This window comes from Meriones unguiculatus, chromosome 8, assembly GCF_030254825.1.
Source record: "Meriones unguiculatus strain TT.TT164.6M chromosome 8, Bangor_MerUng_6.1, whole genome shotgun sequence".
In the NCBI taxonomy this organism is placed as follows: Eukaryota; Metazoa; Chordata; class Mammalia; order Rodentia; family Muridae; genus Meriones; species Meriones unguiculatus.
In genome coordinates, this window is record NC_083356.1 from 18,844,556 (window position 1) to 18,983,916 (window position 139,361).

The following is a 139,361-nucleotide window of genomic DNA, read 5'->3' on the forward strand; positions in this document are numbered from 1 at the left end:
TGGTGTGCATGGGCCCTTAACCACTGAACTGTCTCTCCCCCCTTCTTCTCATTTATTTTGTTAGGATCCAGAATACACTGAAAGAACGACCCCAGACGAGTAGCATATAAGCAGTAAAGGGCAGTTATTCTGCAGAAGTCCAGCAGACTGGGGCCATCACCTTTACAATATGGTGGCACCTGGGGGTTTGAAGGCCCTTTGAAAGCCAGAGAGGCAACTGTGGCTACAGATTGGGATTGGCTGGTGCCTATGGAGGCTAGGTGACTCTGGTCAGGTGACTTAGGTGCTGTTCATTTTAGTTGTTTATTGTAGATGAGTGCCCTATCTGCATGTACGCCTGCACGCCAGAAGAGGACATCAGAAATAAACACATGATAACACCCCCCTCCCCCCAAAAAATAAAAAAACCAACCGAGTCATCCACAATGTAAGGAAGTGTGAGAAGGAAAATTGAATGCCAGAGGCTACTTATGTTTTCAGTCCCCTAAACAAGTTTGTTTGACTCAACTGCACGGGATGTGCTTGATTGGATGGAAGCTGTAGGTCCAAAGGCAGGAAAGATATCGGGATATATGCTCACCCCTGACTGGATGTAATGGAAATACAGCGGTCTTATCGTTTTACCTCTGCAAAATGTGACTCCTCCTCATTGCCAATTTCTGGGAACCCCCTAATGGTCCTGGCCAGAGTCCATCCTCCTGCCTAGTACTTAATTAAAGCTTCAAACTGGCTCAGAAATTGTGGAACCCCGGTCTTTTGTGATTCTCAGATTTAACAGTAGTGTCTGTAGTTTCCAACCTCAGCTCCGCAAATAGGAGCTCAAATCCATGCCCTAAGAAGACCCCTAAACACAGCGACTTTTGGGTAGTAACTGTTAACCAGTCATCTTGATCATTTGACTTTCAAAATTTTGTTTTCTTTTTTTGAGGGGGGTTACCGTTTATTTTATGTGCATTGGTGGTTCGTCTGCATGACTGTCTGTTTCAGATCCCCCGGAACTATAGTTACAGACAGTTGCGAGCTGCTTTGTGGGTGCTGGGTATTGAACCCTAGTCCTCTGGAAGAGCAGTCAATGCCTCTGCCTTCTGAGTGCTGGGATCAAAGGTGTGCACCACCACACCTGGCCTTGGGAGCAATTTTTTTTAAAGATTTATTTATTTTATGTATATGAGTGTTCTATCTGCATTTACACTCAGATCATACTATAGATGGTTGTGAGCCACCATGTGGTTGCTGGGAATTGAACTCATGACCTTTGGAAGAGCAGACAGTGCCCTTAACCACTGAGCCATCTCTCCAGCCCGGGAGCAGTTTTTTAATTTATTCATTTATTTACATGGATGGACTTGTGCCTGTGGAGGCCAGCAGAGGCCAGATCCCCTCGAGCCGGAGCTAGGTGACATGGGAGCTTGGAGCAGAACTCAGGTCCTCTGGAAGAGCAGCCGGTGCTCTTAACTGCACAGGCTCTCTCTGCAGACCAGCTTGCCTACTTGAAGGTTTTCCCACAGGACCCAGGTCCCTCCATTCAGCCACACTGTTTCCTTGTGTTCTCCTGTTTCCTGGCTTGGATAACACTTGATGGTTGAGTTTCAAGAGAGGATTAGGCAAGCACAAGCCGGTTTGGGGACAAACACCCTTGCTACTGTGAGGCAGATTGCTCAGGTGAGAAGGGGCAGCCTGGAGAGGGACGGTAAGGTGTCCACAGGGCACAGAGCAGGGTGCCAGACCCAAAAGAGAACTGGTCCAGCCTCTGTCTCCTGCAGGGTGCTGGGAGTACCCTCGGGGCTGGAAATGATGTGGCAGTTCCCCAGCTCTTCCCGGAGCTTATGTAAAACCAGTTCTGTAACCACCCCCCCACCCCACCCCACCCCCGCTACTGGCACCCTGTAAGACAATGTGCCCTCTGCCCCGCCCCACCTCTCACCCCCACCTTTGTCACTCCAGAATGCACTTCTAACCTAGGTTGTTGAAGAACACAACAGCCACCATGTTTATCAGGTCAGCCGTGCCTATCTGTAAGAGTCCACCGTGATAGGGCTTGCGGATTGTTGGCGTTCTCTTATAAAGGAATGGTTGGGAAGCATTGTGGGTGTGGAAACTGTAACCTTCCTGGACCTTCACCTGTGAATCCGGCCTCCCCATCCTCCAGCCATCTGTTTACACTTGTGCCCTGATTGCACATGGCTTCAGGGTCTTGGGAGTTTGGAGGTGGTAGGGTATATATATTACACACACACACGTATGTATATACTAACACACCCATATATATATATTATATATATTGGCTAATTGAAGCAGGACTCCATCTCTCTATGCTGCTACGGGGAGGCCATCATCCATGCTTTGGGGTCCCCCACAATCTGTAAGTGAACCTAGTAGAGTTCCTTCCTCGGGGTGAACTCTGGTGGTGTTGAACTTTGTCAGTGGAAAGTTCTAAGGAGCAAGCAGGTGAGATAAGTGGAAAGTTAATAAGAAAAAGTGGGTTGAGCGAGGGGAGGAGCCATGTGGGGAGAGAGCCAAGAGTCCACACTGAAGAGGAGACTTGCTCTTCAATTTCAGAAGTAGCGTCGTTCCTGGAGGAGGGCGGCGTAGCCATCTCCAGGGGCCAGAGTCAGGAGGTCTGGACCTCTTGGGATTTTGGAGTACCATGGCAGCTGAAGAGTCAAGTTGATCTTGAATTGTATTGAACTGATCCGAAATTTCTTTGAGGCTTTCTGATAAATGGCTTAATAGGGAAGTAAACTGGTGTCTCGGAATTGCTCTTGCCACGATGAATCACCATGACCAAAAGCAACTTGGGGAGGAAAGGGTTTCTTTGGCTTACACTTCCACACCATTATCTGTGGTGGTTTGAATAGAAATGGCTCCCATAGACTCATGTGTTTGCATGCTTCGCCCATAGGGTGTAGAACTATCAGGAGGAGCGGCCTTGTTGGAGTAGGTGTGGCCTTGTTGGAGGAAGTGTGTCACTCCGGGGATGGGCTTTAAGGTCTCTATGCTCAAGTTACACCCAGTGTGGCACACAGTCTCCTTCTTCTGCCTGAGGATCAAGATAGAGAACCCCCAGCTCCTTCTCCAGCACCATGTCTGCCTGCGCACTGCCATGCTTCCCGCCATGATGGTGGTGAACTAAATCTCTGAAACTGTAAGCCAGTTCCAATTAAACGTTTTCCTTTACTAGAGCTGCTGTAGTCATGGTGTCTCTTCACAGCAAAAAAACCCAAACTAAGGCATAGTCTATCACTGAAAGAAGTCAGGGCAGGAACACAAACAGAACGGGAACCTGGTGTCAGGAGCTGAAGCAGAGGCCGTGGGGCCTTGCTGCTTACTGGCTTGCTCACCAAGCTTTGAACCCACAGTGGCTTTTCTTGCCCAAAGTTCCAAAGTTTTTCTATAATCCTCCAGGAAAACGTATCGTCAGGCCTGTCACGGAAATACACCATTTCTGTCCTAGTTAGACTTCCTATCGCTGTGATGACCTCATGAGCAAAGCAACTTGGGGAGGAAAGGGTTTGTTTCGTTTACACTTCTACTTTGCTGTTGGTCACGGAAGGAAGACGGGAGACGAACTCAAACAGGGCAGGAAGTGGTGGGGAAACAGTATAGGGTGGCGCCAGGGAAGACTGCTCGGACGCAGAAAACAGTTATTAGCTGCAGGTGACGACACTGGGTGTTTTTGATCCCAGGATAGTACTTTTCCAGGGTGAGCAAAAATCATGTTCTAGGTAGACATACTCCAGTTAGCCAGAAGCAGAACTACAGAAGCCAAAAAAAAAAAAAAAAAAAAAAAGGTAAATACATTTCGAGAATTTTCTAGAACTACAGACTGATGGATTAGGCCTTTGTTTCAGTTTTGGCTGGCGGTGCTGGCTATGTGCTGCCTTTTACAGCCTAAATTGTACTTCCACTATGGAGTCAGTTGTGCTAAGGTCTCGGGGCCTGCTGATGTCTGCGGGGCCTGTTACGGGAGCTGATGCAGAGGTCTCAGAGGGGTGTAGCTTACTGCCTTGTTCCCCATGGCTCACTCAGCCTGATTCCTTATAGAAGCCAGGACCACCTTGCCCAGTGGTGGCCCCACTCATAATGGGCTGTGCCCTGCCCCATCACTCACTAATTAAGAAAATGCCCCACAGGTTTGCCTACAGCCTGACCTTATGCCTCCTTTTTTCAACTGAGGCTCCCTCCTCTCCAGTGACTCCAGTTATGTCCAGTTGGCATAAAACTAGCCAGCACAATGGGTATAAGCCAAGCTTAGCCCCGCTGCCCTGTTCCAAGTCCAGAGAGAATGCATAGGGTTGCTAGAAAGAGGATGCCTCGGGTGGCTTTTTGAGGTAGAGTCTAGAGTAAGGTGTGGGCCATCTGAAGGGATGAGAGAAATGGCAGGTGAGAGACTGGGACCAGGGCACCAGTTTCCATCCAGCTGAAGAAGCAGGTTAAGGGCCACCTGACCCCTGACCTCCAAACAAACACTCAGGGGAAAAGGACATTTTTCTTTAATAGTGTGCAGCTGGTTCCGGCTGACACCCAAAGAGAGACCCACCTTGGACAGAACTCCTTTGCGGCTTGAATAACCCGTGAGCTCTAGCATTCCATGTGGACTGTCAGCTGTAAGCCTCCTGTGGGGCCAGCCCCGGGTTACACATTTGGCAGTTGAACATGCTCTGGTGGACAGCCATAACCCTTATTATAGGGCTCACCAGGATGGTCTCCAGGGCACGAAAGCTCTGCTGTATCTGGGAATGGCAGGTTTGCTGAGAGGGATTCTCTCAGTTCTTTAATGAGTTATGCCTGGTTATACATTATTTTATTTGACATAAATATATTCCTGAAAATGAAATAGAGTCCGTAAGAGGCCTAAATCTACTAACTACAGAAAGGAAGGGAGGGTCGTGTGCCTTTCTGAATGAAGAATCCTGTAATTACACTAAGAAATCAGAAGTCAAGAGGTGAAAAGCTAAAAGGAAGGAGCTGACAGAAGGGAGGCCCTAGCTGGGCGCTGTGGTGGCACACCCCTTTGATCCCAGCATTCCAGAGGCAGAGGTAAGAGGATCTCTGTGAGTTCAAGGCCAGTCTGGTCTACAGAGCGAGTTCCAGGACAGCTAGAGTTACACAGAGAAACCCTGCCTCAAAAAAAAAAAAAAAAAAAAAAAAAAAAAATCAAATAAACAAACAAAAAAAGTGAGGTCCTAGAGAACTCATGGCGTCCTTAGCAGCTGCTGGAGCTGGAAAGATTGGCTGCTGTTTCTGACAGGGCCTGTTCCTCTGGTCATTCTAGCATAGCTATTTGGACTGTGCATTCTGAAGTGTTTGACCCGCTTTTATTACCTCTCGGAGAGGCTGTGAAGCCGCAAATGGTTCCAATCTCAGAGCCAGCTCATCAAGCAGTGAAACCGAAGACACTGGGTGTTCAGTCTCCTGTGACACAGAGTTTTAAGTCAGAGCTTTCTACAAGATTTTTAATACCTCCAACAGCAGGGCATGATATAAGAGAGTTGGAGTAATAAAGTTACAGAGGATTTACCAGTAAGTTTGCTTACAGAATATTAAGTCACACAAAAATCACAAATAGCTGAAGAAGTATGGTCTCAGGCTACAGCACATAACATTCCAAACGAGACCCCTTGAAACACAAACACAAACACACACACAGGCTGGAGAGATGGCTCAGATGGTTAAGAGCACTGACTGCTCTTCCAGAGGACCTGGGTTCAATTCCCAGTACCGACATGGTAGCTCACAACTGTCTGAAAGTCCAAGATCTGACTTATTTACCCAGACATACATGCAGGCAAAACACCAATGTGCATAAAATAACATTAAAAAAATAACAAAAATAATTAAAACACACAAAGAGGAGGAAGAGAGGACTGGAGAGGTCAGCTCAGTGGTTAAGAACACTTGTTTTAGGCAAGTTTGAGGCCAGCCTGGTCTACAAAGTGGACAGACAGGGCTGTTACACAGAGAAACCCTCTCTTGAAACAAACAAACAAACAAACAAAACCATTTATTTTTGCAAAGGAACAGAATCTGAACCTGGGTTCAATTCCCAGCACCCACATGGTGGCTCATCACCTCCTTTGACACCGGACTAACTCAGCTAGGTTCTTGTCAAAATTGGCCCACCAGGTAAGGCATGGTGGCACATGCCTTTAATCCTAGCACTTGGGAGGCAGAGGCAGGTATGAGTTTAAGGCCAGCCTGGTCTACAGATTCAGCTCCAGGACAGCTGAAGCTATATAGAGAAACCCTGTCGCAAAAAGAACTAAGTAGGTGATAGATTAAAATCAAAAGGAGTACCTGACTGTAAAGACACAGTCAAGAATCCACAAGGATAGAAGAAAATACTACCAATAAGTCAGTGGAGGAGAGAGAAACTTTCCCAAATGGAAGAATTCTGAAGAGCTGGTGTAGCTGCAGCAGAGAGAAGCAGGAGGCTCAGATGGTCAAGGTTATCTTGAGCCAAATGTGGATTTCAAGGCCAGGCTGGACTATAACAGATGTAGAGATCTAGCTGGGCCTGGTGGTGCATGCTTGTAATCCCAGCACTCAGGGAGGCAGAGGCAGGCAGATCTCCGAGTTTGAGGCCAGCCTGATCTCCAGAGTAAGTTCCAGGACAGCCAAAGCCACACAGAGAAACCCTGTCTTTTTTTTTTTTTTTTTTAAGATTTAGTTATTTATACATATATGTTCCGTTTGCATGTGTGCCTGTATGCCAGAAGAGGGCATCAAGATCCCATCGTAGACGGTTGTGAGCCGCCATGTGAGTGCCGGGAATTGAACTCGGGTCCTCTGGAGGAGCAGCCAGAGTGCTCTGAACCACTGATCCATTTCTACAGCCCAGAGAAACCCTGGCTTGGGAAACGGAAAGAAGGGAAGAAACGGGGGTGACGCTGTGTGGGCTGAGCAGACTGCTGGATCTTCTCAGTGCTCTCATCTACACGGCTGGCTGCACAGGTCAGCATTTTCCAGGTCTCTTTCTCTATTTGAAAAGAAAGATAATTTTTATCTTTTGTTTTTTTGAGCCATCAATCCATGGCTCAAAGTCACACAGCAAGCTTGGGCTGGACCTTTTTCCAGCTCCAGAACCTAGTAGCAATTCCCACCCACAGAGGCCCGCCAATTTTCTCCGGGTTGGCCCTAAGCGTGCAGGTCCTGCTGAGGACGGTCGAGGTCCACAGGCCCAGCTGCTTCGGTCCCAGGGAGAGTTTTTAGATCCCCACTTAACTCCATTCCCAGTAGTGTAACTGACCCAAATTGAGCCAGATAGGGTGTCAACTTCTTGGCACCCTTGTTGTGACCCAAGATGGATACGTGACAAAACAGACCAATCAGAGTTTTTTCTGCGGATTTTTTTGTTTGTTTCTTTTCCTTATCATCTTCCCTGGACCAAAGTATGGCAGGGTCCAGGTCGGGAGATGCCCATGTTGATGGGGGAGAGACTCAGAGAGGGAGAGGTGAGAAAGGAACCTTGGGCCTCCTTCCAGTGGATGAGCCATCGAAGGCCCTTCCTACACCGACAGTTTGAATTATGGGTCTGTCTCCCAGTGACACACCCTGTTAAGAATGTGGCTAGGAGCCCAGCATGGTTGAGCACGCCTTTTGTCCTAGCATTGGGGAAGCAGGGCCAGGGGATCTCTCTGAGTCAGCCTGGCTCTATAGGGACACCCAGCCTCTGTAAGGTGGGGAAGGTGGATGAAGGGAAGGAGGGAAAGGCTGAGACAGAGACACGGAAGCTGGGGCTTTAGGGTCATGTGTCCTGGCAGCTCTAACAAGCTAGGCTTAGCTCCATGTCCCCAGTGGGCTAGTTAAAGTGGCAAAGAATAGTGGCAAGCAGAGGAAGGGGACCATTTCAGTGCAGTCACTTTGAGAAGAGGGACTGATAATGAGGTCCAGTTGCTAGGGTCCCTCCAGAACCTCCTGTTTCCCTGGTAATACTAGAAATGTAAAACATCAGCTTTGCGGTCCCTTGACATTTAAATTACCGTGTAGCATAAGGCTTTGTATAATGCTTATACAAAGGTGGAGAGAGCTGAGCTTTCTTCTAAGTTCCGTCCCTGGCCCTGGTGGAGAGCTGGCTTTCTAAGCTAAGAGGAGCTGGGAGGACAAATGATTCCCCCTCAAGCAGATAATGCACTTTTCCCACCCAGAAGCCCCTTCTCCTGGCAGCTGCTTCCAGAGTAAGTGGGAGTTCTGCCTTGTTTCTGATAGAAATAAAATGGAACGAGCTAATGGTGAGATAGTTATATAAATGCAGGCTTACTGGGAGCAAAGCAGGAGGAGGGAGAAGCTCTTTGCAGACAGAGGAGAGGAGGAGAGAGGAAGGAAGGGCCCAAAATGTCTGGATTGTATGGTGAAGGGCCTCTGGGAAAGGCGATGCCCAGCCCCTAGATAGAAGGTAGGATCTGTCAGCCACACCCTGCAGCAGGTAGGGACTGACAGTTTCTTTTCCATTTTCTGAGCTACTCAGAAAAGAAAAACAGAGCCTTTCCGGTTTCTTCTTTATTTACTTCTCTTCTGGATACTGGCCGAAGTGTGTTTTCCAAGGTGCTCTGGGCTTTTCCACTCTTTCTCTGAAGCTTCTTTCTCCCTTTTGCTATGTGGCTCCATCAAAATCAGCATGGTGCTTTTCTTCTCCATTTCCCTTCTGGTACCTGCTGAGGTTTACAGCTTGCCTACCTTGTTTTTTTTTTTTGTTTTGTTTTGTTTTTTTGTTGTTGTTTTTTTCTCTCTTAACTGCTAGTAAAACTGTCCTCAAAAACATTTATTTATTTATTTATTTATTTATTATGTAGGCAGTGTTCTGCCTGCATGTATGTTAGCACACCAGAAGAGGGCACCAGATGGCATTACAGATGGTTGTAAACCACCACATGGTTGCTTGGGAATTGAACTCAAGACCTTTAGGAAGAACAACCATCTCTCCAGCCCATGGAATTAATTGTCCTTGAGTTTCTTCTGGAGTCAGTTTGCTAAATTCTTTTATTGGTGAGACTGAGAGACCACACACACACACAAAGGAATCTTGGTTTTCCCAGCAATCCAGTGACACCTCCCACCCCACCTAGCCCATCTTCCGCGCTGAAGTGAGATCTAGCTGTGGTCCTGCTCATCATCCACTGCCCCGGTGTCTCCTGGGAGGTGGTCTGACAAGTACTCAGAACTGTGAAATAACTGTGAAATCTCCTCCCGGAGACAAAGAGTTCCTCCTCCTGCTGGTACCAGGCTTCAGCCTTTCCCTTAAATACCAAGGGATTTCTGGGGAAATTCCAATTCCTTGAGGACCATTGTCTCAATCATCTGATAGCTAGCAGTGGGGAGGGGGCCACAAGTGTCTCTTTTAGGATAGCTTCCCTCCTGCTACTCTAGTCGAAAGGACTCTCATCTGCCAGCCTGGCTCCCTGCCTCCTCCAGCACCGGTCCGGATGTCTTGCCCCGTGAAACTTTCTGAACAGCCATCTCCCTCAGTTTCCCCAGTCGTAATAATCCACATCCCATCATCCTAATTACCATATCTGTCACCTGGGAAGCCCTGGACAGATGTTTGGAACAAAAATACTGGTAATCCCAGAGTGTAAGGAGGCCAGCCTGGGTAATTTAATTGCAACCCCGTTTTAAAATTAAAAGATGGCTGTGCATGTGGCTCTGTTGCACAGTAATTGCCCAGCACACATGAGGCCCTGGGTTCAATACCCAGCCCTACTATCCACTCATTCATTTTCAAGTGTAACTGAAATTTAGCAGGCCTTACTGGAACAAAGGGGACCCCATCTCCACTCCAAGGGTACTGTCGGGGGTGGCTCATCAGGCCTAAGGGATTTGCTTCCAAGACGGCCTACTGACATTGGGGTAGCCTGAGTAGCTGGATTAGAGCTTGGCAAACTGAAGATAGGAGGCTCCATCCCCTCCCTCTTCCTAGACTTTTGGCTGCTCACAGGGCATGGTGTCTGGTTTTCAACAGTAGGTAACCCAAGAGATTGGAAGTCGAAGACAGGTCCTTACAAGCTGGGTTCATCCCAGTGGCTGGGCAGACATGGAGCTTAAGCAGAGGAAACAGCACTCCTCTCTCTTTGGTAGAAGGTCAAAGAGTATACAAGTATGTTTTGGGGTTTGGTTTTTTTTTTTTTTTTTTTTTCTTTTTGAGACAGGGTTTCTCTACGTAGCCCTAGGTATCCTAGGGCCTGCTATGTAGACCAGGCTGGCCTTGAATTTGCAGCGCTCTTCCTGCTTTTGTCTCAGGAGAGCTGGGACTAAAGGCATGCACCACCACGATTGGCTACAGCTGTGGTTTTAAAGGCCAAAGAGTTGTTTAGGGGCTTAGATCAGGTTCTCCTCTCAAAGGACTGTCCCATGAAATAAGCAGCAGGGAAAAGGGCTCTAGATATCTTTTATCTACTTCCGGCTGAGTAGGGATGATGGGTGTTTAGGGGATAACCAGACTCAGTGGTCAGGATGCCAGCAGTCCAGTTCGAAGGCCAACACCAAGCAGCAACACGAATCGGCACAACACATCACCGAAAGGTGCAAGACTCAGTTGGATTGTCCCAGACGTTCCCTGGAATGTTTCTCTCTGCAAAGTCAAGTGCTGAAGCACGAAGATCAACAATGGCGATGTCGATCCAAAAAGCAATGTCTCAGTGTGTGTGGGTCTCTGTAGATCTCCTCTCCTCAGAGTCCATGCACAGATCTTTTCAGCTGACCAAAGTCACACCCTTGAACGAGAGAGCTCACAGCAAAACATCAGGTGCCCCCTCACAAGGAAACCAGAAACTTTCATTTCAGAACACGGGTCCTCTGGAAGAGCAGCCAGTGCTCTTAACCACTGAGCCATCTCTCCAGCCCCTCAAATTTGCCAATTTGAACTGATATTCTTGCCTTCACCTTCCAAGTACTTGTACCACCAGACCAGCTAACTGTTGATCTTTCTAGATTCTAGATAATCATTTATGTATATATGTAGGTTTTTGTTTTAAGACTTTATTTATTTTGAATGCTCTATGTGCATACACATCTGCTTGCCAGAAGAGGGCCACCGTGTGGTTGCTGGGAATTGAACTCAGGACCTCTGGAAGAGCACACAGAGCTCTTAACCACTGAGCCATCTCTCCAACCCCCTTTGTTTTGTTTTGAGACAAGGTTTCTCTCTGTGTATCCCTGTCTGTCCTGGAACTCTCACTATAGACCAGGCTGGTCTTGAACACACAGAGATCCACCTGCCTCTGCCTCCTGAGTGCTGGGATTAAAGGGGTGCATCACCATTGCCCATCGATTCCTCATTTTACAGCTGAGGAAACTGAGGCTGGGAGAAAGGAGTGATTGATCTCCGGTCAAGATTTTGGTGGTGGTCGACAGCCAAGATTTGGAAATCTCTGTCATTATGGGAGGAGTGACAGAGCCCTCCTCTCCCCTTCAGCTACATGCCAATCCCTGGCTACCCTGACATTCCAGGTAGACATTAAAGACAGCTGCCTCATTCCAGAGTCAGGAGGTGGTAGGAAGAGCCAGCCTAAGAAGCAAGCAGCTGGCAAACGGGCACTCCGGCTTCACCTCTGGCAGTGTGACCTCAGGCAAGCTTCTGCATCTCTGAATCTTTGGCCTTGCCTCTATAAGATAGACACAGAAGCTCTGGGTGAGGGTTTACTTGCTCTCTAGGGGACTGAGTCAGGTTCTTCTTGTCCTCTAGATAATGAATCCTCTGGGCTGGGAGGTATTCTGTAGACTTCGGATTTCCACACCAAGCACAGGCAGGCAATGATGCCTGTTTCAACAGGATGGTCCCTGTTTGTTTACAGATTTTGCAAGGCTGGATCTGGATCAGCTGACTTCAAAAGAGGCTTCAGGGGTGGCTTTGGTGAGACCAGAGACAAGCTCATTCCCCCAGCACCCTTTTCTTTCACTGAAGCTTCCCTAGCCCCATTTCCTTTTTAAAAACTTTGTTAACACAATCTCCTCTGAACTGCAAGAGGCCAGGGATTAGGTCTTTAGAGCATAATGGGATTTCTCATAGGCCAGACAGGGATCTAGCCGGAGGGGTTGTGTGTCTGATTATTGCTTCCCCTCCTGGGGTAGAGGGGGGATGCCCTGCCCTCCTTCCCCACTTGGTCCCTGGGGTCCCCTGGGGGGTCTCCTGACACAATTGACATTGGTGGGATAATCTGAGCTAAAACTTGTCTCCTTCCCAAGGGTCCCTTGCAGCCCAGCACCCTAACTCACCATACAGCTTCTTCAGGGATAGCCTCACCTTCCCTCCCCCTTGGGCCCACCAGGGCTCTTCAATCCACAGCTGGACCCAAGTGTTACCTGGGCTCTCAGCACTGTCTCTTACAGTCCTTCTGATCCTATCCGTTATCTCCCGTAACAGGCCACTGTCCAGCACCTTGCTCCATCCACTGGCCCTGCGCCTGGTCTTCCTGGCCCGTGAGCCTCAAGCTGAAGAGTTCATGAATGTTCTCTTACTCTCTGACCTAACCCTAGTATTTTGCTAGTCATTTCAGTTACTCCTTCATTGATCCCTGCCTTCTTCCCTTGCTCAGCCTCCCCTAGATACACAGGGACCCTTATGATTCCTCATGGCATGGGTTTGGGCGTGTGTGTGTGTGTGTGTGTGTGTGTGTGTGCCTGAGATAGGGTCATATGTATCTCAGGTTGGTCTCAGACTCATTAAGTAGCCAAAGATGGTCTTCAACTCATTCTCCAGTTTCTGCCTCCAGGGTGCTGAATTCTGAGGTGTGCACCCCAGGCCTGGTTCACAGAGCACTTGATAGAACTGTCTGTTAATGCCCCTCCAAGTTCAAGTGCGCTGCTGGAGGCTATTGGCTACTCTCAGAACACCCTGGTGTTGAAGGCCTCACTAACTTCTGGTATCACTTGCCTGTCTCGTTGTCCTGGCAACCCTAGCCCACTTCCTGCATCCAGTAGTACTTGCCCCATACATTCAGTTCAGCCTATCTGAGTAAAAACCTATTCACTGTTTGCCTAAAATGAGAATTTAATTTTAGTTTACCTGGCATGAGGCAAACAACTGAGGCACTTGAAGAATATGTGGGACCTACTTGTACTAAAATGTGAGGCAAGGCCGGGTGGTGGTGGCACACGCCTTTAATCCCAGCACCCAGGAGGCAGAGACAGGCAAATCTCTGAGTTCCAGGACAGTGAGCCAGAGCTGCACAGAGAAACCTTGTTTAAAAATAAATAAATAAATAAGTGTGAGGCAAGAGTTTTGCCCTGTGTTTTATTTTATTTATTTATTTATTTTTACACTTAATCTGATAACATAAATCCTGAACCTCTAAACGGTACCTTAGAGGTTCTGATACCTCAGGATAGGGTAACTCCAACCCAGGCCCCTAAATCTGCCCCAGAAGCCTGTCTGGGAGCCTTTATCAAAACCCTCATCAATCCATGGAAGGCCTGGAGTCCATAGGCCCTGAGCAGGTGACTCTTCACTGTAGCTTCCGTTCCCTGATCTTGGCTAGCCTGGTGATTCAGCAGGGAAAGCCGCTTGTCTCCAGGACTGTGACCTGAGTCTGCCTCCTGGGTCCCACACGTGGAAGGAGAGAACCACAACTGAAGAAGCGTAGAAATCTCAGAACACGTCTCTTTTCCAAGTGGGATGAGTTTGCCAGGGACCTTCCAGGGGGCATTATTTCCGGGGAAATCATATCCCCCGCCCTGTAGCTTATGCTACTATGGCGACACTGGTGTGGGTGTGGCACATATATAATAAATAAATCTTAAAAAAAAAAGAAATGAAGGAAAAACAACAGCTTTATTACTAGCTGCTCCCAAATGTACCTACTTCTGAGAGCTGCGGTTCTCAACCTCACTAATGCTGCGACCCTGACCCTTTAATACAGTTCCTAAGGTTGTGCTGAACCCCCAACCATAAAATTATTTTCCTTGCTACTTCATGACTGTAACTCTGCTACGGTTATGAATCGTAATGTAAATAACCTGTGTTTTCTGATGGGCTTTTGGGGGGTCGTGACCCACGGGTTGAGAACTGCTTCCCTGGAGCTAGCATTTACATGGTTGGAAGCGCTGGGGACTGAACTCCAGTCGTCTGGAAGAGCAGCAAGTGCTCTTAGCCTCATCTATCCAACCTGTGACTCCTCTCTCTACAATCCAGTGGTCACGGTAACTTCCCTGACCTCAGGACTCTTCCCTAAGCTGACAAGATCTGTCCAGGTTTTGGCATCAGCTTCCACTCTTCTCCACTTTGATATCAGCTCTGTCTCCCCAGGCCATGAGTCAGCACGGCCCGGAGGACACATAGCTTAGTCAGGGGCCAGGCTAGTGTGAGGCCTGCTGCAATACCCAGTTGCCTTGCTGTGGAAGCGTCTGTTGACATGCCAGGAGTGCCATCTCCAATTTCGCCTTTACATTTGAAGTATAGCCAGTGGGCTGAAGTATGAGTGTAGACGGGATCTGGAATAGCAGGGAGAGGCCTCAATAAGGACAGTTGACTGTGACCTGTGACCCACGCTACGTTCACGAAGAGAAGCAACCATGACGAGGTTCCTCCAGAGAGAGGAGATGGGCAGTCAATAATGATCCTTAGGAAGGCAAGGAAGATGGCTCCGAGAGTAACCAGAACCACGACTGCTGCACAAGCAGGAAGGCCACAGTCCAGCTCTCCAGTACCCATTGCCTAGGTTACCTACTCTTAGGCACAAGAAGAGCCCCCACACCCACCCTCAACACTTTTGAGACAAGAGCTTACTCTGTAGAACAGACTGGCCTGGGTTTGTGATCCTCCTGTCTCAGCTTCCGGAGTGCTGGGACTATGAGCGGGACAATGCTTAACTGATGCCGGATCCACCCTTATAGCTCAGGTGACCCCACTCCCCATCATAGTTTCTATTTTTTTTTTTTTTTTTTTTTACTTATTTATTTCTTTGAGACAGGGTCTCATGTAGCATAGGCTGACCTCAACTTAATAAGTAGCCAAGGATAACCTCGGACCCCTTATCCTCCTGCCTCTACTATGCAAGGTCCGGAATTGCAGATGTCAGCCACTGCTCCTTCATTTATTTATATATTTTATTATTTTACCTCTTGTAAATTATTTCTTTTTGAGACGGGGTCTCTGCAGTAGTTCAGATGAGAAATGGCCCTCATAGGTTCAGGTATTTGAACATACAGTCCCCGATTTGTGGTGGTCTAGGGGGAGGTTTAGGAGGCGTGGCCTTGCCGGAGGAGTAGCCTGGCCTTGCTAGTTCGCAGTTAAGGTTCAGACCTCATCTCTCAGCATCCTAGCCCTCTGGCCATACTTGCCTGCTGCTGTGCCCATGCCTTCCCGCCATAACGGGCACTCACACCTCTGGAACTGTAAGCCAATATACACAGTGTCTCTCCAAAGTTGTCTTCGGCCACTGTGTTTTATCACAGCAAACAGAAAAGTAACTAATACAGCCTCACTGTGTAGCCTTAACTCCCACAGATACACCTGCCTCTTTCGGTATTTAACTCATGGATCAACCCACCAGGCCTTAATTTCTTCTTTTCATGCAGCAGGGTCACTTCCTCACTCTCTGCCTCAGCCCTCTGAGCTCCCATGCTCCTCCGGGTCCCACACCTGTCTCAGCCTCAGGGCAGGGCTGCGGCCTGAACTCGGTGGCCAGCGGTGCTGGCTAACACGCCCTGGGCGCGAATTGAGCCCCGGCCAGCACAGTCAGCTCCTGCAGGCTCCTGCAGGACCGAAGGTTCGGGATCTGAGAGCCTATCACGGGGGGAGGGGCGGCATCTCGTTCTCCTCACCGGGACAATACAGGCCCAGAAACGACAAGCTACCGCCCCCGAGGCCACACCGAGGCGCCACAGCAGCCAGTCCGGCTGAGCCCCTTCCCGTGCAGCGCCGTCAGCCACTCAGAGCGCGTTGCCAGCTTCACAGGGCGGAAGTGGGCGGGGCCATCAGGAGCCCCGCCTCCCGCTCTCCCACCTCCGCGTTCCTGACTGGCTCCGCAAGGTGGCCCCGCCTCCGAGGTGTTGCGGCTGGGGCGGGTCTTTGGAGGAGCAGCCGTCTGCTAGCGGGGTGTGGAACGGCGCGGACACTGTCTTCTCCGCCACCATGGGGGCCCAGCTGAGCACGGTAGGCGGCAGGGGTCGGGGGTCGCCAGGCGCGTACCGTGGGGACGCGGTACGATCCGGGGCTCCCGGTCGCCAGCACCGCGCCCCACCCGGCCCCTTGCGGACCGTGACTCACGCCCTGTCTCGTGGCTGCGCCACTCAGGCGCTGCTTCAGGCCAGAGGGGCCGGAGTGCAGGGTGGACACTGGGGACCCTCTTGGGGTGCGCGCGAATGTGACAGGGCATGAGTGACCTGTGTCCCCGCGTGAGTGGGCGTGACTTGTGAGAGTGAGAAAGTTGAGAGTGACGGAGCCCAGGGAACTGTGAACCGCGCTGCTACCTGTAATGTGTGCACACGAGTAAAAGTGCACGTGAAGTGTGACTGTCCGTGCATAGGTGTGTGCGTGGAGGGACCGGTAGGCGGTATGTGTGAGAATGAGGGCGGGGGCATGAAGACGCGGGTGTGATGTGAATAGTGGACACGTGAGTCCTTTGGGGGTGTGCAATGGGAGAAGTGTGTAGCATCTCTCTCGACCAGGGAGGGATTAGGCGCATCTTCTTGCCATAACCAAGGCAGTAGCTGGCCATCGCCTTCACTGCTGTCACCCTGACAGCCCCGCCTTTGCCCCCATGACAGAACTGTGCTGTCACTGAAGAAGTGGCCCTTAGACTTAGCCAGCAGCCCAGCGAGCTGAGGGTGCCGGAACCTCCTAAGGCCTATAAGTCTACCCTCTCCCTGTTACTCTAGGTTGACCAAGGGCTCCTCCACAGCCCTGGAGACCACCTCTTCTCCCTGATGCTTGCTTAAAGAGCATCCGTGGGAAGTGTGCCCAGCCCCAACCACACAAACACACCCTCGAGGTGCCCAGCTCTCTGGGTGTGGCAAGATTAGGTGAGTGTCCTCTCTGCAAGATCCAGGGGTCCTGATGAAGACAGGTAACTGGCTTCTTGGCATCGGCATTTGCTCCTCTTCTTTTTTTTTTGTCTTTTGAGGCAGGCTTTCACTGTGTGGCCTTGGCTGTTCTGGAACTTGCGCTGTAGACCAGGCTGGCCTTGAACTCATAGAGTTCCACCTGCCCCTGCCCTCCGAGTGCTGGGATTTAAAGGCGGTGTACCACTGTAGCCTGGCTGCACTTGCTTTTGAGAGAGTGACTAATCCAGGATGGTCCATTTAAGGAGCAGCCTGGCCCAAAGCAAACCCCAGAGTGACATCACCCCCCCCATGACATTCTGACCACTTTCCCTGGAGACTGCCCATGGTCCTCTACCCTTCCCTCCTTTGCAAGCTTTCCTCATCTTCTGGACCATGTTGGTGGGTGTGTCACAGCACCCCAGCACATGGCTGTCCTATCCGTTCATGTTAAGTCAACAGTACTTCCTTGCAGGCAGCAGAGCTCTGTCTAATTATCAGGAGACCCTGGCCGTGGCCTAATCTGTCCCGGGATTGCCTGGTATTGTCCTTGACTTACGGGACTGACTAGGGGTCCACTTGGTCCCCAGTGCCCACAGTATACACGAGCCAGCCTCCTGTCCTGGGGTCCCATGTGTTGTATGCGTGTGGCTGCTGGGCATAGATCAGATATCTTATCTGAGCTGAGCAGGCCCTGTGGGAGGCCTCTTGCATATACTGGGGGCCCTAGCCTAGAGGATGGCACTAGAGTCTGCTGTCCATCTGGAAAGCGTTACGGGCTTGGCTGGTTGCTCTGGGACTGCCTCTCTGCCTGTTCGTGAGTTCCGTCAAGCCCCGACAGACCCAATTCCTCTTGTAAAGTATATTATGCCTTCCCATGGCTCCTGGCAACCCTGAGGCTAGTTGGTGGCTTAGAATCCCCAGAGGGGGTGGCTCAGCTATCCACCTGTTCTTCCTCTTGGGCTCCCTTCCCTCATAGTCTGGAGCCTAGCCCAGAGCCCCCCTGCTTCAGGACTTCCTCCATTTCCTCCCACTCCCTCCCACTTAGAGCAAGACCGGGAGGGCTGTGGTCACTTGATCCTGGCCGGACAGCTGGAGAGTAGGTGGTAGGCAGGTAAGCGAGTCAATGACTGGCTTGTTTAAGCCCCAGGTCAGGGAGCTGGCACCTAGAGAGAGATAGGGGTGGGGCTCTCTGCCTGCCCTGCCTATCCAGCCTGGGCAGAGCAGATTCCAGGGTTTTAGAGGGGACAATGCCGGCATGAGCAGCCAGGCAGGGTGTCCTGTGGATGGGGGCAGGCTGTGCATCTCTTAGCTACGTTAAGTGAACTCAGGGCTTCTCCCTGAGACCATGGCACCCAGTTTCCTTTACCCTTCTTTGCTATCATAGCAAGGAGAGGAAGGGGTAGGTTCTTAGGTACAGTGGAGTGTGGCCTGCAGGGTTAAGGCCTGGGAAGCAGCTGCTCTCGAGGACTTGAAACTGGTTGGGTCAAAGTTTTGTGTGTGTGTGTGTGTGTGTGTGTGTATGTATGTATGTATGTGTGTGTGTGCTCGCGCTCCTGTGTGCACGCACACACAGCTGAGAAGGAACTAGGGCTGGGACTTGGCCTCAGCCATCTGCCTCCTGTTTACTTGGCCACCGCTGCAGGGACTAGGGTGGTGCCAGGAAGGGTCAGGGGACAACCTGTTTACCCCATGCCAGTGAGGACAGAATACAGCTATACAACCACCCCTCCCGGTGAGTCGGGTCTCTAACTTTAGGAGATCATCCTACTGCTCCTGGCCTTGGTGCAGCTCCCCCACCCCCTGTGACTGGATCCCTCCCCTTCTCTAGTTTGAGCTCCTTAGCCATGGGGTTTAGGCCTGGGCCACACAGGTACCTTAGACACAGGAGTGTCTGCGGGGGTTGTTGAATGACTCAGTGATGGCCAGGGCGGTTCGTCACAGCTGCCTTCCTAGATGGGGATTTTTTATATAGAAAAGGTTCACTTCTCCCCTCTCAGTGTCCGGACGTATCCCTGAGCACAGGCTTGTCACCAAAGCCTCTGTCTTCTCACCTGAGTTGGGAGTAACAGGAGCACCTCCCGGATGCAGCCTGAGGGTTGAGGTCAGAGGGCAGTGACTATTGGGAGCAGCCAGGAGCCGGTTGTTGGCCCGTGAAGCCTGCACCTTCTGAACATGCTCCAGGCCAGGAGCAGGTGGCATGGCTCCCTCCACAGCCTGTGCTCTGCCTAAGGTTTGTGGGGCAAATAGAAGAGTCAGAGCCCTTTCCCAACAGGGAGCAGTGTTGGCTTTTGCTGGCTCTGAAAACTTCTAGACAACATAAGAAGTCAGAGAGATATGAGGGGTCAGAGGAGAGGGATGCTGTTGTCCTTTCAGTATTTGCACAAATATTTGCTGAGTACCTGCTGCATCGGGTGCTGGGAGAGTGACCAGGCAACCTGAAGTTACCTGGAGACAGGAGAGGTAGGCCATTCTGAGCCCCCGGCTGGTGGAGGGGCTGTGTGGGGCCCGGCCTGTGTTCAGGGGCCTGCCCAGAGTCCTTACAGCGGGGGCGTCTTTGTAGACACTGCCCTCAACACTGGCTAGCATTGTTAGATGTAGGGTGAGTGAGGGTTGTGGGCTGGTCCACGCATGGCCAGCTCTGTGTTGGGCCTCTCTGAGCCTCCTTTGTTAAATGGGGGTGTAGGGAGAGCTGCGTTAACTTCTATATGTTATGACCCAAGGCAGCTTAAGGGAGAGTTTGTTTTGTCTTATGCTTTCAGAGGGCTAGAGTCTATCATGGCAGGAAAGGTATGGAAGCAGGAGCAGGAGGCTGAGGGATCACATCTCAGCCACACACAGGAAGCAGAGATAGCTCGTCTCTCCCCACAGAGGTACACCCTCCAGCAAGGCTGTACCCCCTAAAAGGTTCTATGACCCCACTAAACACTATGAACTGGGGACCAAGTGTTCAAATCCATGCGTCTATGGGGGATGTTCCCCATTCAGACCACAACAGGGGCTCACTGTAGAGGGTCAGGAACGAATCCAGGTGTGTGCCAGGCCCTGGGAGTGAGTGCAGCTGCCAACAGACTTGCTGGGGGTGGTGGTGTTATAAAACAGGGTACAGGGAGCATGGGTCCAGTTGGGCAGTCATTGGTGCTCATTCCTAGGGCTCCCAACAGTGGTGGTTTCTGGATATGGTTTTGTTCCTTGACGTGGAACCATCTATAGGAGAAAAACCACCAGAGTGGTCCTCACCCTAGAGAGCTTACAGAGAAGCCGAGGCTGTGAAAAGGAACTGAAGGTCTAGTTAGTTAGGCATGGCTCCCTGGGGAAGATTTAACATTTGAGTTGGGCTCTGAAGGATTCATAAGAGTCTTCAGGTTAATCTGGGCGTGGTGGCGCATACCTGGGAGGCAGAGGCAGGAGGATCTCTGTGAGTTCGTTTGAGGCTAGCAAAAAAGAAAAAAAAGAGTCTGCTGGTACCTCTAAGAGGCAGGCCACAGCGGGTGGGGCCAAGAAAAGCCAAAACTAGGCAAGTTGTGGAGGAGGGCACAGGGAGAGGAATCCTGTGGGACACACAGAACAGGTGCATTGAAGTTTGGTGGTGGGAGCCCAGGTGCATGTTGGGGGATCGGGGAGAGTAGAACAGCTTGTTGGTTTGGGTAGCCAGGCTTAGAAATATGCTTGGGCCCTCTGCAGGGTCACGGTATCTGATCAGGGCTGCAGGCTGTGATGGGGACACAGTACGACCTGTCCCCTGAGGTGGCTACAGAACAGCAAGGCGGAACTGCAAAGTCCTGAATGCAAACTGCAGTCTCATTCATGTTTGGTTTTGTCCCCTGGGCCAGTCACTTGTTTACCATGAGAAAGCAGGCTACAATCTGGTGGTGGTATGAATGTGGTCCTGGGACTTCGGTGTGGACTTGGGGCAGAACAATTCCTTCTGGCCTGTTTTCCATCTGTGGCTGAAATGGGGTGGTCCCAAGGACACAAGGCCTTGTCCTTGGGGCAGTACCAGCTCAGGGTTCATGGCTGGTTGTTTGCAAGGCCTTTAGAGGCCGCATTCACTCCCCTGTCCAGAGGCCCAAATCCTTAGGGAACCCTTTCTGAGTTCTGGGCTGGGCCTCAAACCTGGGTCTCTTTGAGCTTACACACCATGGTGCCAACTTTGTTTTTCAGTGAGCCGTGGAACAGTGCTTGCATGATGCTGGGCACAGGGGTGCTCGTTAAACAGGGATGGTCCTGATGCGGGGGTTATGGCTTCAGCAACTGGCTCTTTTTAAACTTGTAAGAAACATACCACGGGCCTGTAGGGCGAGGCTGTGACTGGGAGAGAGACAATTTGTTCTGGGCCCAACAAAGGGCCCTTGGCTGCTGGGGTTACTTGAACCTGCAGGGCCGGTTTGGAGGTGAGGAGCTTGTGGGGCTAATGGTCCCTCCACTTCTCAGGTTGCACACCCCTCTGGGAATTGGGGGCCCCCAGCTCAGTTCACTACTTTCTGGCAGGAATACCTCATGGTTAGCCTTGCATTCTTTCTGCAGATGGGCCAAGAGGCTCAGGCAGAGTGCTACTGGAAAGTGGGGAGTCCTGGGCAGGGCTTTGAGAGAGGGGTACAGTGGGGCTGGGCCTTGAGAGTGGGAGTGTCCTTCCTTAAGCACTACAGCAGGACCAACCAAACGGCTGAGTGAGAACACCTCTCTTGTGATCAAATACCTGACAGAAATAACCAGAGAGGGAAGAGCTTCCTGCTTGTGAGTTTAGTCTGCCATGGCAGTGGAAGTAAGAGCCTGTTGCCGAGGCTGTTCACATCCCTGCTAACCACAAAACGGAGAAAGGGCAGGAGCCAGATCCAGTGACTCACTTGTTTCAGCTAGGCCCAACTTCCCAAAACAGCTGCCTAGGGCCAGGGCCGCTCAGCCCGAGGGGAGCAATGCCCAGCCCAGTGCTGAAGGGAGAGAGCCCAGCACCCAGGGAGAGACTCGGGGTCTTTATTAATGGTGAAGCGACTCAGTTTATACATCCTCACTGGCGTGTTTCCATGGCTCTGGGTAGAAGTGAGGAAGAGAAAGTATGGAGGCCGTGGTCCTAGGAAACTGCTCGGAGCCCTGTGCTCAGTGTAGGGCTCTTAGGCAGATCCTGAGCCCGCCTGAGAACTGGAACTTGGGCCTGTGATTTGACTCAGTCAGTAGACAAATTGCTCAGCATGCATGACACGAATGCCAATCATCTCCACACTTGGTAGCCAGGAGGGTCAGAAGTTCAAGGCTTTTCAAAACTTCTCGTGGGCACAGAAGACTGAGTGACGTGGCAGGTGCGTGAGTCCGGTTTTGGCAACTTCTCTTGGTGGACTGCCGAATGGAGTTCACTGGACAAGGCTGGAGAGGAAAGGTCACGGGAGGAAGAGGGCCAGGGATGCTGAAGCATCACCTGTAAGGGGGGGTCGGGGCTTCTTCCTGCCCCTGTGCTGACTTGGGCACTGCTCTATCTTTGCAGTTGAGCCGCGTGGTGCTCTCACCCGTCTGGTTCCTCTACAGCCTCTTCATGAAGCTGTTCCAGCGCTCCTCACCGGCCATCACCCTCGAGAACCCAGACGTCAAGTACCCGCTGCGGCTCGTGGACAAGGAGGTGAGTGCCTCACCCTGTCCCCATCTCCCGGCGTCCCCGTGGCTCCTGGGTGCCCGTGCCACTGGTGTGAACTCTTTCCCTGGGGACATAGGAACACTGGCTCCCTCAGAGCAGCGCAATGACAGACCACAAAGTACCGTCCCACCAAAGGGGCTCACTCACAGACCGGGGGTGATCGTAAAGCAGCCATGGCACCACCCTGACATGGATGATGAATTTCCCCACATGGCATAGGTGGAGTGCCCTTTTGAGTTAACCCTCTCCTGTCAAAAGACCCCGAGGACAGGTCAGTTAGGGCAGAACCACACGGCTGTCTGGGAGGTACAGGAGGGAGTAGCTGGTACCTCAGGTGGTGGGCCCAGTGACCCTCCTCAGCACATCCTTCTGTGAGGGAAGGTCAGCTGCAGGCCCAGTCTGTTTCGTGGGGTGCACCTTGCGAGAAATCACAGCGGCTCTGATGAAGATAATAGCTGTTACTCCAGAGGGTAACAAAACCCTACGACGTCACCCGCCATGTTCACTGTGGTCCCTTGGAGTAGCAGAATGGGAGAGGGCCTTTGGGACTTTGGGTACACACCCCTACTTAGCCTGGGACACAGGGTGAAAGGCTGAGCACTCTGCTCCTGAGAGATAAGCGCTCCCCCTGTTCCCCACCCACTGTGGCAGATACAGCGGGGCCTTTGTTAGCCTGGATGTCTGCCTCTGCTTGCCAGGCTAACCGTCTTCCCTCTTGCTCGGCTGCCCTCCCTTCCCTCAGGGCCCTCCCTGCTCTATTCCTGGCTTCCCCTAGTGATTTCCAGAGGGGTGTGGCAGGAAAACTGAGTCAGGAAGCAGAGGCTGAGCCTAGAGGAGTAGAGGAGCCTTGACTGGGGAATTCATGGGAATCACGTATGTAAGCCTGTGATGTTCTTAGGACTGAAGAGGAGACAGAAGGGGAAAATGCAGAATGAAAACTGTGTTCTCTCCTGCTGAGACCCCTGCAGCTCCTCAGTAGGTCTTACACCTATGTAGACACACACACTGATAGACATATATCAGAGTGGAGTTCCTGTGTTTTTATTTGTTTGCCCTGGCTATCCTGGAATTCACTGTGTATACCAGGCTGGCCTTAAACTCAGAGATCTACCTGCCTCTGCCTTCCCAGTGCTGGAATTCAAGGCTGGAGCCACCAGACCCAGCATCATGTTTTTGTCAGTTGTGTTGCTGAGGACGGAAGCCTGGGCCTTGAGCAGGATGCTCAGGGCTCCGCCCCTGGTCCTCAGCCTCTTAACCTGTTTTTGTTTCAATTTTTCATATCTTCCCTACTCTCTATGCTGCTGTTTAATTTTTGAAGTGTGACATGATTTGTGTGTCACTGTAAGAGTCCTGCTTGTGCAGTGGGGCTTCCCCTCCCCACCCACGTGGCTGGCCCAGTCCCACAGTAGGTTGTTTTGGAAGCCTGAAGCCTGGTTCCATTTGACTCATACAGTACAGATGGGTTTTCATGAACTCTAAGCTGCCTTTGCTTTGTTTGGGTCATTTTTTCTTTCTGTTCTGGTGACTGTCTAGTGTCTTTTATAAGGACATGAGGCCACCCTCCTGTCCCCATTGAACAGGCTCATGTCATTTCTGGAGTTCAGCTTCTCCCCGCCCCGCCTCCATAGCCTGGTGCTGCCCTCCAGGGTCAATGCGCCTGTTCTGTCGTCCTGCCAAGCTGCTCTTCTTAGTAGTTATCAGTACTTCTTCCAAAAGGAAAAAAAAAAAAAAAAAAACAACAAACAAAAGCAAAACCCAAAACCCTGAAGGGTGGTGTCTGTCCTTGGCCCTCAGGACCAGTCAACAGTGGTGGACTCTGCCCCCAGTTTGTGTGAGGCTGCATTTGGCCCAGTCCAAAGGTTCTTGGAGGCAGGGTGGCAGAAGTTTTGCCTGGAGTGCTGCCCTGTTGGCCTTCTCCAATATTTCCTCCGCTCCAATGTGCCAGGATGGCAGTTTCTCCTGCCAGCTGGCCTCCCGGGGCTGACTTCCTCCTGAGGGGCAAGCCCTCTTTCTCAGACTGAGCTAAGGTGGGGAAGTGTGCATTTCGCCCCAGGTGTTTGTGGACAATGGCCCATGTGGGTATGGCCCTGCAGCTGTTGGCTGGTCCTGCAGTCAGCTTGGGTGCCGGGAGCAGAAGCCGCAGCCAGCTCAGAACTCACTAGCAGACTTCTTGACCCTCCTGCGGGGGCCTCGGAGAGTTGTTGCTCAGTCCTTTCCACAGGCTTATAAGCAGCCCCTGACCATCCCTGGAGGGGAAGTGACTGCTAAAGTCCAGCTTTTGGCTTATACTCTGATGCCCAGCCTGCGGAGGATGGTGACCTGAGTTTGGGCTCATGATAGTGGCCAAACCCAGGACCTCCCAACCAGTGGCCCTATACAGTCCAGCCACAGCCACTTACTTCTGGGTTTTTGGCTACACTGACTTCTAGAACCTTCTCCTGCCGCTAGGCTTGGCATACGTGGTTCTATCATAGCTCTGCTCCTTTTCTAGTCCAGTGATAAGAACAGAGGCCCACTAAACATGCACCTGACCCCCCCTCCTGCCCCATATGTGTGTGCTGGTGACATCGCTGTCACTCCCGAGCCTCTGAGGTCCAGCTGCTCTGCCTCTTTGCAGATCATCAGCCACGACACGCGGCGCTTCCGATTCGCCCTGCCTTCGCCCCAGCACATCCTGGGCCTTCCCATCGGTGAGTGTGCCCAGTCTATCTCTTCCCTGGAGTCGAGAGTGGGAGGAGGGGGCAGTGCCTGGCCTTGCAGAGCAGGCCTGTGTCCCTGGCAGTCGCACCAACACAGGTGTAGAGGCCAGAGCTGAGGTGTGCTGGGGATCCCTCGTGAGGCGGGAGGGAACAGCGGGAAGCAAGGCCATGGGAAGACAAGCCCCTGGCGGGGGGGTAGTGTCCGACCCCAGGTGACCCCTCTCTGTCCTACAGGTCAGCACATCTACCTCTCAACTAGGATCGATGGGAACTTGGTCATTCGGCCCTACACCCCCGTGTCTAGCGATGATGACAAGGGCTTTGTGGACTTGGTTGTCAAGGTGGGGTCTCCAGGGCATGGCTGCATTTGGCAGTATGTGTGTATGTGTGTGTGTGTATGAAAGCCTGCTTTCTACTCAGGTGGCAGAGAAAGGGAGAAAGCGGAGTAGGTGTTGACCAGGGAAGAAGGGAGAAGAAATACCTTTAGATCTAAAGGCTCTGAACTTGGAAGGCTTGAGAACTGACAGCCAAGAGTGCAGAGCAGGGCTTTGAGGGATGGGTAAGAGGTGAAGATATCCAGAGGTCTAGGCAGGGCCTTGTACGCCCCAGTCCAGCTTGGGACATTGTCCAGAAACAAAGGAAGTAAATGGTCATGGACCGAGTGTCTGTTCAGGTTGGAATCAGTGGTCAGAAAGAGAAGAGTGCCGGGAGCTGAGGAGTCTAGCAGAGAGACAGACAGTCAGACAGACAGACGGACAGAGACAAAGAGACAGAGGAGTCATAGATGACAGGCCTCTGCTGACCTGAGTCTCCATGGCTCCTGTTGGCCCTGGATAACGATCGGATAAAGACCCGCACTGGAGCCTATGCCAGTGTGCTGCCCATCTCTTCACTTCCCCATCCCTCAGATTCCTGCTTATCTCTAAGGTCTAGGTCCCTGGGGAGATGGCTCAGCCCTGACAGGGACACTGCTTCTCCTCTGTCCCTATAGTCTTAGGCCATGTCCCTATAGGCCTCCCCTTTCCCAAGAAGTAATCCCACAGGGGCCCGGAAGGAAGCTGTTTCAAGACGGATGTTTGTGTCCTGCCGAGGCATGCGTGCACCGGGAGGGGAGGGCAGGGGAGGGCTGGGCTGATGCCCAGAGCCTCACTGAACTGGCAGATGTGCTCTGTGTGGTAGGCGGAAACCTTGCTTTTACGAGCTGTGGGGTGAAAGGCTTCAGTTTGGGCGGACGGGACCTGAGGGGAGGTGCTGGCTTCCCCCAAGGCTGGGGCACCCCAAAGCTGGGTAGATTGATAGATGCGTGTGTGGCTTGCAGGTTTATTTCAAGGACACCCACCCCAAGTTTCCTGCTGGAGGGAAGATGTCCCAGTACCTGGAAAACATGAGCATCGGAGACACCATTGACTTCCGGGGTCCCAATGGGCTGCTGGTCTACCAGGGCAAAGGTGATTGGAGCCGCATGCCCCTGGAGAGCTGGGAGTGCTGTGTCAGGGGCCTGGCGATAGGGCAGCTGGTGTTGCCCCCTTCCTCGGTCATCAGCTGTTCAGGGGTTAAGCGGCCTGCGCAGGAGTTGCCCCTGGCTGTGCTTGGGGCAGACCACCTTGGCTTGCTTTGCTCGGTGTCCCCAAACTAGCCAGCCAACACCGGAGTGGGAATCCTCTACTCTGCCCACCTTTGCTCTCTTCTTCATGAGAGAGAGAGATTCATTTGAGCAGATTCCTGTCTTCACTCCGGCTGGCTGTGGCTGTGTGGTGTTTTCCCTGCCCGGGACCCTACCGGGGTCAGCTGCTCCTTCTGTCTCTCCCCAGGGAAGTTTGCCATCCGCCCAGACAAGAAGTCCAGCCCCGTTGTCAGGACAGTGAAGTCTGTGGGCATGATCGCAGGAGGCACAGGTAAGGGTTGGAACCCTAGCCGAGCCCTGGAAGGTCACGATGCGGGGGTGGGAGGAGGCGTACGGTAGGAGGGAGGTCTGGGGCCAGGCCTGGGTCTCCCACGCCTGAGTTGCCTGAGTGCCTGGCATGCTTCAGCAGGCACTCACTCGGTGTGTGGGGACCCCGTTTTACAGGCATCACCCCGATGCTGCAGGTGATCCGTGCCGTCATGAAGGACCCAGACGATCACACCGTGTGCCACCTGCTCTTTGCCAACCAGGTCAGTCAGTGAACCGTCCCCAGAACACGCAGGCCTGGGGCTTGGCCGGGCCCCGTGTAAGAGTCTGGATGGCTCTGCAGAGCTGCTGAGCACGCCCGGAGTGAGGGGCAGGGTAGACATTCCGGCAGCAGCAAGTGTGGGTAGCCGCTGAAGACGGCGCGCAGGGCCATCTCCCTACGCCTCCCCTGACCCTTGGCGCTGCCTTCACCTCGAGCAGACCTGGGACTCTGGTAGAGTGGGGGGATACTGGCCTGGGCAGAGGCAGAGGTGGGGTGCCTCAGACGCAAGCCCTCACAGGCCACTGAGCAGGGTTTTCGGGAGCTGCCGTGCACCTAGGATGAGTGGCTTCCCTTCTGCCTGGCCCTTCTCACTGGTGGCACAGGATGGTGAAGCTGGACTGTCCCGAGGGCCGTGTGGCCAAACAGGAAATAATGTGTCGTGTCCGGGGAGACCCAGCTGAGTCCCATGCGTCCCAGCAGTGTAGAGGCCAGACCCTGGCGCCTCGCGCTTCTCAGCTAGGACTCAGGGTCCCCAGGATCCGTCTGGCCCAGCTCTGCACTGCCCATGTGTGAGGCATGGTAGCCCAGGGGAAGGGCCTTGGTCCCTGCACAGCTGTAGGAAACAACCTCGATGCCCACAATGGGGCCGTGGCTAGGCCAAGGAGAGAGAGAAAGCTCCAACTGGCTGTAAACTAATGCTAGTGGAGGCTGGTCCTGAACTCAGGATCTTCCTGCCTCGGCCTCTGAGTGCTGAGATCATAGGCACGTGCCATCATGTGTGGCTCACAGGCTCCGTTTATAAGGAACCCGTTAGTCAGCTGCTTGAGGGACTCTGCAGGCGAGGTGACTGGAGAGAGCCTCTGTGTCATTAGGACTCTAGTGAGCTTCAGCATCTGCCTCTGAGCTGCTGGGTGTGGCCCACAGGGCCATGATGACCCACCCTTGGGTCTGTCCCTGTTGAGGTCCCCAAGGGCAGTCCCTGAGTCACTTGTCCTGACTGGGTGGCCTGTCTCCCGCAGTCAGAGAAAGACATCCTGCTGCGGCCTGAGCTGGAGGAACTGAGGAACGAACATTCCGCTCGCTTCAAGCTCTGGTACACGGTGGACAAAGCCCCCGACGGTAAGCACGGGGAACCCCAGGTGGAGCGGGAGGCAGCCCTCAGCCCTGGGCCTCCACCAGGCTCATTCAGCACTCATGGCCTTTCCGTGGCTGTGGAGGAAACAAATCTCAGAGAGGGGGAGTAAGTGCCCACATCATACTGCTAGGAAGCAGCAGCCCTTCCCCCCACTCTCCCCGCATCTCCCACGCTGACCTGCTGGGCAAAGAAGTCCAGTTATCCCCTTGGGCCTGGCTCACTTTGGGGCAGGCCTTGGAGCCGTGCTGAGGGTTGGTTGGAGTGGCTGCTTCTGTGTGGTTTGTAACCTGTAACGGCCTTGATATGTTTGTTTGTTTGTTTGTTTGTTTGTTTGTTTGTTTTCTGGTCTCTGTGGGGGTCTGGGCTGTTCTGGTTACCCCGACTCTGCCATGCATCTGTATAAGTTGCAGGCCAAGTTTGGGGGTGCTGTGGAGAAGCCAGGCCTGTGCTGGAAAGAGGGAATGAGTCCCCCAAACTCGTCTGAGAATGCATTCTGGGAACTGAACTGTCCTTTGTTTTCCTGCTTTGGTAAAAAATAAGGTTCTTAGCGGTCACATCAATGTTGGAGGTGGGCTCGGTTGGTAGAATGTTCACTCTGCCCATGAGGCCCCGGGTCTGGCCGACAGCACAACAAAAACTCAACAGGGTGGCACATTGCTTGCAGTCTCAGCGTTCAGGAGAAGTGGGGGCAGAAGGAACAGAAATTCAAGGTCATTCTCAGCCGCACAGTAGGTTCGGTCTGGGCTGCATGAGACCCTGTCCCTTAAACCAACAACGAGAAAACTAACACTGTGTTCTCTTTGTTGTAAAGAAAGCAGCCCCTGCATGCCCCTGGACTGCTTCTAGTGACCTCAGGTAGAGAGGGCAAAGGTAGACTGTTTCTAGACACCCCAAATAGAGAGAGCAAAGATAGACTGTAGTAGCCCCAGGGAGAGAGGGCAGAAAGGTAGACCGCACTTATCTTAGGTAAAGAGGGCAAAGCTAGAACAAAGGTGTGATTCCATCCAAGTGCACCTTGAGGTCCAAGGAGTTTATCGGGGTAACTGAAGAGCATGGCTGAGGGAACACAGTGACTCAAAACTAGCCGCGTGAGCAAGAAGCCCATCCCAGCGCTGGTGCCCACCCATGACCATGGCATCCCAGGAGCTCCCTGTGCACCTCGCAGGCAGCTCCACCAGAGAGTCTGCTGGGCCCATCCTCTACTGCCTTTGTAACCCCAGGGAGGCCCTGGCGAGCCTCCCAAATTTCTAGAGCTTTATGAGCCTTTCCCTCCCCCGCCAAAGGAGTCTCAGTAGGAAGAAGCAGCCACTCAACACCGTGCCGGCCAAGCCACGTGTGTGTGAGTCAACCAGGCACTGGGTGTGGGCGTCCGAAGGGTTGCTTCAGACTTGCCAGGGAGCAGCTAACTGGAGAATGTCCTCCTGCGGGGTCAGGGCCAGTGCTGCCCCTTTGTGGTGGTCTGTGGGAATGCAGGCCGTCTCTCAGGGCTGGTCTATAACTGGGCTAGGGCAAGAACTGGGTAATCATCTGGCCTTTCCCTTTTATTCGGCGCCACCCTGACCCACAAGGAAGCAGCAACAGGCCCTTAGGACCCAGACTCAGAGCCAGCAGCCCACACGTGTGGCAAATGCTAGGTTTCCCAGGGTCTATCTCTGGGACCTAGATAAGGAGACATGCAAACATCCAAAAATGCCTCCGTGAGCCTTGCCTCTGGACCTGTCTGCATTCTCAGAATGCTTGTTCCCAGGCGGCTGTCTGTCTCCATGATGCCTTGTTCCAGAGGAATCCTAGGAAGCTTGCTGACTCACGAGCTGAGTCACAGGGGCACAAATGGAATTCAGGAATGGGAGAAAAACAAGGGCTGGCCTAAAGTAGAGTCAGGGATGGGGCTCACACAAAAACACGGCTGATGCCTGTCTGCCACGTGTGGGCCTTGTGTGCCGCTCTGACATCCCTGGCAGCCAGGGCGCAAGGGGAATGTGTTCAGTTACTTAGCTCATGGTGTCCACGAGCTGGAGGACTTCGTCGCTCAAACACAGTGGTTCCTTCCCAGTCCTAGAGCCTGCTGGGACTATACTGGTCCCTCCTGAACCTGGGGACCCATAGAGGAGACATCCAGGTAGTGCCTCTCTGTCAGACACACCTTTTAAAAAATTACTAACCTTATTATTGCGTGCGTGTGTGCGCGCGCCCGTGTGCGCACGCACACACAAACGCGTTTCATGGTACATGTGTAGAGGTAAGGAGACAAGCTTGGGGAGTCGTGTTCTGGGAATTGAACTCAGGTCACCAAGCTTGGCTTACACAGCAAGTGCCCTCACCCACCAAGCCATCTCTCTGGCCCCAGGGTTGTTTTTTTTTTTTGTTTTTTTTTTTGAGACAGGGTTTCTCTGTGTAGCCCTGGCTGTTCTGGAACTTGCTTTGTAGACCAGGCTGGCCTCGAACTCACAGAGTTCTACCTGCCTCTGCCTTTTTTTTACCTTGAGCTTCTGTGTTGTTTCTGTTGGTGTTTAGGGATTTGCAGTAATTCTCTGGATCAAAAAGCCAGAGATAATCCCTAGTGTTGAGGGGGAGATCAGGGGCTGGACGAGTTGAGGGGCCCGTGCCGGGCCTGGTAGAGCCCTGGCTCTTGGAAGCAGCCTCAGTGACAGGGGTCAGTGGCCCTGTGTCCCTCTGCTTTGCCGCTGCCTCTTCCTGTCTACCTCTGAAACCAGCCACCAGGACTGATCTTACATCCTTCTTCCAGAGGACATAGAGCTGTCCTTGAACTCATGTCCTCACTTCCCTTGTCTCTGTCAAGTGCCTGGGATTACAGTCCTGAGCCTGTGACCTTGCCTGGCCTGCTCACTGTGGACTGAGTAACAGTTTCAGGCCAGGATTCAGGATGCAGCTGTGGTGGCAGCCAAGTCAGGCAGTGAGCTCAGAGCTGGGGTTCAAGGTGTAGACAATGTCGCTCTGAGCAGCCTGGGCTGGGCTCCTCCTTAGGGGAGGCTAGTTGGTATGACCTTTAACAATTCTGGGTCCGCCGGGCCTCAGTTTCTAGAAAGTGGAATCCATATGCCATACCCTGGGCCAGGGGGACGCTTGTTTAGCATGCATGGGCCGAGTTCCGATCCTAGTACTACAAGACTTAAGTAATCCTGTGGTAGTTGTGGGGGCCTATGGGGCAGGTTTTCAAGCTGTAAGGTGGGTGAGGGGAGCCATGAAGGCCTTGTGTTCTGGTTGCAGGCTGTCAGGAGGTTTGGGGCCCTAGAGCAAGGTGGGTTTACTGAAAGGGAGAGGACAGGGCGGACAGGGGAACCGTGGGTCCCCCTCTGACTTCGCTGGTCTCTTGTTCTACAGCATGGGACTACAGCCAGGGCTTCGTGAACGAGGAGATGATCAGGGATCACCTTCCTCCTCCCGGGGAGGAGCCGCTGATACTGATGTGTGGACCCCCACCAATGATCCAGTTTGCCTGTTTGCCCAACCTGGAGCGCGTGGGCCACCCCAAGGAGCGGTGCTTCACCTTCTGATGGCTGGATGATGGCCATTCCCGTGCCTGCTGCTCACGTACTCACCACAGCCACCTGTCCACCCCTTCCGTCCCCACCACTGCCCCTCGCCCTAACATATACCCACATCCATGCTGGGGCCTGGGTTCAGCCTGGCCTGCCCGGCCCTGGTCATCCAGCTGTACTGGCCCCTGAGGGGCCACTGTGGGAGCAGGCCTGTGTATCAAGTGGCCCCTGTTAGCCATTTTCTGCATAGGTCCCTGTCTGGCCGTTACCAGAGATGTCCCATGACCACCCCCTTAGCACACACACACAGAGACAGAGAAAGAGAAAGCTGTCAGTATCATGTCTGCCATTGCTGTGGACCACAGTCTATAGAAAGGAAAAGTAAAGGGTAAACAGATACAGTCCCAGGGCCCATGCCTGCCATCCAACCACCTACCTTGGGCTGTAGCCTGGCCTGTGCCCCTAACACTACATTAGACAGTGACACCCAGAGGTTCTCTTAGGAGGGTGTCTGGCAGTGACAGGCCAGCCCTCACTGCTGGCCAAGGGTCCCTGGGGGCAACACCCGGACCCTTCCAAAACCCCATGCTCCCCTGCAGCCTTGGGTGCCCAAAGCTGTCAGCCCAATAGAGTGCGGTAGACTTCGGGGTCCCAGGCTTGTTTCTCCATCCCACACCTCCCCCCTGGCTGGTCCCCAGCCTGTGGGGCTTCCGAGCAGTGCCTCTCCTCTAGGAGACAGACCTGGTGCCTGGCCTGGTATTGCCTCCAGCAGGTGGTGGCCACCTCCTGCACACTGGCTTTTTTAAGACATTTATGGGCAGAAAAGAGTTAAAGTAAAACTTTGCTAATACCGAACCTTCTGGAGTCTCCATGGGGATCACCAGGGAGGGGCAGGCGGGACACATGACACCCACACGTATTTTGTTTCAGATACGCATTTGTGTTGCCTGTTCAGAGTTTGGGAAGTGGGGGGAAGTAGACAGGGAGTCTAGCCTTGTGCTGTCACCTTAGTGGTAACTGTCACTTCCGTGTCAGCCCGATGGGAGAGTGGGAGGCTGGATCCCATCCATTGCTGCCCTGTGATGGCTCCACCATTGTCCTCCCTTTCCTGATCCCCAGCTCTGGATTCTGCTGGGAGATGCCGGCTTGGTAACACTTGTCAGATGGTCACCCGAAGACAGATCAGGTGGAGGTTGGAGCTGTTCTTAAAACGGGCGGCAGGAAAGCCACCTGTCATACTTAGGGTTTGTTTTGTTTTGTTTTTGTTTTTTCGAGACAGGGTTTCTCTGTGTAGCCTTGGCTGTCTTGGACTTGCGTTGTAGCCCAGGCTGACCTCAAACTCACAGAGATCCGCCTGCCTCTGCCTCTTTGAGTGCTGGGACTAAAGGCGTGCGCCACCACTCCCAGCTAATTTAGGGCCTCTATTGCTGTGAGGAAAAAAGCAAGTTGGGACTAAAAGGGTTTATTCAGCTTACACCTCTATACCGCTTATAGTCCCGACCACCATGGGCTGGGCCCACTCCCCTTGATCACTAATTGAGAAAATGCCATACAGCCGGGATCTCATGGAGGCATTTCCTCAACTGAGGCTTCTTCCTCTGATGACTTGGCTCTGTCAAGTTGACCTCGAACCAGCCAGTACACCACATCTGATGACATGGTTGGGATGTGAAGACCCGGTCCTGCTGTGGCAGAGTCAGCTGGTGAAAACGAGTTCCAGCACCACATGGCTGGCCACATGGCTGGAACAAGCCGCTTCTGAAAGCAACAAGGAAAGCAGGTGGGGGAGCTGACTAGGCAGTGTTTACCACACAAACGTGCACTGCCGGATCACAGAACCCCATCCCGCCATCATGGGCGTGTACGGTAGGGCTGCCTCCACAGGAAGCCTCGCCCTGGTCCCAACACTGGGATCAAGTTATTTCTTTATAGTCTCGAGTTCTGGAAGAAAACAGATTATTTGAACAACTTTGCTGTCACGAGGAGTCAGGCCTGGGCTTAGTAACAAGACCCCTCAGGCCTGCTCCTGTTCTCTGCTCAACTCACCCCAGCACTGAGCTATCCCTTTGCCTGGGAGCTTGCTCCCCTTGCACACCTAGAGGTAGGTGTTGTGTGTGTGTGTTGGATTATGGTGGTCTCTAATGAAAGGAAGGAGGACAAGCCTAGACTGGATCCTAGCTCTGCTCCCGGAACCAGGATGCTTCTCCAGGATCAGATGGATTCCTGAACCCTCGGGCTCTCCTGACTCCTGCCTAATTCTCCGTTGAACCCTGATGCTTAAAAAAAAAAAAAAAAATTAATGGCCGACGGGCAATGCACCTGCTATCCAGTCATTGCTATTCAGTCTGGTGGTGAGAGGAAGGCAATCGAGGTTCATCAGAGTTCCAACTTTTCCAAGGCTTTAGTCATAGAGCATTTCAAACGTGCAGTCTGGAATTCCTGAGCCAAACTGCTTCTTGTCTCTTATTAATGACCTTCCCTTCATAAAATGTAAGTTTTCAAGGAAACATGACCATCTAACCCAAAAGCACCATGTTTTTATTTTTGAAAAATATTTTATGTATATTTTATGTATATGAGTGTTTTGCCTGCATGTATGTGTGTATATATATATATATATATATATATATGCATGCCCTCAGATGGTAGAAGAGGTCATCAGATCCATCCCCTGGAACAGGAGCTACAGACGTGAGCCTCCTTGTGGATGCCGGGAACCAAACCCAGGTCCTTTGTAATATCCACAAGTGCTCTTAACCACTGAGCAATCTGTCCAGATTCTGCCTCCGATTTTTTTCCCCCCAGAGGCTTTTGTAATTTCGTGGTGCTCTGTGTCTGAGCTATATTCCCAGATCTGTGTGTTCCATAATTATCAAACACCTCTCACGTCAGGCCAGCTTGAAGAAGTCCTCTTGCATCAGTGAGAAACTATCCCGCAGTGCGAACACTAACGAATCCCTCCCAACCACCTGTATCTGCCCCGTTTGTCAGGAGACAGAGAGGTGACTAGTTAGGGATCCTTCCGCTCTCTCGTCAACACTACAGTACCCTCATCAGAAACTGAGCACAACCTTACAACACGGGCAGTTGAGGCAGGGCACGGTCAGGTCTGAAGTAAGCGCTTAGAAACGAGAGGGACAGGAGTTCCAGGCCTGCTAGGATATATACGTTCGTGAGCTTCTGTCTTAAAAACACTACAACTTGGAGGGGGCTGTAGATGGGATGCTAAGCGAATAAACGTCTCAGAAAGCTTCTGCTGGAGCTCACGTTCCCCTTCGCACAGGCTAGTAGTGAGCCAAGGACCCGGGTTCAAACGCCGGTACCCGCACAGTAGCTCACAAAGTCCCCCCAAGGCCTGTCAGGTAACCAGCTTCACACTTTCCTTTTGCAGCATTAGGGGGGTCGGGCAGGCCACCTCACCCAGGCATCCCGCAAAGTAGGCGGGTCGCCTTAGGGGGCGACCTTTACCCGCTCAAAAATTCGTCTCACATAAGCAGTGAGGACTCGGGCGTCACCCCGAATCGTTATTTTCCTTACTCATAAGTTTAAGGCATGAGGAGGCACCGCCCGGTCCTCGGGGGTAAGGAAGTCCAGTCGTATTTCAAGTACGGTGAGTTTCCGATCGCCCGGCCGAACCACAGGCTCGTTTCCTTGAGGCTTTTTCTAGCGCTTTCCGATTTACATCACTTTAACTCCTCACTCGCAAAAGCCGGCGGAAAAAAAAGAACCCGCGACCCTCCGTGCCGCCTTATGCAGATTAGCAGCAGGCACCGCAAAGGCTCTCGGGTAGCCGCCCCACCCCTTCCGTTCCGAGCCTCGCTTGAGCTGTCGCGAGACCTGGTTGTCCGGGTGTCGGAAGCTGTTCGTCGCTCCGGCCAGGGGGCGGGCTCGCTGCTGACGGCGTCTCCTCAGCTCTCCGCTAGCTCGGCGGCGCAAGATGGCCGACATCTCGCTGGACGAGCTCATCCGGAAGCGCGGAACGACGACCAAGGGACGGTGAGCGGCCTTTTCCTCTAGTCGGGGCTCGTGGGGGTCGGGGGGAAATCGCTGCTTCTTGGGGTTCGGGCGCGGAGGGGGGAGCAGCCCCGAGCGCGACGCCCGAAGCCGCTTGTGCCCGCCCCCTGCGTCCGCCGCGTTCCTTATTGGCCGGGCTTCGCGGGCCCAGCCGCTCGCCAACCCACTGGCTGCTGAGCCCGGGAGGCCCGGCCGCTGGCAGGCTTTCCTCCCGGGGGCCTGGGTTCGGGGGACCCCGGTGGCGCCGCCTCTACTCGGTCTTGGGCCCTTGGAGTTCGGAAGTTGAGCGGACGAGACCCCAGCCCGGGGCTGTACACGCCCGATGCTGCTGGTTTCCGGATGCCTCGGTGCTTAACCCCGACCCGCTGAGAGGCTAAGAGCTTTCATGTGCCTGGTGCCTTGTTCCTTTCACCGTAATGTCAGTATTTTTTTTTTTCCCGCTTGTCTTCTTGTTTCTGTTTGAGAAGCTGGCTGCCTCCGGGTTGCCCAGGCTGCTTTCGAACTCCTGAACTCAATCCATCCTCCTGCCTCCGCCTCTTGAGTAGCTGGTGCTCCAGGCATCCCGGTGTTGTTTGATCTTACATCCTTTTCACAAACGGGAAGCTGGAGCCTGGGAGAAGGTAGGGTGACTTTTCCAAGACCACAGAGTGCCAGTGCTGGTCGAGCTGGCCTTGGGCAACTCAGAAAAATAGTGCCAGAGGATGCATCAGCGTTCACTGATGGATGTCCTGGAGTCTCAAGTGAGAGACATCCAGACTCAATGGACTCTTAAACATTGGTAGCCGTTTCTAGCTTTTATGACTTCAGTTTGTAGCTTGAGGGAGTGGTAACTCAGGTCACCACACCTATACGTGCTTGTGAATTCCCTGCTGTTTTCCCAGACATCGATCTGCCCAGCAGATGCTAATCCTTCCTTCACTAGCTGGGTCTAGTAAACACTTTTCGTCGCCATGCTTTTGTACTCCCCTCTAATCTCAGCCTTCTCCATCCAGTTTACCAGCTCCTGTTGTCACCTGCCTCCTGGGTCATGAAATGATCCTTGAGAGATAGTTATTGACACAGTGATTAAGCCATTTGAAAGTTTTGAGTCGTTTTATTACTGGCCAGGCCAAGAGCAGGCTTCTGCCTCTGAAAGGCCTCCTGGGGACCAAGCTAGGGGGTACATCGTTTTAAAAAAGACACATTAGTGAGGAATTGGGGTGACCTTTGTAACAGGTTTTGTTACAAAGCTCAGTGGTGTTTTTCAGACACTCCGTGGCATGTCTTTTTTTTTTTTTTTAATTTACACTTCCTCATAGTTTCGTGTTTAAGCTTGTACAGACATCAGTTATATAGGTTAATACGTCTGTACCATGTCAGCGTCACAGACAGTCTCCAAAGCAATGCCAAGGTGGATGTGGCTGTTGAGAATAGAAGGCTGACAGCCGTGTAGGCCATAAAATTATTTTTGTCACCACTTCATAACTACAAGTTTGCTACTGTTAATGAATCGTAATGCAGATATCTGTGTTTTCCGATGTTCTTTGGTGACGCCCTATAAAAGGGTCATTCAACCCAGAAGGAGTCCTACCTACAGGCTGAGAACTGCTGGCCTGGGCAGACCCAACCTGTGGGACAAGATGGCATCACCAGTTCATTTTATTAACACTACTCAATTGTTTTCTCAACTGTTTGTAAATAAGGCTCTCTCAGATCTCCCTCAGCTCCTTATGCCGTTCAGTCGACAAAACCTAGTTGGGGGCTGGAGAGATGGCTCAGAGCTGCTCTTCCAGAGGTCCTGAGTTCAATTCCAGCAATACATGATGTCTCACAATCATCTGTAGTGAGATCTGGTGCCCTCTTCTGGCATGCAGGCACACGTGCAGGCAAAACACTGTATACATAATAAATCTTTTTTTTTTTTTTTTTTTTTACAAAAAAAAAAAACCCTATTTTGTTTGTCTTGGAGATGTGCAGAATCTTACATCAAGCAGTGGGGATAGCTTCAGGGAGAGGAAGATGTGTGCATCTTTAGGGAGAACAGGTTGTGAGCCTGCCATGTTCCCCTTGACCAGGCCACTACCCTGCTGGACAGTGTGCTTGTGGTGTTCATAGCAGGCTGTTCAGAAGACTGATTGTATGTGAGAGGCCGTGTTTGTTATCTGTGACACTGTTAGGACAATACTTGAGATAGTCAACTAAAGGGCTCCTGGTTTCATGTTTGCCGCTCTGGACTTCAAGCTGAAGTTTATGGTAGCAGAAGTTGTTTACCTAAGAGCAGCCAGGAAACTGAAGAGGTGAGTGGAAGAAAGAAGGGAATACACCCTTTGAAGGTGGTGACTATTTCCTACTTTTAGGCTCCACCCCCTAATAGCCCATTTAGCTATGAACTCATTAGTACAGCCGGGTTTGTCCTTGATTCAGGCCCTTCTTAACAGCACACCTTTAATCCCAGGACTCAGAGGCAGAGGCAGGCTGCTCTCTCTGAGTTCAAGGCCAACCTAGTCTATTCACTTCCAAGACGGCCAGAGCTACAGAAATAACCCAGTCACCCCCTCTCCAACCCAAAATAGACCCACCATCTGGAAACCAACCCTTCAACAATGAGTTCTCTGGAGAACATTCTAGACCCGAACCATCGCTTTTTTAAAAAAAAGTGTTAGAGCTGAGGGTTGTGGAGCATGCCTGTGACCTAGCGCTGGAGACTTGCCCAGTCTGATCCGCATAGACCCTGTCTCAGAAAACAAGGAGTGTACCTTGTGCTGAGTATCAGAGAACGTGCTGGGAGGTGTCATGGAGCTTTCCTTAGAGGAAGGGAAGCAGGAGAGCGCATGGGGAAAGGGGGTTCTGCCAAAGCTTGGTGCTGCCCTTTCCAGCTGCCTAGCTGCCCCTCCTCTTTCCACATGTGTGAAACACTATTCACCAGCGCAGGTGTTCACTAGGGGGTGGCTTTTTTGCTGTCACTGTGGAAGGCTTAAAGAAAAATGATCTGAATTAGCACGCCTTTAACCCCAGGACTCCGGGAGGCAGAGGCAGACTGGTCTCTGTGAGTTTGAGGCCAGTGTGGTTTATAAAGCAAGTGTAGGCCAGCCAAGACTACATAGAGAAACCCTGTCTCGAAAAAAACAAAAAAGAGAAAAAGAAAAAGGATCTATTTTTCTTTTCCTTATTTATTTATTTAATGTGTATGAGTAGTCTATCTGCATTTACACTTGCCAGAAGAGGGAATCAGTTCACATTATAGATGGTTGTGAGCCACCATGTGGTTGCTGGGAATTGAACTCATGACCTTTGGAAGAGCAGTGCTCTTAATCACTGAGCCATCTCTCCAGCCCCATGATCTGATTTTTCAATGTGAGAATTTTTCTTTTATGTGAAGATTGGATTGGGACAGGAGTATTCTGGAAGAGTGGAAGACTTAAAACTTGCTGAAATTCCACTTCACTTGCACAGTCAGCAAACACTCCATGTCAAGTTCTGTGAAGAGTCTGAAGGATTTTAGTAAGGACATGTAATTTCCCATGGTAAATGCATTGTTTAGTGCTTTCTAGAAGGGTCACTGTTCTGGCAACTTTGGTTTTAGTATTTCGCAGCTATCCTGGGAAGAGCCTTGTGTTTAGTAACTTACAAAAAGTGTGTGTCTCCTGGCGCGGCTAATCTTCTAGTGGGTATGGTAAAATTCATGGTTTTTGCCAGAAAACAGCCTTCTTAAGCTCTCCTGCCTGTTAAGCCCTCCTTACTGCGTCACAAGACTCTGCACACCCCAAGGCACACCACATGTATCAGGACCTGGGGGTAACAATCTGGGAGCAAAAGCCTGTGTGGTTTAGCCAGGCTGGAGAGCCTGGTACCAACTGCATTTGTGGAGCAAGAGTCTTCCAGAGCAGAAAGGTCAGTGTTACCCGCCCCCACGAATCACAGAAAGATGCTCTGGTGAATGCCTATTTGTAGAATGGGAAAAGTGCTTTCAGGGACACTTGGTTGTCTCTTGGTGAGACCCTGCTGTCCCACCCACACTGCTGTCTCTAGTGATTCTAGATGGGAAGACCCTTTGCTGATTCAGCGCTGGGCATCAGCTTAGTGTAGGCTGTGCCTCCTGCTGACTTCTGCCTTAGACGGGAGAGTCTCTCTCTTTACTTTGGTCTAGTTCTTGGGATCACTGCTGGTCCAGTTAGAGTCTGTTAGAGTTGATCAGCTAAGAGCTCCAAGTCCCATTTGAGGAGTATTTGGAACTGCAGTGGGAGGAAAGGGAAATTAGGTTCAGACCTACTGGCTAGACCTGGTCCTCACTGTTAATCCTTGTTGAGATGAGCTGAAGGAAATGCAGCTCCAAACACAAAAAGCAAGGGGGAAAGAAAGGTTTTCAACTGGAATGTCTGAAGATTCCTCAGTAAAGGAATGTGTCCTGGCATCTTGTCTTTGCTACTAATTTGGGTTAAACTGTGTTTTCTCTGTATAATAATGACCTCAGGGCTGGGTCAGTGGTTAAGAGCACACTGGCTGCTCTGCTCTCCAGTGGTCCTCGGTTTGATTCCCAGCACCCACATGGAAGTGTGCAAATCTCTGTAGCTGTAGTCCCCAGGGAATGAACACCCTCTTTTGGCCTTCTGGGCACTGCATGCACATGGTACACAGACATACACATAAAATGAAAAATAAGTCTTCAAACAACAACAAGAAGGGCCTCAGCCATGACCTCAGGGCTAACAAGATCGATCTGTAGGTTAGAGCCTGCCACCAAGCCTGCAACATGAGTTCCATCCCAAGACCTTTTTGGTAAAGGGAGAGAACAGACTACTGAAAGTTGTCCTCTGACCTCTGCATTTCTTCTGTGTTCATGCCTGACCATACACATACACAAATTAATCAGTCAATGTTTTGTTTTCCTTTCTTTCTTTCTTTTTTTTTGGAAGAGGGTGTTTCAAGACAGGGTTTCTTAGGGTGACAAGCCTTGGCTGTTCTGGATTCACTTTGTAATCCGCCTGCCCCTGCCTCCCTAGTGCTGGGATTACAGGCATGTGCCACCACCTTGGGCTTGTTCTGTTTTTGTTTTTTTGGTTTTTTTTTTTTTAAATGATAGGCTAACACACATCACATAGGCTAACACACTCCTCATTGTGTATTTAAATAGAACTCAGGCTACCTTCATGATCCTCTTGTATCAGACTGGCCTTGGCTCTTGTCTTCCACAGAACCAGGAATGCACCTCAGTGTATGCCAGGTTCTAGTTGGAGAATAGGAATGAAAAGGGTCCAGTGGGTATGTGCCCTCTCATTGGCCTGCAGTGCCTTTTTCAAGAGCTCAAGGAGTACTCGGGAGCGCTTGAAAGCCATTGCAGAGTTGCGCTACTGATCTTATTCAAGGTGGGGCAGCTAAGTCTTGCTCAAAGCCACCCTCCCTTCACCTTCCCAAAGAAAACTGCATATGTATTTAGGAAACTCAGTAGTCCCTACAGTGGCATGTGAGACTGCGGGCTCAGAGATGGGGTGAGACTGGAGACCACCCGTAGGGGAGGGCTTTGTTGGAGAGCCTTCAGCAGTTCTGGGGCTGGCAACATAATTGACCCTGTTTTGGAGGCCTGGCCCTAGCTGGAGTGTTTATTTGAAGAATTCCTGATGACTAATGCCTGCCTTGTAACCAGTGCTGCTGCCTGCTGGGATGAATAGCTGTCTTTTCATGCAGGAAGAGGAGATGTGATTATGAAAAGCTGGAACACAGAGGCCCCCAAAGCTGTGAAGGGAGTGGAAAGAATGCCTGTAACTGGGGAATGAATGCATCAAATTGCAAAGGAGCTACTCCCAGCAGGAACAGCGCCTCCATCCCTAAGTGCCAGATCTTCCCCTCCACAGATGCACCCTAGGTGTACAGATGACAAGTGGAGTGAATGGAGGTGGCCCCTAGGGTTATGTGACATGGCAGCGCTGAGCTGTTTTCATTACTGTCCTCTATTCTGAGTATATCCCCGTCACCAAGTGAGACATAAAATGTCAGTCCAGATTGTCTTGGTGACTTACTGTAACCAGCTGAGCACTTTAATCAGGTGTTCTCTGGGTGCTGCTCACTCTGATCAGCAACAGAGTGTGCTCTGTCCCTGAGTAAGACTAGAGCCCCGAGACATTGCTCCACCTGGGGACAGTAGTCATCTATACTGTGAAGGTGTTGATAATGGCTTTTTGTTGGTCTTTTAAATAGAGGGACGGACATTCAGATCTGTTCTTCACCAGTAGTGCCGAGGATTAGGGTAATCTCCCTGTATTGCTGTAGCCCTGTTTATAAGCTTGTGGTGTAGGGTTTGGTGGTTTGTATTGTTTTAAAGAATTACCTAGCCAGTGTAGTGTCCCACACCTTTAGTCCCAGCACTAGGAGGCAGGGGCAGGTTGATCTCTGTTTGAGGCCAGCCTGGGCTACAAAGTGAGTTCCAGGACAGCCAGAGTTACACAATGAGACCCTGTCTTAAGAAAAAAAAAGAAAAGGTTTTACTTTGTTTTTTGATTATTTGCCTGCATGTACATGCATGCCTGGTGCCTTTGAAGGGCCAAAAGAAGGCACCAAATGTGGGGGCTGGGAACCAAACTCTAGTGTTCTTGTCTGAGCCTTTCTCCAGTCCCTACCCCCCTTTCTTGACAGTACTGTTTTGTTTAAATGGTTGATGAAATAGAATTCTCCGGTAACCCGGGCTCAACTCCTGGCCAGTGCGCCATTGTAATAACAACAGGGGTAGGGACAGAGAGAGGAAGAAAAAGAGGAGGAATCGTGTCCCCCTCCCCGAGAGAGAAGGTCAGAGAGAACAGGGAAAGAGAAATTGAGGCAGAGAAAGGAGCAGTGGGAGTGGCACAGGGCTTACATCTGGAGCACCTGGCCCAGGTGATGACATAGGAAGCTGTCAGGACCCTAAAGGCCCCTGAGGGCAGGCCAGTTGAATTGCCTGCACAGTAACATAACATTTGATGGTAGGGGATCTAGAATGTCACAAGATTCCCTTTGTTAGTCTGTTTGAGACAGTGAGGTAGAGAAGCAAACAAACCAATCTCAACTGACTGCTGTGGCTTTATTGGAGCAGTGAGGGGAAACAGCCTTCCTGAGGGATGAAAGTTGAACATATTTGAAGAGTCTGGGAACAAGTTTATGTATATGCTCACATATGTCTCTAGCCATCAGGAAGTGACAGCTGTTTGTGGTGGTTTGGCTGGGAGCAGGGTGGTTTCTGCAGGTGGAGCAGACTGGTCAGGCAGGGGCTAAACAGTCCTTTATGGCTAGGGTCCAGTGTCCCACACAGCCCGACTCACTTCCTCATGACCCGAGACTCACCCAACAGATCCCAACTCCAGAAGAGTAAAAACACGGGGGAGAGGTTGTAGTAGTTCCAGGGAGGCTTCCTTCATTTGTGGGTGAGGAGGTGGCAGTCTCAACAGTGGAAGGAGTGTGCTGAAGTCCCTTCCAGGTGTGATAGAGGCCGGTAGTTTCCCCCCATGAGGGATTCAGTGACCCTCTGGGTGGCGAGAGTTTGTAGTGTTTGTTGGAGGAACTTGCGGAGACAGCTGAGAGAGCAGGGACCAAAAGAGTAAAGTTAGTACAGTCATGATTGAGCCTGCTGAGGGCGAGCCACAGCCCCCGGTAGCTTTGTAGACCAGGCTGGCCTGGAACTGATCCGACCGCCTCTGCCTCCCAAGTGCTGGGATTGAAGGCGTAGGCCAGCACTCCCAATTCTGTGTTGGATTCTTTCTAAAGTTGTTTAGCATTTTCTCTATTAGGCCAGATTGGTTTGCATGAAAACATTCTTCCCTTAGGAAGGCGCAGATGCCTCTCTTTTGGCGTCATTAGTCCTCCTTGGTTTTGGAAGACCACTGCAGCCAAGCTGTTTGATTTTGTAGGGTGACTATGCTTTGTTGTACCAAGGTCAGATGATCTTCCTTCATCTGATTGGTCAGTTGGCTTTGTTGTATCTGTTGGAGCCCTATCACTTGTAGGGTGAGAGTCTTTGACAAGGGAGGGCTTACCTGAACTTTTTGTATGGGGTTCAAGGGAAGTTAAAAGACAGGATAAAAACATGAATGTGAAGATAATAAGGATGAAAGAAGTGATCAGGGAGGAGCCAGAGTGGAGGGAACTAAAAGCCCATACATCTGAAAAGGCTTGTGGTTGAAGTTTTGTCTGGTAACTCTGTCTTTGGGCCCCATCTCAAAGCAGTTAGGACTTTTAGTGTGGAAGCAGCATCATTTTTTGGAGAAGGGCACAAATCTCATCCTTAGCTGGAGTCAGATCTAGTCATAGACTCCAGCAGCAGCCAAAGAGTCCAGTTGGATCTTAAGCTGAACTGAAATTTCTCTTAAGTTTTTGAGAGCTGGTAAGATAGAGGTTAATTGATATAGAAAGGCTTGAGCCCATCTGTCCAGTTCTAAGTAGGCAAAAAGAGGGATGAATTGTATGACAATCTCCCTTCAGAGGTCACTCAAACTGCTTTTAGGGGCTTAGGGTGCAGATTTCTCTTTGAGCCGACAAAAGGGACAAGGGCAGCAGTTAGAGTGCCTCAGGGGAGGGTTCATCCACAGTAAAACTGAATAAATGGGGAAGATCCAGAAAAGGTCAGGAAGTAATAACTGTACAGCCTTGTGGGGAGCTTTAGAGACAAAGTTGGCATAAATACTGTTTAGTAAGGTTAAATACAACTACACGACTGGCTAGACCATGGACCCCAGTTTTGAAGAATGGTAAGTTAACTCTAATTAGCAATTTATTACATCAGACTCCTGTGTAAGGAACAAGCACCTGGAAGCTTTATAAATGCTTAAATCCAGCAACTAATTGGAAATAGAACTCTGTTGCTGTTTTTATAGAATTGTCTAGCAAAGTTTTCAAAGACACCACTTGGATATAGGAATAAATACCCAAAACTGTAAGTGTGATGACAGTATCTGACAGCCTCCTTTCATCCTTTAATTGAATAGTGAATGTGGACCCTGGAGTTAGCGTTTGTTAGGAGGAAGAGCTGAATGCCTGGGTAAAGGCCAAGGCCAATTGAAGGGTCATACAGGTCCTATAGCAGTTCTGAGGAAGCTTCGGTACAGGTTTCCCTGTTCCCAGCATCCCCATCTGTCAGTTAAGGACAGAGCAATTCAGAGCGATTGCTGTTTGCCTCCCTGCTATTTGAAGCATTTAGGATGTGGATGTAAACTCAGATCCTCTTGGCAAAGAATGCATTCCCCTGTCATGTGAGACTGGAGGAGCAGTTCACCTTCACTGCAGATAAGAAGTTGTAAATTTTTCTGGTTTGACCTAACAGTCAGAGCTGGTCAGGCCTTCATAGCCAGAGACAGGAGCAGCAGACTGGCAGATCTTTTTTCCCCACGCATCCTTATTCTGCAGTGAGGCTAGCATGCAACTTATTCTGGTGTTGTGTTCCATCCAGGGAAACTACCTGGGCCTCAGGACATCCTGCCATGCAAGTGTACTGTAAATCTAGCCCCTTTTACTCATTTAATTTTCATAGCCATTTTTTAATCTTTTGATTGATTTTTTTTTTTTGGTGAATTTTACATCATGTACCCCAATCTCATTTTCCCATCCCTTCATATCGGCTCTCCATCCTTGAAACCTCCCCCTTCAAAATAAAAACAAAAAAATTAAAAGCTGGGCAGAGGTGGCACACATTGTTAATCTGAGCACTCAGGAGGCAGAGGCATGTGGATCTCATGAATTTGAGGACGATTTGGTGTACAGAGTGAATTCTAGGGCGGCCGGGGCTATGTAGAGAAACCCTGCCTGGGGGTGGGAGGATAAAAAATTTTAAATATTTTACCATGGAAAGCTGTGGTATGTCACACAGTATAGCCTTTTGCCCAAACAGCTTTACTTGCAAAAGTTCATTGCAGTGAGTCACTGATCTGGTCAAGATGTAAGGTTATGGGACAAACTAATTAAATAAAGATGATTGGCATACGACAGATCTTATATATATAAGAGGTTTATTAGGTGGATATGGAGAGAAAGAAAAGGGAGAGCAGGACCTGATGGGGGAAAGAAAGAAAGGGAAAGGGAGAGAAGGGGGAAGAGAGGGACGTCTTGATAGAGAGGAAGGACCAAGAAAGAGAGGCCAAGAGAGAAAGAAACAAGAGACCACGTGTAGGGTTGTCCCTTTAAGGGGCAAGGTAACCACGCCTTCAGGTGTGGCCACCTGGCAACACGTGATGACATCATAAGTTGCTAGGCAACCCAGAAGCAGGTTTTGTTCCAAAATCCTAACACAAGGCCTCTGGTTTTTCTACTCTATCAATACTGGATCCTCACCAGGACTCCTCAGCTATCCTGTTGTTGCCCTGTGTCATGGAGAACCTACAGCTTTGGTTTTGCAGGACCAGCCCATTCATGTGCTCCAGCAGTTCATAGATGGGGCAGATGTTGGAGTGTGCTAACTCCAAGCCCTGGATCTGGGCCTGGGTGGTAACTGAGTTGCTCAGCCTGCCAGCTCTCCAACATTGTCCCGCTCTCACGCCCCCGGGGCTCACTGTTCCTTTGTCACTGGGGACAAATTTACTGTGCTGCTTAGGCCAGGGGCAGGGCCAGCTCTCCAGCTCCCATGCCTGTAGTCTGGCTCTCCCACCATGCCCAGGTGAGGGCCGGGCCAGCTCTTTAAAGCCCTCAGAGAGCAGCGGGGTTCTAGGTGGCAGCCCAGACCAGGGGCATCCACATGGCCTTTGGTGGTAGCATGGGCCACAGACATCGACACACAACTCTGCTGCGGCAGAGCCATGGCCCTCACCATGGCCTCAGGTGGCAGCTCAGGCTACTCAAATCAGGCTATTCCTGACTACCCTTGAGTCTCCAGTTCCCCTCTCTTCACTGTGCACACATCCTTCTGCTGCTCTTTCGCTCCATCTCTGCACCACTTGCTCATCATGGTGCTGGGACCATGAGTGGGGTTTTCTGGATCCATAACCAATTTTTTAGTAAACCTGATTTTTAATATTATTTTACATTAAATGAGCTAGCAGTTTAAACTTGTTTTGATTCAGGCTTGACTTTGACAACACATATAGACTATATAATGGGAAATATAAATTGGTCTCTTCCTCCAAGCTTGTCTCTGTAAGTGAATTATGTTTGTACTTAGCATGAGTACAAACAGTTCTTTGCACGTTAAAGAATTTGATAATTTATTAGATGACTGACCTTTAACTTGTATCTCTTAATTTTCTTTAAAAGTTTACAATAAGGGGCTGGAGAGGTGGCTCAAAGGTTACTGAACACTGGCTGTTCTTCCAGGGGTCCTTGAGTTCAATTCCCAGCAACTACATACATGGTATCATAGTCATCTACAGTGAGATCTGGTGCCCTTTTCTGTGCACAGGCATACATACCTGCAGGCAGAATGCTGTATAAATAATAAATAAATATTTTTTTTAAGAGTTTACAATAAGTAACTTCTAAGATTAGGATTTTAAGTGAGGCATGCTGCTGGCCCTTGTCTTTAATCATAACGGATCCCTGAGTTTGAGGCCAGCATGTTCTACAGAGCAAATTCCAGGACAGCCAGAGCTACATAAAGAAACCCTATCTCAAAAAAAACCAAACCAAACCAACAAAAAGATGGGGATTATCTCTGTTAAGTTTGTCTTGAGATTACAATTTTGAATTGAAACTCTTTTAGTTTCAAAATAAACTTTAAACCATAGATATAGCCCATGGGGAGACTAAAAATTAAGGACATAAGTGATTAGACACACATCTGTAAGTCAGATTTTGTTAACTTGAGTAGACCATTATAATGTTAGGAGTTTGTACAAGTCATGCTGTAGCAAATTAAGATGATCTGTATATGAATTCTTAACTACTAACTTTTGTTGTAGTTTTAAGTTACCTATAAGGTGAGGAGAGAGTATTCAGCGAGCTAGTAATCCCTAGGTCAGTCATTTTGATGTTTATATATTCATCTCTCTTGGTTAAAAATAAATCGTGGGATATAGCAGTCATGCTCACTTGTAAGGAAATTTTCTGGGGAGAGGTGTTAGGCAATAATTGGGGCTTTGCTCTGTTTATTTTCATTGCTGCATAGTGGGCCTCCCCATTTTTAGTTTTAGCTTGTACATCTAGAAAACCTTGAGGTCTCATATAATTAGGGCCTAATTGTGCACAGCCAGGTAGGAGTGACTGTCCTTAGGAGTGGTTCTTTATATTAGCTGGAGTGGAGAGGGGCTTCCTGGTTGAGTAGGTAGGTAGGTCAGGCAAGAGAAACCTGCAGATTCCCATACTTTACTCGGCAAGGCCAGGTGTTGGCTCTCAAACTACATGAGGCCTCAGGAATAGGGCCTGCTTAGTTCTTTTTTTTTTTTTTTCCCCTTTCTTTTCTTTCCGTTTTTTGAGACAGGGTTTCTCTGTGTAGCCCTAGAGGTCATTCTGTAGACCAGGCTGGCCTCTAACTCAATGGGATCCGCCTGCTTCTGCCTCCTGAGTGCCGGGATTAAAGGTGCAAGACACCACTGCCTGGCCCCTGTTTTGATTTTATTGTTATTGTTTTGATACACGGTTTCTCTGTACAGTTGTGGCTGTCCTGGAACTCACTCTGTAGACTAGTCTGGCCTTGAACTCAGAGATCCACCTGCATCTGGGATTAAAGGTGTGTGCCACCACCTCATTTCTCCTTTTTAAAAATAATTTTTTTTAGTTGTATTTTGTATTTCTGTGTGTGCATGTGCCCTTGTTCGCATGCTCCCTTGTGGGCAGTGCCTGAAGAGGCTAGAAAGAAGCATCAGATCATCTGTAGCTGCAGCCACCTGGTGTGGGTGCTGCGAACCAAACATGAGTCTGGAAGAATAAGTACTTTTGACCACTTCCTCATCTCTTCAGCCTTCATTTCTAATTTTAGGGTTTTCTGAAAGTGTACATTTTTGCTACTGCAGAGCTACTTTTTTTTTTAGATGTACTTATTTTATGTGTATGAATATTTTGTATGAATGTATGTAATGTATGTCTGTGCACCATGTGCATGCCTGGTGCCCTTCAGAGTCAGAAGAGGACATTGGATCCCCTGGAATTGGAGTTCCAGATAGTTGTAAGCCACCATGCCTGTGCTGGAAACTGAACCCAGGTGCACTGCTAGAGCAGTAATTTTAACCACTGAGCTCTATCTCCAGCCTTTGGTTTTTTATTTTTTTCTTTCTTTTTTTTTTAGCAATGTCCTGCAGTGTAGCTTAGACCAGCCTTGAACCCAGCAGAGTCCTCTTGCCGCAGTCTCCCGAATGATGTGATTACAAGCGTTGCCATGCCTGGCCATTAAATCTTTGTATCTTCATTCTGTTAGTTTTTTGAGTGCTGACAGCTACAAGCTGGCTCCCTTAGTCCTGGTAAGGGGTGTCTGCCAGCATGGAGGCACCATTTGTTTTAAGAGGCAGCTTTACCAGGTCTGCCTTCCACTCAGAAAACAAGCATAATAATAGATACCCCAAGGTACATAAAGGGTTGATTGAAAGCATGATCAGGGGAGCAAACAGTTTTAACTGGTGATGGATTCTCCATAATTGTGCTTATGATGTAGAGGTAAAAGCCAGAGGCAAAAAAGAAGCTATGTTTCCTGTGTATTTGGGTGCAAGCAGAATTCTGGAAATTCCAGGGCACTCTATGCTCAGTCACTCCAGCTCTCCTCCATGGGCTGCTGTTGATCCCCAGACCCATTTACTGTTGCCGTTCGTGTTTGCAGGCTCGGTGCCAGACCAGGAGTTGGAGGCGTCCGCTCTCGAGTTGGGATCCAGCATAGTCTTCTTAGCCAGACAACTCGCACAGCCACATTCCAGCAGAGATTTGATGCCCGGCAGAAGATTGGCCTCTCAGATGCTCGGCTAAAGCTGGGAGTGAAAGATGCCCGGGAGAAGCTTTTGCAGAAAGATGCTCGGTTTCGGATCAAAGGGAAAGTACAGGATGCCAGAGAGATGCTGAACTCACGGAAGCAGCAGAGCACTGTACCCCAGAAGCCCCGCCAGGTAGCTGATGCCCGGGAGAAAATCACTTTGAAGAGGAGATCCCCTGCTACCTTCACAAGCCCACCCATTGGGACTGTGACCCCTGCTCTGAAACTCACCAAAACTATCCAGGTAGGTTGTGGCTCCTGTCCTGCATTTCCAGAAACATGGAAAGAAAGCTAGAAGTATGCAGGAGAAATTGGGGAATGGCAGAAATGCAATTGTTCAAAGTGTTGTAAGCCAGCACTTTCTGGCTTAAAAAAAAAAAAAACAACAACCACAGAGCACATTAGAAACAGTCTTGTGGACCACAGGTCATTGTCTTTCAAAGGAGAAGTCCACAAGAATGAACTGACTTTCCAAAGTGAGACAGACAGAGAGAAAAAACAGGGAGAACACAAAGCATGTTGTCCACCTGCGATGGCAGGCACTTAGAAGTTCTGTCTTACTTGTTCGTCACTCAAACTTTAGAATTACTGCTTCAGTTTTGTAAAAAAGAATCTGTAAGAAATGTGAAATGGTGTTTCTGACATTACTCACTCAGCCAGTCAGTGGGAGGAGTCCAGGAGATCCAACTGCTTGTCCAGTGCCCTGGCCACCCCATATAACCACCACTCTAGAAGGAAAGGAAACTGCATTTAGTCTGTGTTAGCTGTGTTAGCAGGCATAGCCGCACCAATTGTTGACTGAGCCAAGTTCGTTAAGCTCTGCAGGTCTATTACTGCTTGACCTTTACTGATACTTGTACATGCCAACCCATTTCAAGTTCTGTTGACCTACTTGGAATGCACGTGAACCCTCTCGGATGCATTGTGACCACTGGATGTTTCTAGGTTTCACAGCAAAAGGCCATGGTGCCACTTCATGCCCATCCAGCTGGAATGAGGATCAATGTTGTCAATAACCACCAGGCCAAACAGGTAGAACGAGTGTGTGTCACCCACACGTGAGTTTGTACGCATGCATCTGTTTTGATGAAGTCTGCTTGGGTGGATTGACTGAGTACTGGCCTAAAGCTCCTATTTCAGAGTATTAGAAGAAGGTTTTCACTTTGAAGGTTGTGAGTTTTAGGAAGAAACTTGTGCTAGGTGTGATAGCAGACACATTTAATCCTAGAGCCCAGGGAGCAGAGGCAGGTGAATTTCAGTGAGTTTGAGGCTAGCCTGACCTACAGAGTGAGATGCTATTGCAGAAAAAGCAGCAGCAGCCCCTTGGGAGACTTAGAGAAGGTCATACCTGTAATTTCAGTACTGTGAGGCTGGGTCAGAGCCCATGAATCTGAGGCTTGCCTGGGCTAGTGAGTTCAGGACAGGCTGGGCTACAAAATGAGACCTTGTTTGTTTGTTTTTTTTTAATTTCTTAATCTAGGCATGGTATGTCAGAGTCAGGAGGGTCACAAGGTCTGGGATAGCCTCAACTACATACAAAGACCTTGTCTCCAAAATGTTTTTTTTTTTTTTTTTTTTAAGATAAGGTCCTGTAGACAGTATGGTCTGATACTCCTGCCTCTATCTTGCTGGTATGTTGTGCTGTGGGTGAAACCCAGGGCTTTTGCATTTTACCATCTAAGCAGCTACACCCCAGCCTCTGAGAAGAAACTTCTGACTGAGAGAGGAGAGGCATAAAGGGCAGGAGTAGGCAGGATAATTAAATTGTTTGTTATTATAAACATTATGCGTGTCTAATGTGCCTCATGTGCCTGTTCACCAAGCCAGACACTATTGCCACTCTACTGTAGCTGCTTTTTAGATTTTTGTTTTTAAAATGTGCATCAGTGTTTGTTTGCATGTATGCATGTGTTCTGCAAGCATAGCTGTTGCTGCGGAGGTCAGGTCTCTGGAAGAGGTACACCCTTCATGTGGGTGCTGGGAATCGAGAGCAGCAGATGCTCCTGACTGCCGAGCCATCACCCCCGCCACTTTTTGTTGCTGCTGTTTTGATGTGCTAGGAATGGAACTCAGGGCCTTTTGGTGCTAGACAAGTACTGGAGCACCGAACCACCACTCCCCCAGCCCTCCTTCCTGTTTTTTCATTTGCTGTTGCTATTTTTTGTTTAATGCCTATGGGGTAGGGTGCCGTGTTGCATGCCTATAATTCCAGCACTGGGGGAGGCAGAGGCAGATGTGAGTTTGAGGCCAGCCTGGTCTACAAAGGGAGTCCGGGACAGCCAGGGCTGCACAGAGAAACCCTGTCTCCAAAAGACCAAAAAAACCGAAACACAAACAATAACAACCTTCGTGGGGTTAAGGTATGTTCTCACCCAATTTTTTAACATTCTTTTTTTAAATAACTCCTTTCAACTTTGTAGGAGCATCTTTAAAAACTGGATAATCTGCTGACTTGACATTTTCCCTGCTGGAAATACTCTGCTGTGAACATCTTTGGGATTAGACTCTTTGTAGGGTTTAGGTTTACCACTACAGACTGGACTCTGAGCTGATTTTCCAAGCCAGACGATACATAGTTGTGCACTTGACAGTGGCAGTGTGCTCAGTGACAGGCTGCCTACAGAGGCGTGTACCCCACTAACTCTGTAGTAGGCTCTGCCACCCTGCCATCTAGGCTTGTGTAAGTAGTGTATGTAGACTTTGTTGTTTGACAGTGAAGTTCTTTCTCAGCCAGTATCATTAACTGAGTACAAAATGTTGTAGAGATTCTGGATATACATTTGCTACTTATAAAAAGGTATTTCTGGCTATACGTTAAGTACTTGGGAGGCTGGGGATAGGAGGATTGAGTTTCAGGCCAACTGGGCTACATAGATATTTCCACCAAAAAGGAATTTCTGAGCATCTATAAGTAGAAGTACTTCTTGGCAGTTTTTATCTGATCCTGGGGGTGGGAGTCCCCTGGTGAGGACTTAAGTCCCATGTCTCGTCAGGCCCCTGTACTTATGTGTCCAACTCCTTCATTAGTCCCTGCTCACTTCAGCAGCCGTTTCTCTGCTTCAGAGGTATGTTGAAGGGCTGCATGCCATATTAGCATTTATCTAACTGATTGATTTGCTTATTCTGGGGTGCTAGGGATCACTGCGCAACCCAGCTACTGGTTTTGGTTTTGTTTGTTTGTTTGTTTGTTTGTTTTTGAGACAGAGTTTCTCTGTATAGCCTTGACTGCCCTAGACTTGCTTTGTAGACCAGACTGGCCTCAAACTCACAGAGATCCGCCTACCTCTGCCTCCCGAGCACTGAGATCGAAGGTGTGTGTCACCATGCCTAGCTAGCTACTGTTTCTTTATTCTCAGAATTTATACGACCTAGATGAAGATGATGAAATTACAACACCTGTTCCTACTAAACAGATGAAGTTTGCATCCGCCGGCAGCTTTGTCCAACACACGGTATGGCAATTCTTCTTTCCCTTGCAGACTGCTCGTAAGATCAAGTGGATGGATGAGGTTGTGGAGGTTCAGGCCTCTTGTTGTTTTGGGCTATGAGTGTTTTGTTTTTATTTATTTATTTTTTATTGCAGTTTATTCACTTTGTATCCCAGCTGTAGCTAACCCTAGTCCCCTCCCAGTCCTGACCTTCCTCCCTCTTTTCCTCCCATTCTCCTCCCCAAGTCCACTGATAGGGGAGGTCCTCCACCCCTTCCATTTGACCCTAGCCTATCAGGTCTCATCAGGACTGGCTGCATTGTCTTCTTCTGTGGCCTGGTAAGGCTGCTCCCCACCCCTTTCAGGGGAAGGTGATCAAAGAGCCAGCCACTGAGTTCATGTCAGAGACAGCCTCTGTTCCCCTTACTAGGGAACCCACTTGGAGGCTGAGCTGCCATGGGCTGCATCTGTTTACGAGTTCTAAGTTGTCTACTTGCATGGTCTGGGGTTGGAGACCAGAAAAGACCTCTGGACCCAGATATTTTAGTTCTGTTGTTCTCCTGGCTATGAGGTTTTTAGAGCTATAACTAGCCAGCTCCTTGGTCTTATCATTGCTGAGGCTGGGATGTCCAGGACTTTGCTCAGGGTCCTATAGCAGGGAAATGAAGAGCTACAGTTCCCAGGGTCTAGCTTCGAGACACTTGATGGGAATTGGTTCTTAGTCCATTTTCTGCTGCTGTAACAGTAAAACAGGCTGGATAAGCTGTAAGCAGTATAACTTTACCAGGAAGTCAAGAAAGTTGGGCCCCATCTGGTAAGGTTAGACATCTTACAGAGAAGTGAGAGAGCAGTATCTGGAGCCTGAGGAGGGTCCTGCTGCAAGGAGTCAGCTTTGGCTGGGATCCCGAGTGGGACGCAATCTCCTGGGTACTAAGTTCTTAGAGTGGTTGTGAAGTTGAATGTTTCCAGTTCCTTTATTTGCAAAAGAAAGAGGCCTTTTCCAGTAATTAGAGTGTGTGGATTTACCTGCCTGTGCTGGCTTAGTCCATGGTTAATTCCAGCTGGAAAAGTAGTCATTCATGTCAGATTTCTCCTTCTCAGTGAAATTGGTTTGTACTTAGAGTAAAGCAGCAGCACATAGAGGGTGGAACCTATTCTACATAACCCAGCTTTTGGGTAGTAGGTGGAGTTGTTGAGCTAAATCAACATGGCTCCCAGGGCATTGTTAGGACTCTTGAGACAGAACGTGACTTAAAAGTGTGGGGTCTTGTATGGGGAGGATGCCTTAGCCAGACTTGGAGAAGCCTGGTGGATTGACCCTTACTCTCTACTTCTCTGGCTGTGGCACCCCTCCTTTCTTCCTTTCTTCAGTGGCAACAAACCTTCAGTCAGCAAAAACTGCTGCTTTAGTTCATGCATCTAGACATGTGAATGTGAGGAGTTTCTGTTTCCAAGAGACCACATCTTCAGTTTCAGGGGTCCGGGGTGGGAGATTCTGATTCTGATGGTGTGTGCATGCTACCTTTCTGCAGCCTGTCCTCACAGACTGGGAGCTTCGGAGGCTGTGGCTGTGCATGGTGCCTCTGTATTGCCAGATCAGAAACCAAAAGCTAGGAGTTCTATGCCTTTCTAAGAGAGTTCTTAGGGCCTGGAGAGATGCCTCAAAGGTTAGGAGCACTGGCTATTTTTCCAGAGGATCAGGGTTCAATTCCGGGCATCCATATGGCAGCCCACAACTGTAACTGCAATTCCAGGGGATCTGACAGACACACATGCAAACAAATTGCCAATGCACAGAAAATAACAATTAATCATTAAAAAGAAAGCAAAGAGAGAGAATTCATATGTATAGTCAGTCTGCCAGCTGATGATCATTCCATTGTAGTTGAAGCTTATCAAGGAATGAGCTTGACCTCAGGCTTTGGCCTTCTGACCGGCTGTAAATTCCAGGTTTTTCTGAAAGTTTGAACAGTATGGGTGAGCCTGTGGCTCTTAAGTGAGTTTCTGGTCAGATCTGTATGGAAACCTTTTGCCAGGCATGAACTAATGCTGTAGAAAGTGTCTTCTGTGTGCCTCCCAGCAGGGGTTCTTGTCATTGCATGGCTTGTGCCTTTTTTTGCTCTTACCGTAGTGCGCAGTGCTGGTACTGGCAGCCCTCACCCCTTGGGCTTGGACTGAGAGACCCCTTGGGGGGTCTTGCCTTAGCTCATTGTTAATCTTTCAGACAATGGTCTCTGCTCCGGCTTCTCAGACTTCTTTCTGCCTGTTTGTGTAGACTGGACTAAGCAGTTCCAAGTTGTCTGTATCCAAGGCTCTCCCTCTCACAAAAGTGGTTCAGAATGATGCCTACACTGCTCCTGTTCTCCCCTCCTCTGTTCGAACCAAAGCCCTGACCAACATGTCTCGGACGCTGGTGAACAAGGAGGAGCCTCCCAAAGAGCTGCCGCCTGCTGAGGTAAGGTGACCGCTATCATCCCAGCTAAGTGTCAGCCTGGGTTGGTGTCACAGTGCTGTGTGTATCCCAAAGGGTCTTTACAACACCCTGTGAAGTAGATGTTGCCACCCCTTTCTGCAGGACAAAGGACTCTTGCAGAGAGATCTTACTCTGTAGTGATATAGCATGGGGGTCCCAGACAAGATCTATTGAGAACTATGAGGAGATGCCATCTTGTGCCTCTCAGGAGTTTAAGCCAATGCCATTTGAGCTGGCTGGATCTGGGAGTCTAGATAGCATTCCATGCAGAGGCTTGGGGCGAAGGGCCTGCACACCTAGGAAGTAGCAGGAGTCTTCTGCCCTCTACAGTCTCAGAGGTCCAGTGTGATAGATGCACTCTGAATGGGGTCCTGCTGTGCCTTCCTAGTCAGTTGTCTGGAGTGAGTGTTGTGTGGGTGCATGCTGTTTTTTGACTCCTCATCACATTCTTGTCCCTGTGGCAGCCTGTGCTCAGCCCCTTGGAAGGCACCAAGATGACTGTGAATAATCTGCACCCTCGAGTCACAGAAGAGGACATTGTTGTAAGTACCGTCCTGGGCCGCCTGACATTTTAGTCACAGGCTGCTTCTGTGATATGCTTGTCTAGGACCACACTAGTTAATGATTTGCTGGAACTGAAAGGATCATGTGCTATTGCGGAATTTCTTTTTTAAAAAACACACAGAGATACAGGGCCAACTCACCAAAGGGTAGAGTCATGGAAATAAGGATCGACTCCCCGCAGCATGACACAGGGTCTACTTATTTCCCCAACAACTTAGGATAACACTTGAAACCAAGGACCTATTAAAGACTCAGGGCCTGAGGCTTTATTAGAGACTGGTAGTTACTTAGGCATCATTTGCTTAGCATGCACCAAAATCCCATACTGTGCAGAAACAAAGAAACCATTCACTCTAAACCATACTGTGCACGCGTTAGTGTTGGTGAGCTGCTCTGTCAGTTACAAGTGTTGGGAGGCCCGATTTTGAGACACCAGCCAGGGGCCTCACATGGGCTCTATCCTGGGTTGGCAGAGGTGGTCTTTATGAGGAAAGAGCCAAGGAGGCAGCCCTTGAATGCACAGCATTGGTGCAGCTCTGTTTGCTCTCTTCTGCACAGCCTGCCTGCATCATGGAGTGTCTTCCATGACAGGACTAGGACTGTCATACCTGCTTTTCTATTTCTGTAACAAAACACAATGACCAGGGCAACTTAGGAAAGAAAGCATTTAATAGGGGTTTAGGGTTTCAGATGACGAGAGCAAAGCCATGGTGGTGGAGCAGCTAAGAGCTCACATATTGGTCCACAAGTGGAAGGCAGCGAAAACAAGCACTGAGAACTGTGAGTTCTTTGAAACCTCAAAGCTGGTGACACTGCCTCCAACAAGGCCATTCCCCCTAAACTTTTGAAAACTATTCCACCAACTGGGGAACAAACACTCAGACATAAGAACTTAAGGGGGCCATTGTCATTGTGCAGCATTGCTGGTGGGTATTTTCCCTTGAGTCTTGAGTCCTGTCTCCCTTGCAAGATTAATGATTTCATCTTCTGAAGGAGCAAGATGGTTTGGTAGGGTTTGGTGGGTGACCTCTATAGATTGATTGCCACCTTCTCGAATATAAGAGTTATGAGCATAGCTGGTGCCTGGTAAATGTGAGCCTGGAAGCAGCCAGTACTTCCTTTTCATTCAACAGTAGGCACTCAGCAGAGCTATTCATTTAGAAACTCAAGCACCCTTTGGACGCTCAGATGATAATGTGTGCAACTGAAGACGCCAGCTGTTCCCTGTTCCCTAAGATCTGGCTAGATCTTAGGTTCAGGAACTCTGCTGGGTAACTAAGTACAGAGTGCTGTGTGGAGAACTTGAAAACCAGAGGGCCTCCCCTTCTCCTTTAGCAGATACAGTGCTGCCAGCAATACACAGACAGACAGACAGTGCTTGCACAAGTGTGCACCCAGGAGCTTGAGAGCAAGCATGCTTTGGTTAAAACATGGTAAGCTATAAAGAATTGAAACTTTCCAGGACAGTCATGGCTACACAGAGAAACTGGGAAAAAGAAAAAATAAAAACAAAACAACAGTAAGGCCGGGGGGGCTTGGTGGTGTACACCTTTAATTACAGCACCTGGGAGGCAAAGGCAGGTGCCTGAGTTTAAAGCCAGCCTGGTCTGTATAAGTGAGTTCTAGGACAGCCAAAGGTGTCCAGTGAAATCAGTTTGGAGACCTTGTCATCAGCCTTTTTGTTCTCAAAACAGAACTGAGTGGCAGATGAAAAAATAAGGTGTAAATTCTGATTTGCCCCTCTCATACATCTTGACATGGTATTCCCTCTCTGTCCTCCATTTCCCTTGTCGCTGAGATGAGGTGATAAGATAATAAAGACAGGCTCCTGTATAAAATGCTCCTTTAAAAATGATTCTAGTTAAAAATGATTTTAGTTGTATGTAGCTCACACTTGTAGTCACTGCTGCTCAGCATCCCCAAGGCAAGAAGCCAGCTAGGAGAGGGCACAGCCTGAGAGTAGTGATCACTCAGCTAGTAGAAGGCAGCACCCACTGCTCATTTGTGCCTAATATGCTATGACTCTACTGATTTTAGTGCTCAAAATCCCGTGTCATGTCCTGGAAACCCCTCCATCAGGCACCCCGTGACTGTCAGTCATCCTAAGTAGAACACCAGCATCCATAGTTCCAACAGCTCCCTCCCTGGGATGCCTTAGCAGCTGCCTTTAATGAGCTTTTACACCTGTTCTCTGGTTATCACAGAGCTTTCTGAAAGGCATTTGATAAGCCTGGGTCCTGTCCTGACACGGAGCTCTCTGAAGTTGTAATACTGTTCTTGCTGCTGACCTGGGGGTGGAGGGATGACTTTGTCAGAGGTCACAGGTACTGCAAGCCACGAAATGAAGACTAGCAGCAGAAAAGGACCTGCCCTGATTCTGGGCATGGGCCACAGTGCAATCTTTGGAAAGTGTAAATGGCAAGGAGTCAGGGTTTTTCTCCCTTCTGTACTTTACAGGAGCTTTTCTGTGTGTGTGGAGCACTCAAGCGGGCTCGACTGGTCCATCCTGGAGTAGCAGAGGTTGTCTTCGTGAAGAAGGATGATGCCATCACTGCTTATAAGAAGTACAACAACCGATGTCTGGATGGTAAGTTAGAGAGGTTGGGATAGGCTGTCCTCTGAGATTGGTTCAAAGACGTCTTAGGGAACTCACCCCTTAAGCCCTTCTGGGTAATAGGAAGAGGCAGTGACATGCGCTTTGAGTAGTGCCTCTCTGAAGAGGAGTCTCTTAAAGGGTCTTGCTGGGAAAACCAAGTACCCCAGCCCCTCTCTTTGCATGTGGTCTTGCTGGGACCTAGGTTTCAGAGGCCTGGAGTCTTGGCTTTGTGTTTGCTTCTGGGTGAGATCTACAGGGATTACACTGCTTTTTTCTTAGTACTCAGGCTAAACAGTTGGAGGAGCGCTGAGCCATGCTTCTTTTTCCACTTGCTCATTGTGTATGTGATTTAGTCTGCTGAGGTCCAGGGCTCTGAACTAGAATCAAGGAGGCAGAGAATAATAAAGACAGCCTTGGTGCTCTGATTTGCATTTCCCTGGTGGCTAATGGAGTTGACCTTCTTCTCATATGCTCATCTGTCATGTGTGTATCTTCTAGAGAAGTATCTATTCAGTATGTTTGTTCTTTCCCAGTCTATAGCTAGATCCTTTTTGTTTGTTTGTTTTTGTTTTTTGAGACAGGGTTTCTCTGTGTAGCCCTTCCTGTCTCTCTTTGAAGACCAGGCTGGCCTCAAACTCAAATCTGCCTGCCTCTTCTTCATAAGTGCTTGGATTAAAGGAGTATGTTACCACTGCCTAACTAGATTCTTTTTTTCTTTCTTTCTTTTTTAATCCTGAGTTGTAAAGGTTCTTCATTTAATCACAAGGCTAGGGAGATGGCTCATAATGTGAAGCGCCATAGAGTAAGATGCGATATTGACCTCAGTCCTCCATGAACACATGTCTATCCTTACACCATACATAGGAGTTCTTCATATCATTTGTAGATCTGGTCTCTCCGTAGATAAATGGTGTATAGTTATTTTCTCTCATTCTGCAAGGTGTTGTTCGTCTGTCTTTCCATGTCCTCCCTCCATTCCTTTTAATGGGTGTGATAGTATTTGCACACAACAAGGTCTCTCTCTGTAACTTAGTCTGGCCTCAAACTGAAAGCGATACTCCAGCCTCTATCTCTCAAGGGCTGGGATCACAGGCTTGCACCATTAGGCACAATTTTATTTTATTTTGTGGGTTTTTGTTTGCTTGTTTGTTTGTTTTGTTTTGTTTTTTGGTGCTGGCGATCAAACCAAGGGCTTCACACATGCTAGGCAGAGCTACAGCTCTGGCTCTGTGCCTTTAACTAGCAACCATTGATTAGACATGCAGCTCTTCCCTTCCTGTCACCATCTCTAAATCATCATAGCTGAGCATGGAGCTCATGCCTGAGCACTGTGTGAGACAGCTTAGCTTGGCCTGTATAGTTTCAGGACAGCCTAGGCTACAAAATGAGACTGTCTCCAACAAAACCAGTCATTATAGAGTTATTGGTGTGATTTCAGTGTTGTGCTTGAGGGAACGTGCAGGGCACAGAGAGACGGGAATGGCTGGTCAGTGGGTTAGCCAGAGCCCACAGTTCTGCTGCATCTTACTGTGTCTCATGACAGAAGTGATAATAGTAAGGCAGCTCCAGGTGGTGCACATTCACCAATCAGAATGGACAGAATGCGACCACTCTTTCTACCAAAAGTGGCACTGATAGCCTTGTTCATTCAGGGGTCTAGGAGAAAGGGAATTGTGCAAGGCTCTGCAATGCGGAGCACGGCGTGGTGGGCTGTGCTGTGGTCAGCAGCGTGGATCAGCCCAGTTGCACCCTTGCTTTCCTCTGAGTGGATTCAGTACTCTCCCCACATGTCCAACTAATAATCTGAACTTTGGTTTCTTGAATGAGTTCAGTGTGTATTTTGAGTCGTTTTCTTTGTGATTGCTTAAGGATTTCCAGTGCACATTGTGATTTGCAGAACTAGTTTCAGGTTAGTGGTGACTTTACGTGGGTACGGAATGCTGTCCTGTGTACCTCTGGTCCCTTTACACGGCGTGTCTCACAGCAGGAGTGCTGCTCATAGCATTTGATCCTTTGTGGACAAGGCAAGTGGCACATACCAAGCCTTTCACACAGGTTCATAGCATACACATTTACTTCGTGCCTCACAGGCTTGTTTGAGTGGCTTCTCACTGCACAATTCCTCCCCACCCCACAGTCACTGTCTCCAGTGTGAAGCAAAGTTCTGGCCATTTTGCTTCCTGTTCTCATTACTAAGGACCCTTCACAGTCTCCGGTTTCCTTACTGTCTACATGTGTTTGCTGTTGCTGTGATGAAATACCTGAGTCTATATTCTTTTTACAGACAAGAACTTTATTTGGGGTTCTTAGAGGCAGCACTAGCATTGGTTTGGCATAGACTTACTAACCAGGCCTGTTCTCATCACGTAGTATGCCATCCCAGTGATCGTGTGCTTTACAAAAGATAGAAAGTTTATTAACAGGTTTAAGTATTGAGATTGGGAGAGATGTCTCAAATCACCTTTCCAAGAATAGAGTTTAGGAGCCTAATGGGTGAAAGACTCGGTGCAGTCTAAGGTATAGGTCAGAGTTCACAGCTCTGTAGGATGCATGTTCAAAAAATGGCCAGTTCACTGCACCCCCAGTACTAGATGGCTTCTGTTCTGTGCTAGGTATCCCAGGCTGGCAGTAAACCTGGAATCCTCTGTCTTGAGCCTCTCAATACCTAGATTTCCGAGCTGTGCCACCATGCCTGGCTTCGGTGGTAGAATTTGACCCTTGGTCTTGGCCTCTGATGAGGAATACGTCTCTTGATGGAGCCTTTTTTGTTTTTGGTTTCCAGGGCAACCCATGAAGTGCAACCTTCACATGAATGGGAATGTTATCACCTCAGACCAACCCATCCTGCTGTAAGTGCCAAGGGGACAGGCTGACACAGCCTCTGCTGGTTCACTGCACAGTCACCTCTTCTGTTATGTTGCTCAGCGGTTGGCCGGGATGCTTGAATTAAAACCAAGCAGTTTGTTTGAAACTGTCCCCAGGGTTTGATTACAATAGAATAATATGACAGCGTCCAGCATCTCTGAGGGAAGTAGAGAGTAAGTTCTCACCTCTGCTTGTATGACTTCCTGGTGAAAAGTAACTGCACTTCCATGTAATGACTATGTTCAGCTTGTGCTGGCCCACACCTAGGCCCCTGTCCCTGGATCACTGTTGAGGTCTTTTTGGAGCCTGAAGTACAAAGAATATTGAGGCTGGCAAGGTAGAAAAAAAAAATTTTTTTTTGTTTGTTTTTAAAGGGGGAAGGTGAGACATGCCAAGATAGTGGAATCATGCCAGGCAGGCTTAGAATAGACTTGGACATGCAAAGGCAGGATTTGAATCTGGTAGTAGATGGTAAAACTGTCCCAGGAATTAGTTGTACTTTAGAAATGTTTTGGAAGAGAACTGGAGAGACAGTTCAGTAATAAGAATGAATACTACTCTTTGCAAAGACCCAGGGTTGGTTGCCAGCACCCTTGTTGGGCAGCTCAAAACCGATCTGTGAGCATCTTTACACATTTGCACAGATATACACGTAATTTAAAATTAAAAAAAAAAAAAAATACTGGTTTCTTATGACCTGATACATTAAATCATTGGGCTAACCAGAATTAATGTGGTTGACTTAGGTTAGACTTTGAAAGAATTGTGTACTTTCTGAAGAACAGTTTCCAGATGTGAAACTCGAGCACTCAGCAGGCTGCATCTAGGTGTTTTGTCTTGTTTAGCAGTAAATAAGAAAAAATAGTAGTTTTCTACAAGATGACATCATTTAGGGGGATGTGGAGAGCATTGTACTCCATCCCTAGCTCCCATTAGATGCTCAGTGGGACCCAGCACCACCTAAGGAGAAACTGACAGGGATTTTGTTTTCTCGCTCACAGGCGGTTGAGTGACAGCCCCTCAGTGAAAAAGGAGAGTGAGCTGCCTCGGAGGGGAAATCCTGCCTCCTCTTCCAACCCGCCTGCCGAAGTGGACCCAGATACCATTCTCAGAGCGCTCTTCAAGTCCTCGGGGACCTCTGTGACCACACAGCCCACAGAATTCAAAATCAAACTTTGAGTGGGGGAGTGAGGCAGCCAGGAACAGGGCAGAGGGTGGTGGCTCTGTTTCCTAAGGCAAAGCTTGAGACCAATGGGCTGTCGGACTGAAGGCCCCTAAGCAAGGAAAGGCACCAGGGAGAGTTTCCTCACTGGACGGGACCCACCCTTCTGTGTTGTCCTACAGCCCGCCCTTCTGTGCGTTACATTTCTATAGTATGTTTCCTCCTTCCTCAGCTCATCACCAAGCTAGGAAGTGTTTGTCGGTGTGCCCCCCTCCCCTCAGCCCCGAAGCTGCTTTCTTCCCTAGGACGGTGCACTGTTTTCCTGGGTGACCCTTGGGGCTCCATGGGACACAGGACACGGGCTGTTGGAAAGACTGCTTTTGTATTATTTTGTTTTCAGGAGTTTTCTTGTTCTGTTGAAGTTTTCAAAGAAAACAGGGAATGAGTGGGATCTCTTGCCCTTTGGTGGGCACTGGGTCAGCTGAGGGTTGGGGGAGTGGCTGCATTAAGTCAGTGGCCTCTTGTCATTTCTAGACATGATGGGGGCAGGGTAGGTTCCCTGTACTGGCGTAGGCAGTCCAGAAGGCATCCCAGAGTTGATGTTCCCTTGTTAGAGTTTTGCCAAAGGCACTGGCCCAGTTCTCTCAACTTCTTGATAGGAGTGAGGGAAGGACCTGTACTGTTAGCCCTCTTGGGTCTCACCTGACAGGGTAGCATCACAGCCTAGGCTTGGTGCAGATGCCAGCTCTAGGTTAGTTGGGCCTTTTTCTAGTCTCCACCTCAGACTGCAGCACAAAGGGCTTGGGAGAGATTAAATAGAGCTATTGGCTGGCTTGGACTCTGCTTTTCTGGCTTCAGTTAGCTATAGAACAGCAGTGAGGGTTACCCAAAGTGCAGCTGCCACCAGGGCATTTTTCTGCTAGTGTAATTGCACACTGCCATGAGTGCTTTGTGAGTAGAGCCAGCCTACCAGTTTCCTGTGGTGTGCTCCTGGACTATTAGTGTAGAACTGTGGGGCTCAGGCAGCTGCTGAGAGTCAGGCAGCGGTAGTCCAGAGCTGATCAGTAGCCCCCTGACGATGGGAACAGGAGATTCTAAGCTGTCATAGCTGGAGCAGGATTCTAAGTATACATATCAGTCGTGTGTACACAAGCTGAGGAAGAAAAGGAAGCTAAGGCACCATGATCTTCTGAAGACTAAGCCAGTAAAGAGAACCTCAATTAATTCAAAATTTCCTGAGTTATGTCTGCCCAGGTAGAAGGGTCTAGTTTGAGTCAAAATTAGTCCTTTAGCTCTGAGATTGCCCAGCCAAGGAATCTAGGAATGGCATCTGGCTTGCTCTACTCTCCTACTTAAAGAAGCCGCCTTCTCTGAAACCCTTCTAAATAGGTACAAGCTTAATTCTTCTCAGCAACTGGAAGACATTCCTCCATGTTTTACCCTTCTGGCCCAGGAGAATACCCCTAGACACTAGGGCCTGACTTCTCTGCCACTGGAAAGAGTTGGCATGCCTTTCACTTTGTGTAGAGTAGGGATGGCCGAAGCCTTTCCTGGGTCCCCTGCTCTCTTTGAGCTAGGCATGCTTTGGATGACACACTTGAACTGAGTCAGCCTCAGCCTCCCGGCTACGTGGTACTTGGGGATTGGGATGTTTGCTGCTCCTGCATTTCAGAATGTCATCTTGGGAAACAGAAAGAAGGTGGCCAGCCCTCATGTCTCACTCCCTTGCATTACTTCTTTGTGTCTTGTTCAGGAGAGAAAGATAGCGCAGGATGGGGCATTTATTTTCCATTTCTCAATAAATGTTTGTTATTCCTAACTTTGAGCTATAATGTCTTTTAAAATTGCTTTTACTATTATTTATTTTGTGTTTGTGCATTTCTTGTTGGCCCTAGGCTAATCTCAGTCTCCCCTCCCCCCCTTTGTGTGTGTGTGTGTGTGTGTGTGTGTGTGTGTGTGTGTGTGTGGTTTGTATACGTGATGCCTGATGAGAGCATCAGCTCCCCCTGGAGAAACTGGAGTTACAGTTATAAGTTGCCTTGTAGCTGCTGGGAATCAAACCCTGGTCCTCTGGAAGAGCAGTGGTCTTAACCACTGAGTCATTTCTCCAGCCTCAAAGCAAATTCTTAACTGGCTATGTAAATTCAAAAAAGATTATTCACTTCAAATATACAATGTCACAGAATGCACATTCACATTCCAAAAGGGAGAAAAGGAATGAGGGCATAGTTAGAGATTGGACCAAAGCAAGACCAAAACCCTGCAGTACAAAACCAAATCTTGTGGCTGTGTCCAGTGATGGAGGCTTCAGTTTCAAAGGGTTTAAGTAGCTCTGCTCCTCCAGCTTTGCCCTCTGCTTCAAACTCTGGCTGATTCCATTTCTTTTATGGAGCTTTCTGTCTAATATCCATAGCTCTAACGTCTCAACCGTCTGAGGTCCCTGCAACCCAGGCTTCATCAAATCAGCTCTGCTATGTGAAAGTGTTGCCTCCCAACTTTGTCATATACAGCATTACCATATAAATGGCACTGCCAAGTCTGGCCAGCATGGCAGTGTGCAGACAGACATGGTGCTGGAGAAGAAACTGAGAATTCTGCATCTTGATCCTCAGGCAGAAGGAATCAGCCAGCCACACTAGGCCCTCCCCACAATGACATACTCCAACAAGGCCACACCTGCTAATAGTGCCACTCCCTATGGGCACTATTCCAACTCAAGAGTCCTTGGAGCCATTCCTATTCAAACTGCCACAGAGTCAGTGTTAAAATTTTCTCTGCCAAAGAAATTGGTTGGTTGGTTTTTAAATTCAGTCTCAGGTAAGTTTTCAGAACACAGGATGCGGGCAGATTCTTTACTAAAATCTCACATGAATGGCTCCTATTCTGTTTCCTCTGAAAGCTCACAAGCCAGGCCTCTGCTGTCCACATTTCTTGTATTATCTTCCAGGTTCCCAGCAGAATGGCCCATTCTGCTCTGTTTCTAAAATTAAGCACTTTTTCCTGCCCAGACTTCCAAACTTCCACAAAAAGTCCCAAAGGCATAAAAGCTACGTGGTCGTATTTATTAGAGCAACACCTTGGTGGATTTCATAATTTTCTGTCGTTGAGATAAAACATGCTCACAAAAGCAACTTAAGGAAGAAAGGGTTGATTTTTCTCTTCTGGATCAGAGGGAGAGTCCAATGTGACAGGGCAGATAATAGCAGGCAGCTGGCCAGTGACGTCTTCATCCACACAGGCCATGGGGAGACTCAAAGCCCGCACCCAGTGCATGTACCCTCTAGCAAGTCTGTCTCCTAAAAGGTCCCACAACTTTACCAGACAGCACCAAATAACATGAGCCTTTGGTGACATTTCTCATTTAAAGCACCACAGTGGCCTTAGTGGAACTTTTATGCCAGAAAGCAAGCATTTCCTTTTTTTTTTTTTTTTTTTTTTTTTTTGACTTTGACTTTGCAAACATTTTTATTTATGTGCATGTGTGGATTGCCACGTGTGGGTATGTGCATGTGAATTGCAGGTGCCTACAGAGACCAAAGATACCAGGTCCCCCTGGAGCTGGAGTTTAAAGGCAGTTTATAAGCCACCTTACTTGGGTGCTAAGAACGGAATTCAGAGGCAGTACCCACTGCTGAGTCATCACTCCAGCCCCATTGCCTCTTTGCTTTATAGTTCAGTTCTGACTTTCGCTTGTGACACTGAACCTTGGTATAGAACAGAGAAGATAGGTAAGTAGTAATGGCTGGGAAGCCCCCACAGAGACCGCAGCTGTGAGGGCAGGAACTCGAGCAGGTCAGGAACCCAGAGGTAGGAGCTGATGCAGAAGCCATGGAAGGGTGCTGCTTACTGGCTTGCTCTACATGGCTTGCTCAGCCTGCTTTCTTACGGAACCAAGGATCACCAGCCCAGGGATGGCCCCACCCATAATAGGCTGGGCCCTCCATTAATCACTAATTAAGAAAATGCCCTGCAGCTGTATCTTACAGAAAGAGGTTCCCTCTTTCCAGATGATGTGTCAAGTTGACATAAAACTAGCCAGCACAGTAGGTGTGAGGCCTGGTTTGCTTCAGTATAGATGTCCCTGGACATTTGTTCACAGTGAACAAATGCTCTGAAGCGCTCAAACTCACAGGCATATTTTACTGCTTGGGTGATCTAGGGCATTAGAAAAGCAGTTGGTTGGTAGGGATAGAATAGAATGGTTCTTAGCCCTTCCCCACCCACTGAACAGCACTGGGCATTTTGTAGGAGAGAACGGGACTCCAGTTTTCAACTTGAATGTGGATGAATTGAGGTTTGTAAAAAGACAAAGTGGAGAAAAGGCAGCAGGCTGGCTCTAACAAAAGTTTTAAATCTAGAAATCTGTACAGTACCTGAAGTGTCCATTTCTTAGTTGACAATAACTCTCAAGAACCAGCAAATCTCCAAAGGACACCTACCCCCAGATGGCAGAGATCATGGAACTGACAAGGTCTATTTATTTTTTGACAGGGTTTTACAATATTACTATCTAGCCAAGACTGGCCTTGAACATATAATCTGGTCCTCTAACTCCAGCCTGAGAATGGGGATTACATATGTGGTACAACTCCCAACTTTAATAAGGATCTTAAATAACCATCATAAAAATACTTCAATGGGCAGCTATGAATACACAGTTGAACGGAAATTTGAAAGTCTTAGCCAAGAAGAATCTTTTAGAAGTAAGATAACAAGCCAGGGAGAGGAAAAAGTCACCTTGGGGATTCAACAGTAGAAACTGGGCTAGAATGACCTGACCCTGCCAGCTGTGGGGTGCCTGTCAAGCAGCATGAAGCAAGGTCTATAAATCATGGTGGCGCACACATTTGATCCCAGCACTTGGGAAACGAAGGGAGGAGGATCGGTGATCAGGCCCATCTAGGCTACATGAGACACTCCCATCCCCACCTGGAAGAAGGTTTGACACAGGGTCAAACCTGGGCCACAAAAGTATCGGGAAAAGTTTATCTGGGCTCACTTCAATTTGTAAAAGTGTACAAATCTGCCAGGTGTGGTGATGTGTGGCACTGGAGGAGGCAGAAGCAGGCATCTTGGTGAGACTGAAGCCAGCCTGGTCTACACAGCTAGCTCCAGGCCAGCCAAGGCTACATGGTGGAATCCAGTCTCACAACACAACACTTACTTTCTTTTTCAACTTTTATTTCTTGTGGGAGAGAGCACATGCCACGAGGCATATGCTATGGGGTGCATGTGGAGGTCAGAGGATAACTTGCAGAAGTCGCTTCTCTTCCGTGGATATAATTCAGGATGTCAGCGTTGACAACAAGTGCCTTTATCCACTGCCATGGCTCTGTTTACAGTCCCAGCCCCAAGCTGGTCAGCCCCTGCCCTCTCACAGTCGAATTAACTATCAAGGAGAGACTATGGCATTTCTCGTCTCTGCTCAAAATCCAGCAGTTGTTCCTCCTCTATTGCACTACCATTCAAACTGCCTACTATGTATTTTTAAAGAGTCTGTCCGTGCAAACTCGAGTGTACTGTACCTACGCAGGCCGGAGAGGGCGTCAGACCTCCCTGAAACTGGGGTTACAGATCGGAAGCGAACTCGGATCCTCTGAAAGAGCAGCCAAGTGTTCTTAATCTTCCGGTCTTCCTCTTCCTCCTATTTTGACAAGGAAGGCTGAATCTTGGGGCTGGGCAAGAGCTGGGAGGCGGGCCTAGGGCTGAGAGGGCGGAGCCCCGCGTCGCGCCGTCGTCGTGGAAACGCAGCCGCGCCGGAAAACAGAACTACAACTCCCAGCCGGCCCCGCGCTCCGGGTCTGCAAGATGGTGTCCCGCAAGAGGAAAGCCAAGGCGAGCGGCCACGAGGGGACCGCACCAAGCCCACCGGGCTATTCGGGTGAGCGGCTGAGGGCTGGGGACCGACCTCTTCAGGCGGGTGGCCTGAGGTCCCGGCAGCTCGTCGGGTCTCGGGGCACAGCCCAGGCTCTGGGTGCTGACTCCCGCGGCATTCCTCAGAGAGGCCTCGAGAGCGCTTCCTCCAGGCAGCACCTGGCGCCCTGACGCCCAGGGTGCAGCTTCGTCGTGGACAGGAGCTTGTTACCCGCTGACCTCGCGACCCGTTCTTCGACGAGCGCTTCCCGAGTGTGGAGGCCACAGCAGTTCCCCATTCCCCGACCCAACACCCATATTGGCATCCCACCGGTGTAGACCTCTTGGGCCGGTGGGGCTAGCTCGGCATGAGGGGTCGGGGCACGTCAGCCCCAACCTGAAGGGATGAGGGTTGCGTGCCAAGCGGCGCAGCCTGTGCGATGGAGGCTGATGGTGTCAGGCAGCGGGTACCCCGAGAGGGGAGCCCTTAAACCGAGCCGCCGGCGGCTCACCGTGGTCCCTCGTCCCGCGAGTACATCCGTGGGTGGACGCAGGAACGGACAAATAGAAAGGAACCTGTGCGACATAGGCCCAGGCCTCAACTCGGGGTACTCCAGAGTCTCTACTGCACTCCTTTCCCTCTTAGCTGTTCCAGTGAAGTTCTCAGAAAAGCAGCAAGCTTCCCATTACCTCTACTTGAGACAGCACAGAGTTCGCGAAGGCACCCAGTCCACATGGCCTCCCAATCGGACACTTTTTATCCTCAACGTACCCCCGTACTGCACAGAGGTAAGCGTCTGGCAGGGGACCCGTGGGTTCTAAATGGAGCTTGCTATGGGCCCTACAAAATCCTGAAGGTCAGGTGGACATGCCAACAAATCCCCATTGGAGGGCGTTGAAAAGACTGAGAATATGAGCTTTTTTTTTCCCCCCCTGTCCAGACAGCGTGTCACGATCCCCTAGACTGTTGAAGAACTTACTGGATAGCCCAGGCTGGCCTCAAACTTGACTGTATTCCTGCAACCCCCTCCCCCCATTCATTACAGTTATAAGTGGTCACTTCTGCCTCGGAAATTAATGATCCTTTTAACAATTTTTTGCTTGCTGGTTTTTCATTTTTTAAAGACAAGTTAACAAAAATCACTGCAGTTTTATGTAGACATACTTAATATTTCGCAGAAACCATTACATTATTTTTATTTTGTTTTGTTTCCGACAAAACAAAATTGTTTTGATGTGTTTTATGCCACACATCACACCTGGCCTCATACTGATTTAGGTGAGGCTGGCCTTGAACTCATGATCCTCCTGCCTTTACCTCTCAAGCTCTGGCATTACAGGCATGTGCCACCACACATAGTTTAAAAAGGAAGCTGAGGATTGGTAAGATGATGGTTCAGAGCCGGGCACGGTGGCACACAACTGTAATCCCAGCACTCAGGGAGGCAGAGGCAGGCGGATCTCTGAGGGTTCGAGGCCTGCCTGGTCTACAAAGCAAGTCCAGGACAGCCAAGGCTACACAGAAAAACCCTGTCTCAAACAAAAAAAAGATGATGGCCCAGTGGGTAAAGGCACTTGCCACCATGTCCCATAGCCTGAGTTTGATCTCTGAGACCCACATGGCAGAAGGAGAAAACTGACTCCTGCACATGATCTTCTGACCTCCATACGTGTAACATGGAACCACATACACCTGTGCCATTTTGTTTTTATTTTGTTTTTCAAGACAGGGTTTTTCCATGTAGCCCCGGCTGGCCTTGAACTCACAGAGATGCACCTGCCTCTCCTCCCAAATGCTGGGATTAAAGGCGTGAGCCACCACCACCTGGCTTCTTTAAATTTTTTTTTCTTTTTTAATTGAAGCAGGGCGTTGGTGGGGTATGCTTTTATTCCCAGCACTAAAGGGAGGCAGAGGCCAGCTTAGTGGTCTGCAGATTGAGTTGCATGACATTGAGGGCTACTCTGTTTTGAAAAACAAACAAACAAACTTCTCAATCTAAGAAGTTAAATTTATTTACTTGCTGTGCTGGAGAAGGAGCCCAGGGCGTTCCCATACTAGGCCAGCCCTCCACATTCTCAAACTTACATTATTATTGTGTAAGTTTACAGAAGAAAAATGAATTGCCAGGTTTGAGATAATTCCCCTCCCCCTGCCTCCCTTTTTTTTTTTTCTTTTATCACACACACCTTGAGAGCTGAGATTTCCGGCATATATCACCTGGTGGGTGACATATCAGCTGGGATGCCTAGTGGGGTGGATTACTATTATTTTGAGGAGTGTTAGAAATAGGGGTGTAGCTCAGTGGCAGAGTGCTGGCTTTGCCTTCATGAAGCCCTGGGTACAGTCCCCGGCACCACGGAAGTCATATTTGGAGGCATGAGGACCGGAAGTTCAAGGTACCCATTTTGGGTACAGAGTGAGTTCAAGAGCAATCTGGACAACGGGCTGGGCTGTACACTTGGTGCACGTCAGAAGCTGAGCACACCTCTGTGTATTCAGCACGGACCTGCGGAATCCCCTCACACTCTGCCTGCCCGAGCCCCTGAGACCCAGACTGGAGGGAGTCTCTCAGGCCAAGGTGGTAAAGCTTCATTAGCTGTCACATGAAAGTCCTTAGGCCCCATCGCAGGCTGGGAACACCTGCTCCATGCTATCGTGGGAACTAGGTGCCCTGGGCTCCGAGTCCTTCGGGCTATTGTGGGTGTTCACGCTCTGCTTCCCTCTGGCCCTGGTAGGAGAGCCTGTCTCGGTGCCTGGCCTCCTGTGGCGCCATCAAGACTGTAGAGCTGCAGGAGAAGCCTGACCTTGCCGAGAGCCCTAAGGAGCCGAAGTCCAAGTTTTTTCAGTCCAAGCCCTTGCAGGTAGGCTGCCCCAGTGATAGCATGTTCCACTGGAGTTGGGGCGGGGCCTGGGGTGTGATTCGGGTTTGTCATGGTGATGGCCTCCGACTCTCCAGATGTGCCACATTCTTTGACTTCCTGCGGGTTTCTCTCTGCCCCGTGTTCTCTCAGCACCTTCCTCCTCGGGACTAGCGCCCTGGCTGCAGGAGCCCCGCTCCTGTCTCCTCTCCCCAGGTCCCTCATGTGGCCTTGAGGTGCAAGGGAGTCACTCTGAGTTTGTGCCTTGTCTATTGATGACCTGCCCTAGCCTGGGGTGAGCCTACTCTTGCCTGAGCCTTGTGTGCCCCTCCTCCAGGGAAGAGCTAGAACAGGTGTCCCAGCAGCATTTGGCTAGCTGGGAGCATGGCTCCCCATCACTCAGACTGTGGGGTGACACACAAAACTGCCTAGTGTCCTCTCCCCTGGTCCCGGGCAGCTGCCAGGGCCTTGTGCCACAAGTGGGAAGTCTCCACACAGACGTCTCTCTCTCCTCTAACCCCCACAGGGCTTTCGGGTTGCTTATGTGGTATTCCAGAAGCCAAGTGGCGTGTCTGCTGCCTTGAACCTGAAGGGCCCATTGCTGGTTTCTACAGAGAGCCACCCTGTGAAGAGTGGAATTCAGAGTCAGTACCGCTGGCAGTGTCCAGTGCTTCCTTCGTGGGCCTTGGGTTGGTGAGAGACACTTTCCAGGGGCAGCATCCATGACTGCCACAAGCTGTGTCCCCCTCTTCCTAAGGGCCTAGGTTGGGGGCTGTGTCTGAGACACATCCAAAATAGCCTGAGCCTTTAGCACCAGGTAAGGAAGATAGGGCCCAGCGTGCTGCCAATAGAATCTTCCTAGCACCCAAACCTGGGCCTCAAGTCCCTGGGCTTCAGGGGCCTCAGGAGGATCCCAGCTTGCTGGTCTGTCTGGGTGCAGCCTGAAGGTCCACACTGAGCCAGTCACTTTTGTATTCGGTATGAGCTAGTGAATGTTCTATGATAGCTGTAGTTTTGGTTTTGAATGAGTGTTTATGGCCAGCGCCGGTAAAGAGCAAGGGCAGAGAGCAAGCAGCACTGTGATAACAAAGCAGCATCAAATTGGCCCCTCCATGCAGACCCCTGGAGTAGGCTGGCTGAGGGCAGCAGCATCAAGTGGGCCGAGGCTGCCCAGCAGAATGACTGGGGAGGTTGAGGCAGTCTGCAGGAGCTCCTTCCCTTCCCACTCCAGCGCTTTTATTCCATGGTATTAAAAAAAAAAAAAATAGTGCCATCTGCTGGGAGTCCTTTGCCTGCTAGCTATTTTTAAGGGACTCTTAGCTGCTTGCTGCTTTTCCTTTTCCCTGGAAGAAAACCAGGGAGCTGGGGTGACCCCCTCAAGGGAAGGCCTCTCACTAAGTCTGCTTACTTGCTTTGTTTAAAATTTATTTTAAAGATATTTTGTGTGTATGAAGGTGGATTCCTAGAACTGGAGTTATGGATGGTTGGGAGCCACGTTGGATCTTGGGACTGACCCCGGGTCCTTTGCAAGAGCAACAAGTGGCAGCTGAGCCATCTTGTCCACTTTCAGCAAGTCTAAACTGCACATGATGCTGTTTGCCTCACACCATGTCTCCTCCTCCCTCAGAGTGGATCAGCGACTATGAAGATTCAGTGCCAGACCCCGAGGCCCTGAGAGTTGAAGTGGACACATTCATGGAGGCCTATGACAAGAAAATAGCCGAGGTAGGGACTCCAGCAGGTCCTCAGTGTCACTTGGCACCACAAGTGTGGTGTAGTGTAGTGTGCCTGTGCAGGGGGTGGTGGCGGCAGCCTGCCACTGGTCACCAGGAGGGCGGCAGGCTCCCTTTTTTTGCTTGCTGAAACTTGAGCCACCTGGCTGGGTGACATGGACCTTAAATGGTCTGTGACACTGAAGAAACCGTCACTGATGGGTCTGTTCTCCAGCACTGACTGTGGGGCCATTCTGGCCAGCAGACACCCAAAGTGGTTGTCACTGCAGGAGGCGGCAGCGGGCCTCCAGCCAGTGAGGGCCACCCTGCCGCCGCAGAGCCCCGCCCATCAACAGCTTCTTCCGTGCAGGAGGAGGCTAAGGCCAAGGAGGAGGAGGGGGTCCCTGATGAGGAGGGCTGGGTGAAGGTGACCCGCCGGGGCCGCAGGCCTGTGCTCCCTCGAACGGAAGCGGCCAGCCTGCGAGTTCTTGAGAAGGAGAAACGGAAGCGAGCCCGCAAGGAGCTGCTCAACTTCTACGCCTGGCAGCACCGGGAGAGCAAGATGGAGCGTAAGAGACACTTGAGGGCTCCCAGAGAGAGATTTGCCTCATGGCAGAAGCACCTAGGGCAGAAACCTGCAGGGTGGGGGTTCTTGAGCGTTCCACGGGGTAGCACCCTGCCCACAGGACCCCTTTCCCTGTGGTTCTGAGAAGAGGCCTGGTCCTGTCCTGAGCATGGTGTGGGCACGACAGCTGCCTCCAGACCCCACCTTTGTTGGCACTGACAGCTCCCTCCTTGTCTCTAGACCCCAAGCTGTACCTTTCACCCACCTGAGCAGGCTCTATCCACCCTCCCTCAGCGCTCCAGCTGCCACTTCTCTAACTTGGCACTTGGTGACCATTTACCGCTTTCTGGAGCCCCCTACTTGAAGGCCACATCGTGGGAAAGGTGCCCCTGGGCCTGCTGCTGCTTTGGTACTCTTGTCCCATCTTCCCACACTGTCATTTCCTGCTGCAGCCTAACCCTCTAGAGTGGCTGTAGCTAAATGTCTAGAATCTGTGCAGGATTCTGACCTTGACCCAGGTGCAGCAGAAGGTGGAGAGGGGACATGGGTGTGTGGGGAGAGTGTAGAGCCGCCCTCGGACGTGCGGGTGAGGAGGGCTCTTGAGTGGGGTAGCTGGCAGTTCCTGTGTAGGTATGCTGTGTGACCTGCCCTATGTCCCCTGCCTCTCAGACCTAGCACAGCTGCGAAAGAAGTTTGAAGAGGACAAGCAGAAGATCGAACTGATGAGAGCCCAACGCAAATTCCGACCCTACTGAGCCATTCCGGCCCCGGCCCCAAGACCAGCAGACCCATTGTTCCCTCAGGGACCACGCTCTGGGAAGCAGATACCAAGCCACGAAGCAGCTGTGTCACCCAGGTCTAGCTCTGCACCTGCACAGGCTGGACGTGAAGGAAGATTTGGCCTTCAGAGAGATACCTCTGCTCCTTCCTGCATGTCTGCTTCTGACCCAGTTGCCTTCTATGAAGCCCCTGCTGGCAACAGCCACGTGGAGTGCAGTGATGGCAGAAGATTTTATTTCCACACAGGCTGGGGGCAAGGACAGGCTCCAGAAGCCTTTGAGCGCAGAGGCTCAGGCCCGCTTCCTCAGTGCTACCAGTTCACTGCAGCTTACCAAACACAGTTCTGGACCCCTTGTCCCCTTCTTGAGGTCACAGATAAGGTCAGAATCTTTTTCTCTGCCCCTCTTGGTTTTCAAGCCCAGTGAGACCCACGCCCACCTATTTGGTAGAATGAGGATACTCGAGACCCAGTGGAAGCTAGAACTTGGGAACATGGTCCCAGGCCAGAGCTACAGCCTCGCAGGGGTTTCTGGGGCCATCTTGGCCTGGCTCTGTAGAAAGGAGTTGATGACTCCAGCCACAAGGTTGGGCTCATTCATGTGGACGTAGTGATTGCCTGGGACTTCCACATACTGGAACCGCTGGAGAGAGGGGGGCAGGTGGTGAGACGGCCCACTCAGGAGACTGTCCCGTGGACTGTTCCAGGTGGGTCAGAGGCAACCTCTCCTCTGTTCACAGTAGCCTAGGAAGCTACTGTCCTAAAGCAGGGAGCCACAGTCACTGCCAGTTCTGTTGGCGATGACGCCATCAAAGAAAGGCAGGCTGCAGCAGGAGCTTGCCAAACAGAAGAGCCCCCCGGTAGCCATAAATACTTGCCAATGTGCTGGTCCCAGGAGGGGCGCCCCAGGACGAAGGCTGGCCAGGAGGTACATAGGGCAATAAAGCAGGATTTCTGCCAGCAAAAGCTGTGTCTCCTGACCTCTTGACTACATGCCCCAGACTTCTGGAGACTGGCCATGGATGGGGCCTGCCAGCTCCTCAGATACGGTGTAGTGCCAACCCAGGACATCCAAAGCAGTGGAGGGACTGTATGTGAGGTGGGGTTCAGTGCAAGAGGCACACTCAGCCCACCTGCCCCCCCCAGGCCACACACCTTACCTCTTTTAGGACGGATCTTAGTGTGTCCACCATGAAGTCCAAGGGCCCTTTGTCATCATCATTGACTCGTCTCACGCCAGAGTAGCCCTGCATTGCTCTGGGCGGCAAGAGGTTGGGGTGCCTCCTAGCTCTGCATCTTGACGGCCCTCTGCCCTCTGGTTTTCATTTGTCTCTTTGACCCTAGATTTGCCAAGGTCCAGCCATCTAGTCCCAGCGTTCTCTTAGAGCTGGTAGCAGCCTAGCAGCTGAATACCTGCCAGGAAGTGGCTTTCAGTACTGTGCAAAGGGAGGGCCACTGAGTGCTGCACTGGGATCTGAACGGGCTCTCCGGACCAGGCTTCTTTAAAACAAAACCCATTGAGGCTGTTGGGCAGGCCAGTGGTGGGGGCGCACGCCTTTAATCCCAGAAGGGGCAGGCCTGCCTGGTCTCCCGAGTGAGCTCAGGACAGCCAGGGCTCTTACACAGAGGATCTCTTACAGAAAAAACAAAACCAAGTAACAAAAAACAAAGCAACCTTCCCCCCCCACCCCCAAATTCTATTGAGGTACACTATGTATGATACAACCATCCTCCCCAGTTGAGGCCCACTACAGTCTAGGCTTGCCCCAGCCTTGCCATGCTCTCCCTAACCCTGAATTACACGTGTGAGCCACCATGCCTAGCCAATTCCATGGCTCTGAGATTTGCCTTGATGTATGATGGAGTTAACATTACCCAACTCCATAATGAGCTGAAAATTTAAGTTAAAAAAAAAAAAGGCATTAAGCCTCCAAGCCAACAGCCTACTGCTGTTTCCCTGTTGCTGCTGCCACCAAGCATCAAGGAAAAGACCAGGTTAGACCAACTGTTGGCAGCCCAGGAAAAGTTCCCAATTCAAAGTTCCTGGATGTGCAGACAATCAGGGTTCATTTGGCTGATCTGGCTAGCCCCTTAGTGCCCCAAGGGTGTCCCTATGCACTCAGTCAGAGGACAGTCTTTCCTAAGAGTGGGGCTTCTTACCACCACCACCCCCAAGATTGCCTGTGCAGTTCCTACCGAGTGCATTCCGCTTCCTCAGCATGAGGACGGTGAGTCCTAAGCCCAGGCACAAGTCAGGCTCCCCCGAGGCCAGCTGAGCCGTGGTGCAGCCCTCATCCTACTCCCAGGCCACCTCTCGCTCTGTCTGCTTCCTGAGAAGGGCTGAGCCAGCAGCGGTGTGGTGTCACGCTGGGAGAACGGGGCACCTGGTACCGGGCTCCCTGCTCTCTGCGTCTCTCCAGGGCACTCAGTCCAGACTCACTTGATCATCAGCACGTTGGCCTGCAGGCTCCCCATGGAGTGTACAAACAGCTCCTTGCTCACAAAGTCAAAGCTGTTCTCCGGCTGCAGAGACAAACCCAGGGTGAGTCCTCGTCACGGAGCCTCATATACTCCTGCAGTCAGTCCAGTGAGGCCAGCTGGGCCACCCACCCCAGGAGGCCAGTGTCCTGTAAGTCGAGGCCTCTTAACATCCATCCGCAAAAGTTCTGACCCCTCCCCCATTATCTAGTCTTCCCCCTTGTTGGGGTCATTTACAACGGGGTGTGGCTGTCAGAGAAGCAACATAGGTTACTTCTGGACTTTCTCGGGACTAAAGAGATCCCTGCAGACCCTTCCCGGAGCACAGGCCAGCTGTGGGCTCTGCCAGCAGAGCTCATTCCCTTCACGAGACTGCTCAGTGGAGACTGGTCAGCAGACTTCATGTTTTAAAACAAACAAATGGAAACAACTGGGGATAGTGTGACATTCCTATAATCTTGGCTCTCAGGAGGAAGGGACAGGTGGATCTTTGAAGCTTGCTGGCCAGCCAGCTTTGCCAATTTGGAAAGTTTGAGACCATCTCAAAAAAGCATGGTGGCACACGCCTGTAATCCTCCCAGCACTGGGGGAGGCAGAGGCAGGTGGATCTCTGAGTTCAAGGCCAGCCTGGTCTATAAGATGGGAGGAAGGGAGGGAGGGAAAGAAAAGTAAATGTATGTGAGGATCGTGGCTAGGGACCACCACCAAAGGTTGGACTTTGACCTCCACATGCACACGTATATCTTACATACATGTACACTCACACAGACACACAAGGTCACTCCTTGTCCTCCTCAGACTAAAGTCACCACAGGTACGTCCTCAAAAGCAGAGTCCCACATCAACTGGCAATGTCCCACAGCCTTATTCTGGTTCTCATACCTCAGCTGTGACAAGGCCCAGCCGGCTGCCTCCCAGGGAGGGCAGGCTGAGCAACAGCTTCACGGGGGTGGGGCGCAGCAGAGGCCCCAGACCAACCCTGACCACAGCCAACAGCTCACAGGAGGTGACGCCAGGCACAGTCAGGTGGGGGCTTAGGCCTTGGCCTCCCCTCCTTTTCCCCAGGGACTGGGGTTGTCTGGCTCAAAGGTACAATCAGGCCTCAAATTTTAAGTCGGTCCCAAGGCAAGGGTTAAGGAATACTGCCTCCACTCACGCCTGCAGACATAAAGCGCTTTGGAATTTCATTCCTCCATAAAAGCCTTTGTGGGCTCACCACACTGGGGGCCTCTCCTGGGTCCTTTTATCAGCTGCCTCTATCCCTCAGCATCTCTTAGCCTCTTCCAGTTTCATTTCTTGACCCACTTTTTTTTAATTTTTTATTTTTTTAAGCAATAAGAAAAGGTGGACAGCAAGGTCAGAATGAACTAAGTGCCAGCATTGAGGCCTTTTGCGTAGGACATAGGGTGTGAGTCCTGGACTCAGGACAATGTGCCCTGATACTGCCCTAGACTCAAGAGGTCCTCAAGAGGGGAGAACTTCTGTGTTCTCTCTCCTACAACTGTGTTTTGTTCCTGGCTTCCTTCATTCTGCAAATGTCTGTGAGAGACTTGCTTTCGCAAGGGTACATGGAAACAACTCAGAGTCCTGAGACAAGGCTGTGTGTCCATATCCAGGCCCATGTATGAAAAGACATGTCAAAGTATGATGCTTGCCCAGCATGTGCAAGGCCTTGGGTTCAATTCCCAGCACCTCCCGAGACAGATACACAGATTAGGGATGAAATTGGAACCCTTGTATATCATTGGTGGGAACATGAAACAGTGCAACCTGTGGACAACAGTTCAACAATTTCTCAAAAGCTCAGTCCCATGGTCCCATGGGCTGCAGCAATCCTCTTCTGGCATTTCCAAGAACTGGAAGCAAGGACTCAGACATTTCACCCCAGGTTCCAGCAGTATTGTTCTCAATTGCCATGACATGAAACCCTGATGTCCATCAGCAGAGGGCGTGGAATGAACAGAAAAAATGTGGTGTGGGGCCAGTAAGATGGCTCAGTGGGTAAACACACTTGCTGCCAAGCTGCCCGAGTTTGATCCATGACACTCACATGGGAGAAGAGACCCCTGCTGGCTGTTTTCTGACTTCCACACAGGATTCCCTCCCCCTCCTCCCTCTCTCTGAGAGATAAATAGATAGACGGATGGATGGATGGATGGACGGATGGAAATAGATGGATATAAAAAAATGCTTACAGAAAAAAGTAGTGGACCAGGCTGGTCTCAACTCACAGAGATTCGCCTGCCTCTGCCTCCATGTGCTGGGAGTAAAGAACCAGCATAGTTAGCGTTCAGCCTTACGGAGCAGTGAACTTGGGTGTGTGTTTCATCACGGAAGGATCTGAAAGCATGATGCTGAGCAGAAGAAACCAGGCCCAGAGGGACAAACGCTGATTCTACCTGCTCAAGGTACCTAACAAGAACTTCACAGGGAGGGAAAAGTAAATGACTGGAGAGATGGGGAGTGAGGACTTAGTGTTTAATGGGTTCAGTGCTCGCTGAGGATGAGGAAGGTTGGGTCATAGGTGTTGGTGAAGGTTACACAAAACAGTATATTTAAAACCACGCAGGAGTACACTTACAGGCAGCTAACCTGGGCAATGTGTGACTATACTACATCGTGCGTATAACTTTAAAACTACTTTTAAAAAGGGACACCAGCCAAACTATGAAGGAAGCCAGAAGACAGAGGCACTTACCAAGGAGATCCTGCGGTCCCTGTTCAGCACCAGACCTGGAGGAAGCACAAAGCGTGGTGGCTTCAGTGCCACAGGAGGGGCTCACCTGACTTCCCAGGGAAGTCCAGTCTTTTCACACAGGGCTCACGCCTTCCATCTGGGCTGGTGAGAGCCGCCCTAATGTCAGCCAGCCCTGGGCTTCCACCCTGGGATGCTTCCAAAGCAGAGCTTGGCCAAGGCTGTCTGCCCACAGTAGGCGGGTACCTCCCCAGACCCTGAGCGACAGTGCAGGATGATGGGGAGACAATAAGGCTCTCTCCTTCCCTCTCTCTTTTGCTTTTTCTGATAGGCGCTCCCTATGTGGCGCTTGACAGTCTGGAACTCACTACTGTAGACCAGTCTGGCCTTAACTCCCAGCGATTGCCTGCCTCCAACTTTCATCTCAGCATAAGAAACTGCTTATCTGGACCTTTAAACAGTAGGAAATAGCGAATAATCAAAAAACATGTCGTTCTTTGTCAGAGGAATGGAGAGTTTGAGTGTCATCCCCTTCATGGCCCAACTTGGGCCCTGCCACAACTCTGCCCATCTAGGAAGGCTTAGCCATGCCCTCCTGTGCCTGATTCCTGGAGAAAACTGTGTACAAGGGGGTTGGGGGACGGCGTTGGGTGGCAAACAGCCTCTGCTGCCCTGTAGGAACTCATAGGCCCTAGGAGATTCCAAAGCTGGCAAGGAATGGAAAAACCAACCCTGGGGATCTGCTCCAGCAAGGGAAATGGGTGAGGGGCCTTCCACGAGTCTGCTCAAGCACCCTGTGCACAGCCACCAAAGAAAAGGTGAAGTCAGAGCCAAACACCTGCAGACAGGCTAAGTGCCCATGGGAGTAACTGGTTAAATGCAAATATAAACCTTAGCTAGCACTAGAACCAAACAGCAATGATTCAAATTCCAGAATCCCTAAAAAAAGACACATCCAATGGCAACACAATTGAAGAAAGAAAACCCTCCAAGTCCAGAGAGAAGTGACAGCGGAGGACAGGAGTTTACAGTCCGTGTCTCTAAGATGGGAAAGCTGATAAAATTGAAATAAAGCCAAGGACTGGATAGAGACCAGGCAGGTGCCAGCGCTGCACTCCAGGGCTTCTTGCCTCCAGAGCCCTCAGCTAAATCTAGTGCTGGATGGAACCCAGGACCTCATGCATGCTGAGCAAGCATTCTAGCCCTGAGCTACACACCAAACCTTACACTTTGTTTTGTTTTTCAAGACAGGGTTTCTCTGTGAAGCCTTGACTGTCGTGGACTGTTTGTTGTTTTTCAAGACAGGTTTTTCTCTGTATAACAGAGCCCTGGATGTCCTGGACTTGCTCCATACACCAGACTGACCTCGAAATCAGAGATCCTCCTGCCTCTATCTCCCAAGAGCTGGGATTAAAAGCACGCATCACCATGCCCAGCTCAAGCCTTACACTTTTATTCTTTATAAGTTGCCTGGTTTTGTTTGTTTTGTTTGGACACATGGCTTCTCTGTGTAGCCCTGGCTGTCCTGGAACTCATTCTGTAGACCAGGCTGCCTCCTGAGTGCTGGGATTAAAGGCATGAGCCACCACCGCCTGGCATGTTTTTTTTTTGTTTGTTTGTTTTTTGTTTTTGTCTTGAACTATTTACTTACTGCTTCTGGGACAGGCTGCACTGTGTAGTGCTTGCTGGCTTAGCTGTGTAGACCAGGCTGGCCTCAAACTCACAGCCACCTGTTTCTGCCTCTTTGAGGATCACCATCATGCCCAGTCTCAGATGTTTTGTTTTTTATAGCGACACTGAGAAGACTAAGAGAGGTGATAAAAAGCTTAAAAGGGAGGTTGGAAGGATAGTTCAGTAGTTAAGAGCACTGGCCATTCTTCTAGAGCCAGGAGAGGAGCCAGGTTCAATTCCCAGCACCCACATGGCAGTTCACAAGCATCTGGAACTCCATTTGCAAAGGGTCTGAAGCACTCCGCTTATCTTTGATGTCTGATGCACAGACATACAAGCAGGCAAAACACCATACGTAGAAAATAAAGCAAATTTAAGTTCTTAAATGGGGGGGGGGTTAGAAGAGAGTAAATTTTTTTTTACTTTTGTGATTAAACAACAAATTATGTGACTTCCAGGCTTGGTAGCACACACCTTTAATCTCAGGACTTGGGAGACATCGATAGGCAATCTGAGTTCAGGCCAGCTAGTCTAAAATTGGGCATGGTAATCCCATGCCAGTAATTCCAGTGCTCAGGGAGACAGAGGCAGGAGGCTCTCTGAGAGTTCAAGGTCAGCCTGGTCTACAAAGTGAGTCTAGGACAGCCAAGGAAGCCACAGAGAAACCCAGTCTCGAAAAACAAAACAAAAACCTAACAATAAAAACATGTTACTAAGCTGGACATTGGTGACACATTTAACTCCAGTTTCAGTAGATCAGACATCCTCACACAGATACATGCAGGCAAAACAAACCAATGCACACAAAATAAATCATTTTTTTTTAAAGAAAAAAGAAACCAAAATGATGACTGGGCTGGTTGTATGTCTGGGAAGTGTCAGGAGGAGTCAGCCTCCCCATAGAAAAAGCAACGTGTGAATCGAGAATCTAGATGCTATACTCTGAGAGCAAAAGCAATCATGGAGACACTAAGGAATGCTATTTTCTGCAATTATTAGGATTTTGTCTCTAATTAGAGATTCAGGAACTCTTAGATGATAAATGGAATGTTTAATGGTTGAGAGAGTTCTAGCCAGGCATTGTGACTCTGGGCGTGTAGAGGACCTTGTGGTTGAGAATGTTTCCGGTTGCCATACTCTCAGGTCACCTCGGCCTAATGAATTGCAGGCAGAGGCCTCTGTGTCACTCAGTCTCTCTGCTAAATGAAGGGTCCTCCCTGCTCTTTCAGGGTAGGACCCCTGCTCTGGGTTGGACCTTGCTCCAGCTCTGGGGCCTGGCTGTTCAGAGAACACATGAGAATACTTCAGAAGGGGTATGTGTGTGGGGGGGGGGTTCTCAGGACAGAGAGATGGCTCAACTGGCAAAGTGTTCGCTGGGCAAGCCTGAGGACCTGAGTTTGACCCCAGCACAGATGTGAAAAGCCTGTGATCACAGTGCTGGGGTAGTGCTGGCCAGCCAATCTCCCAGAATCCTTTCGCTGTGAGAGCTGGCCTCAAAAAATAAGGTGGAGGGTAGAAGAGATGGTCAGCAGGCAGGCTGCCAAGTCTGAAGACCTGAGTTCGCTTCCCCGCACCCTCCAGGAAGGCGAGAACAGAGAACTGCAGCCCCTTGTTTATCTTCTGACCTCCACATAGGTCCACAGCATGCTAACAGAAGACTGCTCCTACCACGATTAGCTAACCCTGACTCCTTGATCCAGCTGTAGACCATAAGGCCTGCCTCCTGGTTTGGCTGTATGCAATAACCCTGCCTCACTGTCCAACTCTATACAATAAATAGGCTGCACTTCCAGAGTGCTGAGCCTTCTCTAGCCCAGTCTGCCCAAAGCCAGCTTACTCTGTCTTTTCTTCATTCTTTTGATGCCCTAGTCAAGTCCATCCCTGTTAGTCATGTGTGGACAAGGTGGGCACACGCACTAAGGAGACAATTGGGCATTGCTGAGAGGGTGGGCCTCTGTGCCGGGGGGGCACTGTGGTGGGGGCACCTCTCTATAGCAGAATTAGCTTCGGAGAAGGTAAATCCAGATCCTGCTGGCTCTCCGGATGTGGACATTGTTAGGAAACCATTGCTCTGGGCCTGTCCCCCCACCTCCACAAATAAAAACATGCACTTAAACAAAAAACTGGAGCACAATTGAGGAAAACACCAACGTTAACCCCCGGCTTCCACACAAATGCACAGAACACACACTCCCCGATCACACATACTATTTTCTCTGCCTTGAGGCCTCGGCCCCTCCCTCCACTCTGCAGGTAGAATCATTACTGACTGCTCTTCTGTCCAGTCCCCACTGGACACGGAGCTTCCTGAGGGCAAGGGCTGGGTCTCATTTCTCTGCATCTCTCAGACCCAGAGGCTGGACATGTTCAGATTTCTTGAATGCCATGTGTCTAATTCCCTCACAGGAAGACACGTTAGCTAGCAAGGTGGAGAGACTAGCCCAGAGTTCCCAGTGGGAAGAGATGTTTGGCTGGACCAGAGAGGGGATCCCACTCAAGCACCCTGCAACCTCCTCAGTGGCCTCCCCAGCCTCACCAGCTTAGGATTCCTGAGAAGGCGCCAGAAACACATGCTTTCTAGAACGCAAAGTCACCTTCGGTCAAGAGCTCAGGGGAGTTTCAGACCACAGGCAGGAGTTAAAGTCCAAGTCCTTTCAGTCCCTAGAGCTCCTAACCCAGGTCCCAAGTCCAACCCTGCCTTGCCTCCTGAAGCCTGTCCCCACAGCTGCCAGACTCTTCTAGAACCTAAGCTGCCATACTGCCCTCTTCCCTCCTATGCCAGTGTCAGAGCTCCACCCGCTCGCCCCCTCCCTGTCACCCCTCCCCTGTCCTGTGAACCTCTCAAGAGACTTCTCAAAACCCAGAGATGCCCCCCCCCATCCCTGTGCACCTCTAGGCAAGGGCACCTGTGCCCTGGGGACAGACAAGAGTGGCAGCAAAGTGGACATTACTTCTGACCTCCACCTTTTATGAAACTTGGAGAACCTGGCAATGAGATGAAGGTGCCCCTCGAAGGCAGGGCCAGCCATGGCCAGATGGTCCCCTCACTGCATCAGTGGGGTAAATTCCTTCTCAAGATAGGCGATGGCTTCCAGGGAGCCCCAGCAGTGTGTCTTTATATCCCACTGACCCCTAAAACACCTTCAGACTACAGTGTCTGCTCCCTGCTAGCCATCTTGCCTGCATCCAGGGAAACGGCCTGGGCTGAACCACAGGAGGCCATGGACTCCCCAGTGCAGACTTACCTGGCCCTGCTTGATCTGACCTTCAGCCCTGTGCTCGGAGGCATCTCACTGTCCTCTCCCCTCAGCTTCCTGGCACGTCCTTGCCACAGTGAGGCTTCTGTATCTGCCGGCCCTTCTCTGTCCCTGCTTCAGCAGTGCTCCCTGGCAATTGTCTCCCAATCCCTAGGTCACACACTTGGAGTGCCTCCTTCCCACCTAGCAGGCCCAGCCCTCTGGGGAGTAGCAGTGAACTTCTCAGTCTCCCTGCTCCCTGTCTTCCCTGGGACTTGGCACATCCAGCAGAAGCTGGCAGAGGGGGCACTGTGCCCATGGACATGGCCCCCAGAGCCTCTGGCTGTTGCTGGTGGGGAAGGACTGTGTTGCCAGACCGCTCCAATTTCTCCCCGGCAGCTAGAAAGCTCTGCTTTCCCCAGAGCCTTTCCCTTTCAGAAACGGGCAGCTGTCCCTGCTCCCCTGCCAACTGTTTCTGTGAAACTACTCAAGCCAGACAGATCTGCTTTCCCCTGAATGCAGCTGGGTTGCTGATAGGGCTTTTCAGCCTCCTGAAGGGAAGAGCAGGGCTTCCCTGGCCAGAGACTGGTGGGGGCTTGTCCTTTTGCCCTTAGGGGTCCTGGACAGAACTGGTTCTCCCTCTTCACAGAATACCTCTAGCCAAGAGTGTGTGCCGGGAGGTATGGCTTCGGTTGCTTGAGTCAGGATCTTGCTGTGTAACCCAGGCTGGCCTCAACAGCATTATCTTTCTGCCTCAACCTCCCAAGTGCACACCTGGCTTGAAGCAAGCTTTGGGCTATGTGCTGGAGCACTTGTATTTAGACAAGAAGGTGCCTAAGGCTGGGTCTCAAGGCTCCTTTTCCATCCTGGCTCATCTGCCTGGGTAAATCAGCTTTAGTCTCATGGCCCAGCTTTGTTGGGGATTCCCTTTGGCTAGAAGTGGATGCCAGTGGTTGAATCACTTGAATCACCTTACTTGAATCACTCAGAAGTCATGGGGGTGGGGGGAGAACAGGCCCAGAGCAATGATTTCCTAACACTGTCCATATCCAGGGAGCCAGCAGGGTCTGGCTTTACCATCTCCTAAGCTAACTCTGCTACAGAGGGGTGCTCTCACCAAGGTGCTCCCAGGCCTTCTCAGCAAGGCCCAGTTGTCTGCTCAGTGACTGCTCAGTGTCTGTACCCACAGTCCTGGTAACTCTGGGCCCAGTTGAATTCCCCGGGCCAGCTAAGAGCATGCATCTGTGGATCAGCCCATTTCTGTATGGAGAACCCCCCTGGTTTGGTCATCTTTATCGGAAACAGAAGCCTGGGCCCTCAACCTTCCTGTGGGTTTGCAGGGAGGGGAGATAAAATGCTAACAAAATCCAATAGGTCAGAATGGCGGCTTGCAACACTCCAGGCCCGTGACCCTCACCATGATACTTGGTTATCATTACCTACAGTTAGAACGCGCAGCCCAGGAGGCCTCTTCGGCAGTTGGAATTCTAGTCACACTGGGCAAGAGTTCCCACATGACAACCTGTCTCTGGCAGGGTCTGTTGGCTCCAGTTCCCCAGCCCTCCCTAACGTCTCCCTTCTGGCCAGCTGGCCTTCACAACCTGCCCCAATCCCCCACAATAGGCACTGGCTGGGTGGGGATGATGCCTACTTCTTTTGTTCTTCAGAAATGGGAGACTTCACAACCTCAACTGAACCTATCGGCCTGTGGGGGCAGCAACCTGACAACCTGGCTGGTGCCCTGCAAAACTCGGGGAGTCCCGTGCTCAGGTGGCACCAACAGGAACCGACTCCTGGATTTGACACCAGATGGGGGACACTTTCTCTTCCCTCACACAAGCTTTTACCTCACCTGAGAGGGGCTCCCATGAGCACCATCCAGGGCAGGGCCCAGGCTCCTCCCACGGCACTCACATTTATTCATTGTTAAGTCAGTTTACTTGTCCATATGGTTAATCTGGAATGTCAGCCTGGTAGGAGTTAGAATCTCCATGGACACGGATCTCTGGGCGAGTCTCCGAGGGGAGTTTCTACATTGGACTGAGGTGAGGAGACCCACTGTGACCAGGGGTGGCTCCGTCCCACAGGCTGGGGTCCTGGACTGCACAAAGTGAGCTGAACACCAGCATGTGTCTCTCTTTGCTTCCTCGCCGTGCACACATGGGACCGGCTGCCTCCTGCTCCCTGCCACCATACCCTACCCACCCCGTCATGAGGGACAGTCCCCTGCGACCCTGAGCCAAAATCAGCCCCTTCCTCCTCGGAGCTGTCAGGTCCCCTGCTGCAGCAATAGACAAGTGTCTAATACTTGTTTATCATCTTTTTCCTCCTAAAATTGTACTTTTCCTGTTCGGCTTCTTCTTGCTCAGGCCTAGGAGGTGTCATTTCTACAAAGGTGGTTCCCGAAGTTGGGCCATCAGTTATGACCCCACTGAGACTGGGGTGGTGTTACTCACTGCCACACTCACGGTCTTCATGGGGGACTGCACCCCTCCCACCCTTAGTCAGGGTTCTTGACAAACACGGGAGAAGTAAAACGCACCCACACCTAAACATAACAATACAGCAAACCAACAACCAACATTAAATTCACATCAATTCCACTAAAATCAGGGACAAGACAAGGCTGCCCACTCTCTCCATTTCTATTCAGCTAAAGGAGATCAAGGGGATACAAACTGGAAGGAAAAATCCAAGGATCTCTATTCATAGCTGATATGATAGTATACATAAGCGACCCTCTAATTCTACCAGAGAACTCCTACACTGATAAACACCTTCAGCAAAGTGGCTGGATACACAATTAACTCCAAAAAAGTCAGTTCTTATACAAATGATAAAAGGGCTGAGAAAGCAATTAGGGAACCAACACTCTTTACAGTAGCCAAAAAATATAATAAAGTATCTTGGTGTAACTCTAGGCAGGCAACTGAAAGACCTGTATGACAAGAACTTCAAGTCTCTGAAGAAAGAAATTGAAGAAGCTATCAGAAGATGGAAAGATCAGTTATGCTCACTGGTCAGTAGGATTAACGTAGTAAAAATGGCCATCCTGCCAAAAGTAATCTACAGATTCAATGCAATTCCTAGCAAAATACCAACACAATTCTTTACATACCTTGAAAGAGCAAACCTCAACTTCATATGGAAAGAATAAAAAATCCAAAATGTCTAAAACTATTCTGTTCAGTAAAAGAACTTCTGGAGGTATCTCCATCCCTGATTGCAAGTTGTACTACAAAGCAATGTCATAAAAACCTCATGGTATTGGCATAAAAAAAACAGGTTGATCAATGGACACTTGATTTTATTTTTGATTAAAAAAAAAAAGCCAAGTCAATACAATAGAAAAAAGAAAGTATCTTCAACAAATTGTGCTGGTCTAGCTGGATGTCTGCATGCAGAAGAATACAAATAGATCTGTATTTAACACACTGCACAAAACTCAAGTCCAAGTGGATCAAAGACCACAACATAAAGCTGGATACCTAAACCTAATAAAAGAAAAAGTGGGGAATAGCCTTGAATTCGTTGGCACAGGAGACAACTTCCTGAACAGAGCACCAACAGCTCAGGCTCTAAGATCACAATAAATGGAACCTCATGAAACCGAAAAGCTTCTGTAAGGCAAAGGACACTATTAACAGAACAAAACAGCAGCTTACAGATTGGGAAAAAATCACCAACCCTACATCAGACAGAGAGCTAATATCCAAAATATATGAAGAACTCAAAAATTAAACACCAACAAAGCAAATAATCCAGTTAAAAATGGGATACAGAGCTAAACCAAGAATTCTTAACAGAGGAATCTCTAATGGCCAAGAAGCACTTAAACACTCAACATCTTTAGCCATCAGGAAAATGCAAATCAAAGCGACCCTGAGATTCTGTCTTGCAACCTTCAGAATGGCTAAAGTCAAAAAGTCAAATGACAGCACATGATGTCAAGGTTGTGAAGCAAGGGGAAGCCTCCTCCGTTGCTGGTGGGAGTGCAAACTCGTATAACCACTTTGGAAATCAATCTGACACTTTCTCAGAAAATTGGGTATAGTTCTACCTCAAGGCCCAACTATACCATTCCTGAGCATCCAAAAGATGCTCTGCCATACTTGCTCAACAATGGTCACACCAGCTTTATTCATAATAGCTAGAAACTGGAGACAACCCAGATGTCCCTCAACCGAAGAATGGATAAAGAAAATGTGATACATCTACCCAGTGGAATACTACTCAGCTATTAAAAACAATGAAATCTTGAAATTTGCAGGCAAATGGGTGGAACTACAAAATATTGTTCTGAGTAAAGTAACCCAGGCCTGGAAAGACACGCATGGTATGTACTCACTCATAAGTGGATATTAGCCATGTAGGACAGGATAATCGTTCTGCAATCTACAGACAAAAAGAAGCTAAGTAACAAGGAGGGCCCAAGGGAGGATGCTTGAATCTCCCCTCAGAAGGGGAAATCAAATAGACATCAGAAGTGGATGAAAAGCGAGAACTGGGTGGGAGAGGGGATGGGAGGGGAATGAGTGTGGGAATCAGGTCGGGGAGAGCAGAAGTGGGGGCTGGGAGGTGAGAAGGCTCGGGGAGAGAGAAGGGGAAAAAATGGAGACAAGCTGAAGACCTGCTGTGGGATTGGCTCCTGGGAGGACATTGGGGTGACCCTAGCTGAGACTCCTAGCAGCAGGGGACATGGCCACCTATATCCAAGGCAGGGCCTTCAAGCGGAGAGGGGGGACACCAACCCACCCACAAAACCTTCACCCCAAATTCCCTCTGCCAACGGGTGTGCAGGGATAAAGCTGGAGCAGAGGTTGAGGGAAGGGCCGAATAATGACTGGCCCACCCCACGAGAGAGAGCCGACCCCCGACACTATTAATGATACTCTGCTATGCGTGCAGACAGGAGACTAACATAACTGTCCTCTGAGAGGCTCCACCCAGCAGTGGGCTGAAACAGATGCAGAGACCCACAGCCAAACCTTAGGCAGAACTCGGGGAGTCTTGTGGAAGAGTTGAGAGAAGGATAAAGGGACCCAGAGGGGACAAGAACTCCACAATGGAGTCATCTAACTGAGGGCCATGGAGGCTTACAGAGATTGAAGCACCAAACAAAGAGCATGCGTGGCCTAGACCTAGGCCCCCTACACATACATAGCCAATGGGAAGCTTGGTCTTCATGAGGATCACTTAGCAACTACAGTGGGGGCGGTCTCTAACATGGACTCTGTTTCCTGCTTTTGGATCAATTTTCCCTAGCTGGGCTGCCTTCTCTGGCCTCAGTAGAAGAGGATGTGCTTAGTCTTGATGAGGCTGGGCTGGGCTGGGTTGGTGAGAGGTGGACTCCCTTTTTTGAAGAAAGATGAGGGGGGAATGGGAGAAGAGGGTGGGAGGGCAGGACTGGGAGGAGAGGAGAGAGGGGTGCTTTGATAGGGATATAAGGTGAATAATTTTTTTAAAAAAGGCTTGAGCATTTCTGTTCTGAAAACCTCCCCATCGACCCAGCAGGGCACAGCCGTGACATTCATCAACTTTAATCTCAATGCCTAGCTAACCTTCCCACGGAGCGTCTTTCTGTAATGGTTAGGTGATCTTGTGTCAGGTACTTGGCAATCTGCAAGCTCAGTTTCCCCTGCTCTCACGGGACGGTGTATGAGGCAAAGGAAGAGTCAGTGAGACGCTGTAGACACCGAACACCAACCTGGCACGTGCAAGGGCCCCATGTCATCCCTCAGCAGTGACAGACAGCGAGTCCCTACCTGTGCCCACCTTCGTGGCTCCCCTCTGCAGTAGGAGTTCCCCACACTCTTTACTCAAGTGGCTGTTGTTACTCAGGAACCTGGGGGGAGAAAGACAGACATTAAAGGAACCAGGCCTCCAGCAAGCCCAGGGGTCGGGCAGAAAGAGGAGCAGGCAACTAGACTTGGCAGTGTGCCTTTAATCCCAGCACTTAGAGAGGCTGACGAAGGAAGACTTTTAGAGTTCAAGGCCAGCCTGAGTTATAGCTAGATCTCTCTAAAGCAAATGAACAACGGAAAGGGCAAGGGATGTGGCTCAGTGAAAGCACTTGCTGAGCAGACACCACGAGGGGGTTCTGGGTCAGGCTCCGGCAAGGGAGAAAGCTGGAGGAAGGGGAGACAGATGGAGGTGACTGAGGTTACTCCTGAAGGATGCCCATGTCTTCCGGAGTCGGTGGGGGTTCTCACAGTATCTACGTGTCTGCCTGCCTGTTACTCTACATGTGTCCTTCTGCTCCTCCAGACAACAAAAAGAGTGAAGCCCTTTCCCACTGTGCGCTCTGCCACAGTGAACAAACATGAGTGGGACAGCCCCAGTCCAGCCGTGGTTAAAGGACATAGGCAGTGTGATTGCTCTGGGATAGACAGCTTTAGCTGGGAGAGAACCGCGGGCAAATTGTTAAGGAGCCTAAAGCTGGTGAGCAGAGGGAAGAGGTGTGTTTAAAAAAAAAAAAAAAAAAAAAAAGCATGGACTTGGGGGGGGCGAGCCTTCCCCCCACCCCAAAGCATGTGTAAGGAGGGGTGGTGACAACGAGGGGCCTTCTGAGAAGTGTCTAGGAGGCCTGGTGCCACCCCAGGGAGAGGGGAAGGAAGCAGAAGGGGGAGAAAGAAGAGGCTGCATCTTCTTCCGGATTTCTGAGGACTTCCTCCCAGTGCCATTCCCCCCTCCCCCCTCCCGTTGGCACCCACCCCTGCAACATCTCCTCTTGGCTGAACACCCTCGGGGACTTCTGGGAAGCCTCCACCTGCAGCGTGTGCTCTATGTTCCTCCGCCTGTAGGTCAGTAGGTTCTCCATTTCCTAAGGATTCAGCCACAGCTGGTGAGTAGGGAAGGCCCAGATGAGGCGTCCCGGCCCTCCCCCGGTCCTGACCGCTGCGCCCTCAGTGTCCCTCTCAGGGGTCAGCCCCTGCCAGTCAGCCCCTCAACGTCCCTCTACATTCAGCACAGGTTTGCCTGGGACAGCTCGAGGGAACAGGTGACGGGGGAGGGGGCGACTCCGTTAACTGCCAAGTGGCTCTGTAAAGGTGACACTAGGGCAGGGAGCTTCGCTGATTCCAATCAGTGCTGTCACAGCTAATGACAAAATGACAAGTAGTAGAACCAGACAGACAAGACGGATCGGGTCTGAGATTGGCTCTGCCATACTTCACGACTTCAGTGGTAGGAGACCAGTAGGTTCAGCCTTGGGGGCGGGGCTCATTGCCACCCAGCCCTACCCAGAAGGAAGCCATAAGGCTCTTCATCAGTGGGACCTTACAGGGACAAAAGGATGAATTTTACTCTAGTCTGGTAACCCAGTGACCATATTAACCCTGAGTTGTTGGTTCCTGCAATGGAAAATTACCGAGTGCTTAGAGTGTGCAGGGGTTGGAGACTCGGGGATAGGAAAACAAACGCACAGAGCCAGGTATGACGGCTCATGCCTGTAATTCCCGCTCTGGGGAGGCAAGGGCAGGAGGAGTGCTAAGAGTTTCTTATCCTTAGGCCATTTTGTAAATGAAGAAAAATGGAAAGATGGAAGTTGACATAGCAGAACCCTCTGGGACAAACTAACTTCCTCAGGGTCACACAGTAAGTACAAGACAAAGCTCCCCTCATCCACCTCCTGCTGCAGGATATCCAGGCCACACTCTGGTCCCGACATTCTCAGAGGCACAAGCTTAAGGATGCCGCCTCTGGCGGGGTAGGGGTGGGGTGGGAAATGACCCCTGGCTAACTTGTCTACCCTCTGCCTCCTTCTCCTGCCTCCTCAATGTCCACCACGGGAGACAGAGGCCCCCCCTCCCCTGCCAAAGTCTGGGGCTGGTCCCCATGGCAGCCTCGAAGAAGCCTTTTCCTACGTTAGAGTCCAGAAGAAATGGCGTCGATTCCAGCAAGATAAGCTTGTCCACCATCTCCGGGAAGATGCAGGCAAACTGGAGAGTGACAACAGAGGGGCCGGTGAGTCAGTGGGGAAGGCACAGGCTTCACCCAAGCAGGAGTCTTCTGTCCCTTCAGTGTGCTTCTCTTCTCCCAGACCTAGCTGCAGACCCCAGCGGCCCCGGACTTGTGAGTCTTGGGGATGGCAGATGGGGTATGTGGAAACTCTACAAGGAACCTGCCCTAGGGCACAGTGTGTGTGGAAACCGCCTCTGGCTAAGGAGGAGCGGCTACTGCATCCTATGATGGGGCTCTTCCCATCCATCCTACCTTCTTCGTGGTCCCCAGGCAACTGAAGCCCCAACCCCCACCAAGGCCCCCAGACAACTGCAGCACAGCCAGCTACTCACCATGCCGCCCACGGTGCCACCTGTCGGACAAGAGAAAAGTAGTGGTGACATCTCACATGACCCCTCCCCAGCTCCTGGAATCCTCCCCCAAGCTCTTTCCTGGGAGCTGTCCCTCCCCTAGTTCTTCTCCCACCACAGGGCTGGGACACTGCATCTTAAAGTCCAGGCCTCTCTGCCTACGGACTACCAAGGTCCTTTCATCAGAAGCTACTCACAAAGCCACCTCCTCCCTCATCTGAGGCCAGAGTGCACAGTCCCTAAAGGTAAGCATCGGAGGATCCTCTTACCTGCCCCCCCTCCTCAGTGGGGCAGGGGATGGTACTGGGTACCATCTTCCCCCTTTCCCAGAGCCCTCCACGGAACTCGGGTCCCTGCTTAAGCTGACTTACCGAAACTGTGGCCCAGGAGGGAGAACTGAGTCCATTTAAAGGCTGAAAACACAAAGCCAGAAAGAAGGTTTGCCTGGCCCAGCCTTACTCTGTCCTTTCTCCTGTGTCTTGGCTTGGGACTCCCTCCACCCAGAAGACCACCCAGAAGACCAGCTGAGGGGGCTCAGCGCCACTGTGGAAACCTCCTCCTGGAGGAGGTAAGCTCTTTTCAGTTCTTGTGAGACCTGGAACCAGGCTCCAGTCATCCATTCCCAAGCTAGAACCACCTCCTAGATACTGCTCATCCTACTCCTAGGATGAGATGGGGGACATCACAGAGAACCTCCCCATCCCTCAGCTCTCAATTTCTTAACAGCTCCTGCTCACCTGTTGCCACCCTCCGGACCTCACTCACAAAATTTTGGTGGTAATACGGTAGACCTGGGTTGTAATGGGAGGAGAGGCCGTGGCCTCCGAAATCCATGGCCACATAACAGAAGTCTGCAGCAGAGAGAGGAGGGAGTGGAGTGGGGGGTCCTGCTTGGCCGCGTCCACCCTGCCGCCGCCCTTCAGCCCACAGCCCCACCTGATGAGAGAAGAGGAACGAGCCTGTCGAAGGAGTTGGCATTGTCCAGCCAGCCGTGCAGGCAGAGGACCAGAGGGTTCTTCTCGGAGCCCCAGACTTTGACAGCAATGTGGCCCCAGGGCACAGCCAATTTCAACTCTGAGAGCAAACCTGCAACAGAGTCCGCCCCTATGTATGTGCCAGCATGCATGGGTACCTATGCTACCGCCCTGTGGCCTGGCTCTGGACAGACAGACTGCCAGATATCTCCAGTTTCGTGGAGGGCTGTAGGAAAGGGAGAAGATTTGACACCGTGGGACCCCTGGCTGAGAGAGACAATGAATGGGCTTTTCAGGAGGTAACCCATTGGGGTTAGGGCAGAACTGGAAGGAGTGGGTTAGGCTGCTGGCTTGAATCCTGACACTTGTAGGGCTGTATGACCTTGGACTGGTCCTCTCCATCCTTGCTTTCTTTTCCTGTTAAACTGGAGGAATTCGAGTACATTGCCTCTTCACTGTAAGGGACCCATTCCAAGAGCCCCCGTGGGGGCTGAAACTACAAACAGTAATGAACCCCACACAATGAATGCTGTCTATGCTTTTTCCTACACATACGCCTATGAATGAGTTTAATTTGTAACTTAGGCACCGTAGGAGATGAACAACAATAAATAAAGTACAACGCTGATAACAATATACTATAATATACATGCCCGTCATCCCAGGACTCAAGAGGCGGACATAGGTAGATCAGGAATTTGAGGCCAGCCTCGACTACCTCAAACCAACAAAACAAAACCAGGTCTACTGCAAGGGAATTTTGTGCAGCGGTCGTGGTTTCTGAAAATATTGTATGAGAACCAAGGATACTATGCACACCTGCAAGCGTAGCTCTGAGGAGGCAGAGGCAGGAGAATTGCAGCCAGGCAGGACAGATTTGTCTAGGGAGTTTCCAGGCCAGCAAATCTACATAGAAAGAAATATTGAGGTCCTGGGAGGCGTAGGAGGATGGCGCTAAGAGTACCATACAGCTCAAAACTCGACTTTGCCCTCAATATTTTGGACATTGGGAAACCCCTTAGAAGTCAAAACGGAGAGACTACCGTGGCCGGATTTTCTACGCCTCAGCCCACGCCGTGAGCTAGACTGCTATTCTCAGTGCACAGACCAGGCTCAAGAAGCCAAGGTGCCAAGCGCATTCGGAAAGGTCAGGCCGAGAGAGGATTTAGGGCAGTCAGCTTGGCCGTGGGACTCCAGCTGGGCCTCCTCAGGTCAGGCGCGTCCCAGAGCTGACCTTCTCACGCTGCTGGCCCCAAAGCACAACCCCAAATAGCCAAGCGCACACCCCCGTATTCTAGGGACTCAGCTGCTGTGTGGCTTGTCTGGAGCCTCCAGTCTGGCTCTGCTGGGTTCTGGGCGCTCAGGAAGAAAGGACAGTCCACTGCTCCACCGGCTCACGAGAGTGAACTGGCTGTGTGGGAGCTCCCGCCAGGCCTCCCGCTCCTATCTAAGGGGCTGTGAGGGGCATTCTCACCCATGGCTCTTGTCTCTGAGGCTGTCACTCCTCGCCGAGGTCGGGGGAACAGAAAAGGACCCGACGCTCACACCGGCTGTCCCTCCAGGCCCGCCCCCGCAGGCACTCTTCTAACCCCGGCCCCGCCCATGCCCATGCCCCGCCCCACTACGACATTTCCGTCCCCTGACCCCCTTTCTTACTGTCTCTTGCCGGGCACTTTGTCCCAGCTCCCCTGCGCGGAGAAGGCTCTGGAGGACACGCAGTTGGCTGGACCAATACCTGGGGAGGCCCGCATGGCACCAAGAGCCCCTGTGGCCCCAAGGCGGGCAAAGCTCCTCGAGCATTCCTCTCCGACTCCCACAGAGATGGGACTGCTGTTTCACAATGTTTCCTCAACAGCGCCTGACTATCCAGCTTTGATAATTGGTTGCATGGCCTGAATAAATAGATGAATGTATAATCTGAGGGCTCCGGAGGAAACCACCCCCAGGCAAGCAAGGATTCTAAACAGTTTCAGTCCAGAAAAGAACCCGGAGGCAGGCTGTGGGCATGGTACACTTAGGATGCTGGGAAAGGCAACTGAGTATTGGAGGCCAGCCTGAGATATACTCCGAGGCTCTGTCTCCAACCCCAAAATCCACCCTAAAACAAAACCTTAGGACCCCAAACCATAAAGCATTCACAAAATCGGCACAGCAAGCACTAAATTTTACAATAAAAGAAGAAATAGGCGCCTCTTGAGTTTTGAGAATTTGCCAGGCGGGTGATCCACAGTGCTGAGCAGCTCTGTGCCCTAACTGTTGAACCACAGACCTGGGCACTGAGGGAAACCAGTATGGTGAATGCCCCAAAGGGGTGACAGGATAAACCCTGAGGGAAAAAGGACCCAGGCTGCAGTAGGTCAGTGGAGGCTGGGCAGAGCCACCGTGTAGAGAAAACTGAGGCTGGGAAGTAGGCCAGGGTAGATGAGGGGCTGGAGTGTGGGTCCACCAGGTTGCAACAGGACTTTTCTGAGCAGTTTCGCCTAGGGGAGGTTAAGAGCTGGGGACAAATTCAAAAATTTCTGCTTTATCCTCTGCCGGGCAAACACTTGCCCCAGCCCCATGAGAACATAACATTTCTATAGGGGAAAAGCAGAGTGTGATCAGTTGAGGAAATGGTTTGATGCCCCAAGAACATGGATTTTTCCTGAATTCTGAAGAACAGATATTCATTCGGGTAGCACGGACATTGGGAATATGGTGCCTGCCATGCAGCTGGTGCCTTTCCCAATCTTCCCCAAGGACAATTGCCATGGGCACTCATACTTGGCATCTCTAGTAACTTTTGACCTCAAAACTCCCGGTTCATCTAGTCCCTTCAGCAGACATGGCTTCAGCAGGCTCCTGTCTGTCTTGCTGGCTCGTACGTAACCTCGGTCTGCTCTCTTTCTACCCAACCTCATCCTCGTATTCACATCCCATCCATGATTAGCCAGCCTCTTTTCTTGCTTGCCTCTCCCCTCTCCATTCCTGGGACCCCCCATAAAACAAATCACTTCCTGCCACCCTCTCCATTCCACTCTGCTTATACCACCAGCCCCTCTGACCTAGTGATTTTACTCTCTGTGAGAGAATCCAGGCGCTTCTCGCTGCCAGCTGGGGGAGGGAGGTGTGTCTTCTGCCACACTATTAGACAGGGTTAGGGACCTTTATTTCCTCCTCTACGTGGGAATCCTGCATGGTCTCAGTCCTAGCAGGCGGAAGCGTCCCCTTGCCTCTGTTTACACCATTGCTACCTGCCTCTCAAGCCCACTTGGCTCTAGCTGTCTCTCTCTGAAAACACGTTGGCTTCTTAGAAGTAGGATACAGCCAGTCGTTTTAAAACTATCTTCCCTCCCCCCCCCAACATCTACTAAAGGACCTCACACACAAGGAGGAACTCAATCAATGGCTGCCGACTGGATTGGCTGAGAACTGGTAAGGGCAGGCTCTGTCTAAGAGCTCATGAGCAGCAGCAGTTCAGGGGACGGAGAATTTGAGCGTTTTTCAAGGTCTTGGGTTTTTGCCCTGTGCTTAGGCTTCCTCAGAGTGAAATAGTAGCCACACCCAGGGAGGTGAGAGGGATTAATAGGCACACACATCCCCAACAGAGAGAGACAGAATTACCCCCTTCAGCAGTGAGAGGAAGCCCCCAGCTAAGTCTGTGAAATGAAAACCACCCCTGACACTAAACGCAGCGTGGGGTCCTAGATTGGATCCTGGAACAGAAAAAGAATGCTGGAGGAAGAGCCAGGGGAGTTTACTAGAAGCCTAGAGTGTAGCTAACTGTAGTAGGCCAGTGTTTATTTCTGGCTCTCCAAGGCTTGTAAGATGCTGATGGCACAGGAATTGTGGGAAGGGGTTCTGGAGTCCCTTTGCAGTATTTTTTTTCTGCAAATTTAAAATTGTACCAAAATTTAAGTTTATTTTTGCAAAGAGGAATTCAGACCACCTTCTATGGTGGCTCACATCTGTAATCTTAGAGGTTGAGGGGCCCAGCTAGGAAGATCTCAAGTTCAAGGCCAGCCTGGCCTACAGCGCAAGAAACTGTTTTAAAACTACAAATTTTAGCAGGCCTGGTGGCACGTGTCTGTAATTTCAGCACTCAGGAAGCAGAGGCAAGAATATCTCTGAGTTCCAGGCCAGCCAAGGCTACATAGTAAGACCCTATCTCAAAAAACAAAACTGAGGGGCTGGAGAAATGGCTCAGAGGTTAAGAGCACTAGCTGTTCTACCAAAGGTCCTGAGTTCAATTCCTAGCAACCACATGGTGGCTCACAACCATCTATAATGAGATCCTGTGCCCTCTTCTGGCATGTACATGCAGGCAGAATAATGTATAAATAATAAATAAATCTTAAAAAAAACTGAAAAAAAAAACCCACACCCTCAAATAATTTATTCTTGTTTGTTTTCTGCTGCTGTGATAACATACGCTGACATAAGCTTCTTAAGGAAGAAAGTGTTTATTTCGGTTTATGGTTTCAGATAGAGTCCATCTTGGTGAGAGATGCCTGGGTGGGGGGGAGGGAGAGGATCAGAAAGCTGTCACATTTTCATTCACATAGCAAGAAGCAGAGAAGGTGAGGGGGGCAGGGAGGGAGGGAATGAACAGAAAGCGGGGCAAGGCGAAACCCTCGGAGCCCACTCCCAGCAACTCCCTTACAGCAAGGCTCTGTTTTGAGGTCTGCTTCAAGCCAACGTAACTAAAACACCTGGTCAATGCAGGTGACAAAAATGTGTTGTAATCAGGCTGCTACTGATTGATCAGGGCCGAAGAACAGACTCCAGAGCCGAAGTACAACCTTGAGGGGACCTTGCACAGAATAGTTAAAGAACCAGATGGTTCGTTTGCTGTTGACAGGGATGGAGGGAGGCAGGATCTCAGGCACTCAGATAAGCCACTGAGTCTATGGCTCCCAGGGAGGATTTTTTTTTTTATATAGCTTTATCTTCAAGTTTATTGATTCTTCTGTCACCTAAGGATATTACTAAGTCCATTCAATGAATTTTAAGTCTCAGATATGGCATCAGTTCTAGCATTTGCATTTGGGACTGGCCTGTACGCCCTGCACTCAGGAGGCAGGATAGGGAAGGTGAAGAAGATGATTATGAGGTCACAGCCAGCCTAGGTGTTTGTCTTAGGGTTTCGATTGCAATGAAACACCGTGACCACAAATCAAATTGGGGAGGAAAGGATTTGGCTTACATTTCCAGATTACAGTGTAACACTGGAGGAAGTCAGACATGAACTCAAGCAGGGCTGGGACCTGAAGGCAGGAGCTGATGCAGAGGCCACGGCAGGAAGAGTGCTGCTTACTGGCTTGCTCCTCATGGCTTGCTCAGCTTGCTTGCTTTTAGAACCCAGGACCACCAGCCCAGGGATGGCACCACCCACCCTGCGCTGAGCCCTCCCCCTTACCCCTGATCACTAATTGAAAAATGCCTTACAGCTGGCTCTCAAGGAGGCATTTTCTCAACTGAGGCTCCTTCCCCTGACTCTAACTTGTGTCAGGTTGACACGCAAAACCAGCCAGTCCAACCGACCTTTTGTCAGCTTGACCCACAAACACATCACTATTAAGCCACAACCTTTCCTTTCTTATTGCCAAGATCTCACATTAAAAACATAAACAAACAACTTTAAAGGTCCCACAGTCTTTACAAATTAAAACACATTAAAGCTTCAGTCTCTCTCTCTTCAGGATAGACCAGACTGGCCTCGAACTCACAGAAATCCACCTGCTTCATGCCTCCCGAGTGCTGGGATTAAAGGCATGCGCCACCAACGCCCAGCTAAATTTCAGTCTCTTTAACATATCCAATCTCTCTAAAACTCCAAAACCTCTTTTAAAAGTTCAGGGTCTTTCAGCTGTGAACACCTGTGAAAAAATCAAAATGAAATTAAATACCTTGTTCAAGAAGGAAGAACCAGGGCTCGGTCACAATCTGAACCAAGCAAAACTAAACTTCACCGGGTAAAATAACTCAACGTCCAATGTCTGGGGTCCGCACACGATCTTTTGGGTTCTTCTAGAGGGCTTGGACCACTCCTTAAGCTCGGCTCTCTGTAGCACACACAGCTTATGGTCCAGTTTCTGGCTGGCTTCACACCACTCTGCTGCCGTTTGTGGGGGTCACCCTATGGTAGAGGCATTCCAAAACAGTGGGGTCTCCTACCGCAGCTGGACTGCATTCTCACCAATAGCGTCTCCTGGCCTCTCATGGGGCCAAGCCTCAGCTGCTCTCCATGACCCCTTCATACTTTCCAAACTGGTGCCACCTGGGCGAGTCATAAACGTCACCAAGTCCAGCTGCCAACACGAGGTACAGCCTTGGCCGCCTCTAGAACGTGGCTTCTCTGTGCTCTCAGAAAACACCTCCTTGGTCATGCTGGTCTCCTCTTAATCACTGCTAATGTCTTAGCTCCGGCCAACCAGCATCAACTGTCCCGCTGACAAAAGGTTTCCCGTTAGTAGTTCTGGCATCTTGTTAGTCGCAGCTGGTTCTTCAGCCCCAGCGAATCAGAACCTTATATCAAGATGGCAGGCCACCCTGACAGAGTCTTTAACTTTCCCCTCTGAAATCTCAGAAGCCAGACCTCCATCCTCTGCAGCACTCTCAACACCCAATGGCTTTTCTAGCCCAAAGTTCCAAAGTCCTTCCACAATCCTCTTGGTCACATGATCAGGTCTGTCACAGCAATACCCTACCACACTGGTACCCATTTGTCTTAGTGAGGGTTTCTATGGCTATGACGAAACACCATGACCAAAAGGCAAGTGAGGGAAGAAAGGGTTAATTTGGTTTACACTTCCAGATAATAGTCCATCCATCGTTGAAGGCAGTCAGGACGGGAACCCAAGCTGGGCTGGAACCTGGAGGCAGGAGCCAATAGCAGAGGCCTCGGAGGGGTGCTGCTTACTGGCTTGCTTCCCATAGCTTGCTCGGCCCGCTTTCTTATAGAGCCCTCCCCCACTGACGACTAAACTGAGAAAATGCCTTCCAGCTGGACCTGAGGGAGGCATTTTCTCACCTGGGGTTTCTTCCTGCCTGTTGACTCTAACTTGTGTCACGCTGACACACAAACCAGCCAGCACAGCCTACAGAGCAAGAACCTGTCTCGAAACAAGACTTATCAGGAGTTGGGGTGCTACATTATTTCTGGGGGGGCACCGTCTCTGAAATAGCCAAGGAGTGATCCCCCAGGCACCACCTGCTGTTATAGCATAGCTGCTGTCACCATTCAACGACGTAAGAAAAACCACATGAACAAGGAAAAAGTCTGTTTTGCTTCTGTTTCTTTGGTAAGGTTTTTATCATTTCCTTCACCCCATCTCTTCACAGACCTGATCTCACAGGAAGAAAGCCAGGGGAAGTTGGCTGTCCAGTATAAAAGAGTTATGGGTGTTACCTGATATTTGATGGATCACTGCTCAAACAAATATATATATATATATATATATATATATATATATGTATGTATATATACACACACACACACTTTGTAAATAGCAGAGGAAATTTGAGTCTGGAAGGTAGCTTGGTAGATCTCTTGACCAGCACTGAAGAAGCCTTGAGTTTGGTTCTCAGCCAAAACAGGAGCTGTAGCTTGTACCTCTAACCCTCCAGTAAAGGCAAGAACATCAGAAGTTCAAGATCATCCTACGCTACATGAGGAGTTTAGGGCTAGCCTTGGATACATGAGACTGTTAAACCTGAGAACCTAGAAGAGAAAAAGACAAATCCAATATTGTCCAATTAAAATAAGTTGTATTTTGAGGTGCACCTGTGACTGGCCAGCCATTTATCTCACCCTCACTCAGGATTTGAGAGAAAAGCCCCACACAGGCCTCTTGAGGTCCTTTTTATAGGAGAGATAAGGTGTTTACAAGGGAGAAAGAGTTGGCTGTTATACCTTGTTAGAAAGATACAATGAAAGGGAAGGAGCAAGGGTAAGATTATATGCAGAGGAGTTTTAATCCAGCAACATGGTTACTCTGGCAAGGGACCACATCCAAAAACCTAGGTCTGTGTGATCCGACTGGAATACAGACACGACTGAAAGCTGAAGCCTTCAAGGTGTCGGGTCGCCTAAGATTAGCCTGGATGGGGGCTAGAAGCTTCCAGGCCTAAGCCTAAAGATATTTAGAGAGAAATGCTCTGGGCTCAGCCCACACCATGAATTAGTAAAGCTTGGGTATGGCTGTCATCTCATTCCCCCATCTGAGAAAATAAAAACAGTATTTATAGATATACGTCATGTGAGTGGGGTTGTAAATTTAGGCTGAAAATGTGTTTTGCAGTTTACACTGGTCTAAAAATAAAGAACTTACTCTTTTTTTCTTTCTTTCTTTTTTTTTTGCTTTTGTTTTTTGTTGTTGTTTTCTTTTTTTGAGACAGGGTTTCTCTGTGTAGCCCTGGCTGGCCTTGAACTCACAGAGATCTCCCTGCCTCTGCCTCCTGAGTGCTGGGCTTCAGCTCTTGTGCCACCCACCGCCACACCATCAAGTTCAGGAACGTCTTAATTACAAATAGAAACCTTAACTTGCAAGGACTTAACACAGAACAAAAAGGAACTTATCCTTGGTGATCTTAGCTGCAAACAGAACCCTTAACCTGCAAGATATATTGTTCCTGCTTTGATGTTTTGCAAGACCCCATTTCAAATATGGAGACTCGGGTTATCGTGGTGGCTCAAGCCTTAAACCCGAGCCCAAGCACTTCAACAGACCGAGGCACGTGTATCTCTGTGAGTCTGAGGCCAGCCTAGTCTACAGAGCGAGTTCCAGGCCAGGTCTATATGGTAAGACCCTGGCCCAAGAAATCAAAGAGAAACAAACAAACAGCAACGAAAACAAGACCTAATAAAAGCTAGGAGCGGAGTGGTAGAGTCTGCCCTACGCTTCAAGGCACTGGCTACAATTCCCAGCGGTGTTCTAAAAACTAAAAAGGAGAGGAAAACTCGGACACAGTGTCCCAGCCACTCAGGAGGCTGAAGCAGGAGGATTATTTGAAGCCAAGAGATGGAGGCCAGCCTAGACAACATAGGGAGGCATTATCACCCAATCACACTCACACCCACAAAAACCCAGACTAGAGTGATAGCTCAACAGTTAAGAGCAGCAGCTGCTCTTCCCGAGGACCTGGTTCAATTCCCAGCATCCACAGAGAGGCTCCCAGAGGATCCAATGCCCTCTTCCGACATCCAGGAGTAACAGGCACACACATGCTTCACAGACATACGTGCAGCAGGCCAAACACCCACAACCCGTACAACAAAATAAATACATCTAAAAAACAAACAATAAATGGACTAATTTCTGCAGTTCTCTTTGCTCCCAGTTCCTGCACCGAAGAGAAAAAAAATAGCACAAACGTCACGCAAATCATTATGCTGATAAATGTGTCTCATTGCTCCCTGGCCCTCCAGGCACGTCCTCAGCAGGCCTCCTGCATCCTGTTCGTTCATCTCCTCAGAAATCCGGCTAGGCTTGCATTTTGTACGGTTGATTAGGTACATGGACCGGAATCTCCGACTCCCACCATCTAGTGGAGGTGAGTTTTTTCTTTCCAATCATGTTTGGAAAAGGAGCCACTCAGACCATGTTATTTGTATTTCTCCTGGGAGCACTCATCCAGGCGGGGTGAGTTCACTGCCTTGTCACCTCACACTCAGTGTGACTGCCACGTGTTCTCGGGGATGCCTCAGTCTTTCCCAGTTCCTTAACACAGGATGATGGGCATGGCTTCATCCTGCACTTGGAGGGTGCTGGGAGATTCTGGCCCTGACTCACTGCACCCATCTCCCAGTCCAGCAGAGGCCTGGGAGCTGGCCCTCCTGTTGTCTACCCTCCAAGCCCACAGAAAGCCAAAGTCACGCCCTGAGAGCCCGTGGAATCCTGCCACACCTGAGCCTCCCTCCTGGCTCCAATCTAGCCACCTCAGCAGGTCTCCACAACCCAGTCCTTTCCTGAAAGGCCCTTGCTCAGATGATCGTCTCAGACCTTGTGGGATTGGCAACACTGACACGCCTCCCTTCTCAGGGCTTTCTGGGTATCCGAGGGGCTTCTGACGGCCATGTGGTTGCCACCTGCTCGGTAGTTGTGTTTCTTTTGAATGTCAGCTCTCCCAGGGCAGGGGCTGTGTTTTCTTCACAGTTTGTACCTCCAGCCTGAGATCACGCCTGGAGCATAGCAGGTGCTCAGTAAATATTTGTTGAATGAATAAATGTATGACTGCTCCGAACATGTCATACCTCTTCCCACGCTGGTGCCTGGGCATATGGTATTTCTTCAGCCTGGAAGCCGAACTGTTTTTTCTGGCTTTTTTTTTTTTTGGATGCTGTTACCTATGGAATACAGGACTTACCTTCAATGTTTGTGCCTAACTCACAGAACCTCTCATTTGTGTGTGTGGGGGGGAAGGGGGCTGTCCTCTCCTATCCACATAGTCACAAGACTAGGCCCTGAAGAAGCCAAATTTAGATTTTTGTGACTGTTACCAGGCCACATCAGTCACCAGGGTTGGTTACCTGACCCTTGGATCAAAGTCTCTGTCCCAGGAATTAAGAGTTAGGTTTTGTATCTTAGCCTGTCTGAGAGAGAAAAAAAAAGTCACCCCCCTCCCCATTTTAAAGAAGCTGTGGTCCAACCATTATCTATTTGTTTTGTTTTGTTTTAGGAGACACGGTTTCTCTGTGTAGCTTTGGCTGTCCTGGACTTGCCTTGTAGACAGACTGACCTCGAACTCACAGAGATTCACCTGCCTCTGACTCCCCTAGTGCTGGGATCACTCCGTGGGCCCTTCTTTCAGCTGCAAAAAGGCTCCCTTAGCTCTGCAGGGAATTCAGTGTAGGGACCTGCATGTTCTCCTGGGGGCAGCTCACAGCAGCGACCAGCGGATACAGTGGCGCAAAGACCCAGCCCTTGCCATTGGCTGAGGACAACACAGAAGAGTGACCCTCTGCTCCAAAGCTCCCTGCGGTCTGCGCAGGGGGAAGAGAACACCGACTGCGCTCACCCAGATCTGCATCTTCCTCTGCCTCACAGGAGCCCAAAAGGCTCCCCATGCCCATCTCACAGTCGCAGATTCTTGAAGAGCTGAACCTACCTCAGAGGAAGGCCGAAGGAGGAGAGTTGCTCCAGGGGGCTGAGGATGTAACAACTTGAGGCCTCACCTCACCAGTAATGGCGCTCGGGGCAGCCTCTGTCATAAAGAAAGGCAGGTGGAGGAAGGATCTTCGGTTTAGATGCACGGGGCGGGGGTGGGCGGTGGTAGGTAGGTCCAGTTCCCTAGGCTGCCTCCAGCTCTGTGCTACTCCACCGTGCTAGGGCTGTGATGCAAGGGCCCCAGCTTATCCGCAGGGCACTCCCGGAGGGACCTTCTGCTGCTCAGATGCGCAGTTAGCGATCCCCCGAGCTGCATTAACGCCGCAGCTGCTCAAACGCTTCCACCTGGCACCTGACGCGTCGTCTTTCCAGCAAGGGCACAGCCAGTTCCCACGTGGAGCCTGGGAAAGCCTCGGGCTGAAGGCCGTACAGATGCTCAGAGGTCCTCAGACGCGCCTGCAGAAACATATTTCATCCCGGGCTCGCTGCTGCGGTGTAGGAAGAGGAGGTGAGTCCCTGAATCACCCACTTCCCGCAGCCAGGGTCAGTGGCTCTGGGGTGAGCGCAGTGTCGTGTCTCCCCTCCTTCCCCCCGCCCCGCTAGCCATGACAAGTGGTCAGAAGCTGGGGGGCATCTGTGGGCTCATTTAGTGGCATCCTGAAGTTTATCAGTCCGAGACTGCCCAGGGAGAGACCTCATGGCCTGGCTGTAGGGGTGGGCTGTTGCTTTTAGCTGCTATTTGCCTACTTGGTGTCTTGCAGTGCAGTGATTTAGCCTTCATTCGGAGAGAGAAACCGAGAGGGGGGTTTGGGTTTTCTACATGAGCGAATAGGACCGCCGCACATCTGCGTGGGTGAGGTTTTCCAGATGTGCGCGGTTTGCGGATTCCTTGGGGTCAGAGAATCTGCAGAACATGTTCTGTGTTTAAGCCCCGGCTCCGGCATCTGGTGTGGACCTGTGGACTGCAGAATCAGACTGCGGAAGCCAACAGGTGGTTAAATCAGGGCCCTTATGAACCGATTAGTGCTTTAAAAAAAAAAAAAAAAAAAGATACTTTTAATTACGAGAACTGTTGCGTGCGCGGCGGGGGTGGGGGGAGTGGGGAGGGGCGGATGTGCCTGTGGAGGCCTGAAGCTTTGGAGCCTGTCGTGCTGGAGACACACAGGTAAGGGTTTCTGAGCAGCCATGAGTGCCAGGAATGAGCCATTGGAGTTCCAGTCTTGGGTCCCCTGGAAAAGCAGTACTGGCTCTTAACTATGGAGCCATATCGACTTTTCTTCTCTCTTTCTCTCTCTCTCCTTTTCTTTTCTTTCTTGGAAGCAGGGTCTCATCATGTACCTGGTAGGCAAGGCTGGCCTTGATGCCAGAGATCCACCTACCTCTGCATTCCCAGCGTATGTGATCAGAGGTGTGTGTGTGTGTGTGTAACCATCACACCCAACTGGATTGGACTGGTTATGGAGCACGCGTTCACTCAACAAAGGACTCTCAGTACTTCTGCTCTGGCCCAGTCCTTAGCTCAGTGAGAAGGCCCTCCCCAGGGGCTGCCCCTCAGCTTGCTGTCCCAGCTCCTACAACAGGCAACCAATTACCCATCAGTGGTATTTGCTGTTAGTGAAGACAGTCGGGGCCTCCAAAGGTGGACACACAGGGGACTAGGGTCTCCTGTGATTTCTATCTTCTCCACGTAGTTGGAGAAGGTGGCTTCAGTAGCAGGAATGTCATCTCATCCTCACCCAGGGTGACAGCCTGTCTCTTAGGCCAGAGAGGGGCTCTGGCTGGCAGAATCTATCAGTGCCCAACACGCAGAATGGATGGAGTTGCTCAAAGGGAGTGGAACAATTTGGGAGGCCTGTCTCGGGAAGAAGAGCCCAGCTCCTCGTCAGTTACCACAACAGGAAAACCTCAGCCATGTCAACCACGCTGGAAGCTAGCAAAACCCCAAACAGCCCCTCCCCCAAAGCAATGCTACCGTTATCAATACCTTCAGCATCTTATTCATTTATTGTTGTGTGTGTGTGTTCCAGCTTGGACTACATGAGACCCTACCTTAGGGGAAAAAAAAAAGTATGCCTCATGCCTCGGAAGTGGTTGCCCACATCTTTAATCCTAGCACTCAGGATCTCTGAGTTCAAGGCCAGCCTGGTCTACAAAGTGAGTTCAGGACAGCCAGGGCTATTACATGGAGAAACCCTGCCTCGGGGAGGGGAGCGATTAGATAGATGTGGTACACACCTTTGATACCAGCAGCATTCAAGAGCTAGAGACAAGCGGATCTCAGAACAGCCTCATCTACACAGTCACTTTCAGGCTAGCCAAGGCTACGTAGTGAGACCCTGTTTCAAGAAAGTAGATAGACGCTAAGATGACCTGATGTCACTTTTTTCCTGTGTTGTATCACCTGCTTCCAGGACGGTTTCTGTGCTGCCCAGTGGATGGTGAGAGTGCCAATTGTCACCTGGACAGAACATAGAGTTCCTTTCGAGGAGGCAGGCCTTTGGGCAAGCCTACGGGAGATTACCTTGATTGCTTTAACTGAGGTAGGAAGCTCTGTCTGACATGGGTGGCTCATATTCCCTGGCTGTGACCCTGGACTGTGTAAGTGAAGAAAGGCAGCTGATGTGTTCTTTGATCTCTGCTCTCTGAGTGGATAAAATGTGACCGTGAAGCCTCTCGCTCTGGTCACCATGCCTCCCCTCACTGCAACCATGTCTTCCCACCATGCTTTACCTCATCCTTCCTCAAAGTCTTTTATCAGGGTCTTTTATCAGAGCAAAGTAACTCATGCCTCACGGCTGCTCTCCTGAGTGTCGGGCAGCCTAATCTCTTGTCTCTCGGTAGCCTGGTCAGCTGGGACCTGTCCACCTCTGTCTTCGCACTTGTGAAACCTTGATAGGAACACGTTCAAGGGCAGCAAACTGAACCAAGGCCTGCAAGAGCCGTTGTTGCTCGTTACAGCTCATGCCACAGATGAGAGGTGACAGTGTGTGCCTCACTCACAACCTTGGAGGTGGCAGGCAGAGAAAAGAAGCTGGATTTTCTGTGAACTCCTAGGAGAGCTCTTTGCCACCTTGTTTTTGGGTGATATTAACATATCTATGTTGACTGGAATTAACTTTAAAATGTTACTTTTTTTTTTTTTTTAGAAGAAGTGCTTTTTGTGGCTTTGATCACCAGCAATTCCCAGCAATTCCCATGGCTCCATCTCTGGCTACACCCTCGCCCTGAACTCCTCCAAGTGCTGGACAGCTCTCACACCACACCCTTCTCTTGACACACCCCAGTCCACAGAACTGTCTGCGGCTCTCAGGCCTGCCTATCTCTCAGGCTTCCTGTCTCAGTAAAGAACAATCTGTCCCCTGAGCAATCAGAACTAAACCCTCTGAGTCCTCCGGTACTGACAATTTTAGAATTTTGGTTTCCTTGAAAAACAGCAATGTTATAAAAAACGAGCCTTCATTTTAATCCCAGGCGTGGGAATATGGAGCTGCTGCCCACTGTCCACAGCAGCAGCTGACTCTGATTTGCCTCATGCTCTAGCAGAAGCATGGTTTTGCCAGCTGCAGATAGTTTCTGCAATTGTGTGATGTTTGGAATTCTGGAAACTTTTCAGAGGGCATATAAATGCTAGGGCCGCACTAGGTAGGAGGTGGTTGGTTAGGGGAGTTGGTTGTGGTTTGTTAGTTGTGCTCAAAGAAGAAACAAAAGGAAAGAAGTTAGATTCAAGGATCTCTCTCTCTCCCCCTTCTATCCTTCTTTCTCTCCTATCTAGTGATAGGGGATGAAACCCAGGGTGGCAGGATAAAGAGTGGGAAAAAGAACGCACTAAAGAGCAAAAACTGACTATATCCTCTTTAAATTTTTCTAAACTTACGGGCTGGAGAGGTGGTTCGGTGTTTAAGGGCACTCACTGCTCTTGCAAAGGACCTGGGTTTAGTTCCCAGCATGCACATGGTGGATCAGAACCCCTGTCACTCCACCTCCAGGAGACCTGATGCCCTTCCTCCGGCGCCTGCACTCCTGCTCATATTTACCAACACAGACACAAACAGATACTCACAATTAGAAATGACGAGTACAAAGGCCAGTGTGTAAAGCTGCTGCGGACAGGTGGCTCTGCATGTAAGAGTGTCTGTTGCTCATGCAGAGGGCTACCCGTTCAATTCCCAGCATCCACATTAGGCGGCCCACAACTGCCTGTAACTCCAGGCAGAGGCTCTCCGGTGTCCTCTTCTGGCCTCTGCAGGCACCTACACACACGTGCATAATGATATACAGGTACCTATACATATACATAATTTATCTGTTCAAAAGTAAGTTGTAAAGAGATGGGTTTTTTTGTTGTTTGTTGTTTGCTTTCAAGGCAGGATCTCTCTACGTAGTCCTGGCTGTCTTGGAACTCACTACGTAGACCAGGCTGGCTTAGACCTCACAGAGCTCTGCCTGCCTCTGCCTCCTGAGTGCTGGGACTAAAGGTATGAGCCACCACATTCGCCCCTGCCCCTTCTTCCTTTTTTTAACATAAGCATTTAAGTTCAGTACAGAGAGAGAGAGAGAGAGAGAGAGAGAGAGAGAGAGAGAGAACACATGTGGAAGTCAGAGGATAATTTTCTGACTGAAAAGTTCTTAACTTTTGGGGGGGGTCAGTTTTCTCCTTCCACCGTGGGTTCAGGGGCTCGAACCCAGACTGTCAGGTTTGCATGGCAAGTGCTTTTACCCTCTGAGCCATCTCGTTGGCCTTCGGGGGGAAATCTTTAAACCATGAGAAACGGGTGCTCCCTCAGGAACATGGTTCTGGAAGCAGCATTAGTCCTCCGTACTAGTGAAGATGCCTCTGCTACCAAAGGGGCAACGGAGACTCAAGGCCAGCTAGGAGGAGGGGGGAGGAGGCCAGGCTCACCAGGCCTTGTATCCCCATCATCTCCTGGCGCGGTGTCTGCTTCAAGGGGAGTAACCTTCGAGAGGAATCACCCTCCGGACAGAGAGGGAAGGACGTCACTGCATGCAGCCACTGTACCCTCCCAGTCCCCACTCCGACCCTCACCGCTGAGAATCACAGGTGCACACTTCCACCCAGCCACGCCTCCCCAGGGGCCACGGGAACAGCACGCACATGGTGACATGGTGACGGTGCAGGCACAGACCTCCTGTTCTTAGCTTGTCAAGTGAATTCCCCAAAGGTTTCCATGCCTCTGCTTGGCTGAGCAAGAGGAAACAAGACATTGTTAATATATTCCATTGTCTTTCTGGAACAGGAATGGCCCAGCTTCTTGGTTTCAAGTAAGAGCCAGTATTCTCTCTCTCTCTCTCTTTCACACACACACACACACACACACTTGCATACACATGCTTTCTATGTCGCCTTGTCAGGCCTGGAACTCGCTATGTAGACCAGGCTGGCAGGCAGAGATCTGTCTGCCTCTGCCTGGGATTAATGCTGTGCAAGAGGCCAGGGCCTGCTGTGGATGTGAGAGTCCCTGAATGAAAGGCTGCAACCCTGAGCATCCGTGGGGGAGCCTGCCGTTCAGGGAGCACAGGCTGTACACAGTACCAGTGGCTTTCTTCTGCCTCCAGCTTCCTTTGCGCTACAATAAAAACCAGGCAAGCAGAACCACTTCGTGGAGACCCTGGTAGATTATCCCAATTATCCTCAAGATAAATGCAGATTCCGCCTAGATTGTCTAAGATAAACGCTTTGCAGGGAGAAGCAGGCTGAAGGGCGCGTGTGAGGGATGATAACTGCATTTGATCCTCTCTGAAACTGAGCTGCAGGATGAATGATAAAAAAATAATAATTCCGTGCTGTCAACGGCTGGGGGAGGGGCTGCCTATGTGCAGAGACGCAGCTAAGAGAAAGATTCTGAGCAAGCAGCTTTGTTTGTTAGCAAAGCTGAAGGGCAAGGGTGGGTGGGTGAGGAGGTGGTCTTTTGGAAACAGGTTTTCTCTGTGTAGCCCTGGCTGTCCTGGACTCACTCTGTAGACCAGGCTGGCCTCGAACTGAGAGAGCCACCTGCCTCTGCCTCCCAAGTGCTGAACAACGGGGATGGCTGCTTTCTTATTGTACCTTCACACGTGGAGGAGAGAGGCTGGGAGGCGTAAAGGAGGAGGCCTCCTGTTTCTTTTCCTGTGAGGGCACTGATTCCATCCTTGGCACGCCATCCTCATGCCCTCATCTGCACTCAGTTACTCCCGAAGTTTCTGATTCTCACACCATCATATGGGGTCTAAGTCCAAGGTCCCCTCTTGGACTTCGGCTGGGAATTTAGAATAAGGGAACAAAGGAGTGGACAAGCTGCAGGTTAGTCAGGTAAACCAAGACCCCCAGAATTTAGAGTGTTAAGGGATGAAGAGAGTGCACAGTCTTTAAGTGAGGGCAGGCGACACATTTATAACCTGTGTGTCTTAGTTTAGATAACGGGATACCGGCAACTTTCCTATTTACATCCTTCACTGGTTAACAGACAAACATGAAAGGTCTGAAGAAGCAGGATAGGTGTTGGTTCTGGAGCCTTGTTCCAGAGATGGCTAGACTCGGGCAACTGTCTCCGAGCAGCAGGAAGCATTAGAGGCAAGGACACAAACTTTGGGACACTTTGTGTTGATCCTATGGATGGCAGGTGTCATCTTGACCCAGCAAAGATACTCAGGATCCCCCCCCCCGCCAAGTTTTGTTCCGCTGATATCCCTGACTCCCAGTATTTTGTAAACAAATCCAGGAGCATTGGCATAGTTAAAGGTGACCTTATTTATGACTAGCTGTTGCCTGTGTTCTACAGATTTCAAAGAGCTCTGAAGGACAAATCTACAAGAAGCATTAAAACGCTGACTGGTACAGAGCTGAGCAGGGGGATCAGACAGCGAAAACAAGAATGGCCTGCCCTTTCTGGGTCCCCAGCCTCTCTCCTTCCCAGCCTCAGGGTATCACTCCTCTCTTGGCCAAAGTAGCCACTCTGGACTCTCTTCTGAAACCCATCAAGCTCCTTGTACAGGGTGGTGTGAATGAAGCCAGCCTGGGCTACACGAGACCTGTCTCAAAACAAGAAAGAAAAAAGAAAAAGTTATTCTGCTGGGGAGTTGCTCAAAGCCCCTCCACCCCTCCCGTCATCCAGCTGGTGCGTCTCGTCTGGGGAGGGGGAATGGAGCTGCTGTTGATAACTGCACCAGACTAGGAGACATGAACCCAAGCAGAGCACAGAGTCTCTCAACAGCAGAATCCTGAGAACTGAGCTCCAAAAGCTGAATCATTAGTGCTGGGGGATGGAAAGGGGACAAGTTTACAGTGATCTGGATGGCCACGACAAGAACACTGGCTTTTACTCAGACTCACAGAGAATTCTTTTTTTAATTTATTTATTATGTATACAGTGTTCTGTCTTTGTACACCTGCGTGACAGAAGAGGGCATTAGATTCTGTATGGATGGTGGTGAGCCACCATGTGGTTGCTGGGAATTGAACTCAGGACCTCTGGAGGAGCAGACAGCACTCTTAAGCTCTGAGTCATCTCCCCAGCCCCTTACAGAGAGTTTTTTGTTGTTGTTCTTGTTTGTTTTTGGGACAGGCTTTCTCTTTCTAGCCCTGGCTGTCCTGGAATTCCCTCTGTAGACCAGACTGGCCTCGAATTCACGAGATCTGCCTGTCTCTGCCTCCTGACTGCTGACATTAAAGGTGTCTGTCACCACCTCCTGTTTTTTTTTTCTTTTTTTTTTTAGATTTTTGAGACAGGGTTTTTCTGTGTAGCCTTGATTGTCTTGGACTCGCTTTATAGACCAGGCTGGCCTCGAACTTACAGAAATACACCTGCCTCTGCCTTCCTGAGTGCTGGGATTACTGGCCTGCACCACCACACCCAGTTTTTTTGTTGTTGGTTTTTTTTTTTCCAGAGTTTTGAGTAGTATGTGATTGGGTTTATGTTTTCATCTCCTCATCAAAATCTCTCTCTCTCTCTCTCTCTCTCTCTCTCTCTCTCTCTCTCTCTCACAGACACACACACACACACAGGGAGGCAGATTGTTACGGCTAGGGACAATTCAAGAAACCGATCAGTAACTTCTGTGAGCATCTACCCCAGTGGCCAGGACATGACTGACAGCTGACAGCTTTCCTTTTGTTCCTATCCAGTCAGAATGAGCTAAATATGCCTCCCTACTCAAACCAATCCTGCAGGATTAGCCACCAACAGCTGGACCGGCTATACCTGAAGCTTTCCCCTTCCCCCCCTCCACTCCAAAGCATTTCCATCACCTCCTCCTGCCTTCACAGTGACCAAAAAAGCAAGTGATGAACTCAGACATCTCTTTCTGCTTCCCAGCCACTGGATGTGAACTGTTCTGTTTTGCCACACCCTCCAAGCCCCGATGATAGATGGAAACCGCTAACCCAGAATAAATCCTTCCTCCACAAAAGAAAAAAGAAAAGATGGAGGGGTGCTGGGGATATAGTTCAGTATAGAGTGCTTGCCTAGCATGTGTGAGGCCCTGGGGTCAATTCCCACTTAAAAAAGGGGGGAGGGGAAGAGAGAGAGAGAGAGAGAGAGAGAGAGAGAGAGAGGCCATCGATAGTGACATTCTTGATATAGCAAGAAATTAATAACTAGTGCCAACCAGACCGAAGAGTCTAGTTTTGTTTTTTTTTTTCTTTTTGTTTTTCTTTTTGTTTTTTGAGACATGGTTTCTCTGTGTAGCCTTGTCTGTCCTGGACTCGATCTGTAGACCAGGCCAGCTTTGAGCTCACAGTGATCACCTGCCTCTGCCTCCCTGATTGCTGAGATTACAGTATTGTGCCACCACACCCGGCTGAGTCTTGTTTTCTTACTGGCTGAAGGCCAGTACCCACACCCAGACAGCTTTGGCCTTAAGTTGGAAAACTAAGCAGATTTCCAGCATGCTTTAGGCTAGAGCGGGGAGATGATGGATATCAAAGAACTTTATCTCATCCTAGGAAGGGCCTGCCAGTCAGGAATTGGGCCTGGCAGAAACATGGCTGACTTCAGGTGCCACCAGGCAAAGCAGGAAAGATACAGTGGTGTTGTCGTGGGTGAAGAAGAATGAAGCACTCTGGAAAACTCCCACAGGGCCTTGTGGGCTAAAAGAAGCTAAGGCAAGCGTCATATGAATCAGCTTTGGCCCAGCAGGTAATGTTTTGATTATAATTTCAATGTCTAGCTAGGCATGGTGGCGCTCACCTTTAGCTTCAGCACCCTGGAGGCAGAGACAGGCAGATCTCTGTGAGTTCAAGGCCAGCCTGATCTACAAAGTGAGTTCCAGGACAGCCAGCGTTGTTATACAGAAAAACCCTGTCTCGAAAAACAAAAACAAACAAAAAAAATTAAACATCCAGCTCTGGTTTTCAAAGGAACAAGATGAGCACGTTACGCTTCCTCTGACCTCCTTAGAGCGGGGTTGGTGTGTGAGACTCCTCTGGCTGCAGGGAGAAGTAGTTGTGAGAGTCACCCTAGGACCGTGTCCTTGCTGTGTGGTAGCAGAAGACTAGAGCTGGGGTGGGCGGAGGCCAGCTTACATCATCCAGCCAGGCCAACTTGTCATGCCTTTTTCACGCCCTGTCCTGTGTGCCCGTTCTCTTTTGTTGTCATTGTTGTTTACCTAAGGTCTGTCATTATAGGCCAAGCTGGAATTCACTCCTGGAAGTCACTCTGTAGCTCTACAGTTCCTGAGGTCCTGTCTCAGCCTTCCAATAGGAGACCACGGGCATGAATCACCATGCTTCAGGCTTATAGGCCAGTCTTTTTTAAGATTTAGTTTTGTGGGGCTGGAGAGCTGGCTCAGCAGTCAGTAGCACTTGTTCTTGAAGAGGACTCGGTTGGATTCCCAGCACTCACTGCAGCTCACAGAACCATCCCAGTCCCAGGGGATCGGAGCCCCTCTTTTGATCTCCATGGGCACCAGGCACGTGCATGGTACACAGCAAAACGCTCATGCATGCAAAACAAGTAAGTCTAAAAGTAAAAGATTCAGGTGTTTAAGGAAGACAGAAAAGGAAAGGAAAAGGAAAGAAAAAAAGAAAAAAAAAAAAGGAAAGCAGTGGCAAAACGCCAGATCTGCCAACCAGTCCTCACTCTGGCCTTGAGCCCAGTAGCCCAGGCATCTTGGGTGATACCTTTTTGGTTGTGGCCATGAAGGAAGGCCTGGCCTGAGGCCAAGTAGACCTCTCTCCTGCACTGGGCGGGGCCTGTGGAAGCAGGGAGGGAGCCATCCACAGTACTCATGCTCAAAGCACCTTCCTTTCTTCCAGGCCATTTGTGATTTTGCTACATCCTAATTATTGACACGGGATGCTTTCCCCTCCCCCACATAGGTGCCCAAGATCCCTCCTGCCAGCTCCCGGGCCACAAGTCAACCCTCCTCTTTCCTCTAACTCATGGTAGATGGCAACCTTTCCCCCGCCCCCCCCAAAAAAAAAATGCCTCTCCTGTGCCCAGACCCTATGGAGGCTGGAGGTTGATGTTTATGATTGTGGACTTCTGTGGTGTGTGTGTGTGTGTGTGTATGTGTGTGTGTGTGTGTGTTCAGGCATGAATGTGTGCACATGCATGTGGAAGCCAGAGGTTGACACCGGCTTCTTCCTCAACTGCCCTCCCTCCACCTTAATTTTTTGTGGCAGGATCTTTCATTGACCCTGGAGCTCATCAATTCAGGTAGGCTTGCTGGCCAATAAACTCCAGAGACCCCTTCCTTTCTTGTCTGCCTCCCCAGCAGGGCCGCCTATCTGTCCTCTATCTATCTATCTATCTATCTATCTATCTATCTATCTATCTATCTATCTATCTATCTATCTATGGGTTCTAGGGATCCAAAGTCAGGGACTCATGTTCATGTGGCAAGGGCTTTACCAGCTGAGCCAAATTCCCAGCCCCACCCACTTGTGGACGTCTTAATTGGAGCACCCTGAATCACACCACAGTCCTCCTAGCGACGAGGAAGGCAGAACAGTGGAGACACGCTGTTGTTGGTGCTTGCATAGGAAGGAGAGGCCGCTTGCAGCTCAGGAAACAGCCTGAGCGCAGGCGTGGAGGAGAGTGTCTAACGGGCAGAGAGTGGCTGGCTGGAAGCGCTGCTGCCCAGGGGTGGAGGGGTCCTCACAGAGGGTGTGCAAAGTCGATCTCACCTGCGAGTAGACGGTGTATGCGATCGAACGAGGCATGAAGCCAGCTCATAAATGTGAGCTATGGTTGGTTTTGAATCCACTCTAGCTGTGTCCTGTGGGTTTTTTATTTTTTATTTATTAATTTTGTTGTTGTTGTTCATATGCACAGGGTGCCCTTGCCAGAGATCTGTCAATATTCGTCTCTGTGGAGATCCAGCTGCGGCTCTCTTGGTTTATCTAGGATGAATCTGTTTTCTCAGTGATTTTCCGCCCCTCCCCTTCTGATTTTGTTTTTGTACCCGCTCTCAGCCTTGGGTTTTCCATTCTCCTCGCTGCCTTCCTTCAGTGTGTCCTTCTAGGCTCATCTCCTGATGACCTCACTGCCTTAGTTCTAAGTAATTTGTCTTCCTTCCTTCCTTCCTTCCTTCCTTCCTCCCTCCCTCCCTCCCTCCCTCCCTCCCTCCCTCCCTCCCTCCCTTCCTCCCTCCCTCCCTTCCTCTCTCCCTTTCTTCCTTCCTTTTCTCTTCTTCCTCCTCCTCCTTCTTGTTCTGTTTTTCATGACAAGGTTTCTCTGTGCAGCCCTGGCTGTCCTTGAGCTCTTGTGTATGTGTATGTGTTTGTGTGTGCACATGTATGTGTGTGCCAGAGCACACACGTGGAGGTCAGAGGAAAGCCTTATATATCAGTCCTTGCCTTCCGCCTCTTTTGGGGACAGGGACATTTTGCTGTTTGTTGCTGTATACTTCTCAGCTGGCCCACGGGCTCTCAGGGTTTCTCCCGTCTCTGGCCCTCATCTTCACACTAGGAGCACGGAGGTTACAGACACACACAACCCTACCTGTGTTCACACATGTTCTGGCCATTGGCACTCAGGTCCTCACACTTGTATGACAGACGTTTTACTCACTGAGCCCTTTCCCCAGCCCTGGCTTTGATCCTCCTGCCTCCACCTCTCCAAGACCCCTGTTGCCACAGGACCTCATCCTTAACTTGTATCGTAGGTAATTTCATGAACTTCAATTTCAAAAGAAAAGCCACGGGTTTAAAATGGTTTTATGATCTAGTTCTACTTGCACCGCTCTGTGGGCAGGGATCGGCTACTGTGTTTAGAGGCGCGCCGTGACCTGCTGAATACACAATTGTTTAAGACTTCTGGTGCGCTGGGAAAGGCATGTCCTCCCTCTCCTGGACACAGACTGATGCTGTCCGAGGATCCTACTGACTCTATTCTGAACTGCTCTGCTGTCAGCTACTGGGTGGATAGCGTGTCTCCGCATGACTTCCTGATGGCACCTGTGGCAGCCGCGGGCGTCACACTACTCAGGCTGCTCTTCAAAGGCTCCTGCCGAGGGAGGCACCGCTGGCTGACAGCCTCCGACTGCTGCACCTGCAGGCCATTTTGGCATCCAGGTCAAAACCACATTCCTACTCTGCTTGCCCTGGTGGCTCCCAGCCACTGACTCGTCAGCAGGCTGCCCTGGAGTTGGGCCATTTCCGACTGGCACCACATTCCTCTGAATTGGCAGGTGTTGCTAGGCCTGGGCAACTGCCTTCTTGGGGCCTTGCTGGAGCCTGAGGTCTCCTCCCCTTCCCTTTTCCTTCGCTGTGTTTTCTTCACAGATGAGCCTGAGGCCCTTGCACCCTCTTCCTTCTGACCCTCAGAGCCCCTCCAAGGTCAGAGCATCCTATTACGTCTTGGGATTCATTCTTAGAGGGTGTGTTAGTCACACATCCTATTATTGTGACAAAACAGCATTCTAAAAAATGGTGTATGTGTGCGTGTGTACCCGAGTGCATGTGTGCATGCGCATATTATGTCTGTGTATGTGTGCTCGTTGTATGTATGTGTGTGTGCGCGCTTGCGCATGTGTCTATGCGAGTACATGTATGTGCCATGGGACAATTGTGTGTGTGGGGTGTCAGAGAACAGCTTGTGATGGTCAGTTCTGTCCTTCCACCACTATCAGAGTCCTAGGGTCTGAACTCAGGACATCCAGAGAAGCCTTTCCCCATGACCCATCTGCTGGCTCAGCAAGGCCTTGCAAGGGAAGAGCTATGGATTTTTGGCTCACACTTCAGAAGGCTCCAGCCCTACATCCTTGTTGTCTCCGCTGGTTCTGGGCCCACTGAAGGCAGAACGTCATATCAGCCAGGGTGTGTCGGGAAGGCTGTTAACCTCACTGCTGACAGGAAGAAAGGAAGGAACCTGAGACCAGCCTCGGGGGACCGAGTGCTCATTGAACGAGCCCATAGAAGACATTTTGCCTTCAGATTGTGAGAGAATCTAGACGAGCAGCCAACGGTGGGTTTCTGTGTCCTCTAACTCGACAACCCCGTGTGTCTTGTTCTTTTCTCTATATTCCCATTTCCTCGTCTATGACAATTCTTGACATGATTCTTCTATACCCAGACGTCCAGACTTATGAGGTCCACTTGCTGACTCAATCATTTCTGTCATCCTGGGTAATAATCCTCTTTACTGTTGTGTTTTCATTTTCCCCCAAAGACAGGGTTTCTCTGTGTAGCTCTGGCTATCCTGGACTCACCTTGTAGACCAGGCTGGCTTCGAACTCACAGAGACCTGCCTGCCTCTGCCTCCCTGAGCGCTGGGATGACAGGCGTGCGCCACCGTACGTACCCGGCTCCTCTTTATTTCTGAAAGGACCAAAGTGTCCATGTTCCTGAACATTCCATGTGCCTGGTCTCTTTTAAACATTTTGAGCGACATCATTGTTCTGAAGTATCCCCCTGGAAACTGTTTTGTGTTTCTGAGACTTATTTACTTAGGCACACAAATACGCAGACTTACTTATATAGCCGCTCTTTACCTATGTCTACTGTTCCGTGTTACTCTGTCGTATATACAACAGAGTCTGTCTTCTCCTCCGCTGAGAGACATTTAGCTTATGTCCAGCTTTCCCTGACCACACAATATGCTGCTGTGAGCATCCTTCCTTTCCCTTCTGTAAAGATCTGTTTATATATTTGAATTTTATGTGCACGTGGGGGGGACAGAAATATGTGCGCTGTATGTGTGCAGTGCCCATAGAGACCACGAGAGGGCGCTGGATCCCCTGGAGCTGGAGTTGCAGGTGTTATCGTGAGTGTCCAGAGGCCAGAAGTTCAACGCATCTTCCTCAGTCCCTTCGCTCCCTGTTTTTTTTTTTTTTTTTTTTTTTTTTTTTTGAGAAAGGGCCATTGACTGAACCATTTCACCAACTGAGCTGTCTCCTCAGACCTGAAAGTGTTAATAGACTTTTTTTTTTTTAATCACTTTTAGGCCTTTAATTTATTGATGTTCGTGTGCGGTCCGAAGCAGGGATCCAGCATCTATTTTTATGACAGGGTCTCACTCTGTGGTGTGAGCTGGCCTTGCACTCCCTGGGTAGTCAGTCCTGTGCTGTGTGGAACCCATTTTGGTCTTCCTTCCTCGGCTTCCTAAGCGCTAGGACCAAAGATACGTGCTACCTCGCCTGTTTCTAGAGATCCAATTTCATTTTTTCCCCCATATAAAAAAGGAAATAGAATCTGGCTGCCGTGTTTCCTTTTTATCGTCAACCTTACACAACCCAGTGTTTCGTGGGAGGAGGGACTGTCCAGATTGTCTTGGTCTGTGGCCATGTCTGTGAAGCATTTTCTTAATTGTTAATTGATGTTGGCGGGCCCAGCCGACGGTTGGGTGGGGGCGGGGGGGCAGGGAGCCATCCCTAGGCCGGAAAGATGTACAAGAAAGGGAGCCGAGCAAGCCAGGGAGCAGTGTGCCTCTGAGGTCTCTGCTTTAATCTTGATGCCGTGTGCCAGAGCGGGAGGCTCTGAAGAGGCCCAGAGAGGCCACTGGTGAAGACATGACCCCAGTTGCTGTGGAGACCAGGACATTGGAGATGCCTAGACTATGGGATGTCTGCCAAGGAAAGCAGCAGCGGTGGAGTGAAGCTGGCCTGTGCGCGTGAGACAAGCTGTTTGTGGGCTGATAGAAGAATCGGAGAAGCTGCTTTGGGTCAGAATGGTTTTATTTTTTAATTATGTATATGTACATATACATACATACATACACACACATATTGAGCCAGGTTTCTCCGTGTGACAGCCCTGGCTGGCTATTGTAAACCAGCGCTGGCTTTGTAAACTGGCTTTGTAAACCAGGCTGGCCTCGAACTCACAGAGATCTGCCTGCCTCTGCCTTCCAAGCCCTGGGATCAAAGGCAGGGGTCACCACTGCCTGGCTAGAGTACTTTTATCACTGTAGTAGAGAAGCAAACTAGAATATTAAGTTAGAGGCAGGAGGGATGAAGAGGTCGATGCCGGAAACCCTCATTTAAAGACCAGGAGAAGAAGGAAAGGAAGGGTCGTTCTCCTAGCAGCCTTGATTAAGTAGTGCCATTTTTGTGCCAGGTGAGATGGCGCACAGCTTTAATCCCAACACTCAGGAGGCAGAGGCAGGGGGATCTCTGTGAGTTTGAGCCTGGTCTACAGAGTCAGTTCCAGGCCAGCCAGAGCTACATGGTGAGACTCTGTCTCAAAACAAAATTAATTAATTAATTAATTAATTAATTAATTAATTAATAAAAAGTGCCATTTTGTGATTGAGTGAATGACTCTATGTGTGATTCCAGTTCTTTACATCTAGCTCAGTGGCCTGTTTGGTTTACTCATCTGTCTCTACGGCTGGCTGGCTGTGGCCTAGGCAGGCCTGTGACTCTGTAGCCCAGCAGGTTGGCTTTGAACTTGAAGCACACCTCTCGCTATAACCTGAATAATTCTATTCTATCCCCGGATCTTCTCCAACATCCTTTCTCAATTTTTTATCCTTTCTCCTTCCTTCCCTCCTTCCTTCCATGGTGTTAGAGATTGAACAAGGCCTCATATCTGCTAAACACACACTCTGCCACTGAGCTATAACCCTTGATCAAACAATCTTTTTTCAAATCCCAAATTCCAGGAAAAGTCAGGTTGAGAAATTGGGGAAAGCCATTGCAATTTTCCTGTGAGAATTAAAATGTAACATTTCACCGTGAAAAGGAGCCCACGGGTAGTGAGTCAGACACCGACAGGAAGGCTTCAGTCTTGCCCTGAGGTGCTCAGGGGCCTGAGTTCGGGTAACAGCACCGCAAAAACAAAAACAGAGACCTCCGGTGGGGACCCAGGAAACATTGGAGAGGAGGCCCAGCACGGCAGAGAGTGGGGCTGGACACTAGGTAAGGGCAGAGAGGGGCGTTGGGAGAGTGCCGTGGGATGCAGAGAGAAGGCCTGGATCTGATTTGGCTATTGTACTCACAAACTGACTGCAGCTATGGCTAGCCGCACAAGATCAAGCACCAAAGGTCAGTACTTGTCGCCATGGAAATGTTGGTGGAAGGGAGATGTGTCTAGGGTGGACAGAGGAGCGAGAGAGGGACGTTGGGGGTGGATATGATCAAAATGCATGGGGACTGACGGGATAGCTCAGCACCTACGTCAGGTAGCCCCCAGCCACCTGTTCAGCCACCTGCTCAGGGGATTGCACTTTCTTTTCTGGCCGCTATAGGCTCCTGTACACACATTCTCACATAGGTACATGCACACATAAGGTACATTGTATGAAACTGTTAATAAATAAAGGATAAAACAGAAAAAACCCTGCCAGGCATGGTGGCACATGCTTTAATCCCAGCACTCGGAAGGCGGAGACAGGTGGATCTCCAAGTTTGAGGGCAGCCTGGTCTACAGAGTGAGTTCCGGGACAGCCAGGGCCACACAGAGCAATCCTGTCTCGAAAAGCAAAACAAAACAAACATGAAAACGAGCCAGGCGAGGTGGCACACACCTGTGATCCTAGCACTCTGGGAGGCAGAGGCAGGAGGATCTCTGTGAGTTGAGGCCAGTCTGGGCTACAGAGTGAGTCCAGGACAACCAAGGCTACACACAGAGAACAGTATATCAAAACAAAGCAAAACCCTAAATAACAACAACAAAAACATAAGAATGAGTGAAGGAATGATCCTAGGACAGAAAACACCAGTGTGTGGAGTTAAAGGGTTAACACGTCCTGGAAATGTCACCGAGACCACACTGTCAGAATGTGACCATGGCTTGTTCTGGTGCTGTGACTGGTTCTTAGAGTTTGGATAATTACCAATTACTATATTTTCACAGTACACTTCATATAAATTTTATCAGTTGGTGTGCCAAGAACAAAGATAATTCTTAGAAGCAAAATAAATCTTTAAATTGCCAGTTTGGGCCAGGTGTGATGGGGTACATCTTTAATCTAGAACTCAGGAGTGAGAGACACACCACATACCCAAGACTGTGCATTTTAGGCATGTCAGTTTATCCTTTGTGGTGGCCACGTCCCCGATAAAGGCAACTCAAGGAAGGGAGGAAGGTTTATGTCAGCTCATGACTTGAGGGTACAGTCCACCATGGAGAAGAAGGTGTAGCTGGAGAGGGAGGTGGCTGGCCACAGGGCATCAGAGGGCAGCAGCAGTCAGGAAGCAGAGACAGGTGAAAGCTGAGGCCCAGATCACATCCTCCCTATCCTCCCTCTTTCTTTTTTCTTTTTTCTTTCTTTCTTTCTTTCTTTCTTTCTTTCTTTCTTTCTTTCTTTCTTTCTTTCTTTTTTTCTTTCTTTCTTTTCTTTTCTCATTTTTAAAAAATGATTTAGTTTATGTATATGAGCACTCTATCTGCATGTACACCTGTATGCCAGAAGAGGGCATCAGATCCCAGTATAGATGGTTTGAGAGCCACCATGTAGTCGCTGGGAATTGAACCCAGGACCCCTGGAGGAGCAGACAGTGCTCTTACCACTGAGCCATCTCTCCAGCCTTCTCACACTCTCCTTTTTATCCAGTCCCCGGGCCCAGCCTTTGGAATGGTGCTGCACACAGGGTGACGCTGCCTATTCCAGTTGCCCCAGCCTAGAAGCTTCCTCAGGGGCTTATCTAGAGGTTTTCCTCTAGCTGATGCCGGATCATCAGCTGATCATGAAGCTGACATTAGTAATCATCGCTCCAGGCAAGCACCCAACCTGCAGAGCCCTGGAACTTATAACAAGATACAGCACCACGCCTTCCCACCTTAATCTTCTTAATCCCAGAATATCTTCTGAAGTTTTTAATAATGTAGTCATCTCCTGGCACCATGGCCTGGGCAGGCAGAACACATCTGGGGTGGCCCCAGACAATACCCGGAGGACCAGAGTGCTACTACTAAGATGAGCAAGTAACTGGAGGAGAGATGGAAGAGAAAGAGAAGCAAAAAAAGTGTGTGCACAGTGAAGAGAGGTGAAACTGGAGACTCGAGGGTGGAAAGGAACAGCCTGAAATTGAGTAGCTGGCGATGCTGCCTAAGGCCATGGTGACGGTCTGGCCCATGCTCTAGTCAAGGGCCATGTCCGGGCCTAGGCTACCACCAGAGGCTGTGTGTATATGCCCCTGGTCTGGGATGCTGCCTGGGGCCATGTTGACGTCTGAGGGCTGTGCAGAGCTAGCCTCACCCCCCTCTGGCTGCAGCATTTGGAAGAGCAGGTCCCCCCAACCTTGCCAACCTCCTAGTAGAGGTGGCCCTGGTTGCAGGGGTTTGGGGGAGCTGGCCCCACCCCTCACTGGCTGTGCAGTGACGAGGGGTTGAGGGAGAGATGTCCCTCCCTCCTCCCCCATCCTTGATGCCTGCAGCAGGCAGGAGAGCTGGTTCCACTTCTCACCACCACCTGCAGCACTCAGGAGTGGGCCCCGTACCCACCTGCCCAGTATGGTAGAGCTGGCCCTGGTGTTGTGGGCATGGGTAAACCGGCCCGAGTGCATGAGAGCAGGAGAGCTGGCTCTGCCCCTTGCTAGCTATGGCATTGGCTGGCCTAGCCAGGGCAGTGCCGGAGAGCTGGCCCTGGTGGTATGGGTGCTGGAGAGCTGGCGGGCTAGCCAACTCAGCTTTCACCCAGGCCCAGATCCAGGGCTTGGAGTTGGCACACCCCAGCATCTACTCTATCTGTCATCTGCCAGAGCTGGTGAAGGGGCTGGTCCTGCCGATCCAAAGCATCAGGATCTCCACAACACAGGGCAACAACAGGATATCTGGGAGGAGTCCTGGTGAGGATCCAGCACAACAGAAGCCGGAGGCCTGGAACCAGACCAGTGACTCATTGCAGTGAACATTTGCAAGTAAAGAAGTGTGGGCAAAAGGTAGGACTCACTATGATGCACTACAGCTTCCACAACAAGATGGGTTTTTAATCAATTTATTCACTTAATGTCCCAATCATAGCCCCCTCCCTCCTCTCCTCCCTCTTCTCCTGCCCCCTTCCCCTATTCTTCAGAAAAGGGGAGCCCCCAACCCACCCCAGCTCATCAAGTTGCTTCAGGACGGAGCTTTTCCTCTTCCCCTATGGTTTGGTGAGGCAGCCCTGCCAGGGGAAGTGATCAAAAAGCAGGCAATAGAGTCCATGTCGGAGGCAGCCGCAGCTCCCCTTACTAGGGATCCCACATGAAGGCCATAGGCTACATCTGTGTAGGGGCGCTAGCTCCAGTCCACGTATGGTCCTTGGTCGAGCGCTCTGCTACTCAGCTATTGAAAACAAGGAAATCTTGAAATCTGCAGGCAAATGGATGGAACTAGAAAAGGTCATCCTGAGTGAGGTAACCCAGACCCAGAAAGATACACATGGTATGTACTCACTAATAAGCGGATTTTAGCCATATGGTACAGGATAAACATAATACAATTCACAGACCCAAAGAAGGTAAGTAACAAGGGGTTTTGGGTATATTTATGTTTTTATTCGTTTATTTTAAATTGGTGGGGAGGTTACAAGGGTGGAGGGTGGATATGGAGGGACAGGGAGAGGAGTGGGATTAGGGTGCATGATGTGAAACCACAAGGAATCAATTAAAAGTTTTTAAAAAGAAAAAATAGATTAATTAATCTCCATACTTTATATTATGGATTTTTTTTTATCCCCAAGTTCACAATTTATCCTCCACCTGTGCCCAGTATTGCAGGCAGCCTGACCTGGGTTGAAAATTGCATTATTTAAATGTTTGTTGCTAGAAGAAGTTCTATACAGAGCTTTATGTTTCGCTTTACGGTTTCACTATGAGAATTTCCAAATGTGTGTGGAATTAGGGAGAAGGGCAAATATCTGCGTGTTCATCATTCACTCCTGGTAGCCACAGATCCTCCCCCAGGCCTTTAATCCCAGCATCCAGGAGGCAGAAGCAGGCAGTGTGAGGCCAGCCCGGTCCACGTGGTTGTAGACCAACCAGAGGTACACAATGAGGCTGCGTTTTATAAAAAGGGGGTGGGGTGGGGTGGGGTGGGGCCGGGGACACGGCACAGAGGTTAAGAACACTTGTCTGCTCTTCAAGAGGTCCTGAGTTCAATTCCCAGCCATCTATGATGAGATCAGGTGCCCTCTTCTGGGGTGCAGGCACACATGTAGGCAGAACATTGTATACATAATAAACAAATCTTAGAAAGAAAGAAACTCTGTTAAAAGATAAAAGTCTGCTTATTCTCATTTAATAATCTCTCTCTCCCTCTCTGGTTTTTCCACACAGGGTTTCTCTGTGTAGCTCTGGCTGCCCTGGAACTTGCTCTTATAGACCAGGCTGGCCTCAAACTCACAGATCGACCTGCCTCTGCCTCCTGAGTTTAAGGGGTGTACCACCACCACCTGGCATTCCTCCCTCCACCATGACCAAACTTGGGTGCTGAAGCTTGCTCTCCCGTGCTGAGGGATCTGGCCTACCCTTGTGCCCTTCTTTTCTTGAAAGTGTGTGAGTCTTTCATTTGGGTTTTCAGTCGCTCTAAATGCCCCTCTTTCATGTCCCGTCAGCCTGCTGTTCTGGCACCTCACAGTTTTGAGTCTCTAGCCTTTATTTGTGGTCTATCGACATCCAAGATGACCGCTGAATAGAGAGCTGATATTATAAAGCACGTGGGTGGGGGAGCTTGTTTCCCCTGTGGGCACTTCCTGCTGCTGAGATTTGCCAGCCCCCCCCAGCCGTTTACATCTGCTGAACCAGGTGGTCCAGGGTTATCACCTGCCTGGTATCATTTTCTTCTCTCGGCTTAGAATCCCAGAACATACACAGAGCACACATTTGGACCTTACATGCCCCCACAAAGCACACGAATGAGGTTTGGATTTGGGGTTTTTTTTTTTTTTAAAGCTCCCCACTGCTCTCTGCCAGTGCCACGATAAACAAGCTTCCTCGTTATCTTTCTATGCCAGGGGGAAGATTCTTTTTTTTTCCTAGCTCACTCTTTGCTGAGAGATCAGCCCTCACAGGAGTCTAGCTTTGCAGTGAGGCATAGTCTCAGCTCTTCCCCTCCTGTCAGCTGAAGATCTTATTTCCAGTCTCAACACAGATTCTGGAACTAAGGCCCCTGAGTTGCTATCTCTGATTTTCCCCTCTCCTCTCTTCCATCCTTCCCCAAGGCACTGTGGGGCATATCATGTGATCGCCTCTCCGGTTTTCCCTTCTTTGTTTCTGGTCTCTTGGGATACCGTTTCTCTTGCTTGCTAACTCAGCCAAGCACTGACAGGTTGTTTATTTATTTATTTGGTTCTATTTTATCCAGCTATTTTTTTTTTTTATCTTTTATCTGTGTCATTGTGTGGTGGGGTGCAGAGTTCACGTGAGTGTAGTAGAAGAATTTTGTCTACATCCCTTTTAGTGTAAAAGCTGATTTTGGGTTTTCTTTCCTGATTGCAATTTAAAAAAAAGAATGGGTTGGAGAGATGGTTTAGTGGGTAAAAGCCCTGGCTGCTCCTCCAGGTTTGATTCCCAGCACCTCCATGGCAGCTCACATATCTGTAACTCCAGTTCCAGGACATCTGACACCCCTTCTGGCCTCACTGGGCACGGTACATACATGCTGAGCAGACAGCGATGGAGGCAAGACACCCAGACACATGAGATAAAGACAGATTGATGTGATTATCACAGCATCGTGCTGACACAGGATGCACTGTCCCCTAGGCTGCTGCAGGGCGCACTAGGCTCCCGGGTCCTTTTCCTAACTAAGGACCTTGAACTTGAATGGGTCTCCTGCACCACACAGAGGCAGAGCTGCTCAAGACCCTGGGCTGCACCCTCCCATTACCCTGTCAGTCTGAATGATGCCCCCAGAATGCCTGTGAGGACGGAGACCCCACCTTGGCACAGCTAGAGGTGCCAATGTAGGTTTTGCTGTATTAAACTGAAGGCCAGCGCTCCGGGCTGCTCCCATTTTGTAGAGACTTCAGAGTCCTACATCTTTCTGCGACGTGGCCTCTCTGCCCATTTTTCATCACAAAGAGACAACATAGTCTTTCACACTGATTTGTATGCCTGTCACTAAAAAAGCCAGCCAGCAAAAATGGCTTGAGTGGCCCACGCCCGGTTCTTTTTCCTGGCAAGGGAAGAATATAAGAGATAAGTGAATCCCCCCCACCCCCCCGTTGCCACACAAATCTTTGGTCCTGGTCACACTCCCTGCTGGGCTATGCTCCTGCCCTTGGCTCACTCCCTTCCAAACTACCTCTTGGCTCTGATAAACTGACAAGAGACGTCGCCCTTTGGTCAGGCCCAGTCCTTATCAAAGCTGTGCTCAGAAGACCTCCTTATAGAATGTTCTGAAGTTAGCTATGGGCACACAGCTCTGTACACAGAAAACACTGAATTATGTACTTTAAGGCTGCCCCGGCCCCCGCCATTTCCTTTTCTTTTTGAAATGGGGAGTCACATTATGTAGCCCAGATTGGCCTCGGACTTGTCATTCAGTCGCAGTCTTCCAAATGATAGGATTACAGGTGTGTGCTACCACCCCTGATTGGTTGGTTTGCTTAATAAAAAAAAAAAAAAAAATTACCTTGTATGGGTATTTTGCCTGTAGGGATGTTTATGCACTACATGCATGCAGTACTAGCAGAGGCCAGCAGAGGGCGCCAGATCCCCTGAACGGGGCAGTTCAGATGTCCGCGTGGGTGCTGGATTCAAATGGTCCTCTGGGAAAGCAACTGTTGTTAACCCCTGAGCCTTCTCTCCAGCCTTCTCACCAGCTTACTTTTTAACTAGAAGAAGATCATAGGTATGGGGACCAGCAACCCTCCTCTGGGCCGTCATATCAAACGTCTCCCTGCTCCTCCAGTGCTCTGCCCTGTTTGGGGGGCCCCTATGACTGTCCTAACTGCTGCCTCCTCCTCCCCGCTAGCTCCCGGCTGTCCTTAAGGCTGAGTTCTAAGCACTCACTCCAGTCATAGCGTACCGACGCATCTGCTTGTCAGACTGTCTTCTCTGGCTCCATCTCAGTCATCTCCGCAGCGGCGGGGGCTGCCTTGGTGCCTGTCCCCTCAGCCTTCGACTTCACCCATCTCCCTCTTGAACCCTGGGCCCTCAGCAGCCAGTGAGAGTATGTACAGTCCACGTGGGCTTGTGGAGAATTCCAGACTGTGTGGTTATAGCTCCCCCTCCTCCCCCCCCCCCGCCCCTCTAGCTTTTCTTAACCTCTGAATTATCAATTAGCAATTAGCAATTTAGCAAGAACCACCTTCCTTGTCTCCCTAGAATGCTGCTTCTACCTTTGGTGGTGGTGGTAGGGGTGGGGGTGACGAATAGACAAGGGGGCTACATGTCCTCACAGAACGAGAGAGGGAAAGGCCAATTAACATTCAGCTAAGAGAGAAAATGATTTCTCCTATCAGCAATAAAAACTGACAGCTCTATCAGAAAATGAGCCGGGGGAGCCACAAAGCCTGGCAAGGCAGGGGGCCCGCAGTCCCAGCAGGAGTGACGGGGATGGCTGAGGGCAGGGACGGCTGCTGGGAGTCAGGGAACCACCAAAGGAAGCGCCTGGGGAGCCCAGCGGCTGCCACTCGGCTCCCGCTTCTGATCCCGCCCGGGGCAAGAGGACGGGCGCTGTGCAGGTTTTATCCCGGCGACTAGGAGCTGCCACTCTCCCGCCGGCCTCTCCCCACGCGCTGCTCTCCCCCTAACCTTATCATAAAAGGAGGCCACGTGGTATCTATTTATGGCAGCGCGGTGGTCCGGGGAGAGGAGGCTCGCAGTGTGCCAATTCTGAGAGCTTGATGAAATTGCTCCGGCCCTTCGGAGCTTGCCACGCGGTGAATGAATAAACGCTGTGGGGGCAGGGCCGCGGCTCCCGCTGCAACTCCAGCTGACATCCAAGTTCCCTCCTCAGAGCCTCCGGGGTGATTTGTGTTATCAATCAGAGCTGCTGAACAGATCCGGGGCCTCCTAGAGCCCCAGAGCAAGAGCTGTGAGAGGAGGAGGAGGGGGTAGGGGAGGGGGGGGGGACGCTCATCTGGCTTGAAAGAGAAGATGGGTCCCTTTACAAAACTAAATTTCTACTTGGTATATAAATACAGTGGCTTTTCAAAAGGAAACCGAGGATGCCAAGTCTGTGGTCAAGGGGGCTCAGGGGTCAAGGGCGCTTGCTGCCTGAGGACCTAAATTTGACCCCTCCCACATGGTGGAAGAAGAGAATCGATTCATGAAAGTTTTTTTTTGTTGTTGTTGTTGGTTGTTTTTGGTTTTTGTCTTTCACAGGATCTTCCCTTTCCTCCCTTCCCCCTCTCCTTGCCCTCCTCCTTTTCTCTCATCACTCCTCTTCCCTCCCCCTTCCTCCTCCCTTTCCCCTCCCCCTTTCCGCCCACACAAACAAATATATATATATTTATATATATATATAAAGAAGTAGCGTACATTGCTTTCATCTGCAGCACAGCAGGGGCTGCTCAGCACACACTTCTGCACACGTGACAATAATGAAACAAAGAGCTGGGGGCAGAAATGCCCAGGCATCCTCGTGCCTGTCCTGGGACAGGGTGAAAGGGCAGCCGCCGGCAGTGCTGGAGTTCACAGTTTTCTGGCAGTGGTTTTCAGCAGCAGCTGAAGGTGATAGCCTTGGCTTCCATTCTCCGGTTAGCTCTGCCTGTGTGAGTTCATTGAGACAAACGCTCCTGTGGTCTAGGATGACCTCGAACTCACTGCGTGGCTGAGGGTGACCCGGACGGGGACTCACATCCTTCTGCCACCTCTCAGGTACTCTCGGGTCATACGCTTTTGAACCTGAACTTTGATGCAGTGTCACATCTAAAATGATTGACCTTCTTCAGAACGGTGGCAAAGTCAGGGCCTTTAATACTCAAGAATTGATTCCAGATAAAATAGACAGTAAGTTCAGACCTGCACGTGAATGCTATGTCCTTGATTTGGGCAGATATATTAGGTATCTTTTGGAGCCAGCAGGGCAGCTCAGAGAGCAAAGGCACTCCCCCCAAGCCTGACAACTTACCAGCACGGGCCCACATGGAGACACATAACCCTACTTATAACTGTTGTTGCTGTTTGCTTTTCCAGACAGGGTTTCTCTGTGTAGCCTTGGCTGTCCTAGACTTGCTTTGTAGACCAGGCTGGCCTGGAACCCACTAAGATCCTCCTGTCTCTGCCTCCCTGGGTGCTGGGATTACAGGGGTGTGCCACCGCGCCCGGCTATCCCTGCATATAATTAAAAGATAACTATATATATATATATATTTAAGTTCAAAGTTATCTTTGGGTATATAATGAGTTTGAGGCCAGTCTGGACTACATGAGACCCTGTCTCAAAAAAAGACAGACAAACAGACACACACACACAGAGAACCAGGGTTTATACATACTCCCTTTGATTTTATATTTGTGCCAAGACCTCCCCAGCTTTGGGATTGACCTGGCTGGGATGACGGGAACTTAAGAAAGACAGATGCACACACTCACAGAAAGGCAAGGGCCATGTGGGCTGTGGCCACATGAGACCACCAGCACCTGGGAAGCCGGGCTGGCTTACTATGTACAGCACCAGCGAGGAAGAGGGGCTTAGCCCATCTCAGGTTGCAGTCCTGGGGGCAAGGAGGCTGCAGTTCATGGCGTCTGCACATTAACTAGCGGACGGTTTGGCCATTCCTCTGAGCCTGACCCGCAGAAGGCCGTGCCCTCCCTGTGAGTCTGAGGTCTTGGGGTCCCTGACATGGCCATGGTCGTGTCAACAATACATGTTCACTCAGGACTTCGTCTGCACCCACACACCTGTCTCTTTTATTCTCTCATGCTGAAAATATTGTTTCCTAAACTTCCCTAACGCAATTACATATTTGCCGTATCCGTACATGTTTCTATGTAATAAGTCACACAACACGCCTCATATTATATAACATGGTGTGTTTAATTTACATCTTACACGTCAGAATGATGCCAGTATGATTGCTGACGACATGGTTGCTGAGAACAGCTGAAGGCCCCTCCCCCACTCCTTTTGAACATTTCTTGGATGTTTCCTGAAATGCATAGCCAAATTATTATTCCCTTGAAATAGTTCCTATATGAGAAATGGAGCCATCTCTTTCACACAGTCACACCTGTGTGTGTGTGAGAGATTCATCTTGCTCTTTTTAAAAAGGGGATTATATTTTTTCATTTCAATTTCATCTGGGTTTACAATCTCTCCCTGCAGAGCTGAGAACCAAAGCCAGAGTCACGTGCTAAGCAAGCACCCTGCCCATCAGCTACACTCTCATTTGGTTTATAATTGAACAAAGCATCCACATGGATCCGAAAAGAATTGATAAGCAAGGGGTATTTAGAGAAGGCTAGTGCCATTCTCCACACCCTCTGCCCTGGTCCTATAAAAACAACTTTTATTCAGCTGATGTAATTGTGATCTAGAAGGCCTTGTCTGCTAACCTAGGCCTAAGCCTGGAAGCTTCTAGCCTCCATGTGATCTAATCTAGGCCCAGAATGTTTTCAGCCTCTGAGACTTACTGCTTAATTAGCTCATTCTTTCTAGTTCTCTCTGAGCTCTGGGCTGCTGGTTCAACTCAGCTGTTCTGGCTCAAACTCCTCTCCCACTTGAGTAATTCAAACTGGCTTTTCTCAGCTTCTGACTGAATTGCTCAGCTTGGTCTCATAGTTGCTTTGGCAATCTGTTCTAATCTTCTGGCCCCTTCTCATTCCCTGGCTTGTTCTGTCTTCACCTGTATCTAGATTGTTCTCTCTTCAGCCTCTCTCTCTCTGTAAAACTGCCTCTTCTGTCTCTCTCCTTCTCTGTTACTCTTTTAAGTAGCTTCCCTTTCCTCTTTCTTCTCATGAGAGTTGGGCCTATCCTATTCTGTCAAATCTCTCTCTGTTTTGTCACTGTTTCTGCCACTCAATTAGACATCACTTTCAAACATGGGTGCTTCCCTCTACAAACTAACTTTACTTTCATTGTTTGGGATTAAAGGTGTGTGCCACCAGGCCTGGACCTAAGCTTTTCTTTACCTGAAACTTGCTCTATGCCAGGCTGGCCTTGAGATCCGCTGGCCTCTGTCTCCTGGAGTTTGTACTCCAGCCAGATCACACAGACCTAGAAGGTCTTTGGGTATCATCTCTTGCCAGAGCAGCCATGTTCCGAATTAACATTCCTCCACCCTTTCCTCTCTCTTTCTTAGCTTTAGGTTGTCCATTTTATGTTTTGGCTTGTTTAATATAAACGCAAACATTTCTGTTCTTGGACACCCCCGAGTCTTGGTTAAAGGAGAGTCCACGGTGCCCCCATTTCTCTTCTGCTTAGCTCGGTGCCACTCCTCAGTAAGGTTTTATAAGTCGGCAGAGGGTATAAGAACAGTGTTAAGTGCCCAGTGAACAGTTTTATGAGTTGCAACTTTCTGGGTATTGTGAATGTCCCTTATGCACACACCAGGGCCGTCGTCGGCCATGAACCACGTGCTGGCCACGAGCCAGGCACTACACGGAGGGTCGGACATGCCACCTGCTGCTGTGTAATGGATCACACGGAGTCTCAGCCTCAAGCTGCACACATAGGACCTCCGCTCCTGTGTGTCAGGAGCCTGGTGCGGCTCAGCTGGCCCTCTGGTTTGCTCTCTCACATCTGCAGTCACCTTGGGTATGGCTGTTGTCACGTTTCACTTGCACACTGAGCCTGCTCTTGCCTGTGGCCCTGGACTCCACGCAGTGGTTGTCTCACTATAAGCTAGCTTACAACACAACATCAAAGGAAGTGAATGAGGGTTGGGATATAGCTCAGGTGGTAGGGTGCTGGCCTAGCATGCTGGAGAACCTGGATTCCAACCCCAACACTGAAAAAAAATTTTTTTTCAGTGGGGTTATGGATGTGTGGAAGCCCCACACTCAGGAGGTGTGGGCAGGAAGATCTGAAGTTGAAGGTTATCTTCAGCTGCCTAGCAAGTTTGGGTCTAGCCTGGCCTCCATGAGACTCTGTTTCAAAAAGAAAAGTAAACTACTTAGCAGGAGAGGAAGGGAGGGGCAGGAGCAGAAGAAAGGAGGAGAGAAGAAGAGAAGGGAGGAGGAAAAGAACTAGCCCAGCCAGTCTCCTTTCGCACCTCCGATGCTAGTGTCTCCCCTTCATTCTGCTCCATGCTCTGGGGTGGAGGGAAGCAGCGAGTCCCAGCCTCCACGCAGCACTGGGGCATAACACACAGGTGTGAGCACAGGAGTCAGGCACCCATCCCTGCCTGCCCTTAACAGTAACAGCAGCCTGGGGGGGGGAGCTTCTATCCCCAGGTCCAGGTAGGAAAACACGCAGGGAGAGGGTGGGCCTCTTACCCACGGTCCTGGAGCTAGTGGGCAAGAGAGGTGGGATCAGCTCAGCTGGACGCCATTGCTAGAGTGATGAAGGGTGAGTAGTCGGGCAGCCAGCTTAATTATCTCTGTGTTCCCCAGATTATGTGTCAGTGACGTAAAATGTAGCCGTCTTAGGCACCTTTGGCTTCCCCTGAAGTCAGAAGTTCAAACTGGATGACAGCTGAGAGAAAACCAGGAAAACCCAGCTTGGGACAGGGATGGTCACAGTGAGGCCACCAATGAAACAGCTTTGGCTTCATGGTCCTCACCCCTCACGGCCATCTGGTGTTATGGTACTAATGTGAACATTTTCTTTTTTGTGTGTATGTGTGCGATGCACATGCTTGTGCAAGGCCAGTGCCATGCAGAGGTCAGGGTCACATGCCTTCCTCAAGGAGTGTTTGCCTGCATGTATGTGTATACACTGTGTGTGTGTGTGTGTGTGTGTGTGTGTGTGTGTGGTGCCCATGGAGGCCAGAAGAGGGCCTTGAACCTGGAGTTACGGGCAGTTCAGAGCTGCTCTGTGGGGGCTGGGAACCAAATCTGAGTCCTCTGGAAGGGCAGCGATTGTTTTTAACTTCTGAGCCATCTCTCCAGCCCTCCCGCCTTGTTTTTTTTTGACACAGGAATACTCAGGGAATCTGAAGCTTACTAATTGTGCTGGGCTGGGCGGCTGAGCACTGAGGATCCTCCTGACTCTGCCTTCCCAGTGCCAGGATTACAAATGCACGCTGCCACGCTTGGCTTTTGTGTGGTCCTCATGTTTGGGAGCGAGCCATCTCCCTCAGCCCTAATGTGGACGTCTTTAGCACCTAGCACCTCTTCGGATGACAGCTCTGTGACAGCAGGGCATCCTCTTGTCTACCACATATGGCCTGTGCTCGGCAAGGCCTGGCTACAAAAGGTGTGATGGTCGATCTTTTCCTGCTCGCCAGCATATACGTGCTGTAGAGGTGAACATGTATTTGCTTTGATCCCAGGTGTGGGATACGGGACTGACTCAGATTGGCCAAACTATTTGCCCAGTGCAGGCTCTGAGAGGGGCTCTCTGCCAGCTGTGGATAGCTTAACTCTGAGGGTTCTGAGAGGGAATAAATGGCAGAGCCCAGAGAGCGTTGAGGGAGCTCTGAGAAAGAAGGCTCCTGCCTGCTCTTTCCGGTTACTGTTGATGCGGCTGGATAAGAAGTTGAGGATACCCTGAAATGAAGAGTGGACTTGTCCCAAGGAACCTGCCGACCCTGACCAGCAGGAAGTAGCTAAGAAAAACCCTTTTCCCCCACTAACCTTTTTTCTATCCTGCCCAGTGTTGAGGTGTTGGAAGGGATTGGGTTGGAGAAGGGAGAAAGAGAATAAGAAACCAAAATAAAACAGTTTTGAAAAAGTATGCCAACATGTGTGTGTGTGTGTATGTGTGTATGTATGTGTGTGGGTGTTTGTGTACGATGGCATGCTTGTGGAGGTCAGAGGTCAACTTCTCTTCTTCCACCATGTGGGTCCCGGGAACATGAACTCAGACCTTTCAGCTTGGTGGCAGGTACCCTTTCCCCACTGAGCCACAACACCAGCAGCCCTGGGTCCATCCTGACCCAGCTTGACTGGATGGAGGGACAGCACAGAGGCTTGTAAGGCACACCTCTGCCAGGGAGGAGGTATCCAGAGGCAGTTAGACTCTGACCTCATCGATGGCTTCATCCTTTGACGGCTTAAAAACTGGATAGTTGGGAGGTGGCCAGACCGTGGTGGGTGGGGCCTGGCTGGAAGGAGCGGGTCCGTGTAAGCTTGTCTCTGAGGGGGCTGGCTTACCGTGGGCCCTTCATCTCCCTGCCTTCTGCCTGCCACCGGATATGCCTTGTACCGGATATGCTCTTGCTGCCGTCGTGTTCTGCCGTACCACGAGCCCATGGCGACATCACAGGCAAACCACCTTTGAAACTACGAGTCCAAACACATCTTTCCTCCGCAGCGCAGTCTCTCTCTCTCTCTCTCCAGTGTTTGTCATAGCAATGAGGTTCGGCTAACCGGCAAGGTGAACGGCCGCCCCCGCCGCCCCCATCCGGCTCCCTTGTTGGTCAGGATGGGCCTGCCGCTCTGGAGAGCCACCACTGTGTCTGACACCTGCACAATGCTGTCAGTCCCTGCTTCTGAATAGAATATCTGGGGACTTCTGCCTCGGGTCTGTCTGAACCCTGCCTTGCTGCTCTGCCTCGACACCCAGCAGCGCTTTTTTGCCACACCCATCTTGTGCCGCTAATGCTGACTCTGTCTTAATTTTAGCGTCTCTGAGACACCTGAGCGCTGAGCCGAAGGAGGGTGCCGCTGGGGGTGTGTCTGTCACCGTTTACCCCTTCCAGATGGCTGAGGGAGGAGAGGGGAGGCTGTGCTGAGGAGACAGGGCTGTGAAGGAGCTGACTGAGGGGACCCCGCTGAGCTCTTCATGCTGTGAGCACATAGAAAGCAGCTTGTGTGTACAGCAGTGGGAATCCTGGAGAAGAAGCATTTTACAAGCTATTAGCAATGATCCTCTTCACTGAGGAGTGAGTTTGGAGCAGGGAGTGTTAAGACAAAGTCTCATTACAAACCCGGACTAGTCTGGAACTCACAGTGGACCTTCTGCTCCAGTCAACTAAGTGTGTGTGTGTGGGTGTGCGTGTGTGTGTGTGTGTGTGTGTGTGTGTGTGTGTGTAGGGGGGGGGTTCCAGGCATGAGTGGGCAGCAGTGAGTCTCCACACAGTCTTAGCCTGAGCCTACTGTGGACACAAGCTCTGCAGATAAAAAACACCCAAATTCCCCCATTCCAATCTTACCCCTCCAAATACCTGGCTCAGCTCAAGCGTGCGGGTTTTTCTGTGTCTTGTTCAGTTCTGAGTTTCCTTCTGGAAGTATCAGGCTCCACCCACCATCAGAGCCGGAAGATGCGTTCCAGAGCTAATTTCTTCATTAATCTGAAAAGACAATGCTGCCTGACCACAGCGTCCACCTGGCAGAGGCTTGTGCCCTCTGAACCCTTCTGGCTATTTGTGTTAAATGCTCCATTGCAACTGTGGTAATTTCCCTCCATCCAGGCGAGGCCTTTGCAAAGACCTATGGTGGCCAGTGCTGTTCTGGGTCCTTCCTCAGGATGAGGAGGACACTGTCATCCCTGTGCAGTGTGACAGATGCTGACATCTGCTGGGGTCAAGGGGCTGGCTGTCCAGGTGGAGAGGGTTCAGGTTGCAATTTTAAACAGAGTGATCAGGGAATGTTCTGGGTCGGGGTGAGGTCTGGCCCAGAAGGCAAGACTGGGAGGTCCAGATCTGAAGGGGAAATGCATTCCAGGCAGCAGCTAATGTGGGGTCAAAAGCAGGGATGTCCTCATATCCCACATGTTCAGGAGGCATTGTAGAGGGAAGCATAGGAGGCAGGGCAGAGGGAGAAGAGAAGCCAGGAGGCTGCCGGTTCTGAAAGGACTCAGCTACCACACAGCTCGATGAGGAGGTCACCACACAGTACACAGCTGGATGAGAAGGCTGACACACAGCTGGGTGAGGAGGCTACTTACACAGCTGGATGAGGAGGTCACTACACAGCTGGATGAGGAGGTCACTACACAGCTGGATGAGGAGGTTACTACACAGCTGGGTGAGGAGGTCACCACACAGTACACAGCTGGATGAGGAGGCCGCCACACAGCTGGGCAAGGAGGCTGCTTGGAGTCATCTTTGTTGTTATTGTGGTTGTTGCCGTTTTGTGTCTCACTGTGTAGCCCGGGCTGACCTCTAAATTTACAATCCTTCTGTGTCAGCCTCCCAAGAGCTGGGATTACAGTGTGTGCTACCACACTCTTCTAGAGTTCTAAACTGAACTGGGGCTGACGGCTGCCTTTGGCAGAGGCCATTCTGGCTACCTGGTGGGGAGCTGACTGGACAGCAGGCAGGCTACGGTAGCCAGGGCCAGAGACCTCTAAAGGGTCATTAAGATAAACCAGGAACAGTAATGGCTGTGACAGTCTGGCAGAAGAGAGTTGGGGGTGTTGAATGTATTTAAGGGAGAATGATGGTTTTAATGACACAGTAGATGAGGCACGAGAGACACAGAAGAACAATGTGACCTCGGGACCTTTAGCCCACAGCAGGAAGGAGGCCTTTGCCGTTTGCAGGGCAGATAGGGGGAGCACGGGCTGGAATGTCCGAGCCTGGGAAGCCCAGGGAGCTCAGTCAAGCTGTGAAGAGCTGTGAGCAGGATGGAGGAGACTGACTCTCAGCCCACAGCAGTGGGGCTGGGAGAGCAAACAGTCCTAGCTGGAAAGGGGTCCTGGTGAAAACAATACACAACATTCAATGTTCCTCAGAACGGTCGTGGCCCAGGGAACAGGGTGCCGGCTGACAGGAGCCATTGCTGTCTTCCTCCTACCCTGGAGTGGATGCACCCCACAATGGTACCAAAGCCAGGCCTGAGGAAGTCAAGCCGCCTTGACAGAGTGAAGATCCCGCCCCCTTCTGGCTTTTGTGGGCCCCTTCCTCCATTAAAAAAAGTTGACAGCTGGAGGGCTAGAGAGATGGCTCAGCAGCTAAGAGCACTTACTGCTCTTCCAAGGTCCTGAGTTCGGTTCCCAGCACCTACACCGGGCTGACAACCACTAGTCATGCCAGCTCCTGAAGTCTCTATCATCGGCAAGCACCAGTCTGTGCACGTAATCAAAAATAATAAAATATAGCCTGGTGGGGGTGGCTCATACCTTTAATCTCAGCCCTCAGGAGACAGAGGAAGGCATCGAACCTCTGTGAGTGGAGGCCAGCCCGGCTACACAGAGAAACCCTGTCTTGGAAAACAAAACAAAAATAAACAAATCTTAAAAAAAAAAAAAAAAAAACAGTTGGGGCTGGAGAGATGGCTCCACGAACGTGCTCTCCATCCAAGCCTGCTCACCTCAGTTAGTATCACCGGGCACAGAATTGCCGTGAGCAAGAGACTCTGTCTCCAAGAAGGTAGGCGGTTCGGACCAAGCCCTGAGGTCCTCTGACCTTCACATGAGCCTCAGCCTATGTGTGTCCCCACGTGAACACACTTATACACACACACATACAATAACAACAGTTACGTGACAACCATGGCTTTTAAGGACCCTGGGTCAATGGCAGGTTGCAGGGCCAATCCTTGAGCCTGGACAATGCTGGGGAAGGTATCATCTAGGCAGTAGGAATGGGGTCTGTGCCCACCGACCATTCAGTCTGGATAAACATCTCATGGCTTCTGAATGTGCGTGCTATGGGATTGCACAGTTGTAAAGAGAACAAAGCCAGGACTGGTTAGAAGTCTCTGTCTGTCTGTCTGTCTATTTATTTTCAAGCTGGAGAAATAGCTCAGTCCGTGAAACACTTGCCATACAAGCATCAGAAACCTAAGTTGGAGCCCAAGCGGCCACGTGAACCGCTTGCATGACAGCAGAGAGACAG

At 50.3% G+C, this 139,361-nt stretch overlaps 4 protein-coding genes and 1 non-coding gene across 14 annotated transcripts; 3 read left to right on the forward strand and 2 right to left on the reverse strand.

The window, feature by feature from the left end:
* Nucleotides 1–15,933: 15,933 nt before the first annotated feature.
* On the forward strand, nucleotides 15,934–32,942 carry LOC110552094 (NADH-cytochrome b5 reductase 3). Of its 2 annotated transcripts, none has more exons than XM_021643168.2 (9): nucleotides 15,934–16,087; nucleotides 22,454–22,585; nucleotides 25,218–25,290; nucleotides 25,534–25,640; nucleotides 26,618–26,747; nucleotides 27,111–27,194; nucleotides 27,368–27,453; nucleotides 28,472–28,571; nucleotides 31,930–32,942. In XM_021643168.2, the coding sequence occupies exons 1-9, from the start codon at nucleotides 16,067–16,069 to the stop codon at nucleotides 32,100–32,102; spliced, it is 906 nt and encodes a 301-aa protein (XP_021498843.1). In that variant the 5' UTR covers nucleotides 15,934–16,066; the 3' UTR covers nucleotides 32,103–32,942. The 2 variants fall into 2 exon arrangements, with proteins under 2 accessions (XP_021498843.1, XP_060244952.1); XM_060388969.1 differs by lacking the exon at nucleotides 15,934–16,087 and adding an exon at nucleotides 18,004–18,088.
* Nucleotides 32,943–35,490: 2,548 nt separating this feature from the next.
* Nucleotides 35,491–35,641, reverse strand: LOC132656138 (U12 minor spliceosomal RNA). Its single transcript, XR_009594075.1, has one exon. It is a non-coding gene; the product is annotated as a U12 minor spliceosomal RNA (small nuclear RNA).
* Nucleotides 35,642–35,924: 283 nt separating this feature from the next.
* Nucleotides 35,925–64,824, forward strand: Poldip3 (DNA polymerase delta interacting protein 3). 3 transcript variants are annotated; one of them, XM_021643158.2, is made up of 9 exons: nucleotides 35,925–36,083; nucleotides 49,771–50,161; nucleotides 50,863–50,949; nucleotides 53,274–53,369; nucleotides 55,621–55,800; nucleotides 56,283–56,360; nucleotides 58,840–58,969; nucleotides 61,761–61,827; nucleotides 62,845–64,824. In XM_021643158.2, the coding sequence occupies exons 1-9, from the start codon at nucleotides 36,025–36,027 to the stop codon at nucleotides 63,020–63,022; spliced, it is 1,266 nt and encodes a 421-aa protein (XP_021498833.1). In that variant the 5' UTR covers nucleotides 35,925–36,024; the 3' UTR covers nucleotides 63,023–64,824. The 3 variants fall into 3 exon arrangements, with proteins under 3 accessions (XP_021498833.1, XP_021498835.1, XP_021498834.1); XM_021643159.2 differs by lacking the exon at nucleotides 35,925–36,083 and adding an exon at nucleotides 36,297–36,519; XM_021643160.2 differs by lacking the exon at nucleotides 50,863–50,949.
* Nucleotides 64,825–68,730: 3,906 nt separating this feature from the next.
* Nucleotides 68,731–75,738, forward strand: Rrp7a (ribosomal RNA processing 7 homolog A). Of its 2 annotated transcripts, XM_021643156.2 has the most exons (7): nucleotides 68,731–68,886; nucleotides 69,505–69,647; nucleotides 71,595–71,720; nucleotides 72,244–72,361; nucleotides 73,345–73,442; nucleotides 73,800–73,998; nucleotides 74,664–75,738. In XM_021643156.2, the coding sequence occupies exons 1-7, from the start codon at nucleotides 68,814–68,816 to the stop codon at nucleotides 74,747–74,749; spliced, it is 843 nt and encodes a 280-aa protein (XP_021498831.1). In that variant the 5' UTR covers nucleotides 68,731–68,813; the 3' UTR covers nucleotides 74,750–75,738. The 2 variants fall into 2 exon arrangements, with proteins under 2 accessions (XP_021498831.1, XP_021498830.1); XM_021643155.2 differs by lacking the exon at nucleotides 68,731–68,886 and having other exon boundaries at nucleotides 68,893–69,647; nucleotides 74,664–75,125.
* Serhl2 (serine hydrolase like 2) lies at nucleotides 74,987–95,738 on the reverse strand. 6 transcript variants are annotated; one of them, XR_009593633.1, is made up of 14 exons: nucleotides 95,613–95,732; nucleotides 94,958–95,044; nucleotides 94,101–94,250; nucleotides 93,902–94,015; nucleotides 93,536–93,577; nucleotides 93,147–93,166; nucleotides 92,718–92,792; nucleotides 91,566–91,675; nucleotides 90,618–90,697; nucleotides 79,949–79,983; nucleotides 77,213–77,295; nucleotides 76,969–77,112; nucleotides 75,933–76,029; nucleotides 75,390–75,415 (listed from the first exon to the last, which is right to left on the reverse strand). XR_009593633.1 is itself a non-coding variant. In XM_060388966.1 (13 exons), exons 1-13 carry the CDS (start codon nucleotides 95,614–95,616, stop codon nucleotides 75,284–75,286), a joined length of 1,026 nt encoding a protein of 341 aa, XP_060244949.1. In that variant the 5' UTR covers nucleotides 95,617–95,728; the 3' UTR covers nucleotides 74,987–75,283. The 6 variants fall into 6 exon arrangements, 4 of the variants coding, with proteins under 4 accessions (XP_060244949.1, XP_060244948.1, XP_060244950.1 ...); XM_060388966.1 differs by lacking the exon at nucleotides 76,969–77,112 and having other exon boundaries at nucleotides 74,987–75,412; nucleotides 95,613–95,728; XM_060388965.1 differs by lacking the exon at nucleotides 76,969–77,112 and having other exon boundaries at nucleotides 74,987–75,415; nucleotides 95,613–95,725.
* Nucleotides 95,739–139,361: the final 43,623 nt, after the last annotated feature.

What these genes read in the sequence shown, in the direction of transcription:
- LOC110552094 (XM_021643168.2), top strand. Translation starts at nt 16,067, where the DNA reads ATGGGGGCCCAGCTGAGCACG. An exon ending in TGGGGGCCCAGCTGAGCACG is followed by an intron (nt 16,088 to 22,453) that starts GTAGGCGGCAGG and finishes CTATCTTTGCAG; the next exon opens with TTGAGCCGCGTGGTGCTCTC. An exon ending in GGTGGACAAAGCCCCCGACG is followed by an intron (nt 28,572 to 31,929) that starts GTAAGCACGGGG and finishes CTTGTTCTACAG; the next exon opens with CATGGGACTACAGCCAGGGC.
- Rrp7a (XM_021643155.2), top strand. Translation starts at nt 69,264, where the DNA reads ATGAGGGTTGCGTGCCAAGCGGCGCAGCCTGTGCGATGGAGGCTGATG. An exon ending in TGTGAAGAGTGGAATTCAGA is followed by an intron (nt 72,362 to 73,344) that starts GTCAGTACCGCT and finishes CTCCTCCCTCAG; the next exon opens with AGTGGATCAGCGACTATGAA. An exon ending in CCGGGAGAGCAAGATGGAGC is followed by an intron (nt 73,999 to 74,663) that starts GTAAGAGACACT and finishes CCTGCCTCTCAG; the next exon opens with ACCTAGCACAGCTGCGAAAG.
- Serhl2 (XM_060388965.1), bottom strand. An exon ending in CGTTCCTCTTCTCTCATCAG is followed by an intron (nt 94,016 to 94,100) that starts GTGGGGCTGTGG and finishes TCTCTGCTGCAG; the next exon opens with ACTTCTGTTATGTGGCCATG. An exon ending in CCTCCTGGGCCACAGTTTCG is followed by an intron (nt 93,167 to 93,535) that starts GTAAGTCAGCTT and finishes CTTGTCCGACAG; the next exon opens with GTGGCACCGTGGGCGGCATG.
- Poldip3 (XM_021643158.2), top strand. Translation starts at nt 36,025, where the DNA reads ATGGCCGACATCTCGCTGGACGAGCTCATCCGGAAGCGCGGAACGACG. An exon ending in CAACAACCGATGTCTGGATG is followed by an intron (nt 58,970 to 61,760) that starts GTAAGTTAGAGA and finishes TTTGGTTTCCAG; the next exon opens with GGCAACCCATGAAGTGCAAC. An exon ending in TCAGACCAACCCATCCTGCT is followed by an intron (nt 61,828 to 62,844) that starts GTAAGTGCCAAG and finishes TCTCGCTCACAG; the next exon opens with GCGGTTGAGTGACAGCCCCT.